The 121,896-nt window shown below is 51.0% G+C and overlaps 5 protein-coding genes across 14 annotated transcripts; 3 read left to right on the top strand and 2 right to left on the bottom strand.

The window, feature by feature from the left end:
- The first annotated feature begins 1,492 nt into the window (after positions 1 to 1,492).
- On the top strand, positions 1,493 to 39,301 carry MYO1H (myosin IH). Of its 2 annotated transcripts, XM_075769402.1 has the most exons (33): positions 1,493 to 1,605; positions 1,692 to 1,786; positions 17,921 to 18,079; positions 18,861 to 18,976; positions 19,933 to 20,131; positions 20,645 to 20,725; positions 21,151 to 21,330; positions 22,436 to 22,534; positions 22,865 to 22,978; positions 23,371 to 23,442; positions 24,087 to 24,206; positions 24,560 to 24,627; positions 24,946 to 25,051; positions 25,195 to 25,275; positions 26,341 to 26,432; positions 27,869 to 27,963; positions 28,219 to 28,265; positions 28,508 to 28,588; positions 29,072 to 29,177; positions 29,448 to 29,565; positions 29,856 to 29,969; positions 30,945 to 31,021; positions 31,585 to 31,653; positions 32,261 to 32,345; positions 32,751 to 32,910; positions 33,728 to 33,811; positions 34,268 to 34,361; positions 34,898 to 34,953; positions 35,473 to 35,608; positions 36,149 to 36,216; positions 36,552 to 36,649; positions 37,643 to 37,742; positions 38,430 to 39,301. In XM_075769402.1, exons 2-33 carry the CDS (start codon positions 1,775 to 1,777, stop codon positions 38,451 to 38,453), a joined length of 3,111 nt encoding a protein of 1,036 aa, XP_075625517.1. In that variant the 5' UTR covers positions 1,493 to 1,605; positions 1,692 to 1,774; the 3' UTR covers positions 38,454 to 39,301. The 2 variants fall into 2 exon arrangements, with proteins under 2 accessions (XP_075625517.1, XP_010310521.1); XM_010312219.2 differs by lacking the exons at positions 1,493 to 1,605; positions 1,692 to 1,786 and adding an exon at positions 3,872 to 3,974.
- KCTD10 (potassium channel tetramerization domain containing 10) lies at positions 39,291 to 53,070 on the bottom strand. 2 transcript variants are annotated; one of them, XM_075769406.1, is made up of 7 exons: positions 52,841 to 53,070; positions 51,069 to 51,282; positions 46,336 to 46,505; positions 45,403 to 45,489; positions 44,661 to 44,713; positions 43,725 to 43,920; positions 39,291 to 43,139 (listed from the first exon to the last, which is right to left on the bottom strand). In XM_075769406.1, the coding sequence occupies exons 1-7, from the start codon at positions 52,841 to 52,843 to the stop codon at positions 42,921 to 42,923; spliced, it is 942 nt and encodes a 313-aa protein (XP_075625521.1). In that variant the 5' UTR covers positions 52,844 to 53,070; the 3' UTR covers positions 39,291 to 42,920. The 2 variants fall into 2 exon arrangements, with proteins under 2 accessions (XP_075625521.1, XP_075625520.1); XM_075769405.1 differs by having other exon boundaries at positions 45,403 to 45,492; positions 52,841 to 52,996.
- UBE3B (ubiquitin protein ligase E3B) lies at positions 52,984 to 76,787 on the top strand. 8 transcript variants are annotated; one of them, XR_012838105.1, is made up of 31 exons: positions 53,198 to 53,342; positions 53,632 to 53,734; positions 53,820 to 53,902; positions 54,433 to 54,602; positions 54,695 to 54,815; positions 56,161 to 56,220; positions 56,612 to 56,716; positions 56,816 to 56,912; positions 57,417 to 57,502; positions 58,219 to 58,301; positions 59,262 to 59,367; positions 60,044 to 60,164; positions 60,805 to 60,982; positions 61,383 to 61,552; positions 62,253 to 62,420; positions 63,224 to 63,395; positions 64,161 to 64,279; positions 64,920 to 65,034; positions 65,439 to 65,538; positions 66,116 to 66,235; positions 66,580 to 66,756; positions 66,845 to 66,955; positions 67,495 to 67,632; positions 68,041 to 68,106; positions 70,501 to 70,559; positions 72,173 to 72,355; positions 72,772 to 72,883; positions 73,270 to 73,362; positions 73,832 to 74,563; positions 75,324 to 75,445; positions 75,572 to 76,787. XR_012838105.1 is itself a non-coding variant. In XM_075769398.1 (29 exons), exons 4-29 carry the CDS (start codon positions 54,442 to 54,444, stop codon positions 74,021 to 74,023), a joined length of 3,213 nt encoding a protein of 1,070 aa, XP_075625513.1. In that variant the 5' UTR covers positions 52,984 to 53,184; positions 53,632 to 53,734; positions 53,820 to 53,902; positions 54,433 to 54,441; the 3' UTR covers positions 74,024 to 76,787. The 8 variants fall into 8 exon arrangements, 5 of the variants coding, with proteins under 5 accessions (XP_075625513.1, XP_075625511.1, XP_075625514.1 ...); XR_012838104.1 differs by having other exon boundaries at positions 75,324 to 76,787; XR_012838103.1 differs by having other exon boundaries at positions 73,832 to 75,445.
- Positions 76,788 to 81,960: 5,173 nt separating this feature from the next.
- MMAB (metabolism of cobalamin associated B) lies at positions 81,961 to 86,764 on the bottom strand. Its single transcript, XM_075769407.1, has 9 exons — positions 86,607 to 86,764; positions 86,454 to 86,530; positions 86,239 to 86,332; positions 85,770 to 85,827; positions 84,847 to 84,919; positions 84,399 to 84,496; positions 84,011 to 84,075; positions 82,895 to 82,954; positions 81,961 to 82,554 (listed from the first exon to the last, which is right to left on the bottom strand). Exons 1-9 carry the CDS (start codon positions 86,690 to 86,692, stop codon positions 82,467 to 82,469), a joined length of 699 nt encoding a protein of 232 aa, XP_075625522.1. The 5' UTR covers positions 86,693 to 86,764; the 3' UTR covers positions 81,961 to 82,466.
- Positions 86,765 to 86,891: 127 nt separating this feature from the next.
- On the top strand, positions 86,892 to 100,614 carry MVK (mevalonate kinase). The gene is made up of 10 exons (XM_075769403.1): positions 86,892 to 87,072; positions 87,153 to 87,300; positions 88,312 to 88,459; positions 89,700 to 89,855; positions 92,733 to 92,836; positions 93,898 to 93,943; positions 94,735 to 94,825; positions 95,300 to 95,416; positions 98,436 to 98,589; positions 98,919 to 100,614. Exons 1-10 carry the CDS (start codon positions 86,995 to 86,997, stop codon positions 99,068 to 99,070), a joined length of 1,194 nt encoding a protein of 397 aa, XP_075625518.1. The 5' UTR covers positions 86,892 to 86,994; the 3' UTR covers positions 99,071 to 100,614.
- The last annotated feature ends 21,282 nt before the right edge of the window (positions 100,615 to 121,896 follow it).

Here is a 121,896-nt window from a genome sequence, read left to right as displayed (position 1 = left end):
CACTGGCTAGCTTGCAGTTACGTGGAGAACAGATTAAAAAAGAAAACGAAAGTATTTTGGAATTTGTAACAGCAGTAGAGCAGTCCTATTTATTACTCGGGATGTTTGGAATTAATGAGTTCAGGGGTGAATAATTGATAACCATTTTAACACAAGCAAGAATTCAATTAAATATGAACAAGAGGAGGCTGGGCACGCGGTAAAGAATTTCTCTTTCCCTTTTGACTGCAAACAATCCTTTCGGGTCTGGTCACTGAAGACAACTGGCAATGAAATGGGTGTGCGAAAGAGGAGGAAACCAGATATTATGTTACTTAAAAGTCATTCATCATGTCACAGGGAGGCAGGAATCTGAACTCCTGAAATAAATAATCGCTAAAGGTGATCTCTCTACACAAAGGTACTGCGGCGTGAAGCCACTTCGAACCGCTAAAATATTCCTCCTGTAATTAGGCCGGGTACCCGAGTGCTGGGCTTGCAGCGTGTCCGGGGAAGAACAGGACACCCGAAAATGATTTCCCGGGTGAGACATCTCCGCAAGCTGTCTGGAGAAATGAAGTCACCGCTCTGCTGTGCGGAGGGGAATGCAATGCAGCGTGCTCACCTCCGGTTTTACCAATGCTGGAGTAAAGCAGGATTCCGGGTTAAATTCTCCAGCCTGCGTTGCAAAGCCTGCTTGAAGAGCCCCATTCGTACCCACCCATCACGGCACCTCGACTCTGAGTACCAAATTAATTGTCAATTTGCATTTGCCAGCAAAGAATATTATTTCTTTCTGCCTTTTCATTCCGCGCTTGTTTTTTTCCTACTCTGTGCAAAACAATTCCCCAGCATTCCCTGCTGAGAATGGATGGCGTGAAAAGATCTGTTGGGAATTTTATCTGTTGGCGACTTCGAAGTTGTGACTGTCTGAAAGAGTAACGGTGCTTTTGGTGGCGGTCAAGCTAACAGCACCCTACACGGCGCATCAAACCGCCCAGGCCAGTTTACTGAAAATATACTGCCCTGGCTGCGTAAAAAAGACAGTGGCTTTGGGATGAGGACGGGAGCAAAAGCTGCTGTTGGCAAAATAAGTGGTTGCGCGGGATCGCTGTAGCGCTTACTTCCGAGAGTCTGGCTGGGCACGAGCGTGCTTTGGTTTTCCATCTCTCAACACCCGGTGATACACTCAACTCCACTCTGGCCCTACATGAACCAGGGCATTTTCCTCAGCATTTCTGCCCTGAAGTCAATCATACGCGTTCCTATGATTTCAATCTACGTATTATACTGTGTCATATTACATTTTATTATTATATTATTATATTATAGTATTATTGTATTATATTATTATTATATTCTATTATATCCTTTTTTCCCTCTCCGTGTCCCAGAAGGTGCCTAAAGCTCTAACCCGAGGGGCTTTGCAGCGTTTATCAGCGTTCCCTGTGATGGAAGCGCACACAGAAGCTACAGCAGTTCGCCTGCGGGACCGTCAGCCCGGACCTTTGCCGCTGCTCGGTTTTCTGATGTTCGCGCTCGTGGCTCCTCGTCCTGCACAGCTCTGCGCTCTGCTGCTTTGTTGTGGTTCGCAGACACCCGCAGAAACACCCACGCGCTCTTTAGGTGCGCCACGCGGTATTTAATGGGGAAGGAATTGCTAGATAAACCTGAAAGAACTGAATAAATGTTCTTTCTCTTTATTTAAGCAGCTGGAGAAATCGCTTGAAGCTCGAGGTCTAATTTTTCATCAGCTAATGTGCGTGGGACGGAGCGTGAGGACGGTGTGGCGAGGATGCCAGCGGAGGTAGGACTGCTTCTCCTTAGATCTGGTTACAACACGTCAGGACCCTGTAGGAGAAAAAGGGAGAATACAGTATGTGGACGTGAGAGTTGAGTACTCGTTCATTATAGCCCCGTTTTGAGTCGGTTTTCTTTAGGGTCAGCGTGTGTCCACACCTGTGCCCTCCCGCAGCGAACGGCACATCGCACAGCGGGGTGGAGAGATCGTGGAGGTTGCAGCAGCGCAGGGAAGTTAGTAAAATTTAGTGTGTGACTCGGAATCGCATTAAAGATTAATGCGCAGTCTTAGCGTCTGTTCCTCCTTTGTAGGATATCTGCACTTTTAATTTTTAAGCACGTCTTAGCCTCAGCCTGAGAAGAGAGATCCTATAACCGAGAGAATATACATTATTAACCTTAAAGCTTCCAGCTCGAGTCAGCTCCTACAGCCTCTAACGTTCCGGTTTCTGAACAAGCAGATGAGCACCCACCACCCGGCCTGCGACACCGGCACGGTCCTGGGTCGGGCTGGCTCCGGGGGCAGCTTTAAAGCAGCGGATGGATGCACTCCCCTATTTCGGTAGTTCGTCGTTAACGTAGAACGCTTAAACCGACTCCCCAAAGATCCCTGGTGCCTGCAATGTAATCTCAAGGAAGATACAGTTTCTAGTTCTTATCTTGGAAAAGCAGCCACTAAGTGTATGCAAGTGCCATAGGACAAAGTCCCTGACTCACACGGTGAATTATTAATGGTACTCTGGTCGGGTGAGAAGGTAGTCTCCTCGCCAGCTGCCACAGTGTTACGAAGGACCTTAAACAAGTTCAAAGCACCTTTTGAATGGTTTAGCTGGAATAATTGTTAACAGCTGACTTTAACAGCATTCAAGATGGATACCCAGGTAACTTTAATTCTTAGCGGTATAGTGATTGATGTTTTGCAGCAGCTAGAGATGTAGTTCCATGTGACATTTCTATTAACTGCCTTAGTAAATATTTGAGTAGTGCATTTCCAGAGGCTAGATGATGGTATAATGATTTTGAAATAATATTTTTATAAAGCACACAACTGATATAATTCAGTCACAAATATCTAGGCTCATTTCAAAACCTTCATGGTGCAAAAGCGTGTGTTGCGTTTAGCTTGGACAATACGCCTTCAGCGGTAAGAACAACTCGTATCCCGCGTATTCATAAATGTTCACTTTCCATCTCTGCTGGCTAATTTCTTTTAGTGGACTTCAACAAAGAAATTTCTTGGGAGCTGTGACGGGGGTGACATCTCCCTTGCATGCTAACGAAGTCTTGACAGAGGAGATGACAGCTGGAACTCCAGGATCAAACTGGCTACTTTTTTCCAACAAGAAATTAAACTGCAAAGGTTTCTAACAGTTCTTGCAGTTAAGTTGCAGGTTTCTGGGTGGCTGCTGATGGCTTTCTCTTGCCGTAGATTGCAGCAAAACTTCCAGGGAAAGTTCTGCAAGACCTCCGCAGCAGTACTGCGTCACTGCCAGACCCTGTTCCTAAATAGTCTGGTCTAGTCTTTCTAAATGCTTCGGAGGTTCAGAAGCTGCCCTGTTTGGAGAGTGGTCACAGACTTGCCGTGGCACTCTGCCTCCGGCAATCTCCACCCAATGTCATCACAAACCCCGGTGACAGTTTTTGTAGGACAGACATCCAGGTAACCTTGACATTCTTGCGCCAGAGTTGACTCGTAAGCAAATGAACGACACGGTGAAATTCTGGTGATCTACTCGGCAAACACTCCACTTGCTGCAAACTAACTTGGTCAATCCTCCATTTATTTATCGAGCATCAGCGTGTTGAGACCTGCTCAAAGGAAAAAGCTTCCTTTGCACCTCCTTTTCTCCTCTTCCCCACAGAAAATTGTTGTCTGGGAGGGACAATAAGGTTCACACGATGGAGATCAGCTGTAGTTCCTCGGAGGAACTGTGGTTGAAAAGCTTCGCAGAGAGCTGCTCCATCGAGCGATTGGGCTGGAGAGCGTCAGCTCGGCGTCTAGGGAATGGGAGGCCCTTGCAGGCTGGGGGGGCTCGAAGTCAGGAGCGACACCGAGTCGCTGGGGGGGCAAAAGGTGCTGAGCGGTGAGCGGCGGTGGCACTGAGCGGAGCTGGGAGCCAGGCTGGAGCCCTGCAGCTCTGCAGCTGGCACCGCCGAGACCGAATGACAGAGCTTGATGCCGAAGCCAAAGAGAAGTAAGCAAATTATTCCCAAATCGAAGGTGACAGAGGCAGAACGTAACAGAGCGTTTGAGCTGCGTGTACTGAGTCCGAGGGAGAAATACAGTGACCAAAGGCAAGAGAGGATTTAATTTTTAATTAGCCATAATTAATTCCTTCCACATCTTATGTCTGGGGGGAACATAGAGTGAAAGGAATTAATAGTGGGTTTGCTTCGATGTGTCGCAGCACCAGAGAGGGGGATGAAGGATCCCTGTTAGTGAGCTGAAGCACTGGCTGCTGAGCTCGGAGACGATGTGGGTGTCTGCCTGCGCAACGATCCTGTTAAATCTATTGGAGTTTCGCTTATTCCAACACTGGAAGGTTTTTTTTACTTTGCATGCGATGTTCTGTGTTGATAGTGCATGGTCTAGCTGAATCGGAGACAGCGGAGCCCCCGTTCAGTGATCCGGACTTAAGCATAAATATACCACTAGCCCATGGGCTGTGATAGGTACTTTGCAATTGAGGCTTTGAACTGTTACAGGAATGAGGGAATTTCTTTTTAATAACAGTTACAGAAGGCTTGAAAAGAATTCCTCCTCAGGCAAGAAAAGGTATTTTATTGTATCCAATTAAAAAAAAGAAAAAATCTTATCTTTCCCTTTTAATGTCTATTTGTTTGAGAGATCCAGACTTATTAACAGCTTTTAGTAGCTGGGGCTTTCACAGCTTTGTTGTGAAAGTTTTCCTTCTCACTGTTATACTACTTGGCAGATATTTTACATAAATTACAGTTACCATACAAAACAAACAAACAAATGCTCGAAGGAAAGCTCCTTTGCTCCTGTCAGATAACCCGTGCAACTTCTTCGGCCCTCCTGCTGTTAGACCCGCTCCTTCTTTATTCACCCTCCCAGGAAAAACCATCCAGGACCTGCACTTCTCATTTCCAAAAAAAACCCCCAAAGCAGCATCACCCCGCTCCTTCTTCTCAATTTGTCCTTTTGAAGGTCAGCTTTAAAGACCATAAAATCAGCACAGTAATCCTAATAGGATCCGCAATTCCTCGCCCTGTGTTTCACCAGCTCCGGAGCTCCGGCGTTGTGACAGTGCTCGGGTGTCCCCAACCCTCTTGGCTCGCCACCGGCTCCTCGTTCCCGGAACGGTTTATTAACTGACCGTAATCCGCCAGGGACAGGAGCAACATCCTCCTATTTGCTAAGCGTTCGCAAAAGAGCTGCAAGGCGTGGAGGAATCGCTCCTATTTAAAATCAAGCTTTCTTTCCTCCCTGTCGGGTATCGGTGCTGGGCTCGGGCAATGCGGGGCTCCTTGGGGAGCGGGGAGAATATGCGGTTTGATGGCTACAATAACTCTGATGCCCTGTAAATAGTTTTAACATGTAAAGCATTTACTTCTGAATCACTGTTGTTATTTCTACTTCCTCAAATAACATCCAGCTCTAAGTATAAAACCCAAGATAAATAATGTATGAAGCTACTTGTGCCCTTGTATGAAACTCTTTGAAAGTAAGTTGTTAATTTTAGGTAGACTTTAAAGGTGAGGAATGTGTACTTTGATAACAGACTTTCTGATTCAAACGTGCACCTAAATCCAAGAATTTCATAGCATCTCCTAATAGGCAATATAGTAAAACACGAAAGCATCTGCTGAGATATCGGTCTTATATTTGTTAGCCTGCAATTATGTTAACAGCTAACCTTGGACAGCAGTTACCTATACTATTTGGTGAGGGGGTCTTTTTTAAACATTCAGGCATTATATACAAAAGTCTGCTTGTAGCAGAGTATGCATTTCTGTATAGTCTGTCTTCTTTTATCCTTGTTAAGCACCGATAAAATAACTGCATACAGAAAACATCATTTTGTTAAGACTTAAGGCCAAGAAGTTGTTAATGCTTTGTTGCTCCTTTAAAACACGCCTCTTTGCTTACCTATTTTACCCATTTTAGCTATTTTACCCATTTTACCAGGTTTTCCCTGTTTCAGATGATTAGGTTTCCCTGTGTCAGCCATTCCGTAGCCTTTTAACCATAAGAGCAAACAGCTGAGTCACCTCTGCCTCCCCCCTGCTCTGCTCTGGCAATATATCGTGTACAGAGCAGGTAGTTTGGGGTCTCAGAAGGTGGGGGGATTTATTTTTTTTTCTTTTTCCTGCTTGGCTTCCTTTAGGCTACCTTTTTGTAGCAATATGGAAGAAGTGGGGGTAAGTTCAGAGCTCTTTGTAAGGTTTTTTTATGCTAATGTGTGCTTTAAAATGAGAGTTTCTGGCTAAAAGAGGAGGGATAATTGTCTTGGCAAACTGGTGCCTGACTTGCAGTGTGTGAGCAGCGGTGGTTTCCTTCCTTCTCAAAGAGGTGGAACGGTTCCTGGGGTGTTTTGGAGAGAACGGTGTGGCTGGAGGAGGAGGGAAGGAGCTGGTTTTCACCTGCTTGCAGAAGAGAGGGATGTTTTTCTGCTCCCTGGAGAAGGGGGTGTGCACCATCTGCACCAGAAAGCCCCGTGACTTGTGTGCGGTGCCTTGAGCTTCGGTGAAAAACCAAACCCAGAGTAATGGCCCTTGGGTGACCCTGAGGGATGCTCCTGCTGCCCCCAGAATGCTGGAGATCCCCACCACCACCTTTTGTGCTTGCTCTGGAGTAAAAATAACTTGAGTGCTCTATGGGGCATTGCTGCTGCTTTCCCTTCTCCATCCCCATCTCCGTACCAGTCAGAGCGCTCGCCTTTTCTCTCCCTCGCTCTCGGCGCCGCGGGCAGCGATGGAAGTTCCTCACGGGGACTGTGACCGGACCCTTCCCACCCTCAACAATAGCTTTTGTGCAGTGTAAAGTATTGTGAGGGCAGTAAAGGGATTTCTTCTGGAGACAACACCCTGTCTTTACAGAAATTCCTCCTGTATTAAGTCTGTTTGCCGCTTAATGCTGCCGGCGGCTGCAAAGCAAAACTTGTCTGTTCACCGCTGGCACGCCGGGTGGTGGGTGTGAGAGGTTCTGCTGTGGCTTCGGGTGCTGGTTTCCAGAATGCAGCGATTACGTGGCCCGTTGATGATGTCTTCGTGCTCATTTTCTGAATTCAAGTGGTGCTTTGTGTGCGAGGGGGGCCGGGAGAACTGAAACAACAAGGAAGGTCTGATAAAGATGTTTTCTGGATCGGTTTGAAGGAGATCTGCTATTTGTTGACAAGAACGTTCCCCGTTCCTTTGCGGCTGCCTCTCCAGCCTCTGTTGAAATATTTACGCTTGCCAGTAAATTTGCGACCAGCTAATGAGTCTGTGCTGGCAGCCTCTTCAGATGCCCCCTCCGAGTCCTTCCTACCTGCGTGCAAAACTGCAGCCGTGGCATCTGATGCTACATCAAGCCTGACAAACCTGGCCCAGAGCAAGTGCACGCTCTAAATTAACGTGAGCCTTTGGGTGACCTTTGCTGTATTTCATGTGAATTAGACCTTGCGCTGCAGCCTCTGCAGCTTGCTGGCTTGTAGTTGCTATCAAAGCAGCCCCTGATTTTTTGGGGGGCTCTGATACAGAGATAAAGACTGGCTTTTGCTATGGGAACTTGAGTGGTAATCTTGTTTTGGACAGCAATTTGTTGTCCTAGGCATCATTCATCCTGTCTGCTTTCGGGTTTGATGCTGACTTGTTGAGTGATTGCACAGGCCAGCTTCTCTTTGCTTTCTGGTGCCCAAAGGATTTTATTATCAGGGGTTGTGTTGGAACGCTTCTATGGGAGATGTAATACCTATACTTATTTTATCTGTGATACACTTCTGGGCGCAGCAAGAATGTGTTTGGGTGTGATTTTTTTTTTTTCCTCTAGTTTTCTCTTCTGACTGTCCTGAAGACTGGCAAATACACGTACTCGCTTGTGGTTCAGTAAAACAGCACCGCGGTGAGGGGTCCTGAGTTTCTGCTATTTTTTTTTTTTTTCCCCTATCTGGAATTCTCGCATAAGAATGAGGACTCGTGCTTGTGAAAACCAGAGCGTTCAAACTGTGCAAGGTTGGCTTTCTCGGTTTCTCTGCGGCTGGTGCAGATCGGCAACCTGGCCGGAGGGCTGGACCCCCTGCCCGCACCCCCGCGCAGCTGGGGGGGAGGTTGCTCTACCTCTTCCTTACGTCACGGAGGAATAACGTTGTGCTGCTGCTGCTGAGCAGCCAAAGTCCTGGCTGAGACCAAAGGAACAATAATTGTAAATGCAGAGGGACCGCAGCCTAGCGCGGGCAGAGGGAATACCTGTGGCGTTTCCCTGTAGCTTGGTTGGGGTTTTTCTTGGGGAAATTTCCCGGCGGTGGCCCTGTCCTGCTCCGTGTTTGCTGGAGTTATCGGAGCTCTGGCCGATGCAGAAGGGATCTGAGCACGGCGTCTCCTTCTGTTCATCTGCAAAACTTTCGAATTCCTGAACTTACTGTTGTTCGATGCTACACACACCCCCCCGTAACGTATGGATGGTCAGATACTGGAGGACCGTCCCTCTCTTTCCCAGAAGTTGAATAAATCTACTCTCCCTTTTTTCCTGAAGCTTTAACTCTGAACGTTAGCTTTCCAGCTGGAAATCCTGTGCACCGTTAGCTAGGGAATACGTGTTATGGAGCCTATCGGCAACTTATGCTTTCTAATAAGATGTCCTGTTCTGCAATTAATAAAGATTCAGGATTCATTAAGGAGCCGCCTCTGGTCCAGCAGCAATAAATCTAAGCATGTCAGTGCTGAAGAAAACTCTGGCGTTTATCCTAAAAAGCAATGACTGAGAGCGAGAGCAGTTAATGTCTGTGTTCTGACCCGACAGGATTTCTAGCTTGATTTTTATTTTTTTTAATAGTCTTAAATTTCCTGAGTGAGGTGCGATTGCTGTTCCTTTCCTCGCACATCAAGCGAGAGCGTCCGGGGTGCGAGGCCAAAAGCAGAGGTGCTGCCCCAAACGCTGCTGAGGGCAAAACAAGCTGGTAAAGCAAAGGGCCCTTTTCCAAGCAGTTGTTATGGTTTTGTCAATTAAAAGGTTATAAAGAGGGGATTTGTGCTTTAGGTCAGGTGCCCGAATGCATCGGTGCCCGCTGCCAGCGCCGTCACCTGGGAGCGCTGGTGCAAACTGGAATCCCGGAGGCAAACTGGGAATTTTGGGGTGAGAAGGGCTGTTTTTCCTAACCTGGCTCAGAAGAGCGGGCTTACTGGCGCTAACCCAAAATTTGAGCTGCTGATATTAACCTGACAGGCAATTGTTTTATTAAAGCTGACGTGCTGAATGGGACTCTTTTTAATGATATTCTTTACCTGTCTCGTTGTGTTAGAGTGGGGAAAGGGGAAGGGGGGAGAGGAACGAGCAGGGCGAGCGATGGCAGGTGGAACCGAACATCAGCACCGGTTTCATGCCTTGAACCGCCCGGCGCGGCCGATGTAGACCCCGCGTAACAAGAAAGAGTTGCTAAGAACAAATCTCTATTGTTCCCCGTCATCTTTAAATGAGTGTCAAAGTAGGCAGGGGGGCTTTGACCGTTAACCGCACAATTTAGCCTGCCCGTTGTGTCCGGCAGCCCCCACAGCCTTGGAGTTTCTCGGATGAGAAAAGGCGGCCTCAGCCCCTTATAAATGGGCCAAGTCTTCTCCTTTGTGTGCAGACTGCCCAGTGTGAAATCTGCAGTGACGTTAAATGTTTTCTAATGAATAATTACTGAAAGGAAATGTAGGAATATATGTGTAATGGATTGTAGCGCATTAAAATGTTTTATTTTGGGCACAAAAATGTTGTCCTTCACCAGCGCCGCGATTGTTTCAGGAAGCCTTTTGTGGGGGTTTGATTCTCAATGGATTATCTGTGAGCGCTCGCATTTCAAATAGAAATCAAAAGGGTCCTTTGGCAAACTAATGTTTTTCAAAATGGCAGCCATGAAGCCCATTTAGTATTTAAAGTTTGGGTTTTAAAGGAATGTTTGAACTCTGGAGATTTTCTCACTTTTTTTTTTCTTTCTTTTGATTTATGAAAGTGAAGTGGTTCACCTCGACCTCTCCTCTATTGAGAAAGACAGACAGTCACCCTCTAACAAGTCTATAGCAGACTATGCCCTGGAGACAGACAAGAGGCCTTAAGAACTGTTGGCATTTCCCTAGGCTGTTGATTAACCTTAAAACCCTCTTATTCTGTATTCTTTTGAAAAGAAATTAGGTTACAATGTGTAAATTTTTCTGCGCTATAATTGTATTTATGAATTCCGTTGCCTTGAAGAGTGTGTACAGTAGCGCGAGACGGCCCGAGTTCCTCGTTGCAGACCCAAGACGCTGCTGCTGCGTTGCCAAGCACGGTCAATAAATAGCATTTCAGTTCCATTATAAGTGTGGAGGAGGTTTCCAGAGATTTGGAGCCCGTCTCACTGAAATGCCTAAAAATCATCTCGTCTTTTTGCTGGCTTTGCTGCAATCGGACGACCGTAACTTGTCGCTTGATGGAGATCTGGTCTGCTTTAATCTGGTTTATGTGTGGCTCTAGTTTATCTGAAAATTACCCTGAACAGATTAATTCTTACGAGCCACGCCAAAGTTTCCGCAGTAGGAGGAAAGTATTTCCCTGTTGTCCTGGGCTTGCCATTGGTCTTGGGTGTTGACGCGTTGCTCCAAGTCCTATTGCCAAGCATATAGCGCTTTGATGGTCTGCATTCTCTCTGGGGATCAAGGGATGGGGTCCTGGCTCCTCCTGGAGCAGACACCATGCAGGCAGCTGCCTGTAGCCCCTTCCAACGGCCTTGGGGCATGCTGTAATCTTGACCTTGAGGTCACTGCCAGTGTTGAAGGAAGAGAGGTGATTGCTGGGACCTGGCCGCGCTCTCCTGCTGACCTCACCAAGCAGGCTCTTGCAGAACGGCTTTCTTTACCATTTTTTGTGGTCAAGCACCATCACTGCCCTTCTGGCCAACTTCTCCTGAGAGCCTTAGGTGAGGAAGGTGGAGCAGAGCCCGAGGGGTTTCCTTGTTGTAACCCTTGCGGTGCCTCCATCCAGTTTCCAGGACTCTTAATGAGCAAATTCCTGTTGCGCACAAGGAGTGCAGGGCTGGGTCAAGGAGCGCTGCCTCTTGCAGTAAATGAGTATTTCCAAAACAGAGCTCTGACGTTTCTAAAGGAATCTGTATTAACAGCGTTGCTCCGAGCTCATCTGTCCTGAGTGGGCCCCTCATTTCTATTTTAAATCTCATGTCTATCTTAAATCGGATGACTCCAGAGACGTTTGCTTACTGCGCCACGTTCCTGCGGCAGGAGTTTTCTTTTCTTACATCTCAGGGTGTAACAACAGAACAAGAGGCAAAAAGGTCATAGATGTTTGGTATCACAGTGGATTTCGTAGGGTGCCAGCTGGAGATGGAGCTGAACGAATTGAACTGTGCTTCAGGATCATTGAGTCCAGCCTTAGATAAGGCTCTGAATTTTTTTGCAGAGATTTTAGCAAAAGTGTGCTCTCGTTGGTAAGAATTATCTTTCTGTTACCAAAAGCCGATTCTGTTGGGAAATGGATGGTTCTAAATAGTCTGTTACACAGGTGTTTCTTCCTGCTGCTCTATGGAAATATAAATTATTGAGGGTTTGTAACTTTAAGTTTTGAATGTTCTTGTTCATAATCGGTATTTATTAGCAGAGGATAAGTCACAAATGCCTTTGCCCGACTCAGCTTCCCGGATCAGACAGTTTGCCTGTTTTCCTCAATGACTCTCGCCCACGAGGTAGGATATCTTAACTTCTCAATGTTCCTGTGAGACCAGGCAAAGGTATTTTGTGGTGCAGGAAGGGTTTTCCTACTGCCCTAGACCCTGATCTCGCTACAAGTCCCATCAGGAGGACACCTCTGTTATTCAGTGAGGCTGGACTTGGGCGTGAAGCTTCTTAAATGTGGAGCATTAAATACGGGACTGAAAGCATCTACTGGAGGGTGGCTGAACAGAACTGAGAGGTCCCTTGCTGCTGCTCATGGATCACTGGGTGCCCAGACTGAGGGGTTTTAGTCTGTTGACAATTGTTTATGCAGAGAAGCAATTATGGGAACATATTTGTTGTCGTCGTCTTTGACGGCTGGGCGGAGAGGGAGAAAGAGCTGGCGTTGTGTGGGAGCCAGCAGGAAAAGTCACTTTTTGGGGGGAGAAACTGCCTGTTGCATATGAAAAAAGGGATAATCCGTGGAAACTTCAAACTACAAATTAAAATGGGTTTTGCAGTGACCTCTAGTGGGAGCCGAGCCGGGAGTTGCGGGGAGGGGGTGAGGAGCCCCTTCGGGGTAATACACTTTGCGCCTGGATTTGCTCAATTTACCCATCAGAAAGGTTAGAGTCCACCGCTTCATCTTCAAACTCAGACTTTGCTCTTTCAGTGAGATCTTAAAATCTCATCAAGCGGTGCTGTCAGCATAAACCTCATCACGGCTTGAGTGCTGACAGCGTGTTAGATAATTCATTAAACAAGGAGGATGCGAGCATCCCTGCCCAAGGAGGGAGGGGAGCGGGCAGCCGGACACATGATACTTGGTGTCAGTGGGCCTTCACTTCAGCCTGTTAACTCCTTCTGGAAGAAGTGTGGAGAAGGAGTTGACGGGAGATGGCACCCTGCGGCCGGGGGGATGCAGGTAAAGGAGAAGATGTGTGAAATAAAACCACTTCTGGATTTGTAGGGTGGTGATAAGGAAATCCAGCATCTCTGGCAGGTTGGGATGGTTTGGAGGCGAGTGGAGGATCCCTGGGAAGACTTTTGTTGTTGGGTGGTGGGTTTTCTGTTTGGTTTTTTGTTGTTGTTGTTTGGGGGGGGGGTTGGGGTTTTTTTGTGGGCTTTTTTTTCTGTTGTGGTGGGAATTAGTGGCTTTATGGGTGGCCCCGATACGTCTGGAGTCTGGTGGCCCTTTGCTGTAGATAAGGGCGCTTGCCTGGCCGGGTGGGTAAGCGGCTACTTGAAAGATCTGCTGGGTCCGATGGTGCCCACCTGAGGCTCTCGCCTTGTGTCTGTGTTTGCCCGGGGAGCACGTAGCATGGCTGGTTTGGGTTTTTCTAGTGCTTCCGAAATAGCAGCAGCATCACAGCTGATCCTTCTCTTCCCCTGTCCATTAATGTCTTCTGTTCTATGGTGTTAAACCAACCAAACAGCAACAATCAACTTTGGAGCCTGTTGAAAAATGAAGTTCTGAGCCTCTGGCAAAGATAAGTAATAATTTTGCAAAGTTTGTTTATTTTTCTTTTAAAGCTGTTCTCTTAACTGTTCCTTGCCAAGTCTTGTTTGTTTGTTACAAACTGGTACAAACTTTGTCAAAGAAACTAGTCTGGTGCTTCCGACCTTATTTTAGCCCTTCTTCAAGAGCTGCACGACTCGTGAATTTGTGTTGCGATCCGCTGTGGTTCCTTGTCGTTTCAGTGTTGATAGGCAAATCCCTGTGGGAAAGAAGAAAGCCCTCATTGTAGGGAGGGAGGGATCTTCTGATAGAGCTTGCATCTCAGTAGGCAAGAAAAAAAATAATGTCCTGACTCTTAAGTGATGAGGAAAGGAAAATAATCCTTTGAAAAGAGCAGTGTCTCGCTGGGGTAGTGCGAACTGCTGAGTCCTGGGGGGGTATCTCTTACTGAGGGTGATACCACGTAAGCACAAAACTTCTAGGAAACTTCCAGAAACAGAGTGGGGACAGAGGGGTAAGTGGTACTGCGATAAGAAAATTACCTGACCTCAACGACAGCAAAATGCTGAGAAAATCTGAGCACAAAGCAGCCTGGAAGAGAGTTTGGGATTTCTGTCTAACGGGGAACAGCATCACTTACCAATTAACATGGGAACGACAGAATTAAGTGAAGGAAACCTGATGGGGTGGATGGTCCCTCCGGTCTCAGGCTTATTCCTTCGTGCTTCCCGGCTCGGAGAGAAGGTGAAGTCTCTTGTCCAGCTTCCCCCGAGTGCTTGCTCAGGAGGATGAACCCGCCTTCGGTTGTTTATAGTCCGTCTTTATAGAAAAACAACAAACTAACCTTGTCAGGCAGCCACTGTGCGATGACCAAACCGGAGTGGGGAAAACGAGTATCAGCTCTTTGGGGGGGGAAATACAGGGCCGTAGTTCAGGCTGTGATATGGTTTGAGTTCGGTACTGCCTCAGTACAGAAAAACTTCATGTTTTCAGTTTAAATTCACCATTTGGCCTGGTCCAGGGTGTCTGTAGAGGAAGGTGGGTTTCAGGGCATTATTACTTTGATTAATACTGCATGTATATCTTTGAACGTGAAGCTGTTCACATATTCTCTTTGCTTGTAGTAATTCTGCCAAAAAAAACCTGCTTTACCCTGGGAGAAAAATCAGGCGATTTCTTACTCAGACTGTCAGAAATCACTTGAAATAACTGACAGCTGAAAGAAAACAACAGTCGAGAAAGACAGGAGGCTTCGTGTGCCATAAGCCCTAAAAGATGCGCTACGTGATACCGCAGGCGAGACGGTGCGGCACGTTAACGTCTGGCGGCCGGATGTGATGGGGTAGAAACGCCCAGATGGGTCTAATTCGGGACGCCATAGCTCTGGGGTGTTGGTAGTGGTCTGGTACTAGAGGGTGCTGACTCGGAGCAGTTGCCACGCGTGCCGGGGTGGGTGTCTCGGTGGTTTGTTGGAGGGAGGCACGGAGCAGGGAGGCTGTCGGGAGGTCGATTTCCTGCGGCCAGGCTAAAGCATCTCCTTTACAAATGGATTCGCAATTAAATTCAAAGACATCTCTTACCAGGTAAGACACGCTGAAGTTTGAGAACTCAGTCAACAGCCCTGGCTTCGTAGGTTTGATTGCTTTTAATCCTCTGTCACGGGATACTGATTTATTACAGCCTGAACGCGCTTGATTTGGGGGATGCGCATCTTTACCGGTCTGCGGTGCTGGTAAACTCCTGTTCTTGACCCGGAGCTAACGAACAGCTGCTCTGTGAAGCCTGATAAACCCTGGGCAGGTCCAGGCAAGCTGTGGCCTCCCAGCCTGGGGGGGTCAGACCTGCTGCGGGGGCTGGCTCCAAGCTCAGCTCCCTTGCAGCAAGATCAAGAGAGTCAGGATGATTAAAACAAAAGTTTCACTGCTAACTGGTCAGGAAAATATTAGGGCAAAAGAAGTAAGGTAAATATTTATCTCTAAACTCTGGCACTTTGATTATGTAAATGTGTACTTGTTTGATATTAAGAATATTAATCTTGCAGCGACTTATGTGGAGTAGATAAGTGGGGGGTTTTCTTCTCTAAAAACACTTTCTCTTTTGGGAATAAAAATCTGTAGATTGCACTGCCAAATAATACTGCTCAGATGGGTTAGCAACTTGTAAAAATATTACTCTGGTAATTGGCATAGTAACTGCCCATTTGTCTCACTTGCAGTACAGTGAAGTTACAAGATTAAAAATCTATTCCGCAAATGTTTTTAGCAAAAAAAAAAAAAAAAATTTGGATATTACCATGGGAATTATACTCCATACAAAACCAGGCGCAACTGAATGTTTTGTCATCTGTATTAGTCCAGAAGAGAGAGACCGAAATGATTCCTGTTATCCCATTCGCACGGCTTTTCAGGGCGCAGCGCTGCCAGGTCTCCCCGTGATTTCGCACGGCTCTGATACCCTCTGTGGGAGGCGACCGGTGCCGCGGGAGCTCCGGCACTAGCAGGGATCGATCGGGCTGCTTCGTTTAGAGACGAGTGTTCAGAACGACAGTAGTAGTGACCGTGACTAGTGGTTTGAACATCTCTCAAGTTCTTGAAGTTTGTAGGCTCAAATTAAATGTTTAATATGACAACAAAGAGATTTTTAGGGTTTTTTTTTTAACTCTTTCCTTTCCCCCACCATGCTCTTCCCTACCTGGGAGGTGGCATCTGTGCAGGTATAGGTTTGAGAGGCTAAATCATCCTGTATGTACTGTCTTCCAAACTGGTGGAACCTAAGGGCAAACATAACAGATAGATATGTCATGTGCAGAGGAGAAAGAAAGAGCAATTAATATTAAAAGGAAAAAAAAAAACCAAGTAGGTATCTTTCTGTAAGAAGCGATCATCATGCATCATGCCATAGCTCAGGAGAAATGAGGAATACTACGTCCTGCCAACCTGGAGCAGGTTACACAGTCAGCTGGAGGCAGTGGGTGTAAAAGGCACAAAAGTAATTACTTGTACATGAAGTTACTGCAGGTATGATTGATTTATCTTTAAACTATGCTAGGATTTGGACAGTATGCTTTCAGAATGTCTTTCGGGGGTCCAGTGGTAATGTTACTGCTGAACGTAAATCTACAAAACGCAGGTTACTCCTTCAGTGCGATAAACAGATGAACGTAAAGAACAGGCTGTACTAAAAATAAGACTAACATGAAAATTCCTGTTTAAGAGCTGACTCTTCTGAGCTTCCCTCAATCATAAAGGATATTGTGCGGATGGGTCCTTTGCTCTTTGTTTGAGTGAAATCCTGCTTCTAAATCCACCAAGTCTTAGCGTCCGAAGTGCTGTTGTCTCCCACCAGCGCTGTGCAGGCTCAGCCCAAAGCCTGCCTCCAGAGTCAGACCTTGCCAAAGCTTAGCAGAAACGTTTTGCACTGTGCCTATTTACAATTTGTAAAGTTTCTGCTTGAAAAAAAAAAAAAAAGGGGGGGGGGGGGGAGGTAATGTGGCACTGCATAAACAAGCCATCGTGGTCCTTTTAAGGCTTGTTCGAAGTCTTGCACACAATCACACAATCTTCTGGAGCAGTGGAGCAGCAAAATGTAAAAAGCCAATGTCGTGAAGGGCGGTACGAGAGCAGCGAAGGTGCTGGGCTCGCGTGCGCATCCCTGGCTCCGAGGAGCTGCCGGGCGCGTTCAGCTGATGGCTGCTCGGCCAGGCGCTCTGCCCTAATTCGCAAAGCCCAGGAACCCGAACAGGTAAGCTGCTCAAAATGTATTAACTTCATTTCTGTCATAAGGGAAGTATTTTATGCATTAGGGTAGGATTTTTTTTTCTCTGAACTGTGTCACCCTAGTGCCTTTAAAAAAAAAAAAAAAGACCCTGAAAACACCACTATGGCACATTTATTACTATAGAATAAAGAATATCCTGTTTGTCTGTTTGCTAGCATGAAATTATCAGCTTTAATTAAATAAAAAGCATACAATTTATTCTTGTAGCCTGGGAAACAAGAGCTTGATGTTCAGCCGTGAGTATTCTCAATATAAAGTCAACCTCCATGGTAAAGAATCAGAAGTGGAACGTGCAAAAAAACCTACATTTTGTCAGTGACGTTCTTTTTGCATCTTTCAGCCTTTTGAGAAAGATGGTGTGCGTGCTAGTAAAGGTTTAACTGTTTCTCCAAATCGCTGTTTGGTTGGTTTTATCAGCTTGGTGGCCTCGCTGCTCCTGCCCGGGTCTCTCGCTGGCGTGTGGAGACATCTGCTGCCCAACTCGGCAAGGTGACTTCCATCCGCTCGCGCGAGGCACTAGCAATAACGAAGCAATCTTGTGCAGAGTTGTACTGTAGGATTAATCTTTTTTTCCCCTAAAGATCAAGTCCAATGCAGGCTTTTCCGGACATTCTCCGTTTTTGTAGCTACATCTGTATAACGTAGTTGCAGGTGGCGTAGGGACTAACAGTTTGTCTGGTATCTTCCACCATAAACTTCTGACTTTGTGCTTGCTACTGCTTTGTCTAGACTAAGTTAATGGAGCGTCCCAGATCATAACGGCATCTTTGGAGCTAGGTTTGTCTCGAACAACTAGTACGTTAGTGGAAACGCTGGTCTTCCTCTCTGATCTCACTAGGAGTCGCGGGCGTCCTGACTGTAAAGAAGTTGGAGTGCAAACTCGCGTGGTATGGAATTGCCTTCTTTAGGGAAGGTGTTAATAACAGCGTGGATAATAATCTCGTGGCATTACTCGTGCAAGGTTGACTTGGCCCTGGGCCATGGGGAGGGACTTAGCTGATCCTTGGGGTCCCTGTCTGCGCTCTCCTAATCCTGTACCCTGCAACCTTTGTGTTGTAGAAAGAAGAAGTGGAAGATAACACCGATGCAAACATGGAAGGGGCTCTGATAGCCCGCGACAGAGTCGGGGTACAGGACTTTGTGCTTCTGGACTCCCACACCAGTGAGACTGCTTTCCTGAACAACCTCCGCAAGCGATACCAGGAGAACCTCATCTATGTAAGTGCTGGATTCATCACGTGGAGTCGTGTAGCCCGCGGCAGGTGAAATGTCTCTAAGCGTGGCCTTGCCGCTCAGTCCTAGGAAGGAGACCTGTGCATACGTGTCTGTGTATCTAACAATAAACCTTGCTAGGTGGTGTTAGTGCCCAGCAGAGTGATCTCCCAGTAGTAGTTTGTCTGTTTTAGCTAATGAAAATCGTATTCTCGGCTTGCTCTGAGTTGCCTTACAAAGTTTCAAACGATCTGCAGCAAATAGTAAGGGAATGGGAAAGTGAAAGACTGCCTTTGGAGGCGAGGCAGCGCTGAACACGGTACCTGGCTTGTCTGAGAAGTGCCGAGTACTTTACAGAGCAAACTAAGGCGGCTTCGTGGCCACCTCTGTTTTTTCAGCAGCCCCGAGGCTGTACGTCGGCTCACAGCAGTGGCACCACGTGCTTTGTCAAGTGAGGACTGCTGTTTGTAAAACACTAATGGAAATAACTTAAAAGAAGGTAGAACAGGGCATTTTGATGTGCTGAAAATGTATACAAATATTGTTTTGTAAACCATAGTTCGGTGTTCGCTTTGAAATAGCGAAACCTGTGGAGGGGGTTTTTGTGAAATTTTTTTTTGCTTGTTTTTTGTTTTGTTTTTTCCTTTCCTTCTCTCATAACAAGTTCTGTGCCATCTTTTTCAGTTGTTCTTGCGTAATGTCCTGATGAACTTGACTTCTGTTTTGGGAGCCATCGTTCTAGTGATGGCACAGCTTTCCCACCCGTATGCATTCTTTCTCCCCGCAGACCTATATTGGTACTCTTCTTGTATCTGTCAACCCTTACAAAGAGCTGGATATCTACACAGTGACACAGATGCAGCTTTATCGAGGGGTAAACTTTTTTGAACTGCCACCACATCTGTAAGTAGAACCCTTAGGATGTCAGTTCATATCAATGAATGGGGTTTTCTCTAACACTGTGCACTAGCAACAAGGATGCGTGTCCACAGTCGCTAGGGCTGGGGAACGCTGCTGTTCCTACCTGTCTCCTGTAGGTGAGGAGCTATTTGTGTCTGTCTTCTAGCTGATGTGAGAGTAAAAGGGGAATAAAAGGATTGCAGAAGTGATGTTGGGGAAACCGTAGGAGAAGAGTTATCTTGAAGATAACTGTCCAGACTAGTGCTCAGTGTCTCCTCGTTAACCATGGTCTAATCAGGCTACTGCCTGGCTCTGTCCACGTGCAAGTCAACATCTCTTCCTTTAGTTGTCCAAAACATTCTGGTCACCTTGCCTTGTCCTCTGAGGCCCTGTGTCAGAGCGGGCGACCGCAGGACTAGCACAGTGCTCGTGCTTGGGTTTCCCAGGAAGGGAAGAAACCTCAGCCTCTGAACTCTGAGCTGGAATTTTTTTGATGGCTGGAAGTTGTTGGGTGGTTTGCCAAGCAGGTTTTTATGTTTTCTTCTCCTTCCTTAAGTGGCATATTGGTGAAAGCTCCGCTGTTGGTTATCTTTGTATCTGTCTCTATCAGCAGAAGTTGAGATCTTCCCTTTACTGGAATGCAAACTGACCCCTCTGCTTTGGAGGAGGGAGTCCCTGCTGAGTATAAACTGTATTTGCCAGGAATACGTGCAGCCTGTGTTAAGCCCTACAGCAACAGGGGAAAAAGGAACAAGCCCTCTCTGTCCCTCAAATACAGACTGCGTTTTTACTATATGACCTTGAGTCAGACTTGTGTCTTGAGCTCTGCTTTCCCGTCATGTCCAATCCTCCTAATGTTAGATGAGTAAGTGCTTCTGAAAACCCTGTGATGCTCTACCTCCCGTTGCTGTTTCTAATGGACGCTTCTCCTCCGAATACTTCTTGTGATCCTTGTTCAGATATGCCATAGCTGACAACGCCTACCGGGTGATGTGCAGCGAGTACAACAACCATTTCATCCTCATCTCTGGGGAGAGCGGAGCTGGGAAGACAGAAGCATCCAAGAAAATCTTGCAGTATTATGCAGTAACCTGTCCAACTACGGAGCAGCTGCAGATCGTCCGTGATCGTCTGCTCCTTTCCAATCCTGTTCTCGAGGTAAAAACTAAATAAAGGTACAAATGCAGAAGAGTTGGGGTTGATGGCTTTGCTGCATGAAATGTTCGAGCAAGTTTACACACCTGCACCCAGGAATGGCCTCCTGGTTTACATGGTTTTGCACCTGCGTACATAACATAAATCATAACGTACGTTCAGCCTCTTGGCAGCACAACCTCTGAAAGAATGCTTGGGATTTAATATCATTAACGTTTAGGAATTTAACCTTGGGTTTTATAGTAGAGGATAGATGAAACCTAGGAGTACAAGGAAGACGTACACCATACAACAGTTCCTTATGGCTTCAGTTATAAGTCATATCAGAGCGATAACTTGTTTAGCTGAATTCCACGTTAAAGCTAGGGAAATGCATTAGTTTGTATTTCTTTAATCCCACTAAATTCAGGAGTAGGACTCGGCTGATGCAGCAAATCTTTGTTAGTGGAACTTTGTCCTATCGTGGGCGTCAGGCGCTCAGTAAGATGAGAAGTGACTTTATCTGTTTATCCATAGGCTTTTGGAAATGCAAAAACTCTGCGTAATGACAACTCGAGTAGATTTGGGAAATACATGGATATCCAGTTTGATTTTAAGGTGAGAACAAACTTAATGGACTGCTATTAACACGAGCTGTATCAGTGAACCTCTTGGACGCTGACCAGGCAGCACAGGATTTATTAAGACTTACGCTGCAGATTTCTGACCCTATTTTTACAGGCGTTGCATTTTGCCGGTGAGGTGACTAGTTATACATCCTGAAAGCTTCCTACGCTGCTGGCGATGCTGCCAGCGCTCCGTGGAAAGCTAACGGAGATTGTTGTAAAGCACAAGTCGCATTAGAAGGACAGCAACCTGTACTGTTGTTGGATACTAACCCCCAAACGAAAGATGGCAGATAAATAACAGCAGAAACATGCTTCTCCTGATGCTGCTCCTCATTCCTAGGTGTGAAGAAACAGCCATCACAGTGGTGTTTAGTTATACCTTTTGGCGTTGATCTGACTGCTTTGTTCTGCCAGGGGGCTCCAGTTGGAGGGCACATCCTCAGTTACCTCATTGAGAAATCCAGAGTTGTCCACCAGAACCACGGAGAAAGGAATTTCCATATTTTCTACCAGTTATTAGAGGGTGGAGACAAGGATCTTCTATGCTGGCTTGGGCTGGAGCGCAACCCCCAGAAGTACGCCTATCTCATCCAGGTCGGTGAGAGCTTGTCCCTCTCTCTGTATCTCACATCTGGAATCGCAGGGATTGCACACGCAGCTTTCCTCGCGTGCTAAGGACGCTGCTGGGCTGCTACGAGAACCCGCTGCGTGTCACCTTAGAGTGAAACTCGCAGGCAGGTTGGTTGCAAATGTATTTGCCCTGAGGCTGTCGTACCCCGTTTGACCCTGGGTGCTTTTGTACCAGGAATTGTTCTAGCTGTGATGGCCTAAGGATGCACGTGATAAGTGGCTTATAAAGGATAATATCTCTTATTGGATCAGCTGATAAGAGTTGTGGGGGCAGAAACAAGCTTCTGGGCAACGTGACCCAGTGACAGCAAAGTCATCAGAGTTTTTAAAAAGTCACTGACACCCTGAGTCAGAATCGTGGTGAATTCCCCATGTTCTGTGTGTGCAGAATGGCTTAACGCTGCCATCCGTGCTGCTGCTGTGAGAACATAAACACCTTTAAGCAAATGTCACCAAACCGTTTGATGACCTTAGGTCCCCCCAGGATGGTCAAGACCCTTCTTGATTCACTGAGAAGAGTGGTCTGAGCTACTCAACAGCAGAGTACTATCTGCTTGCAAGTTACACTTTGTATAAAGGCATCTCTTCCAAGGCTCCTGTGTCAGAGCCTGGTATAAAATGAGTTTCTCGGGATTTATGGACCTCATTATAGAGGTCCATAGGTATGGTTGCGCAGTATACAGCTCACTTCGTGGTAGTGCTCTCAGCTTCCTTTTTTCCTTGGTAGTGAAGACTGCTTGGGCAGAAGATGATATTACTATAAAAATGGAACATGGCTGTAAACTCAAGCTCTTCACAAGACTTAGCCGTTTTATGGTAATCCCTGTCCAAGCTCAATGCTTTAACTTATCTGAAGTTTTAAGTATAAGCTGAAAGATCTGATCAAATGAGCCACTTTCAGGATTAGCAGGAGTGAAATAAACTTCCTACCTAGTTGCAGACTGCGTCTATCCGGGCTGAGGAAACTGGAAATGGAAGTAGTATGCCCAGTGGTATGCTATGTTTGTTGCTGATAATAAAATTGCTTCACCAATGACTTGTGCTAATTCATCTTTCTTGTACTGTATAGGGTCGATGTGCCAAAGTGTTTTCTATTAATGACAAGAATGACTGGAAAATAGTCCGCAAAGCTTTTTCTATCATTGACTTTACCGAAAAAGATATAGAGGTATGCATGTGAAACGGGAGTGGGCCCACCAAAGGGAGTTTAAGTAAGGAGTGTGCTGCTGTCTTTGCTTAAAAGCCATGGAAGCAGTCTTGCTTGCGAGAGGTGTTAAGGATGGAATAGGACATCATTTTGGGGGGGGAATGAGGGAGTGAGTGGGTGAAGAGCTCCATCACTTTGTACAGCTGGTGGGAGGATCTCTCCAAGGCAGGTATCTGACTCTCCTCCTTCAGCCTAGCCAATACTTGGTTTATTAGCATGTGTAGGAAAGAATAGTATTGTCCCATGGAGCTGTGGGAACCTGTTTTCTAACAGTATATCTCTCATTTTTAGCATCTCTTTGGAATTGTTGCTAGTGTCCTGCACCTCGGGAACATTCAGTTTGAAGAAGATAGCAATGGACATGCCATCATTCGCGACGGCACACAGATCAAATGGATTTCAAAGGTATCTCGCTCTTCCCAGATAGTGTCACTATTACAAGTGTTATGAAGAAAACCTTGCTGTCTTCCTCTTAAGGACACAAAAATCTGTTCCCAAAAGCAGAAAGATTGCTATATAAATAAATACCCAGCTCTTGCTATAACTTACCTTGAATTGCAGGGCTCCTTTTTTCCATAGCTGAGTGACAGTATGCTTGGATGAGTGTCAACATCTCTCTGAAACTTCCTTGCTTATTGTTGCTCAAAGATGAGTATGCCGGAGATCTACCGAGGCTGGCATCGCTGAAATGAACGGGAATGGACTGGGGGGTTATGCCCTACAGATCACCCAATGCCGCTTATTGAAGCGCTCTCTTGCTGGCCATGCTCTGAGTGTAAGTATTTCTTTCTCCGCAGCTACTGGGTGCGCACTTGTCCATTCTGCAGGAAGCTCTCACCCATCGGAAGATCGAAGCCAGATCCGAAGAGGTATCGAGCAGTCCTGCGTAACCCCAGGCAGCTGGGAGCCACCCAGTTCTAGTGGTAGTGGCAGATGAGGAACTCTGTTCTTAGCAGTGTTACCGTAAAAACAGATTGCTCTGCCTGTCGTCTCTTCCATATCACCTTCCTCTTCTAGCATGGGACGTTAAACTAAAACATATTCCCAGTATTAGAGTTTTGCCCCTGAACAAGGTAGTAACTGTTAAAAAGCTGGGACCAGGGACCTGCAGGCAGCTCTGTGTTACCTAAGCCAGAGAATTTCCAGTTGTGCGCTCCCTGGAATGTTTCCTGGGAAACTGGGCTGCGTAACCAGAGAAAAGCACTGGTAAAAACTGTTCTTTTGAGCATTTTGTACCAGGTTTAATAAAATAAAACTAAAAGGAAGTCAGAGTACTTCCCCACTTGTCTTGGTACTCTCCAAAATGTAGTATCGCAGTCCTGCTGGCTTGTGGTGATACACCAGACTCAGGTGACGCTGATGGTAAATAAAGCTGTAGACAGCTACAGCTCAGGCTGAGCACTTGTATTCAACAACTCACTGGTTCTCCAAGCCACAGGTGTGAACTGGCTTTACAGAGGTTTGCTCTGATCATCTGCAATGTTTATCGTCTCTGGTGTATCTTTATTTTTAGGTCCTAAGCCCATTGAATGTGGATCTGGCATTCTACGCTCGGGATGCAGTAGCAAAGGCGATTTACGGACGAACTTTCACTTGGCTAGTCAACAAAATTAATGGCTCTCTAGCCAACAAGGTTGGTTTCTTATTGAGTGTCCTCCTGGACGCTGAGTGCTCCTAACACACTGAGCAGAGTGTCTCCAGCGAGGCCCTACAGCACTCTTCACCGAATACCTTGCATGCTTGATAACTGATGTAGGGGCATCAATTCCAGCACCGAGCTGGAAAACTGTGTAGTTGGGTGTGGAAGGTGGTATGCTAAACACTTCTAGCAGTTCATCACTCGTTTTAAAGCAGCTACTCCATTGGCATGGGATACAGAGCTCTCAAAGAGAAAGTTTAAAATTTTGGCAAGGGAAACCACGCGGAACGTGCAGGGAAGAAGCATCAGCTGAAGCAGCAGTTACAGAGCAATGGTGTCTTTAACAGGATTCAACTCGGAAAACAGTTATCGGCCTGCTGGATATCTATGGTTTCGAAGTGCTGGACACAAACAGGTAACAGCAGTTCTTGAGGCATGGGGTAATCTGTCCTCGTGCTGGTGGGCGCATGTGCTGAAGTCATACATGGCTTCTTGAACGTTCTGTTACCCCAGCAAGGCGAGCTGGAGGTGACTGCTGAGTGCGCCGGGTTAGCTGAACCCCTGGTGAAAGCTTTAGCTCGGACTGCTTGCTTGGGTTTGAGCCTTTGGTACAAGAGCGTGGGAGGAATGTATGGACTTGGGCTGTTTGGCTGGAATACAGTAGGTAGTGATGGGAGAAGTAAAACTATCCATGAAATGAATAAAAAATAATGCTCATTTAACTACTCCGAAGCTTTGAGCAGTTCTGCATTAATTACTGCAATGAGAAGCTCCAGCAGCTGTTGATTGAGATGACCTTGAAAGCAGAGCAGGAGGAATATGAACTGGAAGGAATAGAGGTAATTTATTTTTCCCCCTCCTTTTATTATTTTGAATAGCCATTACACTGAATGCTTTTGGTCATCAATGAAGAACTTAAAAACTGCAAGGAAAAGATCTCCCTCTAAAACTTTTTTTTCTTTTTTTTCCCTCTTACTTCTAGTGGGAACCGATTCCATATTTTAATAACAAGATCATCTGTGACCTGGTTGAGCAGAAGCATAAAGGAATAATCTCCATTCTGGTAAAAACAGAGTTTGTGCTACTTAATTTAAAACGCCTGTCTGTATCCTACTGTAATGGTCCATAATTGTATTTTTTCCCTTAATTTTGTGATGGGTCTGCATTATTCAGAATGTAGACAAATAGACCTTGTAAGCAAAGACCCAGAAGATTAAGGTAGAGGATCTGCTTGGTAGAGTTGTTTTAAAGGCCGTTTCTAGCGTTTGAGAAGGCAGACCTGGGCCATTGTCTCCACTCTTTGCCGTGGAAGGAAGGTGAACACGGTGACCTAGCTGCAGCAACAGGGATGGGACCCAGGCTCCTTCCGAGTACCGTTAGGGAGACTGCAGAACACAGGAGTGCTTCTCCATAGCCACCTGAAGCCAGGCATCCAGGCTCTTGTAAAGGTGGAAGAGCACAACTCATCCCATCTATCTGCTGACACGACCAGCTAGCCTTGATGTCTGATGCTTCAGAAGGGCTCAGCTAGGAGAGAAACCTGAGAGCTGCCTACCTCCTCCTGAGCTGCTGGTCTCCTCCTTGTTTCCTTGCCCTTTAGTTGTTACTGCCCTAAAAAAAAAGGTGCTGCTGAAGCTCAGCATTGGTATCGCATTGCAATGGATTGATCTTTTAAGCAGGGCTTTTCTACACGTAGTACAATTAGGGGAGCAGGAGTTGTGTTTCTTGGGGTAGAAAAGAGTATTCTGTAAGATTTTCCCCCCTCCAACTCTGTGATTCATCCAGACCCAGAGTTCTTCAGGTCCTTCTGGATTTTGGTGTCTAATGATGTCATCTTTCTCACTGTTTTTGTTTAAATGGACTACAAATAATAAAGGATGAGGCAGGGTATTGCCAAACCTGGAAGAAAAAGGTAGATATGGCTTAACTTGATTTATCTTGACAGTTCTACTGAAAACAGACAAGCTAAAGCTCTAAATTTAACTAAGAAATTGATTGTATAAAACAGAACTATCTCAAATTGCAGCCAAGCTCTTCGGTGGTTTTGCATAACAACATTGCACTAAATATTAGCGATGAGGGACAAGTCTGTTCAGAGCAGCGTGTGATCTGGTGCCTGCTGTTCCAGGATGAAGAATGCTTACGGCCTGGCGAAGCGACTGATTTGAGCTTCTTGGAAAAGCTGGAAGAGAAAGTAGGAGATCATGCCCACTTCGTGACGTATGCATTTACGCTCTGTATCCTGTCACAGAGGAAACTCTTCCCATCTCTTGCCCATAACAGTTTTGGGGAGGGAACAATTTGGATTTTCTTCAGTATAAAGCAATCAGCCCCTCTGTTGTCTAACGTTGTAGTGAGCTACATGGGTAGAGTATGACCTGGGGCATTGGGGAGTTGGTGGTGGGGATTCCTGTCTCTTTACTGGTGTGGTGCTGATCGTTGAGACTGATTTCATTCAACGCTACAATTAGGGACTGATCCTGCAAAGATTAGATGGCTTTGGCCCGTGATTTTTGGCCCATGAAGGTTAGATGGTTTGTGTCCCATCCCCCCCGACTCCAGGGAAGGCTGAAGATATTGTGAAGAGCAGCCTGATGCCCCGGGCTCTGAGGGGTCCATGAATATTTTTCAAGAGTCCATCTGCATATGTGTGAGCTTTGGGTGCAAAGAGGAAAGAAACATGCTACTGCTCAGATTTCCCAGATAGCGGCATTTTGGTTAATACTCAGTTTGTGGTATTTTTGGATTCGGTTTTGATGGCAGATGAATGTGTTGGCACTGGGCTGTTCTGGCAGTTCCCAGCAGAAGCCTACTGAAGGGCTTTGACAAGTCATCAATTCAGAGATGTAGAAACGGTGACAACTCAGCAGCGTGACTCTGAAGTTCATCGCAGCCAAGTGGAAAATTCGTAGCCAACTTCCTTGTCACCACAATGTGCCTTACTACTGTTCTGCCTGACTAAAGGCTTGAAATAGAAGTGCTGGAGCTACTTAAATGGGATCTGTGCTTGGCGATACTCTTGGAAGGAAGCTTTGATGTACTAATGTGCTGTTGTGACACACAACTCTGCTGTTAGCGACTGCTTATAAAGCTGAAAGTTAAACTGTTAAGTTGCTCTTTTTTTTTTTTTTATTTTCCACTTTTTTTTTTCCCCTGCTCCAGAATTCCTTGCTTTCTAATATTTTCCTGCTATTCTTGAAAATTTTGATTCCTCCTTCGTATTTGGGTTCTTGTTCTAGGGCAAAATATCTCAAATAATCCTTCCCCTGCAGGTTTCACTTTGAAATTGAAGAAACTAGTCATCTCTTTCTCATGTAGGCAATGAGAATATATTTAAATTAATGTTATAGGGAGAAATCTTAATACTTCTGCAAAGGGTGGCCATCCAAATGGCAATGGGTAGGTCACAGATATTTTATTTTGAGGAGTTTTTGGTAGCTGACTCCTATTCTGCAGGACTGAGTTTTGCCGATCAGAAAGGATGGATAGATGATAAACCTGTTCATGGGCCATAACTGTATAGTCATGTTGATAGAGCAGATGTTAAATAGACTCCCAGCTCTCCTACAGCTGCTTTTTTGTGCAGGTGGCTTTCTACAAGCTGAAGAAGCCTATTTGCTGCTTTTCCTCTTGGTAATTCTTTTTGTCTCCTGCAGTCGCAAGCTCGCAGACCAGAAAACACGGAAATCCATTGACTGGGTGGATTTCCGCCTCCTTCACTATGCAGGAGAAGTCACTTACTGTGCTGTTGGTGAGTGTGAACAAAGTGCCACCCTAGAAGTTACCTGGGCTTTTAAGCCAATGGGGTAGATGATAACTTGACGTGAAGATGAATTACAAAATATCTGCCCTCTGCCAGTATTGTTGCTTGGAAGTCTTAAATGTGACTGCAGTGTGAATTTTGAGGATATACATTTCCAGATTTTGTGTTAAAGTGTGTAGCCTCCAAAGAGAATTAAACCTTCTCCTTTTTTTTCTTTTTTTTTTTTTTTTTTTTTTTTTTTAGGATTTCTGGAAAAGAATAATGATCTCCTGTACAGAAACCTGAAAGAGGTAAGAAAAAAACCAGGATGCTGTTCTCTTAAGTTCTCTTACGTTACCTTGCTCAAAGCAGAAATGTTTTGCGGAAGACTCACTTAATCTCTGTAGCGAAAAAGAACATATACCTCTACCTAGCAGTGTTCCGTAGGCACTTGCATGCGTGTCCTTCCAGCTGTGCTGCTCAGGTTTAGCAGCATCGCGGTAGGAGTAGCACCCCTGCTGAAAAAGGCAGCTTTGCGCTTGGCCTGTTCCAGGTGCTCTGCAACTCTAAAAACGGCATCATCAGAGACTGCTTTTTACTGTCAGAGCTGGACAACAGGAGGAGACCAGAGACTGTGAGTTTCATCTTTAGTCTTAACTTTGAACATAAACTCAACTTCCCAAGTCTTGATTTAACCACTGATACAGTCCTTAGTCCCGAGTTCAGTGGATTTTTTAATTTATTTTTTTTTGCTGGTGTTACGCCCCTGCTAGCTTCTTGGTAGTTGAACAGTGATGTGCTGAGACAGCAGCAAGCGATGTGACATACCTTAACGTTATTAATGTGTCCTTCTAAAACGAGCCCTCTGCCTAGCAGGCAGCAGTGGGTAGTTTCTGGAGGGCTACCTTGCGTGTCCAGCTGTATGGCAGGAGTTCAAATATTCCAGCTAAGCACTCTGTCCGGGTAACTTATGACTGACTCTGCTTCAAAAGCTTTGTGGTACTAATGCATGTCTCAGCCTTTTACTTGCAGTTTTAAAACGGGTGCAGGGGATGAGTTGATTTCACTTCAGCGCTTGAGTTCCAAAGCTGAGAAAGTTCTTTCAATGTCATCTTAGGTTGCAACCCAGTTCAAAAACAGTCTGACGAGTCTTATAGAAATCCTGATGTCCAAGGAGCCTTCTTACGTCCGATGCATTAAACCGAATGAGAATAAGGAGCCTGGTAAGGCATTGGACTGACAACATGGTTGAGATAAAGCAATGAAGTGAGGGAGACTAGCTTGTAGCTAGGTATAGCATATATGTATGGGGGGGGTGTGTGTGTGTACATCTACATATATATATATATAAAAAAATCTTAGTTAAGCTAGCAGCAAAGTCCTCACCTTGAGTAATTGTGGGTTTGATTCCTTCCTTATTTGTCCCAGTACACGGACAAGTGAGTGAGGTTCCACAGACAGTGTTTACCAGGGAACGTATGTTCTTACTACAGGGAAGTTTGATGATTATTTGATCCGACATCAGGTGAAATATCTGGGCCTGATGGAGCACTTGCGGGTGAGACGAGCTGGCTTCGCGTATCGGCGGAAGTATGAACTCTTCTTGCAAAGGTAAGTGGAACTGTTTTGCCCTCCAGGCAGGTTTACCTGCCCTCCCACGAGGGCTTCAGGGCAAGGTTTGTTTAAATGTCAAGTCCCAGCGACAGGAGATGCAGAGGTGTCAGCAGACACTCTTCTGCATCAAAAATAACCTTTCTACGTGTCCTTTGTCCATATCCCTTTTGATCTGCTTTGGCATCTCCTGCCATGAACGAAGCAGTAGGAATTTGGGGGAGGAGAGCTTCAGGAAGGGGTTCCTCAAACGTCAAGTCACTAGTGTTGATGTCTTGTTGATGTTTCAGGTATAAATCTCTGTGTCCAGCTACCTGGCCACATTGGCATGGGCCAGCAGCTGAGGGTGTGGAGAGGCTCATCAAGCATATTGGTTACAAGCCTGAGGAATACAAATTAGGAAGGTAGGTTTCCTTTCTCTGGCTGTGATCTCTGCTGCTCAGCTGCATGGTGCTTGCCATATTTGATCCTCTGTCCTGTCTGTGGCTGTAAGCCACCACGTGGCCCTTCCCAGAGAGCTGCAGGATGCGATGCTGTGAACAGATCCCTCTACCTTGGCTCTTGCTTGACCGTGTGAACTGGATTGACCTGCCTGGGTCTGCAAACCTGATGGCTTCTAATTAGTGACTTCTCTATTGGGCAAAGTAACCTCACCCCAAAGGCATACAATGATCAGGAGCAAGGAGACAGATAAAAAGCCCAAATACATAAATTTCTTCTTTATTTTTACCTTCCTGCTTCAATGGAAGGTTGAATCCAGCCAAGTTCCTTCCATCTCTGGGTTAGGGGAGATGGGCTGCCTTGCTTCAGCTCCAGGTCTCCCTTTGTGCTTGGGCAGCCAGAGGCAACTTGCCTGTCTTAAGCTTGGGTTCTTTTCTTAACTGCCTTTTGCAACCACTCCTGAACCACCACCTTGTCCTTCCTGCTGAAGACAAGGCATGGGGCAAGGCAGGGCTCTCTAACGTTACCTTCAACCTGTGGCTATCAGAATCCATGAATTAATGCCTAGAGTAATACCTAAGACAAGGAAACTTGATCGCACTGGGTTTCAGCTGCTTATCCTGAGCTCCACAGCTCCTGGGAAGATTGTGGGGATCGCAGCGTTGAGAATTACAAGTCGTGTAAAGGCAGAGGTCTCCACGCTGCACCTTCCAGGGCAGCTGAGACCCTCTGCAGTAACTGGTGGTTTGCTTCCTTCCCTCTCCCTGCCGCCTTCTGTGCCATTTCAGGATGTGCCAGCTAGACAAATGAAGAGGGGTTATGGAAGGAGATGTAACTTGTTAGTGTCCCAGCTAGTTGGAGGACTCCGAGCCTGGTTAGGGCAGCTGAAACGATGGCTCACTGTGAATAAGCTGTTCATGGTCTCTTTTTTTTTTCAGAACCAAAATATTCATTCGGTTCCCAAAGACTCTGTTTGCTACCGAAGATGCATTTGAATTCAGAAAGCACCTGTTAGGTATGGTTCCAGTTCCCTTCACCTATGTACAGACTAAGTAAGAAGCAGAGCCTGGGTGAACCGTGTTTCTGGGCTCCGGGTTCATGCAGCAGATGCACCGTGGTGAGAGCTGAGACCCCTGGTCTGTGGAGTTCGGGAGAGGCCAAGGAAGACTTAGTAACCTTTTTCCAGGGTGGGGAGAAATTACTGGCTGTATCGCTTGAGTTGTAGATACAGATCTCCTTTAGAGCTCCTCGGTCCCGCTGGTAACTGTTGATCCGTGCCTAGATGTGCTAAGTACCATTCCCCTGGGACTGGGATGCCACCTCTCATCCTAGTGTTACCTGTTCTACCCACTTGAAACGCATAAAAGCGTGGGGCTGCCTGTGGGTGCCTTTCCCTACGTGGCTGCTTTTGGTCCTGTTGGTGTCTCTGTTCCTCAGTGATCGCACAGACCCTCCTGTGCCTCGGCACATGGTGTCTGATCGCTGGGAGCGCAGCTCCTCAACGCTTTCATCCTGTAGATATGAACAACATCTGTGGTTGGTTTTTGGGTTGTTTTTCTTTTTTTTTTTTTTCCCTAGTTTCAAGGCTACAGGCCAAATACAAAGGATGCCTTGGAAAGAGAGAGTACAAGAAGAAGAGAGAAGCAGGTATGGGCTCTGGAATTGAGGACTCCCTTCTTAGGGCTATGCTTCCCAGCAGGAGATACAGCTTTGGGAGGTCACAAATCCGCGTTGCTGCAGATGACACTCGCAGCTTCCCTGCAGGGCTGTGGCTGTTGGGGTGAGGTGCAGGTGACAGCTGAACAAAGAGTATCCAGAGGTCCTTTGAGTTCTGTTTAGCTCCTTGCACCATGAGCTGCTCTTGGCCTCGGCCAGGCGTCAGCTGTGGGAGCAGCTCTGCGCAGCGGCAGCACGCTCTGCTGTGCACGTGGGGGTGCTCTGGGGTGCGGAGGGAACTGCTCGTTAACTCCTAGGGAAACAAACCCTCTCATGACAGCGGACAGGCTGCTAAACACCGCTGCAGGCTCCAAGGCCGGGTTTGAGATGAGCTGGTCGGCACTGCCTTGATGTTGAGCTCTACGGTGCAGGTAGTGCCGGATCAGTTATTACGGAGAAGGAAACGTTCTAGCTTCTTGCTCTGAAGATCAGCTGATGGGAAAAGCTGCAAAAGAGCCAGTTATAACTTCTGCTATGTGAATTTGAAGGGTAGTATGGCACAGGACCTCTGATACAAGGACCTTATTAATTCTTGCAGCTATCAAGCTGGAGGCTTGTTGGCGAGGAGCACTGGCACGGAAGGAGGCCAAGAAGAGGACGTGGGCGGTTCAGATAATCAGGAAGTAACTATCGGAATTCTCTGACTTGCACAGATTTCTGTTGCTCTGCTAGTTCACATTGGTACAGGGATCTCCAGAGCAATCCTTTGCAAGCCTCTCTGTTCTCTTCATGGATGTTCTCTCCACTCCCTTATCCCCTGCTCCTGAATGCTGCAGCAGCAGCAGTGCTGATCTTCCTTTTTAACTCCAAAACATTGTATTTTGGCCAACAAAACTTGGGGGGGGGGGGGAAGCTAATGTTTAGAATATTATAAAACTTAAGATGTCCATTGCTGTAGCACAGGTGACAGTGTACCTGAGCTAACATCAATGATCTATTGGCCTGTTGGGCCCCTTCTGGGACTTGCCTTTCGTTTCCACAGATTTCTGAACGTAACATGTGAGTTCTGATTCAGGTATTTTCTGTAGATTCATAAATGGCTTCATCAATCGGAAGAAACCCCTCTGTCCAGAGAACACTGAATTTGTGCAGCTTGTGCAGTACAACTACTTGATGAAGCTCAGGGACCACGTTCCAAAAACCGTCTTGGACAAGAGCTGGCTCCAACCTCCTTCCATCCTGGAAGAGGTGAGGGTCACTGCAGGCTTCGGGAGAGGTGAAGATGGCTTCTGTTCTGTGGTCACGGCTGTGCATGCTTCATGTAGGGAAAGAGTAGCGGTCTCCTGCTGGCTTGTCCCCTGTTCAGGCATGATGGCAGAGCCTTTGGAAGACCCCGAGATCCTCTGTATTGGGGGGGATGGCAGTGGGGGGAATGGTGCTGCTGGTTGAGTTTCCAAGGGAAAGGAGGGAGTTTGGTGCTTTTCTTTGAGGAATGGAAAGGAAGAGGCACTGACGGAAAAGTGAACGCGTGAACCCTGTTAAAGACAAAATTAATCCCACAATGTTTTAGACTTGCAGCCCAGATAGACTTGCAGCCTTTCATCCTGCCTGGGCTTTGGCAGGACAGGTAGCCTCAGCGCGTGAACTGGACAAATGAACTGCTTCCAGCAGAGCTCCCGTTCAGAAACAGCTGCTGCCGTTTGTTCCAGCCCCCAGATCCTGCCCGTAGCCTGGCCGGGGACATGACCAGATCACGCCTGTGCTCGGTGGGCTCGAAGTTAAAAGCTCGGGTGGAAGGCAAGGTGAAGAGCAATGCTAATGGTACAGGACGCGCACAGATGGATGGGGTTCGCTGCTTTTAGTAACCCTGGTAATGACTCGGGCGCTTGGTGCTCTGCGTCCTTCGGCTACTGCTGGGCATTAACCCTGCTCCAGGCTGGGGGGCTCCAGTGGGCTGTGACTAGGTGTTAAAACCAGCTCCCACCAGGCAGGTATTTGCTAGGGCTGCAGCAGGAGTTGTTTGCACAACTTCACTTTTTTTTTCTTTTTTTTTTCTTTAATGTAGACATCTGAGATGCTACAGAAAATCTGCATGAGGAACCTAGTAAGGAAATACTGCCGAGGTGTTACTGCTGAGAGGAAAGTGCAGGTAACTATAATGTGGAATTCAAATGTGCGAGTTAAAACATGGTGTGAACGTGCGATACCTGCTCTGTGAACTGCCTGAACCGCAGACTGTACCTGCTGCCGTGCTGCCGCTCCTTCTGCTGAGCAAATGTTCCCCAGCCTGGAGTTGGGTGGTGTTCAGTGCAGAGCTCCTACCGACACCTGGGTCTTAATCTTATGGCAATAAAACTGCTGCTCTTATTTATGGATCTATCCTGATGATAAGAAAAAATGCGTAGGACTGTTTAGTCCCTACTACCCCGTTATTGGGTGTGATACAGGAATAACCTAAAGATGTCAAATGAAACGCAGCATGAGTCAGGTAGGTATCGCGCGAGTAGAAGGATGACGATGTGCAGTGCCGATGCCTACGTTACATCTGCTGATGTTACTGATGGAGAAAGTCGCTGAGGGTAAAGGCTGTTCCTTCTCAAAACAGTTACAGCAGAAAGTGGTAGCAAGTGCCGTCTTCAGAGGGAGGAAGGAGGGCTACCTGCAGAGCATAAACCAGCCTTTCGCGGACACCCGCCTGAGTGAGTACACCGCAAACCCCCGAAGGACTTGGCCACATGTTCCCTGCTCAGGAACATTCCGTTTGACAAAACGGACGGTTTGAGGGACGTTCCCATCTGATGGAGGCAGCATCACCTGCTGTGTCTGGGCCCTGCCACTTGGGTTCCCTTCCCCTCTCCTGCCTGGTGACACGAAAGGGATTAACGCGCCCGACGTTGCTCTCAGACTGGGGGTGCCTGCACTCCCTCGTGGGACAGGCAGCCGTAAACCCCAGCAAAACTCCCTGCGGGCTGGGGCAGATCCGGACCTGCCTCGTGGCGCTGGGGGGTGCGGGGATGCTGTGGTGTGGATCCAGTCCCAAGGACTGGAGCTGCTGGGAAGGAGGGATCACTGGGATGGGTTTAGGAGTGGCTGGAAGTGAACACCCTCAGTTTGGGAGCGTACCCGGGGGACTAAGGGGATGAAGACAATTAACACAGCTCTCCGGTGTTTTGCTGGTGGGAGTGGTGGCCGTCTGTCGCCTACACTCAGTTTATCTTTCTGGTTTGTTCCTCAGAAGAGAACGATATAAACCCCAAAGTACTGCAGCTCATCCACGGTGAGAAGATCAAGGTAAGGGGAGGAGACCTGGGGCTCAGCAGCCCTCGAACCAGCTTCATGGGAGTCCTGGAGCTGGTCGGTCACACAGACTAGGCGACCCGCGACGCCCGAGGCTGTCCTGCAGCCACGCCGATGTGCGAGGCAGAGTGGTGAATAGCAGTGTAGCGAGTGTTTCCTTGCTTTTAAATTGGAGATAGGTCTCAAAATGCACCTAGTCAGAAATTATTTAAGATTCCTTTTAATAAAAGCTTAAAAAGCATCACTAACCCTTCTTGGGCTGTAACGGGCAGGAGCAGTGCAGGCGTGTGCCCTGCACTTCCCACGGCTATGGCATAGAGGGCACAGGTAAACCGTCTTTTTCTCAAAGCACGATTCTGCCATCTGAATTTCCGAGTATAAAGAAAACGGATCGCTATAAGTAGAGGTCGGCAGCGGCTGCCGTGAGCTGGGATCTGCTGCTCCTCGCTGAACCGCTCCCAGCGCAGCACCCTGCGCCGGGGAGAAACGCTGAGACCGACTCGTTGTTTTCAGTACGCGACCCCCGTGATAAAATATGACAGGAACGGGTTCAAAGCACGAGACCGGTTACTTGTTCTGACCCAGTCCTCGGCGTACGTGGTGGAAATGGCCAAGATCAAGCAGAAAATAGACTACGCCACTCTGAAAGGTAACGGTGGAAGTCAGCGTGGGATTTCCCTTTCTGCCACCCTGGGGGGAAAGATGAACTTCTGAAATTCGGTCTTTCAAAGATATTTGAAGCAATGATCTACCTGAGAACGGTTTTTCCTGGGGGATGGATAAGGGTCTGTGTGTCAGCATGCGGTTCCTCGAAGTATAAATGATGAGTAAGAGGACACAGGTCTTTAAAATACTTAAATGCAGGAGGACATCACTTCCTGCTGAAACAGAGGGGAGGAAAAAACCCAACCACTTCCTACCGTGTTTCATAGGTATTTTTAATCCTGCCATTGCCTGAACTACAGTCTGGGGTAGAATATTTACTTTCTCCCTTACCAAAACAGAGGTAGCATGGAAAGGAATGGAGCAAACAGTTAATGCGTTGTGTTTAGATAACCACCATCAGAAATGGGTTACGATGACCGGGAAAGTGATCTTCAGAAGGCGTTTTGAAAACTGGGAAAGTGATGATGGTGGTGTGGAACTGGTTTTGGTAGTTTTTCCACTAATTCTTGGATTTCTTTGGAAGGTATTTCCACCAGTAACCTGAGCGATGGGATTGTAGTCATTCATGTTCCCGAGGACAACAAACAGAAGGTAGAAAACTGGAATGTAGCTACTGTGAGCTTGTGGTTAAAGCGAGGTCTTGTAGCTGACACCTCTAATATTTTCCTATGAAATTCTCAGATTACACAATTACTGCTGTTTACTGATTGTGTGATCAGCTAGACCTTTACATTCTTGCTGTCTCGCCATGAAAGCTTTCACTGTCTTTTTTTTTTTTTTTTTTTTAAGACCCAAAGCTGCTATAAATCCTTAATAGCCCCTGGAAAGGATATTTAACGAACCCACTGCGGCATGGCTTATGTGCTGGGGCAATGCCAGGTGACTTTATGCCTCTCTTTTTTTTTTTTTTTTTTTTTTGTTTCCAGGGAGATGTGATACTTCAGTGTGAGCACATCTTTGAGACCGTCACTAAACTCTGCATGCTGGCCAATAAGCAAAACCTCGTTAAAGTTGTGCAGGGGAGGTAAGGAAGGAGGTTGGATGGGTAGTGTTGTGCAGGCTGTGTTTTATGGAAGAATTTGCTTCAAAAACTTCTAGGCCTGGACTACTTAGGTCAAAACTATGGACATCACCCAGCAGACAGTGCCCTAAGCTGATCAGGTCTGTTGCAGTAGCACGGTTGTTCTCGTGGTTTCCTTTCATAGGCACAGGGGAAACAAGCTGGGGTGCCCTGGAACAAGAAAATATATTAACAATCATTGCAACCTTCTCCCCACGCTAATGAAGCTTCTTCCAGGATGGTTGTGGCTGCACCTTGCTAGGTCTGCTCCTCCGCTCTGAGCTGCCCACGACCCATCTGCCTGAAACCCAAACTTGTTCATAGGTGACTGTACTTTAAAACCACTTTTTTTTCCAGGCTTCTGCTGATGTGACCTGGGCGTGAGGTGGTGGGTTCAGTGGTTTCACACCGGATCTCCTTAGCACCAGCCCTGAGGAAAGCCTGCTGGGCTGAGCCTGCGGGTCACCTCGGGACAAACGCTCCTCTCCCCGAGAGGTTCTGAACACCCTGAGATGTGATTGCTGAGCACAGGAACCTTCTCGGTCACGCCACCGAGCTAATGGCAGGTGGATGCAGTCTGTCTCTCAAAGCTCAGCATAAATTGAAACAGGCATATGAAACCTGTACTTCTGCTCCAGCTTTTCTCTCTGGCCTTTGCATTTCAATTGTAATTAGATTCCGTGTGTTCAGCGGTTTTCTCCAGGTCAGATCTGCTTATCTTCTAGTGCTTAATTGCACCAGGAAAACTCAGATGCGTGGACCAGGCAGGCATGCTCCATTCATCAAACCCTTCTGGGCTGTGTGCTATAATGCAATTGTTTCAGAAATTTACCTAAGCTGGAGGGCTCTGATCTTCTAATCTAACGAGATTTGCCAAGGGAACAGAAATAAAGGGGGCTTAGAGTAAAGCCTATTGCAAGGAAAGTATCTAATGAGTAATTCTGTCTGTATTTGCAGTCTCCAGTTTCGCATTGGCTCTGGGAAGGAAGGGACAATGGTGTTCACCGTTGGGCAGGAGCCTCAGGTCTTTAAAGCCAAAACCGGACACCTAACAGTGGTAAGGCCTCACCTGAGCGCTGGGAATATGACTTGTGGTTTCTCCTTTGATGCTCGACCCCTGTAGAGCACAGCTAAGTTCCAGCAAGGGCCCTTTGTACGAGGTCAGGAGGATTTGATACCTCCGAGCAGAGCAGTGCATGACAGAGTTACCCAGTCACTATCTACCTACGTAAGATAATGCATGCTAGAGCTACGTCTGATAACGCACACTAGATGGTCATCGCTGTGCTGGGAGTTGCAGCTACGCACCTTGCATGTGAGTTGTCACAGCTACTTGCTTCTCAAGCTGGCAGGGGGAGCAAGGCGCTCTTCTGGCTTGGTCACGTATGGAATTTAGCCTGAGCCCAAATTCAACGTGCACCTGCAGGAGGAGGATGTGGGTGAAGTTTGTCACCTCTTCGTGCTTCCCTCAACCAAGTTATTTCTGAGATTCATTGGGGGATGGAGGGAAAGTGTTTTTTGTCACCCATGTGGGTTATCTGGGAAGGAAGGATCTGTCTGACCCCAGTGGCAGTCACAGCAGAACTGCTGCGGAAGGGAGCAGGAATGCTGATCCCATACGTAGCGATGGAAAAGGGGGAGCTTTGCTTCTGCCCTGGCTCACAGTCTGGCAGGGAAGGGTGCTAAACCCACCTGTTCAGACAGAACACTTGTACTTAACAACTCCTTCCTTTTCTCATCCCAGGTGTCAACCCAGGCAAAGTCTTGATGGGAAACAGTTCCTGTTCCTGTCTTGGCTAGGAACAGAAAGGAGCCTGCAGGATGAGACCAGCACTCACATCTCCTCCGGAATCTTTGATGCCATAGGGCTGCTGTGACTTGAGAGTTTGCTTGCATCTTTTAGGCTCTTTTTTATAGCTTAAAACTGTTCAACTATAGCTAAATAAATTCCATTATGTTGCTGTAATAGTCCAGCGAGCATAGATGTTCGTTACACGCTGTCACAGGGAAAGGTTTAAACCAAATGTAAACTGTCCATCGCTGTGCACTCACTCAGAGCTGAGAGCTCTGACCAGGCAGGAAGGATTAAGGTAGAAGCCAAAAGCCTTTTCTAGTTGTACTCTGGGTCACAACTTGCCAGGAGCCCTGCATCAAGTGCAGATCACTGAAGTTAACTCTGGGCTGAAAACCCCTTTTCTCTCAGGCAGACTGGCAAAGCCTTTACCACCAGCAGCTTGTCCTTCAGCACAGGGAGAGATGGGGTGTAGGCAGCACCCTTCCCCTGAGGTACACAGGGAGAGGGTGGAAGTTGGGGATGCTGCTGGACGCTGTGGCTCATGTTGAGGCAGCGCTCGCGCTGCTGCCTTGTGTTGAGGCAAACTTGTGAGGCTCCTGCTCCAGCTTGCTTTGGCCAAGCTGAAGCTACAGCCTGAGCATCCTGGGCTTGCTGCCTTTAAATCCTGGGGGCTGCAGTGGCCTGAGAGCCAGGAGGTAAAACTAACAGCAGGGGCAGGGTGATGGTTGGTGTTTCTTCCTGAAAGTACCTCCTGCCTCTATGGACCATGAGGGCAGCACACTTCAAACAAGTAATAAAGTGACTCACATGTAAATATGAAATATTTTCTAATTTATTGTGTTACATTTAAAAAAAAGTACATATTGCAAACCTTAACCATACACTGAAATCCAGCTTAAGCTTTTTTTTGTACTTATGCACAAAGTGGGAGGGAATGATTGTACAGAACAGCTCGATGTGCTACTGCTGTCCATGGACCAGAACAGCTCCGTTAACACTGAAAGGTTCTACCTCCCCTTTGCTCTAAGGTCAGAGTGGCGCTTGGAGCTGTCCCCAAAGGTTCTAACCCAGTGCTGTCCTGCAGCAGGCACAGCTTGGGGTGGGATCTAAAAACCTGCCTTAACTAAATACAGGAGCAGCTGCTTTGGTGCTACAGCTACACTGATACGCGTGGGAGTAAACACCCTCTCTGGAAATGGGAAGTCAGTGGCTGGGGGGTGCTCCTGCCGCTCCTCTGCAGCCCCAACTCTGTAACAAGCTGCAGATTTTAGTCCAGCTTTTCTACATTATGCTGATGGACAAAATCACTTCCACAAGTAAGATTTTAGTCAGCTCCACTCTGCTGTACTGTCACTATTAGTGTCTGCCGTGGGGGGGCTGGAGAATCAAAGCCAACAGGGCTGCGCTCTCTGTACTAGATAATCTAAGGAGCTGCTTGTGCCCAGGACAGCTGCCCTGTCCCCCATTGTCACCCGAAAGCTACAGAGGCAAAACCATTTACAGTAAAAAAAGGCTCAAGAGCTGAGCGCATTTGTGCAATGGCATTAACAAGGTCTCTCTCCCCAGACCAAGGCCAAGTGGCCAGTAGGCAAAGGATGTTCTAACACAACAGCAGTACGTCTTTACTACAGCACGCGGGGGGGGTTAAGCCAGGAGTGTGTTACAGCAGAGTCTGCCCATAAATGCAGTAACAAAACTGAAACTTACTCAAACTCCCCTGGAGTGACTTACTAAACAAATAACTGTATAAACCGCTGTACAAAGATTAAAAATAATCATCCCTTGTTTTTTAAGAACTTAGTTTGCAAAACCTGAAAGAGAAAATCCTGAAGCCAGTTAAGACTCTATTTACAGAGAGGTTAATCACATTGCTGTGATCTGTCAGGTGCTTAGCGCTGGCGTCAACACGTGTCACCTCCTGGAGCCAAACCTGCTCTGACACCGCAGCCCTGACTGGATTGTGTCTGAGCCCAGTCCGGGCTGCTGGCGTCTCCCTCGCACTCTATGGGGAACACAGGTCGTTCGGCACAGCCGAGGATGAAGATGGCCTGTCCCTCCTCTCTCACAGGACAGAGCCAGCTCTCTAGCGCTAATGAAGCGAGCAGGGTTTGCTGCAGGACTGTCAGCGTATTCTACAGCAATGGGCTGGTGTTTCCTTTTGGCCCGGCAGTAGCACGGTGGGACTGCTGAGACGCGGGAGTTAGACTGAAGGGCTTTACGTGAGCAGAGCCTGGACCCCTTCAAGGGCAGGAGGGCTGTTACAGATGCTCAGAAACGCATAAACAGCTCAGTAACACACCAGTAAGTGTCAAAGTACACAGAGCTGGAGAACAGAGCAACCCGGAGGACTTTCCTTCCACGCTCCCCAGTTTATCACGTAAGAAGGGAGAGGCACTGGGCCCTTCGCAACAACAATTTGCACTATGGACTTCTACAACCCCAAAGCATGTTGCAAACACATGCAGGTACAGGACAGAGCTGAAGCTGCTGAAGTACAGTACACTAACAGATACAGCTGTTTGCTGTTGAGCTCCTACTTATAAATCAGGAGCTGCGGAAGAGAGAGAGGAGACGGGAACACCACCCCCGTCTGCCACAGCCACCAGCTGCCTGTAACTTAGAAAAGTCTTTGGTTACTAGAAAGATGACCTCAGCCTAACGTTGAAATCGTCTAAGCTTTACTTGATGATCCAAAATTGTACCACTGAGCAAACGCTTAATACTTTATTTTAGCCTTTACAGACAAGCTATACCTAGTTTGGGATGTAACCGCTATTGGAAACAGAAGCATTGGAGTAATGTAGCTGGTGATGCCCACAACACCTTTGGTTTTTACAATGTTAACATGCCCTTCATAGCCCTGAGCCAGGAGGAGGACTCCTTGCAGCAAATAACCACCTCACTGAGTAACAGGAACACAGAGCTGCTGCTCTCTATGAGATGTCTGGCCATTAAGGCCAGCGCTAGATATTCCAGATAAAGGGTCAAAAAACTCTATAGAATAGGCCAACGTACTCTGGTGTCTGCCAAGGTGCCAGCCTGATGGCAAGTTTAAGACTTCCTACATTGGGTTTCTCTCCCTCTCAAGAGCTGTTACCCTGTTACAGCCGCGGCTCTACTCCTTATCCTTTAGCATCCAGTCCTATTGAGTAACACACGCTCTTCCGCTATAATTGTTACTTGACTCCACAACAGGCAACAAGAGACAAGGAGGTAGATAAAATATTCATAATAGAAAAGTACTCTTAGAAAACTAGACTACATCGGTCTTCTCTACACACAACATTTTGGCTCTGCCCTTTCACACGCAGCTGCCAGTTCTGAAAAGACTTGGAATATGCTCAGGATAAAGTCAAACAAGGAATAACTGCCTCTGGGCTGCTGTCTGCTCCTCTTCCCTGTGGTACTCACGTTGCCCTCGCTCAAAGCAAGACAATGCTCCCGTATCGGTTACCGAACTGAACTGCGGCTGCTTGCCTCCTACCTACGCTGGGCTGGCACAGAACGACTGCTGCTCTACCTTTACAGCTTACGGACCTGCGATCTGACGGAAATAAAGTCCCTAACTGAGATGTGGGGTCAGGCAGAAGTTCTAAGCGTGAACTGATAGCAACATCACCCGAAGAAAAAGCGATCACATACAACTTGTTCCTGATCCTCCTTTTGGAGGAATTTTAACAGCTTCCACCCTTGAACTGCACGGATAAAGCAGGGGTAGGTAGGTCTCCACAGTTCAGCGCTGTAGAAGCTCTGCCGAACCCTTCGGGGAGCAGGTCCCCTGGCTGTAGGGAGCCAGAGCCAGCCAGCCGGCAAGCAGAGCCCAAGCAGCTCCCCCCCACCGCTCCAAGGGGGCTCCCCGTGCCCCCCAGCACTGCGGGAATTGAGTCAGCACATGTCATTTGGCCTTTGGGGAGTTGTGCCAAGGAACTCCTGAGCTCCCAACCCTATCGCCTGCAGGCCTGGGAGAAAGGGAGCTTGGCAGCAGCTCTGGTGTGCCTACATCACCGCATTCTCCCACACCCGAACGCCTAGGAGGAGACAGGGTCAATGGGTGCCTGGAGGGAAGGTGGATGGCTGGCTGCCCTTTTTTTTTGTTTTGTTTTGTTTTTAAAGTGCAGGATAATTACTAAAGCCAAAGGAAGCCAGTCCTCTTCCTCTCCAACCACAAAATAGCAAAGATAAGAGTGCTAAAAATTCAGGGCATTTCTCCAGATGCTCAACAGGTCCTTACAGTATCTATCGTACGCCCAGTAACCTTATTTATTCTTGTCCTAGAACTACTGCATTTAAATACCCCAAATAATCTAGTTTGTTACAAAACATAATTTACAGACTTTGCTGAACAGAAGTTAAACCGCCTGGTCCTCTGCTGCAGATAATCGATCGGACAAGGGCAGCACCTTCCAGACACAGCTGCGCAGTCTGCGGCTGTCAGTCAGCTCACTGATGCAGATGGGCCCTGTCATCAGGACGTTTAATATGAATTCTTCGCACGCGTTCAATGCGCTCTCGCTCCTCATCTTCATCTAAGTGATGGGAGCGGCCAGCTGCCCCTCCTGTGGCTTCCAAGAGCGCGTTGTCGGGTCCCCTCCCGTCCTGGGACTCGTACAGCAGAATGTTCAGTGTCTCCTCGTAAATGCGGGCTTCTGGGAACTCCACCTGCCCACCCAAGAGAAACAAGGTCACTCTCAGCTATTGCCAGTCACTGCAGGCACCAGGTTACCTCATTTTTCATTCCCGATACCTTTCTGTTTTTAAAATAATTTCTAGCACAATCATTTCTGTTCTATTGTTTGCTTTCAGCTTTCGAGACCCAGCAACCAGGTGGCTGGTTGTTTTTTTCCCAGCACTGGCCTGCCCGCAGGGCAGACTCAGACAGGTTTTTCCTGGGAAACATAAGAAGGCACGGGGAAGGTGTGCCACTGCTCACCGGCATCTGTCTTCACACAGGGATGCAAACCAAACTTGGTTAAGTGAGCAAGTTTGTCTAAAGACAAAGAGCTGGACTGAACCTGCATTATGGAATATCACAACTGCCCTGCGTTAAGTGCCACAGCCAAGCAGCCCCTGCCCTAACGAACCCACAGGATGAGCTCCACTGTGCTGCTCCCGCTTTGAATGACATTGATTATTCTACAGAGATGCTAAACAATGAAAGAAGTGTTCAAAACGGAACAGATGTCAGGATGCCAGTCTGACGGCAGCTGGGCCTGTTGCTGGCAGCATTCAGGGCTTTACTCTTACCTTTGTCTGTTTTTTCTCAGTAGCATAAACAATGGAAGTGCAACAGACTTCGGCAATCTTCCGCCCCTGCCCGTAAAAAGACCAGCAGCAGATCTCATCTCCAATGACATCTTTTATAAAGAGCACTCTCCCATTAAACCTCAAGGACAGCTTATCGAATAGCTCGATGTTCTTCAGCATGTTGTCGTCGGAGTTGCTGTGAGAGATGAAGGCAGACAGTGGTCACGTCAGGGTAATTAAGACAGCACACAGAATCGAAGGGAGGTTCAGGCAGTGAGCATTTACAGGCCCGTACGCCCAGTTTTCTTTGACTTACTGTGTCTCTACCAACGTAGTGCTTACAGTTGGTATCCAGGACTGCAGTGGATAACTCATTTGACTAGTACAAGCAGGAAAACCTGCTGCTGAAGACGCAGTAATATGACGTCAACAGTACTGTGAATAATACTGTCCAAGGCCACTTCATTTGTGTACAAAATTCTATCCCCCGAATGAAACCATCCCTAGGCTCAAGCTTGACACCAGCTGGATGGAAACAGCGTTACAGCATGAAACATATTCAGACATAAGGAAAAGGGGACAAGGTCCCAGACTCAATGATTTTACCACTTATTGAGAACACTGCACCATGGAAAGCTTCCTGTATTCAACTAATGCGCTGCAGCCCATGGGGAACGCAGGCCAGCAGTTGGCCAGGAGTCTCCGCCAGCTGCACCTAAGCATCAGAGGAACTCCTCTGGCACAGAAACAGCGCACGCTTAGCTTTCCACCAATGACAGTAGGCTCCCTTCTGACTAAAGTTTGAAATTAACTGGGAAAAAATTGAGTGCATGCCAACACCAATCTGTCATTGGTTCTGAGAAAAGAAAAAGCAAATGCTTATCATGGATTTTAGTCTATGAAAAACTTCAAAGAAGTCCAGCTGAAGTCATTTACCTGGTGTAGGAATATTTGTTGTTGCTTCTGTTATACAGCAACTTCACTGCTGGCTGTAAAAAACAAACCACAGATCAGTTACGGAAGCGCAGTAAGAGCTGGAATCTCAGCTCAGCCCAAGACCCTCCAGCAGAAAAGCTGCAATATGACATGACACCATCAGGCCCAAACCCAGTGGGATTTTGTTGTTGCTGTTACCGTTGCTGCTGCGAAACTGTTGTGCCCAAGTTGGCAATGGGGCTGCAATCCCTTCTGACCCCTTCTGAGAGCAGATCATAATCTATTCTCACCCACGCTCTGCCTTTTTGCCAAAGCTAATCGTTACCACCAGCATCCTCCCCTCTACCTGCCACAGCGAGCAGGCTTCCACAAACGGGAGTCATTGATTCACTTCAGCTAAAGAAAGCGTCTGTCATTAATAACCAGAGTGGACAAATAAATGGAAGATCTAATAGCCCTGAGGATCTGCTTGATCAACCTGCTACTGCCTACACCCTCTAGTTTAATACCTTACCTGGAGAAATACGTGGCCAGGCACAGCCTGAGCAACATTTAATTCAGAAGAAATGTTTAGTCTGCTGTAGATCTGCAGCTCAACAGTTGAAGCGCATGTATTTTAGGGTAAGCCCATTGCTGAAAACTAAAGACTCTTTTCTAAAGAATACTTGATCCAGGCCCCATGCAAGCCAGGGGCAGCAGGCCAGCACCCTCCCAAGCCAAGGCACAGCCTGGCCTCTCTTACCTTGTTAGAAGTAGCTATAAGTTTTTGCTCCTCTTTGGAAGACGTGATGACTGGTACCTTGCAGAAGGGTTCATATGCATCTTTGTTCTGCTGAAACAAGGATCAAATGGCAGCTGAATGTAAATAGGCCTCAGGGCACGCTCACACTACCTGGGAAGGTCCTGCATATTCTGTGCTGAAGAGCTCAGTGTGCAATCTGTCCCTCCACCGCTCTGCGTGGGTGTTTCTGGTCCATGCTCTGAGCCAGGCTGGCACACCAGCTACCGGGCGGCGTTCCTCTGGGACCGCCTGAGATGCTCGTGTCTGCTCCCTACCATGCTGCAAGCACAGGGACTGAACATTATGTACCTATTTAAATGGCAGGATCTGGAACGTGGCTTCACTCAAACAGGATGCCAGGAACAGTGTCGTCAAACCTTAGATGAGCATCTCAGAGGAAAACAAAGAGCAAAATGGGACTCCCAGCAGCCTGTGGCTACCAGAAGCTGCTCTGGTCTGGCCAAAGGACCTTCCCCATTCTGGTTGATGCTGGAAGTATTAACTTTTGTCTCAGAGCTTGCACTGATGATAGATCATTTCACCATGTAAGACCCTGACAGCAATGGAGAACTCTGCAGAGGAGCCAGGCTGCTGCTCCTTGCATGCTCCCAGCAGCCAGCGGAGGGAATCCGAGCAACTGCTTATCCCTCACTGTAAGTGGGTAGCACTAAATGTTGAGAACAACTCCGTATGTTTTTCTGGATGTGATCAGACTCCAGCAGATCAATGACACAAAGTATTTAAATTTCATCCCAGCCTCAAAAAGGGACCAAGTGGAGACCAGCAGAAAATCTTGCTCTGCCCAGATGCTGCTCCCCACCCAGAGCAGCCTCCTCTCCTCGACCCCTCATTGCAGCCGGAGTAACCTAACTCCTCCTTAGCCCTGCGACCTACCTGCAAGGCTGCCTGGCACTCGTCCACCAGCCCCTGCACCAGGTAGTACTTCGCTTCAGCCAACAATTCTTCTATCTCCCTGCGGCTCTCTGGGAGTGGCACAGCCCCATCGCGCAGGTAGTTCAGTATTGTCCCAAAATGTTTTCCGCAGCGGTCAATCAGGATCCAACCTAGAGACAGAAGACGACCACAGTAGAACAGAAGCAAACGTGGCAAAAGGCCTGGGACAGCTGTACCGAGCAGGTTCCTGCCAAGAGAGACTAACTCCAGCTCCTTGTTTGAGCTGGCGAGCAGAGGAGCAGAGAGCACAGGGAATTTATCGTCCTCTTCTGCGTTTCAAGTGCAGAGTATGTGGGAGTAAGGCAGGAAGCTCACTTGTTTCTCACAGTTCCCCAGTTATTGGCAAATGATTAACTAAAACAAGGGAACAAATACTTCTCGTTCTCAAACTAACCAGCTCTGTTCTTCCTCTACTCCTGAAGCTTGACACATTATTATTTTCTTGCCTTCTATCTTAGGGCCCTGTTACACATACACGCGGCTGTTTCTTGCACATAGCTCTTGCACTAGAGCCAACTAGACTTGACTGCCTCAAGGTTGTTGCACCTGACCACAACAAAAGGATCCACCATGATGCACCATCTCCAGAAGATGTGCAAAGAGGTCGGCGAGAGAAAGGCAGCACAGACTTTGCCAGTCTCATGGCAAACGCCGTTTCGGTCTCTATATTCCCAAAGTACGTTAATTTGGTAGAACAAAGTGGTTATTAGCAGAATGTCTTAAACTGCTGAAGACATGACACAACAGCATACGTTAGCAGAATGTAATGTGCAGCCCCTGCCCTGGAGCTCATCGGCACTGGTATGTACTGACAAGGGCGTGAAGAAAAGAAAACAGAGCTACAAGCGAAACGCTCTCCAGTTAGCTGGCGATCAAAGGATCTGCGCTTCACCTCTTGCTGCCAGTCTGTTGCCTGAATCAGGCCGGACCCTGAGAATGGTTAGGCAACGTTGAGGCTCGAGTTTCCATAAATGAACAGATGGCCACTCTTATGGGCTGCAGCTCAGGAATGCAGCGAGGAAACGCTTGTGGGGAAGGAGTCATATTTTGGACAAATAAGGAAAGTAGGTTAAAGCAGACCCTGTATGTTCTGCATGAATGGAATTACTAGTAAAGTCTGAACATTTGGTTCAATCTGGAAAGCAAGAACAGCCCTTTCATGCCATTCTGTGGAAAACTGAGATGCTCTCCAGCAGTTTACTACAGGCTTTCCATCTCCCTCGTTACCGTGATGTCTACATAAAACATTATGCGTGCTCGCAATTGTAATTTTACAGACTGTAATAACAAATGAGAAAGCTGGAGGCAGGAGAAGTAGAGGCAGAGAAATCAAAGAACAAAAGACTGATCCAGGCTAATGAATACAGTCTACCTAACCAACTGGAGCAGAAAAAAGCCCATTTGTCAATGCATTTTACAATGTATGCAAAACAAGCTCTCCCATTTTAAAGAGAAGAGGGAGCACAAGATGTGGTAATAAACAAGGGGATCGATATTCCACAATTGCAGCTGTTGACAGAGTTTACTAGAGTACACCAACATGTCGGGAGGTAAAGGGCAGGCGGAGAGCAGCACTGTCATCCCCCAAATTCTTTGTTATCATCTCTGCTGTGATTCCTGCTGTAGGCTGTAAAAATCTGCTGCAACTTTATGTTTACAGATGGTGAAACCAAAGCAGAATTGCTCACTTTCATGTGGAGGGGGGATGAGAAAATATTTCAAGCAGCATTGCAAAATACAAGTGACTGCTAAAACAGCTTTCAAAAAACCTTCTGTTTTAACCAAACAGCCAAGCGTGCAGCCAAAATGAGATGACTCACAGGAAAACGACCCTGCTGCCACTCGTCATGGCTGCGCAGAGCCTACGAAGTGGGTTTCAGCTCAGTCTTTCAAAGCCATGTTTTAATTGCAGTGTCCTGCAATTCATTTACTGAGGTAGGAATACATAATCCATCAACGGTATATATACACATTAGACTTTTAGGAAATTAATCTTGTGTTTTACAAGAAGTCTCAAGGACAGCACCCAAAACTCAAACTAAACCAGACGACATTTTCTGACCAAGCCTTGACGGATGAAATAGCAGCCTGACACTGAAGACTGCCTGATGCTCAACAGCCTTACTAGCAGAAGAACAAAAACACATGCCTTGCTCAACTGGTTAACAACAGTGGGGAGTGAGGGGAAGGAAAAAAAAAAATCACACTGCAGAAAAGAAAATTGTAAATAGATGGATGCACCTGGAAAACTCACATCCTTCTATCTGCTCATTACCATAAAAATAAAATTTTCAAAATATGCCGATTTGCTACAGTTCATGAACAATTTCTAAGCCGAAAATAATCATCTGGCACCCACTGCCAGAGAACTCCAGTTTTTTTTCTCCTGCAGCCCAACCAGCAGCAGGTTGTGACTGTGAAGCTGGAGAGACGGTGCTGGGGTCAGAAGAATGCATCTAAACAGAGAGGAGGACCCCACGTGACACGTTCCACAGACCACTGTTTGGAAACTTTACTTCTTCCAGTTTCTTTGCAAGCCTAGCTTCTTTTCCGGATAAACACTTTGCTTTGTGCCAGATTTTGGGTGTGACCAATTAGCAGTATTTTGAGGAATTTCAGATAAAAAGAGTTTCCTTTAACAGCTATAACATTATTGTCCCAGTTTCCAGCATTACGCCAGGCAAGGGGAGATAAAGCAAGAACTACCGCAATGGGAGTGTCTCAGTTACAACATACAGGAAGTATCAAATTCCTATTAAAACACAAACTGGCTCAATGGAACAATCCCACACAGACACCGTGGGATTCACAGCAAAATCAACTTGCAATTTTGTGTCTCAAGCATGGTATTTTAGCAGATTAAACTCCCGTTACCCTCATATTAGCAGTAATATTGTCAACTGCTCTCCAGCAAAAAGTACCTGCACTTAGATGGGGAACGCGATGTACGAGCAGTCCTGCGGCACCTGCCCCCGATGCCCGGAGGAAGAGCCAGGACCATGCCAGGGTGGGCTTCCAAAATTAATTTGGAGTTTCTGATCCATTTCCAAACTGAAGGACTTGAGAAGTCTCAAATTATCAAATTTTGTGAAACACACAGCAGCTTTAGGGAGGGACAGGAGGATAATTTTGGAATTGTCTGAAGTTTAGCAGGAAGGGGAGAGGTCTTCCATGAACTCGTTCACAACCTTTCCACTAGAACACCGCTCCAGTCTTCCCAGTAAGGGTGCCGATTTCCATTTGACAGGGTTTTTTTCCGATTTGACCCACAGGCTGGCTTTTTCATGCAACCTGCACAGACCCATGAGAGGTAGCCCAGAGACCCTTTGATCTGGAGCCCACAAACCACAGTGCCAATGTTCATACTTCACAGCAGCTGAAACTGGGAAAAGGCATGGTATAACACCCGGAGGAATGCAGCTTTTTCCCCCCAGCTTAGATATAAGGACTTCTAGCTAAAACAGGAATATTCAGATAATTAGGCTGTATTTTTTACAGTATTTGCCTCCAAATCCACTTCCTCCTATCTCAAGAAAGATTACCACAAGAGCCCTACTAAATCCATCCCTTGTTCCACATGACCTCTAAATACAGACTAGTCTAAAGCACCCAAAGCCAAGTCCAATTAATCTAACCACAAACTACTTTTTCGATGCTTTCAGCAAATTCAAACAAAAATTTCAATTAACTAGTCGCAAGAAAGGCGTTCTGAACCTCTAGGCTCAGTGATGGGGTAGCTATCATTAAACACAAGGTGTCCAAGTCCATACACATAGTTAAGGGCAAAACATCAGCGCAAAAATAGAAAGCTGTGCTTTCAATTGAACTGTGACACTCCCACAATATGAGAATGCTGATATAAAACTACGCTAGCAGTTGCAGTCATCACGAACACACTTTAGCTATATTATTCATTTAAATGTAAATGCTTTAAAGAAACTCAGCATTAGATAAAAGCAACATATCCGGTAAGGAAGTGAAGTATTTGAGCGCTGCTCCCTTAGAAGACTGTTGTTTGACATACATACTGCACATTCTTTCTTTCCAGACACATTTAACATGGAGGGACCCATCTGCTAACTCTCTCCTTTTATTGTCAGCAATTCTATAGCAATTTTTCTGAAAATTTTGCAACTGGTTCTGTTTTAGTGAAGCCAACAATCAATACCTTCACAAGAAAATTGTTTCATTTCAAAAAATCAGCTTTTAGCTCATAAGCCCCGCCCCAGTGTTCAGAGAAAATTCTATATTTATATTTGAGGTAAGGGAATAAGATGAGGGAAGCGTCTTCTGAGCTTCAAAGTAAATACGCAAGTCCTGACTCACAGTTTCTTAATCGCTATCCCCACCGTTTTCCATACGCTTAAGAGTTTTAGCGTTAGTATTTCAAAAGAAAAAGATAGCCTGTGCTGCCTGGGCCTGACAGGAGCCTCAGGACTTCTTACTGTCCTTCTGTTGTTTGGACAACTATTCAAGTCAGACGTGTCTTTTATTCCCCATCTTTTCTCAGTTGTACAAGCTCCAAGTTTTAACACTAATAAAACATAGAAATATCTGGGCCTATGACTAGATGTTCCTCTCCGTTCTCTAACATTTTTCTCCAACCCCTTCTGACCTATTTTCAGTGAAGGGGAAGGAAGGTGGCGCAAGGGACGCAGGGAGCAGCCCCTTACCTTCGCTGTCCGTGAGGACTTCCATTCGGCCGCTGAACATGGCCTTGAGCATGGTGTCCTGCTTGGTCAGCGTCTGCATGGTGGTGTAGTAGAGGGCACCGCCAATGTTCAGCTTGACGTACTTGGAGCTCGGACTCGTCCCTTTGAAGGAGGTCGTGCGAGTCGCAGCCGCCGGCACTGCTGAGCTCACCACACTTTCTCCCGACATCTCTTCCTGCAAGGAAGGAGTCACCAGTTAGACTTGCAGTTCCACTGTGTGACACCCAGCTCCGTGCCACGGTCAGTTATTTTACACAGAAGTAGGCATAGACATGCTGGGCACTATCAGGCCCGGCTTCTCTCTGCCTCTCTGCAAAGTTCTCAAACGTTGTAGACGTTTAACTTTGTCTTCTTTCTGATGGTGACTAAACCAGCCAAAGAACGTAAATCACCTCAGCAAAGAACGCCGTGAAAGCCAAGCAGCATTTTACACTGCAAAAGCCAGTACTTTCCCACAAAAGCTGCGTTCAATTCTTTCACAACTTCTAAAGCTTAAGTTCTTACTTCATGAATAATCTGGTATGCAACTGGGCAATTCCCAACACACAGAGCCTGAGCAGACAATTCCTGTGTGTTAAAATGCAGACTATCCACAGATTTTCTTGAGGCTTTTTTTCCCTAAAGCATAGGTGGCTTCACAGAGAGCACACACCAGCTTCCCACACTCTTCCCTGCACTCCACATTTCTCAGCACACCACAACCCGATGTCCAACATCCCCCACTACTTCTGCCCGCAGTCCCCACGCAAAGTGGACTCCAATCAGCTAACGAGGTCACACGCTGTAACAGAACGTGTTAGCTCAGCACCGCAAATGCTCTGAGAGCCACTAATGATAAATCCTTGATCAAGCTGCGTCCCTGCGGTTAACCGTTTTGCCTCACAACGCAACAGGATGGGATGATTAACGCTCCGCCGTCTCAGGTCCTACAGCTTCCAGAGCACGCTGGCTGACTACTGCACTCAATGATTTTTGCTCCACTGTCGCAAAAACCAGAACTATCGGATGGCAAATCTGAACGGTAGTTCAGAAATGTAGCTCCATGTCCAGACTGCGTTTCACAAGGTGAGGTAGCGGGATGGGCAGAGCTGGCCACAGGGACCGTTCCCTCTGCCACGGACCTGCCCGGGGCTCCCAGGAGTCCCTCAGCCCCGCGCTCAGGCTCCCTCCAGCAGCTGAGTGTCCCCACCGCTCGGCCAGGAGCCGTGCCCGGGCTCCCAGCGCAGGATCCTGCGCTGCAGCGTGACCCAGCGCACCAGCACCCCGCCACCCATGAGGCACAGAGCCGTGGGGCTGCACCCCGAGCCCCCCCCCCCCCCCCCCCCCGCCCAGGCCTGCCCTCCCCAAACCACGCCAGGGCCGGACCCTCCCCGCACACGTGAAAACCGGACCGTGGGCACCCCAAACTCCTGGGAGCCGGACCCCGCCCAGGACCCCTGTACCTGCTCTCCAAGCGCCCCAACCTCGGGGGGCTGGACCACCCCCACCGGCCGCCACCTCCCCCCCCCCCCCCGCTTCCCAGCACCCCGCCCTGGGGACTGAAACCACCCGAACCCCGCGCAGCCTCCACTGCACCCCGCCGGGGCCGGGTCCCCAAATCCTGACTCGCCCCAACGCCCCCCGCCCCGCTCCCCGGGAAGGACCCCCACCGCGCACTCCGACGGCGGCTGACCAGCCCCCACAGCCCCGGGCCCGCCGCCCGGAGCCCCCCCGGGCCGGCCGCCCCCCCTCACCATGAACGGCGCAGCGCAGCCCCACGGACCGAGCGAGCGGGAGCGCCGGGGCGGGGGGAACTTCCGCCCCTCTGGCGTCACTTCCGCCACCGCCCGGGTGCGCCACCAAACCCTTCCGATGTTCGGCTCGAACTCCCCGGGGGGTGCCGCGCCGCGCTGCGCTCCCCCCTCCGGCACCCGGCCCGACCTGACCTGACTTATCCGGTAGCAACGAGACCCAGAGACCGCTGCTCTCTCTGCGCTGAGCAGAGCGGAGCCTGTGGACGAGCGAGCGAGGGAGCGAGAGAGAGCGGAACGGTAGTGACAGTGCGGGTTGCCGGCCGGACCCGGAGCACGGACACGGCGTACGAGGCGGGGACTACCGGGCGAGGGGGCTGCGGGCTTCGGCCTCGCGGGCGACGGAGCTGCCCGGGGCCGCCCGGCCCGGCCCGGCCTCTGTCGGCGGTGTGGGCAGCGGCGGGGCGAGGTCCTGGGCGGCGGCGGGGCGGGGGGCGGCTGCGGGGTAGGCGGCTGGTGGCCCGGCGGGGTGGGCTGCGCGGCAGGCGCTTTGGGCCCGGAGGGGCTGAGGGAGGCGCTGCTGGCTGCTTTGGTGCTGGCTTGGGCAAGTCCCGAAGCGTTGGAGCCCGGTTCTGGGGCTGTGGGGGAGGCTCGTGGGTCCTGTCCCTGCTCTGGTGAGGCGGGACACGCTCGCTCTGGGGTGGCAGCTGCCCAGGTCTCACCAGGGCCCTGGCACGCTTGAGGCTGGCCTGCGCTTTCGTTGCACATCGAATTGTTTCTTCCCCGCTCTGAAGGGTGAGGAGCTACCTGTGCCAGTGACAGGAACTGAGCGGTGGTGCTGCTTCTCCTCTCCTGCAGCTTTGCTGACTTAACGTTGTCTTGAGGGTGCAGTGAGAGGTAAGTCTGGTCAAAAGAACTTGGAACGACAAAGGTTTAGACTAAATCCCCAAATTATCTGCAGGTTATGTGCTTACCTGTGCAGGAGCTGCCTGAAGCCTGTGGATGAGGATCATGTTTGTGTATAAATGATTATCGTACACTTCTTTTGAAGAAGTAAGCCTTCAGGTGAGTTTGTTGTCAAGTATTTATAGAGCTCTTGTTGACTCTGTGCGTTTTGTCTTGTTGAGTGGCAATAAATTAGCTTCCCTTGTGCCCTTTCCTCCTATCCTTGCCAGTAGAATTGTTTTTATATGTTATCTGTAAACAAGAAAATGAGAATAACTAGGACTGGAAAGGGGAGTTGGGAGTACAAGAGGGGGAACACAATGACAGCACACTGATATTTATTTTTTTTTTTTTTTTGCTTTTAAAATCTACTTGCCTGCATTAGGTTGTGGGCTTTGCTGGAATGATTCTGATACCGGTGTTCGTGCGTTCTTACGCAATCCCATTGGCAAGTAACTTTGACTTTGCCTAGGCGCTTTGTTCTATGCTGTTGGGTATTCCCTTCCCCTGCTTAAATGGTGGATGTGGGTAGTCTGTTCAGAAGTAATGCAAAGAATTACCCTTGCCTGCGCGTTTTGTCCACTCTGCTGCTAGTTTTCCAGGTGTTTGCTGCGATGATTCTTTGTTTCCTTAAATTTACGTTTTGGTAGGTTATAAAAATGTTCAGTGCGAGCCAGTCCTCCAAAGCCCAGTTCCTTGACAAAGCACGTCAGGCTCGGGAGGAGCGGAGGGAGCTGAAGGAGAGGGAGCGTGCCGCAGTCCAGGTCCAAGCTTTGATCAGGAGATTTCTCTGTCGATGCCGCCTGCAGAGGGAGATAAGGTGTGTGAAATTCTACCTTCCACGCTTTGCTCTTATTTGGAGAGGTGTGCTTGATTTTTAACCACTGATGCTCATTCTTCCCACTTTCCTAGGAGAGAAGTGGAGGATTTCTTTGGGGCAAACGAATCTGGCTCAAGTAAAAGAAGTGCTCTTTCTGTCTTCAGAATTGCTAGGAAACTACTGTTTGTATTTAATCAGAAAGAGGACAAAGAGGTAAGGTTGCTACTCTGACATGCTTTTCTTCTTTTGAGGACGTATTTTAACATGTTCAATATGTATAGTTATCTAGTGATCACTTAGGTTCCTGCGATATATTTTGGCTTCAGAAATGTGATCTCTGTTTCCTAGTCCTTCTTGGAGAGGTCTGCCTGTAGGCATGAAATAGAAGAACCCTTGAATTTTTTAGTAGTGGTTCTGTATTCAGGGCGTACTTTAATGAATGTTTTTCCTGGTGACCGTGCCAAGTTCGGTAACCGAGCAGTGCCGTGTGGGTTTGTCAGCTGCATCAGTTCCCCTGACAGGTATGGTACGGCAAGCTCACAGAGAGCTGTCCTGTGCCGGCTGTTTGTATTGCAACTGCTTTTCTGGCTGTGCCTGGAGTTTGTGGTTTCAGAGTGAAGCCCTTTTCTGTAGTGTCTATTAATTGAGGATATTTGCCCCAGGAAACTGAGAGGGCTAATTATAAGAAAAACAATTGGAAAATGAAAGGCTGTATTTAAATTGCAGCAGCAAAGGTGACTTTTTTTTCTTTTAATCTCTGTTCCATCAAACTCCTCTTCTGTTGATGATGGTGCAAGTACTGCAAATGCGGTTTTCTGTATTTACAGCATCAAAACAACATGTGTATATTCCGTATGATTTTTTTAAGTGCCTGACATCCATTTGAAGTTCTGTGTTACAGTAACTGGGCTCATTGCTGAAACATGTCTGTTGTACTTCCTCTTGTACTTCCCCTTCCAGCAGCAAGTCAGTCCCTTGCTGGGCCGAGGACTAGACTGTGCTCGTTTCCACTCTGTTTCTGGACACCGCTCACAGTTAGGATAACCACAGCAGCCAATTCTGTAGCTCAGAATGGCTTTATAACTTGCAAGCATGTGGCAAATGGAAAACGCTGGACTGAAATAATAATTAAGGAGTTCTGGATGTGATCGCCAGGTTCTGCTGTGAGCCATGATGATAGGGAGTTTGGAACACGCTGCTGCACTGGCTAGCATTAAGCTCTTGTAGCTGAACCCCGACAGGAAGATGCTTTTCGTGGCTTCAGCCCATGCTGTTGAGGGAGATGATTTAGCAGGGAAGGCCGAGAAATTCCCCCTATGGATGAGCGCTGTGTTCAAGGAGGGAACTCCTTCGCATAGCTCTCTCGTGACGTGCAGGTGTGCTCTCGGGGAAGGGGCCATTGGCACTGTCTGTAGGGAATACATTTCGCATGTTTGTTCTTTTGATGTGGAGGTATCTTGCTCCCTCTGCTGAGCTGTTCCTAGTGCTTTTCCAGAATAGCCCCTCCTGTAATTAGAACTGATGCCAACTTTTTTTTTCTCTCATTTTTTTTCCCCAGAGATTTGAAAAGCTGTGCCGTTGCATTCTTAATAGTATGGATGTTGAGAATGAGCCCAAGGTCAGCAGAATGGTTTTTTGTTTGGGGGTGGGAGGGTTGTTTGGTTTGTTTTTTTTTAATTCTATGTGTGGCGATTTAGGTTGGTGATGCTTGAATTTTTAGCTTTCAAAAACCCCTGAACACTGCTGAGATTCTGTGGTGAAAGTTTGGACAAGTTAGTATAGTGTTCCTCTGATATTTTTACTCTGGATACAGCTATAGGAGTTAAAGGGCAATTTCTGTGGTGAGTGGTATGCTTTGACCAGTGAATTCTGGGGAGAGAAATAACTTGGTTCCTCTGCTGAGTTCAGTAGGGCACTGAGGTCGTTTTCTTACAGAGCTTCTTGGTAATGTGTTCTGCCGATCTGCAGCACAAAAATCACTGCTCCCATTTGTATCCTGCCTTCCTCAGGTGTGGTACGTGTCACTGGCACTCTCCAAGGATCTTACGCTCTTATGGATCAAACAGATCAAAGACATTTTGTGGTTTTGCTGTGAATTTCTCAAGCAGCTTAAGGTAAATATTTTCTTTGTGTTTTGTCTCCCTGCATTTGACAGTTCTGTAGTGTGGCACAGAGCTAACTTGATTTCTTCACATTGGTGTTTGTTATCACAGCCTGACATCTTACAAGACTCCAGACTGGTCAATTTGCACCTCACAATGCTTGTCACCTTCACGGACACTTCTACGTGGAAAATCCTTCGGGGAAAAGGTTGGTGCATCCAATTCAATACTTTAAGCCACTGATTTGGGATTTGCTATTAAAATCTACTGAATGCTGTTTCTGCAACTTGTCTTCTCCCCATGCCTACCACAAAGATTCGTTATGCTGCTGTGCTTGCACAAAGCACAGACTAGGCAGCATTCCCTTGAGATTAGAGAGGTCATTTCCCTTAGAACCACAAGAGCTAAAATGTTTTTATAATGCTCCAAAATCTCACACACAAGAAGCGTTCAGAGGATAATGGAATGTACTTTTAGCTCTGGGGTTTTCTAGGAAATACACATAGTAAAGGTAGACAAGTGTCGTGAGGACATGAGACTCTTGTACCTTAAATGAGACTTGATGTGAAATGCTGCTAAAATGGTGGTTTTGCATATAATGGCAAGGACTTTGGGCAAGAGAGGCTTATGAATTGACAGACAGGTTTGTAGTGTGTAAGGAAGAGTGGAAGTGTGGTGCTGTTTTAGTAACATCAATGTTTTAACCCGGAAGGTGAAACCCTGAGGCCTGCCATGAATCACATCTGTGCAAACATCATGGGACATCTAAATCAGAAGGGATTTTATTCTGTGCTGCAGGTCAGTCTCGGGCTGATACAGTTATGTCTTCTCTTTATTCAAAACAAGTCCCAGTCCGCGCTGTGGTCCTTGTTCTGAAGAAGCTTGTATGATCTCTGTGGTGGTGTGTCAGGGAGGAGCTGATTGTGGACCACTGGTGATTAGTCTGTGGTCATGTTTTTCTTCAAAGCAGTAAAGCAGAGGCTTCCCAGTAGAGACCAAATACACCATCTCCTTTTTGTCCCTACTGCTGAATCTAAATCCTACTTAATCACCTTATAATGAGATGGACAGGAAGCAGTCTTGAATATTTTCCCAAACTTTGCTGCTGCCATATTGTATGGATTTGGTTTGTTTACTGTTCTGTTGGGGAAAGGATCCAATGTAATTTTTCTTAATCTTTTAAATGAGAATTCTGTGACCAAGCAGCTATGAGCCTTGCCTGTTAATTTTAAAAGGCCTGGGAACTGTCTGAGTACAGGTTGTAAAGGAATAGGTACTGTAGAGTGTCTGATTTGACTGCAGTTTCTCTGTTACACCTTTAGTAACCTGAAGCCCTTCTAGTTCTGCCAAATGACTTGAAGTAACTGGTTTTTAGGTTTCTTTGGTAGTGTTCTCTTTCTCTGCTCTGAAAATAAACATAATGTTTTTCAGGAGTAGTCAAAATCTCTTTCTGAGTACTGCAGGGGATTTTGTATTTTGTTTGTTTTGTGGTTGTGTTTGTTTTTTAATTCCAGATTTTGCTAACTAACGGCTTGGCAAGATCCAGACCTTCCTTGTCCAAAGGCTCTTTAACTGCCATCTTCTCTCTCGCATTGCGGTAAGGCAGCCAGAGCTGCTTGGGGCGATACGCAGCTACAGTTGTCTTTAATTGTGTTTTTGAAGACTTCTCATTCTGCCAGTCTTTATGGCATTGAGAATATCACCATGATGAAGGAAGCTGCTTTAGGCAGATAGCTCGCTTTCCTGTCATCCTTTTCCAGATCAAAATGCTCTTAAGTCAGTAAATAGTGTTAGTATGAGCCTAGACTTTGGAGTGCAATTCCAGTTTAGAGTACAGCATCTGTATGTCTTCCTGGTGAACTGTCAGAAGAGGTTGGAGTCCTCTAGGTAAGTGTGGTTGTGCCTCTTCGTGATGAACTGCTGATGCAGGTGTACCTGTTGCTCAATTTGCAGGGACAAAGTTTGTCCCTGAAACAAGAGCTGGCTGCAGGCCTTTCTAATGATTCAGTCTGTTTTCTTTAAAAATGGAAAAATATGCTCTTACCATGATCTCTTGTCTCCTCACTTTGGAAATCTGCAGCCAGTATCGAGCATTCTTTTAAGACTTCAGTGGTTAATTGTGTGCCACTTCCCTTCTGTAGCTGTCACTGCTGCGATGATGAGGTTGTGATGTTTGGTAGAGTAGCAGTGCATGACCTTGAATGTGTCACTTAACTTCTTCCAAAGGAAAATGACTGTTTAATTACTGACTTCGTGGTAGTGAGGAGAGAAGGGGAACTTAGGAGATGAACCGCACAACACTTGCAGTGCTCTGGGTGGTATGAATGTGCTGTGTAAAAAATACTTTCGGCTGTGAACTCTTTGGCTTATATTCCTTTGAGTCATGAGCTATTTCGTGAACTTGCTACGATAACAAAAGTGTAAGGGAATGTTCTTTTTCCAGTGGTGCTTCTTGATGAGGGTAGAATCAGCTTCCAGTTCTGAACGGCTCAGTTAAAGGCTGCGTCTTGCTTTGCTAGGGCAAGTTACTTGCACTGAAGTATTTTTCTCTCTGTAGCCCTGTGGTTGCTGCGCAGTTTTCAGACAATCTGTTGAGGTCGTTTCTGATCCATGTCATGTCTGTGCCTGCTATAATGACTCATCTTGCTACTCTAACACCTGAGGTAAGTGGGTGATGTAACAGTACCAAAAGTCTACTGAATATCACAAAAGGCCACTTGTTATTCCATTTTATCAGCTCTTGGAACAAAGCTTTGGCATTTCTCTCTTTGCCAGTTTCAACTCTCTGTGGTGGAAGCACTTGATCCTTACACCCTCCAGATATTCTGGGTTTCTAATACCACTGAAGTTATTAATGCCAGTGGGATGATGGGCTGAACTGCCCTAAAATTAAAAGATAGATAGGTAGATAAATAAATAAAAATAAAGGCAACTTGAATTTTTGCATGTCCTTATTCTTCCATTTCTGTAACCATAGACAGAGCCATAGCAGAAATCAGTCTGTTGCATGGCAAAGGATCTGTGATAGTAACTAGTAGGCTGTTCAATAGTCTAATTTAATTTGACCGCTCCTCTGTGTAGCTTGGTGCAGCTGGGCAAGTTTTGTGTCAAACAGTTGCGAAGGTCTGTCTGCAACTAGGACATGGCCTGTTCACCTGCAAGGTGTTTTATTTCCTAGACCAGCCTCATGTCAAACACCTGCTCTCTTCAAGTGCAGCAGTCTCAACTTGCTGCTTTATTCAGAAAGAAAAGACAATCCGAATTGCTGATGGCAGATTAGGTGTGGTTGTTCTGTGTGGCGCTTCTCAGCCTCACTGGCAGTTAAATTCTGTCTTTCAGCGTCTGGCAGTAATAGAATCTCATGATCTTTTCCACAAGTTCATCCTGTTTTTAAGTCGTGAAGCACAATGCCGAGATGTCTGCGTGTGCCTAGAAGGAAGTCACACTCTTTGTTTGTTGGGTAAGCACCTGTAACACTTCCTTTTTTTTTTACTGTGCTTAGAAGAGTGTCTTGAGTCAAATCTTCATTCTCCATGGGTCAGAGCTGCCTCCAACTCATCATTTTTTGTCCTTATTTAGATGATTTCTAATTAATTGAGATTTATTTGAGGATATTGCAAACATGGTTTAAAGCCCTTGCAAATGGAGGAAGGGTCAAAGACTTCTTGTGTATGTGTCATCATACCTAAACTATGAAGTATTATCTCTACTAGCTTTTCACTTGGACTCTGAGAAAGTCTTGCAGTCTAGCAAATGACCTCTAAATAGATGTGCTACTGAAATACTTAAGTTCACATTTCTGTAAAAGTAACAAGAGGAACAGTTGGAACTCTGGAATAACCGTGGATCGTCTGTAGCTTATAGTACTTTGTAGAAGGTGTAGGTGGGATACAGATGAGAAGGTGGCCAAAGTGACATGCCACCTTAGTGGTTGCTGTGTGCTGGAAATGGCTTTGCTGTAGGGTAGCCTCTGACAGTCATTCTTCACAGAAATCCTCTCCTGGACTTGAAAAGGGGTGTGTGTTCGTTTAGTCTGTTAGGTCTGTAACCGCTGTCCCGCAGCATCTCTTTAAGCCTTACCGTGCTGGTCATTCCGCCAGGTAATCTCGTGTACTTGGGCTCCTTGAATGATAAAGTTCTTGAGGAGGAGACGGCTCATTTTGTTGGTGTGCTCATTCACATGCTCTCATACTGCCAGAAGTACGTTTCGCAAAAGAAATCCAACCTCACCCACTGGCATCCTGTTCTGGGCTGGTTTTCACAGACTGTGGATTATGGGTAAGTGAGGAGGACCTTACCAGGACAGATGATTAAGCCTCTCTTTATTTTCTTCCTTTTTTTTTTTAATGCTGCACTGTGGTTTATGTTTGGAGGTGAACAGTGTGACCCTATTCAGAATAACTTCTCCGATATTTCAGGTTATAGCCACACAATATAAACTGCTGCATTCGTATACAGAGTATTACATGAGGAAATTCATTTAGTATAGGTAGACTGGTAAACAGTGGCCATACTGGTACACTCGACACAGGACCTGTATATCAGGTCTTCCTGTGAGGACCATGTGTAGGGTGGGTGCAAACTCCATTTTGGCTATGAGCTAAATGTATCGAAGTATCACTGTCTGGTGGGTTGCTTTTTTTCCTGCCTTCTAACATGTCTCTGACTTGTCTTTTAGATTGAATGAGTCCATGCCTCTGCTGACGAAGCAACTACAGCATCTCTGGGGAGTTCATATGATCCGCATCCTCTTCAGTGATGTGCTCAGCAAGAAATTGCTGGAGAATCAGGAAATAGCTCAGCTGCCAACACAGCCAGTTTCCCCTCAGAACAGCCTTCCTATGAAGAGTCAGTCTGGAGGGTTGCTTTGTTTTGTGTCTCTGTGTGTGTGTGTCCGCGTGTCTTTCTCTCTCCCAGACTCACAGGGCTTTGACTTTTCCACTTATGCTGAAAGCTTTGAGTAATTACTTGCAGCAGCTGCTGCTGCTTAAGTGGGGGTATGTTCTCTCCTATTTGTAATTCCTGCTCAGAATGCCTCTGTGACCTGGGGCAAGTCTCTTTCTTTGGTGTTGTGAAAATATTTGCTTATTTTAGCAGTTTTTTTTCATTGTTTCTCGAGTAGCTGAAGTGCTTACTGCATAACTTAGTACTTCCAAGGCAAGATGGGAGGCCAGCTTCCCAGGTGGAAAGCAAGATGAAGCTGGCTCGTGGATCTGTGATGCGTGGTGATGCTGCAGAAGAGTATTGGGAATGAGACAGCTGTATTCTAGCTGCTGCCCATAGCACTAGATCCTGAGGTCATTAGTTACTGCGGTTCTGATGGGATTTTAAGCTCTAGAGTAGTGCCCCCACTGAAGTGTTCTGCCTTGCTTGCAGCTGTACAGCGTTCTGCCAGAAAAGTCCACCGAAAGCTGCTGTCTGTGGAATGACTTAACTCTGCTTAAAATCCTCTTTATGGCATGGCTGCCAAGTGGCTGAGAATAAGAAATGGTTTGGAATAGCACTTCTGTCTCCTAAGCCAATGTCTCCTGTGCTTCTCTGTCACCAGATCTTTTCAAGAGAGCTTTCCAGAAGTCTGCGTCTGTCCGCAACATTCTCAAGCCTGTTGGGGGCAAGCGAGTGGACTCGGCAGAAGTGCAGAAGGTGTGCAGTATCTGTGTCCTGTACCAAACCACACTTACGACGCTAACGCAGATCCGGCTGCAGATACTCACAGGTCAGGGCACATCTGGGCTTTTCAAATGTGGAGGAAAAATAGATTTTTCTTATTAAATTCTGTTGACTTGTTGGTAGTTTTATTACTGACAACAGTTTATTGACTGGCTGGGTGGAAGGCTTGTTCCATCCTGAATCATACATCTGATCAATAACATTCATCACTTCTTTATCAACCATTAACTCTCCAGAATATAAATTGAAGCAAGTTTTCCTATAATGAAACCTTGCTTACTCCATATCAAACTTAAGACTGAGTCAGTGTTTTTGAGAAGCCTAGCAATATTAATCTTTATGTGGTGGAAACACTGAATGCTTTCATACATCTTAAGAACAAATTGCCTGTCTAAGGGGTGGATGGAGGAGGAGATAAGCACTGTTTTGGTCTAGTGGCTAGAGCAGAAGAATAGTCCAGAGCCTTAGATGCTTTGTGGCTATAGTGGTGACCACAGGTACAACCCCGTTCTTTGTGTTCCCATCTCTGAGATGGCTGCGATGGTGATTGGGTCACAGGAATGAATTCTTTCCTAAAGTCGCAAAATAATTAGCGGGAAAGGGCTTCAGATGTGCAAACAATTAATGCCTCCATAAAAGCCTTTTTTTGTGCTTTCCTCTTGATTGTCCATCTCCTGTTAATGCAAGACAGGCTTGGGAGCCAAATGTGATGTTTAGGTTCCCTTCAAGTAAAGTGTTGCTTTGCAAAAGGATCTTTCAGCTCCAAGTCACGTTCGTCTCTTTGAGCCGGCATGAACAAGCAGGCAGAACAAGCTTTACCGAGTGTACTTTATATTTTTCTATTGCTAGGCCTCACTTACCTGGATGATCTGTTGCCCAAGTTATGGGCTTTTATCTGTGAGCTGGGCCCACAGGGCGGGTTAAAACTCTTCTTGGAGTGCTTGAGTAATGATACGGAGGAATCCAAGAGGCTGCTGGCCATGTTGATGCTCTTCTGTGACTGCTCCCGCCACCTTATCACGTAGGTAGCAAGGAGATGGTGCTCTCTGGATTTGTAATGTGAAGCTCTTGTGTTCCTTAAGTTTCAAGAAGAATAGTTAAGGTATTGCTGCCTTTGCATAAAGGTAACGAGGCAGAGTAAAGCAGCAAGCTTTTCAGATAGAGTCCTGAGAATTAAAGGACTTTCCCCCTCAGCCATGTGCCGCTTCAGGACCATACGGCTGGCTGAACTGGTGACAAAATACTGCAGCACTGGCTAGGGAGGGGAAGAAATGTTTCTTCTGTTGCTTATGGGCAACAGTTCTGTCAGTCCAAAGCAAACACTGTGATGAGCCCAGATAAGCTTTGAGGAACAATGTTATAATGCTGCTGCAAGAAAGCTCCCCAGCTTACGTGCTTCTGTTTACAACTCCTTTGCTGTCTCGCTCATAGACTTCACAACACAAAGGATAGGAGAGGCGTTGGAAACTCGCCTTTGCTGATTGGTAGAGAGAGTTTTCTTAGCTTGAATGATGAAAAGGTTTCCTTGGGGATGAGTGCATAGGTCCGTTTAACTATGAAATACTGACTTTGCTTGTATCTTGGACCTTTCATGCTGTCTTCTCTTAGGATCAGATATCGATCAAAATCAATAAATAAAGTTTAGTTGTTTATGACTTTAGATCCTCATGGGTGTCAGTTGTCACAGAAATAAGAGCTGCTGCTAAAAGATAATGTGCCTTTATGAAAATTTCAAAAGGGAACAAAACTTACACTTGCGCATTTGCATTTGTGTTTTCTCTGATAGGATTCTTGACGACATAGAAGTCTATGAAGAGCAGATTTCATTCAAACTGGAAGAGCTTGTTACCATCTCGTCTTTTCTGAATTCCTTTGTATTTAAGATGATCTGGGATGGAATTGTAGGTAAGCACTTTTAATAGCATGAGTTAAGGTTACTATTAGAACAACAAATGGCATTAATTTTGGAATTTGAAGCTTCTGCTAATTATTACTTTGCACACAAAAAGACACTGTGTTGTGTGGCATGAGAGTATGTCCCAATGTTTTGGTGTCTAGATGCCACTATCGTGCTTGGCACCAAATACAGTGCGCTTTTTCTGTTTCCAGTAAGGATTTGTGTAACAGGCATGATGGGCATGTTGGTTTTTGCCAGAGACTAAGTACGGCATGACTGGGCCATGTGTTGGACAAGAATGTGATATAGTGTTTTGACAAAGCAGAGCAGTCTTGCTAGGTATCTAGTGTTGATCTATATGGTGGTGTAACTTGGGTACAGCTCAATTCTGGCAATTAGGTGAGATAGTCCGTTTCTGTTGTGATGCTCACTTGGCGCTGGCTGAGATGGCTTCAGTGTGACTGCAGGTTTTTTCACTTTGATCAAAGAAGAGAGGCACAAAGTCTCTCCCTTCCCTCTGAAGGCAGTGGAGGTTAGGAGAGATACAACTGTCCTCTCTTAGCGTGGGGCAGATGATCACCGTGTTGCTCTTGGCCACTCCTGTTACCTAGGGTGCCTGGACATTGCTGCTTTGTTCCTTTTGTTCAGAGAACGCCAGAGGGGAGACCCTGGAGCTGTTTCATTCTGTCCATGGCTGGCTCATGGTCTTGTACGAAAGGGACTGCCGCAGGCGTTTTGCTCCTGAGGATCACTGGTTACGCAAGTAAGTGTCCAGCTGAAGGCACGGATTGTGTGCAGCTGTGTGTCCCACTGCACCAGCTCCCCTGCGGTGGCTGGTTTGGGGTCCCTTACTTTAAATGGAGTGCCTCTCGTTCCACCTGTGAGATCGAGGTCAGAACTGCTCCCTCTGTTTGCATTTAAGGATGCCCCTCCTGTTGTGCTTCTCTTCTGTGGTGTAAGGATTAGCTGCTGCTCAGGGAGGGTGATGCTTTGAAAACTGACTCAGCACCTAACAGCTCGAGTGTCTCTGGCCTTCTTAGATGTGCACACCTAAGCACTTAAGTCGTCTTTGAAATCGTTACAGGTTTCCTCTCTCTCCTACCCCCAGCTATTTACCACACCTGGGCATTTCTCAGGGATCTCTGAATCTGTGCCTTTCTTTGTAAGGGACCTCAAACCCAGCGTGCTCTTCCAGGAGCTGGACAAGGACAAGAAACGAGCCCAGCTGCTTCTGCAGTACATCCCGCACGTCATTCCCCACAAGAACGTGAGTGGGACAGGGGCAGAGGATGGAGGCTGAAAAGCCAGTGACGTGGGTGGCCTGGGATGGAAGGGACATGCGCCTTGTCACCTTGTGACGTGGAGCTTGTGACTGAAGTGCCAGTTCAACAAACGTCTTCTCCTTCCCCCCCACTCTCCCCAGTATATTTCCTCTAAACTGTCTTCATTTCTGTTGTTGAGAGCGAGCTTATTTGTGTGGGCAGCTGCATAGAGTCAGCCAGCAGTGTGTGATGTGGCTTTGGCGAAAGTCTTTACGCAGAAAGCAGAGTAGCAAATCTGCAGGTAGCAAATCTACAGAGATGACAGATTTTTTTATATGGTGGTAGGAACAGTGCTTTTGTTTTCAGTATTGTCAGTACCCTGTCCCTCCCAAAGCAGGGTTTCAGGGATTCCTCTGCCCCACTGGGGAACAAGGAGGCAGATCCCACTATTTCTAGTGAGTAGGTGGCTGTGTTCCTACTAGAGCTAGTTCTGGGCGTGTGTCAGGGAGCATCTGAAAGCCCTGTTGCACTGGAGGATGAGGATCCTTCTGGGTGAAGACTTGCATTTGTTTTCTCTTTAAGAGGGTGCTGCTTTTCCGAAACATGGTTACAAAGGAGAAGGAGAAGCTTGGGCTGGTTGAAACCAGCTCCGCGTCACCTCACGTCACACACATCACTATTCGCCGTTCACGTATGCTGGAGGTGAGTGGCCTGGCTTGCGGGAGCAAACCAGTGAGACAGTAACTTGGCCTGACAAGAATGTGGGGTGTGAATACGCTTTTACCTTTTCTGTGAGTGCTGAGGGACCCCGCGCCAGTTCTGTCTGCTTTTGTATGAAGTGATGTTACAGAAAAATGCGGTGCCTTAGTTCAGCTCAGGCTGCTACAAACCTGGATTTTTGACTAGGAAAAACGCAGGTATTTTTGAACACAAAACTCAGTGACAAATGCAGGTTTCTGTGGTGTATCTGTCTCCGCTGCATGTCTGCGTGGGTGTTTCACATGCCTCCCTGTATGATTGTCCTCTGGCTCTTCTGGTCTGTGTAGGATGGATATGAACAGCTACGGCAGCTTTCCCAGAACGCCATGAAGGGAGTGATCAGAGTGAAGTTCGTGAATGATCTGGGTGTTGATGAGGCTGGTATTGATCAAGATGGTGTCTTCAAAGAGTTTCTGGAAGAGATAATAAAGAAGGTGTTTGACCCCGCACTCAACTTGTTCAAGGTATGGCGTGGGGCTGCGGATGCTGGCCATGATGACCCGCTGCAGAGAGAAACAGACTGGCTCACTGTGCTGTTATCCCTCTGTGCAGACAACCAGTGGTGATGAGAGGCTGTATCCATCCCCGACATCCTACATTCATGAGAACTACCTACAGCTCTTTGAGTTTGTGGGGAAGATGCTTGGGAAGGCTGTATATGAGGTGAGCCAGAAGTACCACGTTAGGGTATTGTCACTGTCAGTATAGCGCTGCTCAGATGAAGTGGTGAATTTGAAACAATGACTTGGATAAAGATACTCACGGTGGAGCAATCTGGCACTTCTTCAGGCATGTATCAGAAATAATTTTAGAGGTGAAACCTGGGATATACCTGGATTACTCTGCTGGGGACACTAGCTGGAATAGTCTGTTATTTTGATGTTACACCTTACAAGCATCCATTTGTGGATACCTTACTTAAAGGGACGTGTGGCTAAAAGGAGGATGGAGACAGAATGATGCTCTCCATGTAAGGTAGTGCTTTTAAAGGAAACATGGAGTCCCCTTGTTGCCTTTTTGCACCTGCTGCACTAATTAATGGATTTTAAGATGATGTGGGTTTCTTAGCTGATTTCCATGTCTTACATCTTTGCACTTGTTCCACAACACACAGTCAGCCTGCAGGCCTCGTAGGGAACCAGAGATGTTGCACATAGCAAGTATGCGGCATGACCTTACCTATGCTTTCTTCTTTTCTGTAGGGAATAGTTGTGGATGTGCCATTTGCTTCCTTCTTCTTGAGTCAGCTCCTTGGGCACCACCACAGTGTCTTCTACAGCTCTGTGGATGAACTTCCCTCCTTGGACTCTGAGTTCTATAAAAATCTCACTTCAATTAAGGTTTGAGCATTACTTTTCCTGTTGTTCAACTCCTTATCGCTGGCTGCTGCTAGAAATATTAGAATTGCAAATGCCGTTGGGGTACTGATCATCTTTAAAAAACACTCTGGAAGTAATTGGTGATTCTGGAGCAGGATGGCAGGTGGCTGTCCTGTGTTTTTACTGGGGCAAGCAGGGATGAGAAAGGAGTCTGAAGGTATAAACCTGGAACTGGCTATCGGGAAATTCTGAGTTTTAGCCTCAGCTCTTGTGCAGTCTCCCCGTAACCTAGAGCAACTCATGGATTTGTTACGCTTTGGTGCCTCATGCCTGTGGGGTAAATTAGCAGAAGAGTAATACAAAAATGCAGAGCTGCTGTTTCTGCTGCTAAACGCTGACCTTCTTTCCCTTTCTCTGTTGTTCCTCTAGCGTTATGATGGTGATATCAGTGACTTGGGCTTAACGCTGTCCTATGATGAAGATGTGATGGGTCAGGTAGGTTTTTATTCAACATCTGTGTTGGACCTTATCTCTGCTTTGTTCCAAACACTGTATTCATGCTAGGTGGTGATGAGCAGAACTCTGGGTACTTAGAGTCCACAGCCCTGGCTCAGGCAGTCCCTGTTTCTCCTGGTTAGATCCTAGCTGCTCCGCATGGGAGTGTCTCCCTTGCTGCTCTGGCTAATGGTACCAGGAAGAGCCTTTGAAGCACTAAGAGGGATCCTGAGGATTGTTGCCCACTGCTGTGGGAAAGCCTGTAGTGCCGGAAGTGGCAGATTGTGAATATAAGCAGTTGGCAGCAGAACTAGGTCTGACTCCTGAGCAGAGGTGTCCTGGCTTTTATTAGTGTCCTTAGAGCAGAGAAGTACACCTGCAGCCTGACTTACCAGCAGAAGACAGCTATTATTCTCTGCTGAGCTTTCTGAGAGCTTGTCTTGAGCTTGGACAGACTGCCTGACTTTGACACTCATGCTACACAGAGTGCTTTTTACTCTGGTACTTGTGTTTCTGGGTATGTCCAGTGGATGATCTGTGTGGCTCATCTGAACAAGAATCCCAAGGGGACTGACTAGTAAGCGGCATTGTGTTTGATTGTGGTTAGGGCTTAGCTCTGCTCTCCTTTTACAAAAAAATGCCTGTGCTGAAAGTCTGGCTCAACTTCAAAGCTTCTCTGAACTCAGCTGTAGGATTCTGCAACTTCATTCAATTTTTAGCTGTAGGCAGAGAACAGCGTTCTCCACAAAAAAGGTTGCCCTCTGACCCTTAATTTTTCTAGTGCCAGACTTTTTTCCTTCCTAGTTGAAAAACATTGGTTTGTGCTTTCCCTGCATAACTGGTCTTCCCCTCTTTTCAAAAGAAGAATCTGTGTGAGTAGGGAGGAATTCCTTTTCTTCAAATGTACCATTTCTGTCAGAGAAACTTAAAGTATGTCAGGAGGTCTCTTGGTCTTGAGAAGAAAAGGCTGTTTGTCCCTTACGAGGGTTGCCCTTGAGCCCTGGGTTCTGTGATGCTGTGTGTGCATAGCTGGAAAATATGGATAGATTATATAGAAATGCCTTCTCTGTCTGTGCATGCTGCTGTTGCTGCAAATTCTGTGGGGAGACCCCAGCTAGCGCGAAGCACCTTTAGCAGTGTAGATCCAGTGGCGCAGAGCTCGGAGACCACCAAGTCATGGAGTCTTTATCTGGGGCAGCTTGTCCTTGGGAGCTTTGCATGCTGCAGTTTCTTGTTCCTAAGCTGGCTGGTTTGGACCTAGCTTGTATATACCTGACGGCAGCGGTAGCAGTGTAAATGCACCTGCAAAGCTGCGAGGGTGAATGGGAAGACAGCTAAGCACTGATACGGCCCTGCTCCACACAAGTGAGAGGTTGTGTCTGCTGCACAGTGGGCTGAACACCTTGCTGCTGCCTCAGGATTGCTGAGGTTTCAGCTTTGAGGTTTTTTTCCACTTGAAAAATAAAGGTAGGAAACAGCATATGAGAGCTCAGCAGTGAGACATTGAAGGCTGCAGCACTCAAAACTTCAAAATAAACCAGGGCAGTCCTGTTTCCCTTGTGCTTTGGCCATGCTGAAGCAGCCAGGTGGGGTAACCCTGTGGTTCCTGAATGAACTTGTGTGTCCCTGCTAGGTACAGCTCTGGGTACAGGGGAGCTGAGCTCATTCCCTGCGCTGGGCTCCCTTCTGACCTTGGAAATCACCTGGAACTGAAGCGCAGAGGCCACTCTAATATGTGAATAATGACTTTCTGCCTCATAGCATTGGTGCAAAGATGAGTCACGACTCCATTGCTGTAGCAAGCACCCAGGGGGTCCCCACTGCTCTCTGAGAGATGCTGTTGGCTGAGCACCAGGACCTGGCCTGGCAGGGCAGGAAGGAGATACCACCCAGCTGTCTCGCTTTCTGAGCGCCCTCCGCTTCGTGCCTCGAGCGCCCAGCTTGAGGGACAGTGAACGCCAGGGACCTCTGTCACTCAGGTGGCCCCAGGCGAGACCTGTGGAGCAGATAGCTTTGGATTGTGCTGTTAGACTGAGCTATGCAAAGGCTCTGAGCTTGCTCAGCCTCTGGATTCTGGAATTGTGACAGTCCCCCAGGGCTCTTTGAATTGATTTGTGTGCGGTTCAGCAGTGATGGATCAGGCTAAAGAGGAGGCTCCCTCGAAGAAGGGCTGTCTCCACTGGTGGGAGAGTCAGAGTTCCCTACTGTTCAATTACTATGTTAATAGTTGAGTGAAACTGGTTCAAGGCAGAAGCAGGATTATTACTTGGATTTTAAATCCTACTGTTTTATTGTAAAAATAAATGTTTTATGGGGAGGTAACAGCTTAGCATGGCATTTCTTTCCATTGTGGTTCCAGGCAGTAATTAGCAATACAATCGTTTCTTCCCTCAGCTTGTTTGCCATGAACTTGTTCCTGGAGGGAAGACCATTCCCGTTACCAATGAAAATAAGTAAGTACAGCAATTAGATTTTTAAGGTCACCACTGCAAAATACTTTATTCTAGTTCCTTGGGCTTGCATCTGGAATGAATTGAGATAGATTGGAGTAGAAGGAGCACATAAATATCTTAATAGAATTTACTGGTTACAGTTCATCGGCAGAAATTGTATTAAATTCGATTTGCAAAATAAAAATTGACAATTTACTTCTTGAAACAGCGCTTCTGAGGTCAAAGGCACACAGTCTGTGAGATTCTGCAGGATTTAATGATGGTGATAGATACAGACAGATGGATTCAAAGCAATTCAGGCACACAGTCGTGAACATAGAGGGCACAGATGCTCAAAGACACCTTGGAGCAGACAGATCTTCTCAGAATGATAACATGTGGCAGTTGTATAAAGCACTGTTCTTCAGAAGAGACAGTGGTGAATTCAAATGTAGTCGACAGTTGTACTTTAGACACAGGAAATCAGAGGAGACACCGAGCCCTGTAGCTATTTTCACAGATAACCGGCTTTTAGATAGTTATCGTAAATGTCAACTCCGGAGCCTGAAAACCAAACCCACCTTTTTGTTCCCTTCTTTTTTTTTTTTCTTCTTCTCTATACCCTTCAGTGATCATAAAAGCAGGACAAAATATCTATTAAGCAGATGTGTGTTTGAACTGGTAATCTGGGGGTTGTTCTCTTTAACAGCTTTAAAGCTGGATCCTACCTGAGGATTTGTCTTTGTTAGTTGTGCTTTGCAATCTGATGTTCCCAGTCTTTTCCCTTCTTGAGCTCTGACCCGGCAGTTTGCATTTGAAAGGATCTTGTCAGAAGTCAGCTCAGGGAGAAAGTTGAAAGTCCTGTATGTTACTGTATTCACTTACAGCAGGAACTTTGAAGCTTTTGTGCAGATGTGCACACAGATTGGTAGTTGGGAGGGAGCAGGAGAAGCATTGTAAGTGGAAACAATCTAGAAACAGTTCTGTCTGTTAGAGGCGAGTGAGGTTACCCAGCTGAAAACCCAGTCCGTGTGATTGTTGTGGTGTTGCTGCCTAGGAGCTGATGAAGAAGAATCAGTGAGCTCAGTTATTTTAACTGTTGATTAGAAGAAGCAGCCTGATGGTGCCTCCCTCTAATAAACAGTGCACCTCTTCTGTACTCCTGGGATGAAGGTGGAAATCTCCTAAGTGTTTGGTTTTGGTGTGTTGATTCTCCAGCCATGGGTTTTAGTGCAGGCAGCATCAGAGCCCAGACAGTTGTTCTTCAAACCTGGAGAAGTGCCCGTGAGTGGGGATCCAATCCTTTAAAGAGGAGTTGGATGCACGCTCCCCCTGTGAGCTGCTGTCTGGCCAAGGTTGATCAAGTGATTTTTAGAGCCAGCTAGTCCCTGGGTTGGGAAGAAGCTCTAAGAAATGAGCAGACAGGCCCAGAGGTGAGTGGGGGGCAAAGTCTGGGCAGAAGAACAGCTCTTTCTGCTTAAATAAAGAGCAGGGCCGTGGAAGGGAATGCATCTCCAGGCAGTGCTAGTCCTTTTGGGCTGGAGAGACGGGTCAGCAACCTTGTTCCTGCAGTGACGAAGTGGGTATCCCTGGCTGCTCCAGCTCCCTCACTGCCACCTTCCCTGTCACACCAGGATCAGCTACATCCATCTCATGGCTCACTTCCGGATGCACACGCAAATCAAGAATCAGACAGCAGCACTCATCAGTGGATTCAGGTCGATCATTAAGCCTGAATGGATTCGTATGTTTTCTGCACCAGAGTTGCAGCGGCTGATCTCCGGCGACAATGCTGAGATTGACCTCGAGGACTTGAAGTAAGTGAGCAACTTGGTCTGCTGGTCTTCTCGCACAGCAAACCAAGCCATTTTATTACAGAGCTATTTGGAGGTTTGCAGGAGACTGACTCTTTCACAACTTTCTGCTCCTCCTAATTGAAATCTGAAGAGCAGACAGAAACAAATAGAGCTGAAGAGCATGTTCCCTAAAGCTAATTTAGACAAAGTACTAATGAATGGGAAAGGTCCTTTCTTCCACTGGCTCCTGAGAGCAGAATTTCTCTCTGCCCTTCCCTTTTCTCTGATCAAGTGCCCAGTAAGCGTTGGTGGGGGCTCAGTGTCTGCTGTAGCAGTGAACCCTGACTCGTGGCAGGTATTGATCCTTCCAGCACTTGGCAGCTGTGATCCTCCTGCTGCAGTGGGACACAGGCCTGTCACAACCTTTCTGTCCGCAGAAAACACACGGTGTACTACGGGGGCTTCCATGGGAGTCACCGGGTCATTATCTGGCTGTGGGACATCCTGGCCAACGACTTCAGCCCTGAGGAGAGAGCCATGTTTCTCAAGGTAAATGCAGTCATCTCAGCCTAACCTGCCGTTCGGGGTGGTTGGGCCAGTGCTGTTCTCCTCCTGTTACCGGGGTGCTTTCTGCACTAATAGGAGTGTCAGAACGCTCAACACCTTAAAATCAACATCCTGCTTCCCTGCAGAGGGGCAGCCATGGAAGCAGAGTTCCTATAAATGCTCTTGTGCCAAACTATTTATTTTGGTCTCGTGAATAGCCCTGTTCTCAAAGGCGAGCGGAGCTGCGCACTAAAGCTCAGCAGTATCGTACTGTGGGGTGCTCAAATGCCGGGCCAAGCAGCCGCCTGCTGCAACTGCGTTAGCCACATGTCTGTTATAGCCAGGCTGCTCTCACTGCTGCTGTCTTTCACTGTCCGTCACTTTTTCAGTTTGTTACCAGCTGCTCCAGGCCTCCGCTTTTGGGCTTTGCCTACCTCAAGCCTCCTTTTTCCATCCGCTGCGTGGAAGTCTCTGATGATCAGGTAGGCACCCTGCTTGCTCGTGTCTCAACGCATTCTCTGCCCGGTTTCTGGCAGGGAATCCTTCCCTGCCCAGCTTCCTCATCTCTGCCTGACCCAGAAACTCTAAGACGTAAAGATACAACCTTGCACTAATAGGATGTGTGTGGCTGCACCTACCTCCTCCCACACACAGCACCACCTGGGCTCTTTCTGCCTGTCTCCATGGTTGTGTTTTCTCCTCGGGACCTCCCTGTGCCTCTAATCCTGTCCCCCCCGTACACCCCACGATGGGACCCTGCATTTGTAACAGCAGTTGTAGTTACAAGAGAAGCTCCTTTCTAGGTGTTGTGAGGGACAGGACTTTGAGGTTTGACTCCCTGTTCCCAGCAGACAGGTTCTGTATTAGCACCTCTGCCCTGTGTATAGGCACCTTGCTTGGAAGGAGCACGGCAGGGAGGTGCAAGGGTGATGCGTTTCTGCCCTGTTCCAGGACACCGGTGACACGCTGGGCAGCGTGCTACGGGGCTTCTTCACAATCCGCAAGAAAGAGCCAGGTGGGCGTCTCCCGACCTCCTCTACATGTTTCAACCTCCTCAAGCTTCCCAACTACAGCAAGAAGAGCATCCTGCGGGAGAAGCTGCGTTACGCCATCAGCATGAACACTGGCTTCGAGCTGTCCTAGTTGCCATGGCCCTGGACTCAGCCGTAGGGGCTCTCAGAGCTGCTGACTGCTGCTGGAGGTGGAGGCCTTCACACACAGAGGATGGATCGGCTCTGCAGGAGCTGACTGCTCACTCGAGGGCTGGAGAGATGCAGCTGATAATAGAGGTTTACAGGGAAGAGCTTCTGGGCTAGACAAGGCTGGCTCTTCTTGGGCACCGCTCCAGGATGAAGGAGGTGATGGGCCTGACCCAATACACTTCACTTGACACCCACGTAAATCGTCTTTAAAAGCAAACCCCGGGGGAGCGTAAAAGGAACATTAAAAGTGCCAGTCAGATTAGTGACCGTAATACCCCCCAGCAGGCTGTGCAGTCTGGGCAGCTGCTGCTGTGGGAGTGTTTCTTTTTCCTTTCCCAGGGGATGGTCCAGTTTCTTACTGGGTGGAGGTCGGTCTGTGGGAAGCTGCGCAAAAGCAGAAACACGACAGAGCCCACAAGGAGACGAGCACGAGGCTGCAGCGTTGGATGTGCCGCAGATGGGCACTGTTTACTCAGGACAGGTACTGTGCGGGAGTTCCTGATGCCCTTGCTCTGTGCAAGGCCCTTGCGTTTGTCTCGGAGAACGAACCACTGGCCCAGACTTGAGGAGCAGCGGGTTAAACGCAAGCAGATGGACCCCGCCGTTCTCAGGAAGGTTTCAGAGTGCTGTAGGTTAAGAGCTCAAGCAGCAGGCGTGGAGGTCAGTGTGCTGAGCCAGCTGTGCCTCTGCCAAGCTCTTGCCAGGGCCTGTGCTTTGGACAAAAGGGTGTGTTGTCTGAATTAGCTCAGGAGCAGAAAAAGTTTGATTTTATTTCATTTCCAGAGGACAGGAGCTGGCACACAGCTCCGGCAGCCCTTGCTCCCCACGCAGTGCTCCAGAGGGGCAGGTGTCCCCTGTGCTCTCTGGAAGGGGAGTGTGATGAGCTGCCAAGAGCCCTCCAGAAACCTCTGCTGGAAAAATTCCTCTTACTTGGGTAGAAGTTTCACTTTCTTTGCAGGCCCTTTTGTTAGGGAGATGCGCTGTTGTGAACCAGGGCTTGGCCTCTGCGTAACAGCCACGTTTGCTTCGTTGCCAAACTATTTATTTTGGTCGTTTTTTCTCTTTCTGACCTTATTTTTAACAATTGATGTTTGCCTGTAGCAGGCAGCTTTTTCAGGTTGTTCTGAAAGGCAGGGTGTGTGTGGGGGGGTGTGCGCACGTGTGTGTGTGTTGGGAAGGTGTGAACCCTTCCTCTTATTTCTTACAAAGTCCAGAGCCTGATTTGTAAAGTGTCTCTGCAGCTTCCCAGCCTTGGTGCCTCGTGCTGCTGCAAGTCCTGCCTCGGCCCGGGCCAGGCGAGGAGAGACTGCCGTCTCCTGGGCTGCTCTGCCCTTGCTGGGTTTCTGGCACGAAAGCAAGCCATGTACGTTCTCCTGTTCAGGACAGGACTAAAAACCAGTCACCTCCCCTTCCCCTGTAGCTGCTCACTAATAAAACAAGCTCCCACAGAGGCTGCTGGTATCTCCCCTGGTCTTCCTTTCCCCTCCAGACCTTCCTGTGGCACTGGTGGCCCTCACCCTGCGCTCTGGCCCCTCTGCACCGTGCGGGCAGTCGGCTCGGAGCCTTGCTGCACGAGTGGGCTCGCAGCAGCCGCTGCATGTGGGGCTGCCGTACTGTGCCTCGCCCTCTGGCTTGCGTTGGTCCATCTCGCGGGGATTTGCGTCCCCAGGCGTGCTCGGCGTGGCACAGGTCTCTGCACAGAGAAGGCTCCCTGCGCTCCTTGGAAGACCCTCTTAACCACCATGCGTTGCGCATTTCAAACAGCCCAGAAAATACTTGGCACCCCAACCAAGAGTATAGAGATGGTCTTTGCTTCATCTCTCTTCTGTCTTGCTTCAGCTGGTTCTCAGAGAAGTAACCCTTTTTTTAGAACCAGTGCCTGGAAACGCATCTGGAAAGCAACATCGGGATCCTGTTTCTGTGTCAACTCGGTTAATATTAAACAGGAGTGATCGGACGTGTTAGTGAGGAATGTCGGCATTCAGAGGATTCAAGATACTGGACTGTGAGTCCAGAGAAATTAAAGATGATAGTAAATTTCTTTTTTAATTTTTTTTTTAATTTTATTTTTACATAGAGCATTTCAGCATTAACCAGTTGTTGACCGTGTAGTTGAGAGGTTTCAGCACTGTCTTGTACTGATCTTAGTTTAAAGCATGACACAAGATCTCTCTTTTTTCTTCTAGGGAAATGCAGTGTCTAAATAGAGCACAATGATTGTTCAATGAAGTGAGTTGTTGAACACAGTGAAATAAAATCTTTGCTCCTCTCTTTTCCTTCATTCCTCAGGAGTACAATTCCTAGAAAAAAATCTTAATGCAGACTTAGCTAGGTCCCTCCAAACCTGGAAGTATTGCACTACGAGACACTACGTCGGATTTTCTAGCTAGCTTATAAAACATGGTTGTCTAGTAAACGCCCTGGTGGCTGTGCGTGCAACAGCAATATTTCTTTTGAGTAGCTGATTTCTGTATGACTGGGAGGCTTCAATACATTTTTACCTAAGCAGAAGGTTACGAATGCGCACCGGTCCCTGCCTGCACTGCTGTACTCTGCGCGGGCGTTGTTTGTAGGGCAGGGATGGTTTCGCCACAGGAGATTAATGACTATTTTTTCTATAGAAGACTTGCTGCTGTGGGAGACCTTGGTTACATCCCTTGTATCAGAAATGCAGGGAAGAGAAAAATAAATGTGGTGTAAGATGATCGGATGTCTCCTCTTCCTTTCGCTGGGTGTAGTGCTCCCGCTCGGACCACGCGGCAGAGGAGACAGCAGGGTTTTGGGTACCGGTGCCTCCTCCCGGAGCAAGGGATGGGGGCTGCTGGCTGCTTGGAAATCCCTTCTGCCAGGCTGGTTCCTGGTGCGTGTGCCTGGGTGTCCCGGAGAAACGGCCTCCATGGGATGCTGCTGACGGTGACAGGAGTGGCGCTGAGCCCGGAGGGACCTGGCGGTGTTGTTTGAAGCAGGATTTGTTCTTGTCTTGGAGTATGGTTGGAGAAGTGCTGCTTGGCCCCGCAGGGTGCTGTAACTCCCATCTGTGGTACCTTCCTGAGGGTATGGGTGCTCCCTGGATGTAGGGGGTGGTGACCCAGGACAGGAGCTGGGGTTAGCAGCGCTCTGTGTCCTTCTCTGATCGGCTGGGAATGGTGCCTTGGGCCACTGGTGGAAAGGGAACCGGACTGGAAAGCCAGGCAAATGCCCCAGCGCAGTGGAGCGGGGCAGCACGTGTCCCCCTGCGCTGGGTGCTGCCGCCCCTCCGAGTGAGCGCTCTGCTGAGCAGATGCTGGAGGCTGGTGGCAAAGCTGTCTGCCTTCAGGGGCTCTGCTGCAAGAGCCGGGACCGGGTTTGGACGGCCAGCGGGGCCAACTCTGGACCTTTGCACCCAGGAATCTGACACCTCTTGGTTTGGGGAGGGAGGCGAGGTGTAGGGAGTTTGTGCGGCAAGGTGGCGCTTTGGATTTTAGAAGGTGCCCAAAGGACCAGCCACTGGAGCCGACAGGGGGTTTGTTGTTAATATTATTATAATAATACAGGCATTGTGTTTCTCCCCTCTGGCTTTGGGAGCATCCTTGTAGGGATGAGGAGCTGTGCCTGCTGCTGCTCCAGCTCCCCTGAGTTCGGATTTGGTGCGTGGCAGCGCAGCCCTTTGCTGACCGGCTCCCCCGGTTTCGGAGCTGCGCGCAGCCCTCCCTGCCCGCCCTTGCCGTGCCCGCTGGGCACGCTCGCCCCCGGAGCACGGTGCTGGGGGCCAGTCCTGTGGGCGCTTGGGCTTCGCTGGGGAGAGGGAGCTCGGTGGGAGCGAGGGAGAGGGTTCCCAGTCAGTGTGCAAGCGCCATTGTTTTGACACGGAGGCATATGGCACCGTCAGAAACAGCAAAAAGAAACCCCACAGCAGATGCTGCCAAGGCAGAAAGCTGGCAGCAAACAGCCAGGCCTGCAAAGTGCCTGCTTTGCCGTCGACGTGTGGCGGGCCAGCGCGGCACGGGCTCGCCGGGGCTGGCTCTGCGTGTGCCGTCACACCTCGGGGCTGACCGAAGGCAAAGTCTGACCGTGGCCGAGGCACTTAGTGCCCAGCGTGCGCGCGGTCCGCCGGGCGCGGAGCCGGGAGGGATTGCTGGAGAATGATGCTCCTTCAGCGGCGGTGCCAGCCGGGAGCGGTGCTGGGGTGTCCCAACCGCAGCCCTGGCCAGGGGCACACCACCGCAGGCACAGGCGTGTTTTGGGAGCTGACGGCTCTTCTCGCTGCTCCTCCAGACGGTCCCAAGCCCCTGACTTACACCACGGGGAGTAATTCCCCCCTTTTATACCACTGTTTTGCGTGACCCGCGCTCTGTGCCAGGGCTGCTTGCAGGTTCGGACAGCGGGAGGCGGGTGTGCTCAGCTCTGGTCTCCACAGCCCTGAGCAGAATGCGATGAGGTGTTCCTGCGGCTTGTTTTTGGGTTTGCTCGCATGTACTGAGATGTGCAGCAGCTCCGGCAGCGCATCAGTGACCTGACCGGGTGATGGAGTGGTCGGACCTACGCGGCACTGGCTCCGCACTGCTACCCACCACCTCCTGGGTGGGTGGTACGTACGCCAGCTGCTCAGAAATGCTCCTTTTGTGGCTGTTTTGTGGGTGTTTCTAAGGTCAAGCTCTATCAATGCTGACCCTCTGCAGCTTCACGCCGGGTGGTTGCAGCTCCAGCTACGGCACTCGCCTCTCCGGGCTCGCCCTGCGGAGCGGCTGTAGCAGGGACGGGGCGTGGAGGTGGGTGCTTTCTGCCGGAGAGCTGAGGGACAAAGACAGCCCTTTCAACAGGCTGAATCTGCTTCTGTCTGATGCAGGGACGGTGGCTTTTCCCCCGAGATGCCTTACCTGCAGGCCCACCCTTTTCTAGCCAGGTCTTACCTTGCTGTAGCACGAGATGTTTAGATAGGGAGGGTTTGGTTTTTTTTCTTTGACTGCTTCCAGGCAAAAACAACTATTTTGGGAGCCTGGGACCACGGAGGACTTGCCCTGATGGCAGATGTGGTCCCTTCTGGTCCTCCAGCTTGAGAGGAGCGTAGGACTGCGGCTGGCTCCCCATTGCTGGGGCCGTGCACCCCAAAACTGGCCCTTCAGCTGCAGCACCACGGCGAGCCCCGGGCTGGGGCGGGGGGGGGCCAGCGCATCCTGTCGAGGTGGGGGCACACGCGCGTGCACTAGTCCTCCCTCTGTGCGTTAGCAGCAGAAACGCTGCCTTGTATAAATTTACATATGACTTGGCAAAATGTATGTTTGTGTCATTTCTGCAAGAGCAGCAGCCGGCTCTGCTGCTTACATGTTGTGGCGGTAATAGAGGTGCTTGAGTTATAGTGAAACTTATTTCATTTTACAGCTCCTACAGCGTTAACAGATGTACAGGCGTCTGATCCAATCATGCAGCAAGAGATTTTGGGGCCAGTTCTTCCAGTTTTGACAGTGCGTAAGCTAGGAGCAGCCATACATTTTACAAACAAGAATAAACGACCCTTAGCAACATATGTCTGTGCTGGCAGCTCCAACGTAATCATAAATAAGGAACCCTGCGAGGCAGGAATGTATCTGGGCTCTGCATACGGTCAGTACGGACAAAGCATCTGTCTTCCTCCCATTATATTAATGAGGTGCAGGCACTGGAATCCCTATGCCGTACGGCTGGATTTGCTGGGTGGGGACAAAGGACTTGGAAAAACAAACGCTAACCCAGAGCAACGGAGCTTTATTTGTTTTTAAAGCCTGTATTTCATTTTAGCAGCGCTTCACTCCTCCTTTGCTCTCCTGCCCGCTGTCTCACCAGGCTCTCACGCATCACTGCGGGCTGCTCCGTGATCGTTAGCGGTCGCTGGCTCGGCCACGCTACATCTTGGCTGCAGAAGGTCCCTGCCTCAGCCCCAGCGTCGGAAGGTGCACAGGCCCGAAGGACCCAGCTTGCCGCAGCTTAATGGCCAGCAGGTCCCCTGCCTACCTTGGGGACAGCGCTCAGGACAGAAAGGTCCCTTTCAGACAGCCGAGCGCTGGGCGACGAGGTGGCGAGGCGGAGGGCAAACACCGTGCTGTGAGCTCTCGAAGGGCCGAGCGTGGTCCCGGCGGAGCTGAGCTCTGCTCTGCTGGGACCACGCTCGCTCTGAGCTCTGCTCGCTCCTAAATTCAAGCCCTGGCCCTCTGCGCCTGCTGGAACAGCAGGGTCACCCCAGACACCAGCCTCCCTCCGCATCGGCCCCGCAGAAACAATTGCACAGACGGCTTTGGGTAGAAAGGGAGAGGGGGGGAGCTGGAAGCTGAGTACACCCTAATAAATTTAATCTCTGCATCATGTTGAGTGTAGTAGCTAAATTTATTTCTCCTTGCAATCAAAACAATACTAGCTTTGGTCCCAAAACAGTAGTGAGATTTCTTCCCCCCAGCTGGAAAAAAAAGAAAATACTATAAATCCATCCTGGAGCTGATTTATATAGCATTCATGAAGAATTTATATTGCAAAGAATTTTATTCAATTAAACTTGAAAAGCCTCTAGATTCTTAAGGTTCAATAGTGATCACTGAGACAGAGCTATCATAAAACTGGATGGCCTGTCTGGAGCAGGCACTGAGAAAATGTCTGATGTGACATTGCAGCTGACGGTACAGTCCAAATCAAGAGCATTTGTCATTGGGATGTGTTACAGTCTAAGGCTTGGAAAATTACTCTGTGAAAAATGTGCATTAACAATAGCCATGAAATATCTGTTTAAAAAAAAAAAAAAGGGTGAATAACGAGACAGCGCTATCTATTAGCGCTGGGCATTCTTCACTGACCCCACTCTGATTAGAAAGTTAACACAAAAGCCGGAGACTCTTTTGGGAAGCAAGTTTAGGGTTGTTTCTACTGAAATAATTGAACGGAGGAAGCTGCATGACTGAAGAGCTCCCGCCCCTGGAAGTGGCAGCCTCTGTGCAGGACAAGCTCCCTGGGTGCGCGTAATCCCCGCACGGGTTTCCACCACGCTCCTCCACACAAGGAGGGCAAAACTTCAGCCACCGTCCCTGACCCGCGTTCGTCCCAGTTATATTTCCAAGCTGTAAGTGGCTCGGGCTTCACTGTAAAACCGTAATTGTCTGTATTCTCTACACAACCTGGGGAGGAGGCGTTACCTCGTTCAGCCGGGGGCGACACGCTAGTTTACGTACCGAGTACGTTTTCTGGCCGTTCTCAGTCCCTCGGGAAGCTGAAATGGAGGATGTCTTCTCTGTTAAGTACTGCACTCTGCTCTCGTGACGTTTGCGGCCGGATTCTCTGAGCTCTAGGACACGCTCTAATCTGCTCTGCTGAGGGCTCCGTGACAGCGACACTCCTGAGGTCGATGCGGGCGTTAACGCGTGCGAGATACGAACCCCTTTAGGTGTCAGCCTCTCTCTTCCAGCGCTGTCAGCTGAGGCGGCACCAGGCCCCTGCCACTCATCACAACCCCGTTAGCTGCAAACTTAGGGACGCGAGTGGGCCCCGGCAGATAAGGCACGAAAACCGAGCAAGGGCTCTGCTCCTTCAGCTGGTACGGGCAGCGAGGGGGATGCTGTGACCAAACTCGGAGGGGGCTGTGCCCTCGGAGGGGCGGCTCCACGTGGAGTAAACCCCAGCTACCTAAACACAGCTTGCCTGCACACGACATGCAGGATTCGGCCCTTCCTCCTTTAATCCCCCCCACCCCAGTGAGCCCCGGTCCTGGCAGAGGATGCACTGGATTGTCAGCACAGAGACATCCTTCACAGGCACAAAGAGAGGCAGCCAGGGCCAAAGAATTCGCAGTGCATTCCTGTAAATCTACCCAGCTCAGCTTCAGCCAGGGCTGATGGATTGAAAGCAACTTAAAAAAGAAAAGCACACTGGGCTCAGTATTAAAGTATGACAGTTAAGGGCCCTTTGGTACAAGTAAATCACATTTATTATTCCAAAGCTTGTGGACAGAGTTCCCGAATCTCTACGCAGTTGCTGTTCTGTACAAGCATTATGACTTACAAAGAGAAGCTGATTGTTTTCTCCTCTTCATTCCTCAGAGTCCTGCCAAAGCCTTTCCACAGCACCTGCTGCTGCCCAGGGAAATTAAGACATCTCTAGAAATCAGCTGTAGTTCTCTGAAGTCTCCTGCCTCAGCTCCAGCTCAGGGCAAACAGGAACTCCGATGCCATCGCCGCAGGGTTATACGAGGGATACTGGGACAAGGCCCCGTGAACAGACCAGCTGTGCTCTTACAGCACTTGTGAACAAGGTCCTAGTTATTTAAATTGAAGTTCTTGGCAGCTCACGTTTCCAATCCAGGCTTGTTCTCTTTCCCTTCCTTGATGGGGGAAAGCAGTCCGCTGGATTTAGCTTCCCACGATCAAGGAAACAAACATTTCAGCTCCCTGTTATGGCTCAGGCTTTACATATATTTTCTCTTCATTCCCTTCCTTCATTGCAGCATAACGTGCCAAAACGAAGAGATAGTCACTCAGCCTGGAAACCGAGGGAAAACCAGTGAAACCAGCAAAGCACGTTTGATTACAGCACGAGAACTGCAGGTGCCGGAAGGCAAAGAGAGCCCACACGACAAGAGATTTCCAAAACGGCCTTCAGTAAGAAAGCTGACTGCTCCCTCAGCACCCCAGCAGTGTCTGCAAACACACAGGCCTTGCAAGAATACCTTTTAACAAGCTTCTTGTTGAAACTTGAAAGATCTTGTTCTAGAAAAGCAGCTTTCCGAGAGGTAAAACCCCACAGTTTTATCCCAGGACTAAGGAACACCAGCCGCACTTCGGTTGTACAGAGTAAGGGTTTGGTTTTTTTTTTTTTTTACCTGTTTAAGTATTTGGCCACGTTTGGATCTGCTTCCCCTGCTTGTACTAAAGGAATCACGCTAGAAGAAGAAAAGGGAAATTTTAGTGTATTTAACTTTCTAGCTCTAAATGCACAAAGGACTGTCATTTGCCAGAGTGCCGACCTTCACACCCCAGCGTCCCCTGGAGTCCCCTGCGACTCCCCCAGCACAGTGTGACCCCTGGTTACTTCCCCAAGACGAATCCGTGGTGATCCGCTACATGATGCAACTAATTTTTGTAACCACTCTGGAGGACTGCAGCTCCATTCCTCTAACAGCTACTCATCAGCGGGTATCACCAAACAGTGGGAGCAGTTAGCAGGTACTAATACCCTGAAGGATCACTGTCCTTTTCTGCAGGTAAGCAGGGACCCTTCTGTTGAGGGAACAGAGCTGCTCTTGCCTCCTGACTGCTGTACAGCCCTCTTTCTAGCTTGCTTTGGACAAGAAACCACTGACTGTGACGTTAGTTTTTGGAAGATCTCCTTGCTGTCCACGCAGCAGAGCACACCCACAGAAACACCTTCCTGCGCATCGGCGGCTTCGGTAGGGAAACTCCAGCAACTCGGAACTGCTGACGCGCAGGTTCAGGCTAACACAGGAGACTTGGTGTGGAAGTGATTTACAGAACGAACAGACGAGAGTTTTGTCCTCCGGACCTTACCAGGGGAGCTTTAATCTCCAACAGAGACATGGGACAAGGCAGGGTGTGGGCAGTAACATCTTAAGCCGCTAAAAGCTGCACCAGATCTCACACCGGCCAGTGCCCCAGCTTCCATGGTGCTGGCCTACAAAACTCACTCAGCAAACCAGATACGAGCTGAACACGTAGGTGCATCTCAACATAAACCCGCCTGTCCTTTCTGAAGTTCTTAGCTCAGATGACCCAGTTCGGGGGGGGGGGAAGAAAGACTTGCTTCTTGCTGACTGCACTCCTGGAATTTCACTAATACAAACACACGAAGCTTGACTCAAGCTTTAGCCGAGCGCAATACAGCTAAGGTTGATTGCTCCGACTGCAACCATTCGCTCTCACTGTAGCGTTCCAATCACCTTTTATCAATTTTATTCCGTTACACCACAGCCAACACTCACCACCTTTCAGCTCTGCGGCAAACAGCTCGGGAAAAATGCAGAGCAGCGCTGCTTTTACCTCCTGACTGAAACAACAATGAAACAGCGCATCAGTGTCTGCCAACAACAGATATAGCCATCCACCTTATTGTGTAACTGCAGCAAAGCTTATCGCATCTCACACACGCATGCAACTGAACCCTGCGTTACGGCTAGGCAACTGGGAAGAGATACCTGAATGCAGCAGGATGTGGAAATTTAACTCAACCGGGTTCTTCCCCCTGCTTTTCTTTTGGTATTTGTCCATGCAAATAACGGCCTCGCAACCTGTTTTCCCGCGGCAAGTGGCGGAGCAGGTTTACCCTAACGAAGCGAGCCTTCTCCAGTGAAAGGCATAAGCAGAACCTACTGGCAAGATGAAAGCTCTGAGCGGAGGAAGCTGCTCTGAGTAACTGTCAATCCACTGCTCCAGCTCCAGAACTGGCTTCTCACTAAAAGACGTTCGTTCTACAGAGGGAAAAGAAGAATCACCGAAAAGAAATGCAGGCGTAATTCAATCTACAGATAGAGCTCTACTTTAATATTTCTTGGATCAGCAAGTCCTAAGAAAGCATCCCAAAGAGATACTCCTGCTAGAGCAGGGCTGGCTCCCTCTCGGCAGCTGTGCCTGGGTGTCAGGCCAGCTTACAGCGCTCGAGTCACACACAGGCGGCAGCAGCACTTGTGTGACCAGGCGTGACCTCATTCAGCAGCCCGACACGCGGCCCTCGGGCAGCTCTAACTACCACAGAGCGGAACAGCCTCCCACAGCAGCGATTCAGGAACTGTTATCCCAGGAAAGTAACTGCGGGGCTTACTTAAGTGAGCCTCCCTGGCTGAGGAGAGAGGCGTCGCGATGTTGGAGCCCACATCCTGCAGCATACACTGGACCTAGATGTGGCAATCAGGACAAAAACAAGAAGCACTTTCATTAACCAGCCTTTGATGCTCCGGTACAACTGCAGCAAGCTCCGGGAGGTGACAGCTGGTTGTGCTGATTAAAGAAGATCCTACCCTTGTTGTTCATCATCCCCCAGCCTGCTGGCAGGGGGGGATCAGGTAAGTGCTCCCTAATTGCTTTATGAGAAGCCAGATTAGCGCATGTACTTGTTTTCACTGGCACATTAAACCACCCTGGCTGACTTTGCAGAAAGACTGGGGAGTGCTCACATAATCCCTGTGCTGGTAGGACACCGAACCAGTAATCTCTGGAAGAAAGACAGTGACAAACAGCTGCAGACAGCGCTTGGCTCGATGTCACATCTGCTTACAAGAGGGGCATCTCTCCACGGCCCGGGATACTCGAGCGGCAGTCTGGTGAAGCTTTATAAAATCTCTGATTAGCTCCTTCTGAGTTCTTGTGCGCAGCGAAGCTAATTAGCAAAACCCACAGACGGCCACGGCGGGAGCTGTCTCCCACCATCACGCCCACGATTTCAAGTGTGAGGCGATGTGACAAGACTTGTGTCCGTGACCATGTATAGTAACAGGTCTGAATAAATCTAGAGATATGTTGGCCTGCCCATAACTAATCACTTGGTCTACCAGTTTCCTTCTTGGTTAAAGAAATTTATTTCTTAGAGAGTAATCAAGGGCCAGAGTCTTAAGCATTTATTTAAATACTAAATTTATTAAATTCCTGTGTGTCAGTGGGAGCACTGTGTCTAAAATTAAAGAGTTTAAGAATGCATTTCAATAGCATAGATGAAGTGACTGGGTGAGGATTATCATTAATACTCACTTTGTGAAGCTGTTCAACAAACGTGTGGCCCTTTTCACTGCTAAATTCACCAGCAAGCCTAGGTTTGAAAAAAAACCCCAACAGAGTTAGCTGGAAAAGAAAAAATAACAATTCTGGATATACATTTTTTCCATATGAAAAACACACAATTTGGACACTCCTGACTGTTTGTCTGTGCATCCCTCCGGAGAAACGTGGTCCACAGCGTATCCCCTGCCCTCCCCTGGGCGACGGGCCTGGGAGAGCCGCTCTTAGCGGAGGAGGATGCCCAGAAGACCCCACGGAAGGGGGTCGGGACGCTGTCACCAGGCCTTTGAGCGTGGAGGGCCTGGGCTCGGCCTGCCCAGGGCCAGAGCCCCCCTCCCCGGGCTGGCGGCGAGTTCCCCGCGGAGCACGGCCACCCTGGCAGGCCGGGGCTGGGCCCCCGCAGCCCCTCCGCCCGGTAGCGGGTCCCAGGGCAGGCGGTTACCCGATGGCCGAGCTCAGTTCGTCCGTGGCTCCCAGCGCTTCGAAGATCCGGTCACCCTTCGGCCTCCGCTCCCCGGTGAAGGTGCTGGAGAAGCCTGAGGAAAAGGCCCGGGGGAGGCGCTCAGAGGCCGGGCCCGGCCCAGCGGAGCGGCGGGGGTCGGGCCAGGCTCCGCCCCGCGCTCTCTCGGTGTGTTCCCCGCCGCCCCCGGGCACTACCTGCGTCTCCCGTTCTCGTGTAGATCTTCGGGGCCCGGTCGCTGCGGGGACCGCGGTCGGAGGAGCCGCCGTCGGGGCTGAGGAGGCACAGACCGACCGTGAGAAGGGGCGCCGGGCCCTGCCCGCCCGGCCCCGGCCCATCCCCGCGCTCACCTGTCCGCCCCGCTCCGCTGCCGCCGCCCCGCCGCCCCCAGCGGCCCCCGCAGGCCCCGGCCCGCCGCCGCCGCTCGCCGCAGCATCCCTCTCGGCCACCGTAGCCGCCGGCCGCCGCCCCCTGACCCTCCGCGGCCACCGTCCCTCCTTTCGCCCACTCCCGCTGTCACCCCAGCACCGCACCACTCAGCGCCGCCGCATTCCGATTGGCCTTTCCGAGGTCCCGCCCCCGAAAGAATCCTGGCTATTGGCTGGAGAGCGGGGGGCGGGGCAAGGCAGGGCTCCTATTGGTCAGTGGGACTGTCGGTCCGCGCGGTTAGAGTTGGGTGTCTGAGGTGCCGGTGCTGGGTCCCTGGGAGGCCGCGTCCTGCGGCGGGGCCGGTGGGAGATGCGGGACCGGGACCTGGTGCTGTCCGCCCCGGGGAAGGTCATCCTCCACGGGGAGCACGCCGTGGTGCACGGCAAGGTAAGGAGCCTGCTGGGCGCTCCTGGGGCTCCGGCCCGGCCACCCGCACCTCCCCTGACACCGCTTCTCCTCGCCCGCAGGTGGCCCTGGCCGTGGCGCTGGACCTGAGGACTTTCCTCCGCCTGCGGCCCTGCGGGGAGGGCCGGGTGTGCGTCCGCCTGCCCGGCGTCGGTGTCGTGAGGAGCTGGGACACCCCCCGCCTCCAGGCCCTGCGCGGGGGGTTTGCAGGCAAGTGCCGGGCGGAGGGAGCCGCTGCCCGGCGCCTTCTGCTCCGTGGCCGCGCTGGGGCCCCGCGGGGTTATTTGTGCCCCCCGCAGGGTGTTGTGGAGGCGGGGGGCCGCGTCGTCTGTGACCGCGCTCGGTGCGTGCTTAACTAACGCGTCCCTGCACAGCCCCGGCTCAGGCACCTGCAGCTCCCCCGTGTGTCACTTGGGACCCGCCTGATGTGTCTGGGCCTGGCTGTGGCTCTGGGCTCCTGTTTCAGGTTCCCAGGGGCTTGTTCTAGTGCTGCTGTACCTCGGGCAGTGCTCTGACACCTACAGGAGCCCTGTCCAGGTGTATTGCTGGCAGGAGCCAAAAAGGAGCCTCTCTGAAGCTGGTCTGAGTTGGGGGCTCTTGGGGAAGGCAGGGGTACAGGGCCTGTTTTCCTGCCTCTCTGCCCCACGCCAGCCTTCACTGGGATTTCTGCAGCATCTTGTCCTGGGTGGAGTGCCTGAATGGCAGTTGTGCCATTTCCCTCTGGAGGACCTGGCATTAAGTCCTGTGATCCTTGTGAGCACTGTTTGCTTAGCAGAAAGCAGAACCAAGTCTGCCGTGTCAGAGCATGGATAACCTCTCTCAGCACTGGCCAAAACTTCTCTTACGTTGATGCCTGCTCCTGGCCGTTTGGAGTCTGGACTCGCGTGAAGCGTGTCAGAATATCCACGTTCTTTAATAAAGAGTTTGTAACTTGCCAAGTTGTACATGGTGATGGATGGGTGCACTGGGAAGTGTAGGCAAGGAGACAGTTGCTGTAATACAGCGCAGATGTGGAAACACTGGGTTTTCAGAGTGGCTGGTGGAGATTTTGCTTTTATTTTGTCATGAATCCTCAGGTAGAAGGTTAGTAGGTGAAATCTGAAATTGGCTCAGTCTATTTCTGCCTACTATAACAGGAGATGTTGTTGTGTAAATACTGCTTTCAAGTTAACAATTCCCTGGTTTCTAAGTGTTTAAATTCTCCCCTGCTTGCTTCCATAGCTGACTTTGATGAGTCTAAGTCCCCCAGCATAGAACAGCTGGATACACTGAGAGAGTTTGCTGGAATTGCTGCCGGAGCCTCAGCTCCCGAGAGCCTTGCTACTCTTGCCTTTCTGTATATGTGCCTGGCTATTTCGGCTAAGTATGGGTAAGGCTATCTTCCTGCCCCAAAATAAACCTGCTATCTTGAGTGTTGTTCACCATTAATTGCTCCTACAAGGTCACAGGAAGAAACCAAATCTTTGAGAGAAAATAAGAAATTATAGAGAGCCTCATTTCATTTAGGTTCTGAGCACCTCGGGGGACACTTTCAGAGCTGAGCTGTTTGGTGGGTGGGGTGCCCCAAGCAGGTGGGCTGGGAGTCGTCTGCTCTTGTTTAGGCATCCAGCTTTGAGGTGCTTAAGTCAGAGCAGTTCATCCCACCCTTCCTGAACAGTCAAGAGACGCAGAGACAGACATCCCTCCCTCCAGCAGGCAGCTCATTTCATGCTGGCTTAGCTTAGAAAACCCTCTACAGAAATGAGCTGTGAATTCATTGTCTGAGCTAAGTCTGATCCCTCCTGTGGGCTGCCTCTCCCTAAAAATATGAGAACTTGGGGTAAATGCAGCTCAGGGCTGTTCCAGTTCCTAAACTTGACCAACGCTGTTGATGGTATCAGTGTAAGTTACTGGACAGGTGCTCAGAGCAATGCCTGATACAGGACTGCTTGCTATTTTAAACCAAGTCAGAACCCGACTTCAATATTCATCGCAAAGAAATCAAAGGTTAAAGAATTATCATGTGTAGCTGCATCGTGTTTTGCTTTGCAGCCTCTGAGTTGCTTGGTGATGGCACTGGGGCTGTCACCAGCCTGCTCTGAAACTGTCAGTTCATAGTTCGTGTCACTCACCAGCCAGTGAAAAGCTTTCGGGTTTGATGTTGGGGTCTGTAACGCAACCCGGACTCATTCAGTGGAGAAAAGGGGCGTGTGGGCACAATATGTGCGGATTTCACCTTCCCCCATCAGCTTGTCCTCCAGTGGGATGTAACTAGGCAGTTAGGGATTTGGGATATCTAGGCTTTATTTAGAAATATGTCTAAAACTGTGTTTACGACAATCTTTGATGGGTCTCTCAGTGGTATTTAGTTACTAAGTGCCCGTGCTAGCAGCCTGATCCAATTCAGCAAGGCTTTGTTCTAGTACAATGGCTTAGCAAGGCTGCTCAGCTGTGCTAACTGAGCTCTTGTGAAGCCAGGCTGTGTCGGATGGGTGTGCATGTGCTGATGTTGCCAGTTTTCAACTAGCTTTTCCTGTGTTCCGTCCTAATTGACATCTTTTGTCTTTGAAATGTTGTCTCAAGATGGAATTCAAGCTCATCGTGTTACCTGTTGCGTGTTTGTGTTTCAGAGATGTTCCCAGTGTGGACATACTGGTGTGGTCTGAGCTGCCCGTGGGAGCTGGGCTGGGTTCAAGTGCCGCCTATGCTGTCTGCTTGGCCGCGGCCCTGCTGACGGCGTTTGGAGCCATCTCATGCCCTCTGAAGGAGGGAGAGTCCTCAGCCAGGTAACGCTTTGGGGAGGCCTCCCTGCTTTGGGTTCTTGGCCCGGGGCAGTTCTGCTCTCTGTGCCCCTGTCTTTCCTTTGACCCGCACAGATTCTGGCACAGGCACCTCTCTGGTTCTCTCTGGCCGCCTCCTGGGCTGTGGCCGCAGCAGCGGCACCCTGAGCCCAGCTCCTTTCCCCTCCTGTTCTCTTGCTGTCCTGCATTCCCAGCAGCAGTGTTCCCTGTCCCAGGGCTCTGACTTGCGTGTTTACAATTCGCTTTTCCTGATAAAAGCAACTGGATGCAGAGACTTGGTAAAACTTGCACCATTTCCCTTGTCTAGTGTAAGATATACATACTAATTAAAAAAAAAAAAAAATCTTTATTTTGCCAAGAAAATAAAACATGTACTTACTGTGGTGAATTTTTTTAACATCTGTTTCTTCTCTGTCCCTGAGCATCTTCCAGGTTTTGCTTTGCGTCCTCAAGGAGTCGAGGATCCTTTCTGTTTTTTCTGCATTTTCACGTTAATTTTTTTTTCTGCATGTGGTACATTTCCTTCTGATTTCCTGCCTTGAGTTTCCCCTTTATCAGTGGTGGGTGAAAGGGATTTTCTTTCCTTCTGCCCTTGGGTTGCTTTCCCTTGGAGTTCAGTCTTGAAAAACTGCTCTGCTGTGTGCCTGAGGAGGCTCTGTTTAAAGCTGCATATCACAGCTGGAGTGGCAGAACCTTCTATTGTGCGCTCCGTGCCAGGTGCAACCTTTTGTGGTTGGCTTCTGCGGATTTTGTGTGGGACTGAAAGTGAGACAGCAAGAGGGGGTGACTGTGTTCTGCTTCAAAAACAGAGTTTGCAGCCTGACCCAGAAACACGTTCTTGGAGCGGAGCAGTTTGTACGCCGTGCTGAGGCAAATGTCCCAAATGGTCACGGGGCATGAGGAATACAAGGCCAGTTCCAAACCAGGCAGTGAGGATGTCTTCATTCCCTGCTCACACTTCTTAGCTTCAGCTTGAATACAGCATTGGGTTGTTTTTTTTCTTCCAGCTGGCATGCAGAGGGGTAAGTGAGAGATGGGGGTGTCAGACTTCAGAAGGTTTTTGCTTAACGTCGCAAGAAAAGAACAGCGTGATATAATGACTCCTGTGTAGAGAAGAATCGCAGCCTCTCAAAGAGGATTAAAAACAAGTGGTTTACAGCAAACTGCGCTTCTATTTTGAGTAGCGGTGGTGTGAGCTGTTTTCCTGAATGCTTCACAGATTAAATATTGGCAAGTGAAATGAAAGGTGTGTGGAGATGGATAAAGACATTCAGCTGAGGCCCAGGGAAGTGGGGAGTTAAAGGAAACAGCTTCCAGCTAGCAGATGGCGCTCAGAATTTCTGCCTTGCCTTAGCAGTGGTCAGTGACCGTTCTCATTATTTCATGTAAGACTGTGTGATGCTTATCAAAAATCCTTGCTTGTGCCTCGGCTCCGTCATGTAATACCTATTCTGGGCCCCGTAGTCGAAAAACCTGTCGAATGGACGCTCTCGCTGCACCGAACACCAGCTCTGATCTCTGCAGAGCATCACTGATGCTGGTATATCTGATACCGCTGTGCATTAGGCCATTTGGACGGCAGCTTGGGACGTGTGCTGCGTGTCTGGACTGCGGAGCTGGCAGCGCTGTGTGGCAGGGGAGGGTCAGAGATGTGTATTAGTGTGGCTGTGTGAGCCCAAGTGTGTTACGGCAGGGTGCGGCGGGGACTAGCCGGCTCCCTGTGGGTGTTGAGCTTCCCTTGGGGTGCCAGGGTTTGAGAGAGTCCTTCCGTGTGGAGTGAGCGGGTGGGTTTGAAGTACGCTGGTGGGTTCTGGAGGTGGTTGTGTGGGTGTGTGCCTTGCAGAAGCAGGCCCAGAGCAGGGAGTGGGGTTTTGAGAGATGCTGGGGGGAGAAATCACTGTGGGGGAATTGTGGTGAAGTTGCAGCCAGCGATTGCTTTGTAAGTGCCAGCTCTGCATTTGCTTTTTGTGTTGCCACAGCCCATTAATTAGTACGTTCAGTCAGGGGCCTTGATCCTTGCTGAGTCTGACCCAGCACCAAACTCTTTGTGCCAGCGTGTAAACTCTCAAAGCACTTACCAATTTATGTGACGGCTCTTAAGACAACAGAAGGACCTGGTTTTGTGTCTTTAGCATGACACCGTCTGGATCTGCATTTGGTTCCCTTCTGTGCTCTAAGTGCCAGCACCCATTGCAGCTTGAAGTGTTAGGAGGTAATCCCTAAAAATCAAAGTCTTTGCTGGAGGTAGTAAAGCAGTTCTAAGTACACCTTTTGACCCAATTTGTGAGGCTTCTCAGCTGGCAATTAGAGGCTGAAGTTGCATGTGTGAAATGCAACTTTCACTATTTCTTTTCTCACGTTGTGCCTTTTGCATCTATAAATACACCGTTCTGCCTGTTGGCGAGCAGGATCTCGGGCCAAGATGTGTGGTAACACGCAGTGTCGGCACAGTGGGGATAAGTCAGGACTTGCATTCAGTTACATTTGATCTTAGCTGGGCCAGGGCTAGGCTTCTCCCTGAGCCCGCTCCCTCCCTCGCCACTGGCCTGCAGCAGGAGCGGTTGTACCCTCTGTGCTGTCTCTGTCCGTGGAGCAGCACCAGTTCCCCTTGCGGGCTGGATGCATTCTACATGGTGCTGTGCAGAAAAGTGCCAGCTAAGCGCTGTGAACAGCGATGCCTGCTCTCTGCCAGAAGAACAGAGCGCACAGAGAGGATTCGCGGTGCTGAGGCTTCCCACAGCAACTGGGTGCCTTGTATGGTTCCTGCTGCTTTTGTATCTCCTGCAGCCTCTGGTGCTTCTCTCTGTCACTCAGCGTGTGCTGGTTTCGGTTGTGTATTGGAGTTGTTTTCTTGCCTTTCAGGTGGACAGAAGAAGAGCTGACTTTGATTAACAGCTGGGCCTTCCAGGGGGAGCGGGTGATCCATGGCAATCCCTCGGGTGTGGATAATGCTGTTGGTACCTGGGGTAGGTGTGTGCTTGCTGCTCCCCAGTGCTGAATGTGGGTGCTGAGGAGAGGCTGACAGGGTGCAGGGCAGCAGCCATGTTTCCACTCTCCGCTGCAGAGAGCATCAGCTGTGGGAAGGTGGTGAGCAGATGCCGCAAGTTGCATTTCTGCAAATGATAAGGCTTGGTTGGGATTGCTGCAGGGACACTGGATGGAGCAGGTCGCCTCACTGCACTGGGGTACAGCAAAGGGACAAGAAACTCCCAAATTCAGGCCTTCGTTTTGATCCGAGTAGAGGGAATCCTTTTCTGTCTTGGTTTGCCCCATCTGTAAGCTGGGACTGGAGCCAGCTGGGCTCTTGGGAACTCGCTGCAGTAACACCAGCAATCGGCATCCCCCAGGCAAGTGCCGTGGGGCACAGACCCTGTTGCAAATAACTGATATTTAAACATTCTGGCGTGAACAAAGAAGCCTAATCCTGTCCCAGGGATAATGCAGTAGAAAATGCAGTTGGACAGCTGTCATTTAGTTTCAATTAGCAGAGACTTCCAAGTGGTTTGGAAGTGTCCTTGGAGACTTTTAATAATCTTTCTAATGAGACCTAATCGCAATGCCTCTGTAAAAGTAGGGGCCAAGTGAGACATTCCTTCTGGACAATGAAATTCCATGCTGCAGGATGACTGCTAACATGAGTGCACACGTTCAGTCCAGTTTGAAACCTGCGTGCTTGGCTCTGCCCCAGGGAATCGCCGCTTGATTCTTTTTTTTTTTTTTTCGGTAAAGATTTAATGCTGGCCAAACTCTTTGCCTTTTAAAAAATATTTAATGTGATCCCAGAGCAGAAGAGAGCAAAGGGGAAAGGCATTGGGTTAACTACATCCAGCCAGACTCTCTCATTAAGTCAGCAGGGTTAGGCAGATTCATGCTGTCTGAGAACATGGTTCATTTAGCTGGTGTTTCTTGCAATTACTGTCATATGCTCTGGGTGAGGCTCTAAAGATGAAAGACCTTCTGTCTCTTACGACACTGTGTTATCTCTCGGCTGGCTGTATACTGAGACAATGCATGTATTTTACTTTAGGTGGAGCCCTGAGATACCAATCAGGAAAAATCACACCATTAAAGAGGTAATATTCGAGTTTAAAAATAACACTTGGATACGGTGGGTGGAATATGTCAAAAGAGGCATTGGGTGGATCTCGTAGGGTGTGAGATTGATGGGAGATCGCTAACGGCGTGGCAGAAGGAAGGGCTCTCTAGCCAGATCTTGCTGTGGGTGTGGGTAGCTTGAGTGTTGTCTTGGTTTGGGGTGGACAGGAACAATGAAATGTTTGGTCATTATCTGACATTAGATGAACACAGCACAAAGGATCAATATTAATTTCATGGCATTATGGGCAGCAGGAACGGATCTGCTCCTGGCAGCAAATGACATTGCGGGGAGGGGGAATTTTTTGCTTACCTGGTGGTAGGACTGTGTGAAAACCCAACTGCAGAGGCAAATCCAGGTCCTGCATGTTCCCTCTGCCTCCTGCCAGTGAAGTATAATCTGACTCCATTAAAATCTTTCACAGTGCATGAAATTGCTCTATTAGCAGTTAATGGCTACTGCTGGCTACTCTCGCAGATAGTATTTCAAAGGAAAAATTTTGCTTGAAAAACGTGGATTTCAGTAAATACGTTACAGTCCTATTTATAGCACTTGTACAGTTGTTCCTTGTATCTAAGAGGAGCAAGTCTGAACCCAGCCAGCACTTAAGCACCTGCTTAACTTTCTTAAAACTAATGGGGCTCCTTATCTTGGGTGTCTTGCTCCAGTGGGCCTTTGAGGCAGAAGGAACTGTAGCTGTCTGGGACTGGGGAGCTGCCGGGGGACTGTGAAGGAGAGACGCGAGGAGATGTCTCTTCTTGCTTCCAGGGTGCCGATGCTGAGGATCTTGCTGACCAACACGAAAGTCCCTCGAAGCACCAAGGTCCTGGTGGCTGGTGTCAAGGAGAAGATTCTGAAGGTGCAGCGCCTGTGTGGTCGCAGGGATGGAGATGTGTGCTGGGGCGGGGTGGGGAGATAAGCCTCACAAGCTCAGATCTCCTCGTGGGGCACTGCAGGTCTCATGGGGATCTCTGGGAGATCCTTCCTGTGGTCGCTGCATTCCCACCTGCTGCTAGCTCACACCCAGCTGCCCTGGGAATGGGGGTTTATCTCACCTCTCCAGCACTAGCAGGGCTTGCCAAAAATCACCAGTTTGCAACCAGGAGAAGAATAGTTCCTTCCTCTGGCCTGTTTCCCTCTCTTCCTCCAGTTTCTGCAGGTGGGAGCAACTTGCCATTGCCCTGCTGTGCAGTGGGTTTTTCTGTGAATGAGCCACCCCAAATGGGGTGAGCAATTGTCTGGCTCCGAGAGAGTGTGGCTGATTTTATCACAGTGGGATTAGAAGACTAACGACGAGCAGTCTTCTCACATCTTGCCTTCCCCCCCTTCTCAGTTCCCTGCTATAATGAACCCGGTGCTGGACTCCATCGATGCAATTTCTCAGGAGTGCCAAAGTGTTCTGGAAGCGATGCCTGCAAATCCATCACCAGAGTATTACCCTGTGCTGGAGGTAAGGGGCTTGTTCGCCAGTATTTTTAGACACTGTTACTGTTGAACATCAAAATGTCATTTAAAGAACATTAAGTCTAAGAAAAAATTTGATAGCAGGAAATGTTCAGTTCTGAGTGAAGCCATGGTCTGTGTGTGCTGCTTTTAATGCCCTTCCTGGAGCCAAAGGACAGAAAGGAGCTGGTGTCTCTCCACAGCAGTGCGGAGGGAGGGAGGGAGGGAGGGAGTAGGCCTGGTGCTTTGTGGACCTGTAGCTTGAGAAATTTTGTTTCCTCTTGCTAAGAAACATGGAGCGAGTTCAGGCTGAGACGCTGCCTCCCTGCGCTGCAGGCCAGCCGTGCTCGTTCTGGCAGTCGCTGCCTCTGAAGCAACAGCTTTGTCATTGCCAAGGCTGGAGTGAAGAGCAGAGAGCCCAGCAGCCACTGGTTTGTGATGGACTGGTTACGAGCCAGCTCCCATTGCTCTGCGCTCATCCTGGCTCCAGAGGATAACAAACAGAGTTGTGCCCAGAGCTGACCTGACATTGATGCATGAGGTGCATACAAAGATCTGTGCTTGTCTTGGCTTTGCTCAAAGTAGGAGAGGCTGCTGTGGCGGGGGGAAGCGCGCTTCCAAGTGGAAGAAGTTTTTTGCAGTGCTGAGAGCACCATAATACTGATTCATACAGCCGTGAGGTAAGGATGTGTGGCAGTGTCCCAGCTGAGGCAAACCTGGCCTGGTCCCGGGTGCCAAGTGACTTGGACGGTCAAGAACCATTTGGTACAAGCGGTGCAGTTCATTTTTGGCATCTGTTTCCCACCCCTGCCACCGTCTCTGCCGTGAGGACCTCTGCTCGTCCTTGCTCTCGCTGGTAGGTTGACCCCTCCGCAGCTGGGCCTGTGCTCTGGGGGTGCAGGAAGGACTCTGGGATGGGACACAGAGCTGCTGTCCCACTTGACCTCTGGCAGCAGCAGATGGTGGGTACAGCCTTCTGCTCTTCCCTCCAGGCTGTGTTCCATCTCGCTGCGTGTGGGTGCTGGGACTGCAGCAAGCACGGGAGGGTCTCCCATGGGGTTCATAGCAAAGTCCTTCTGGTCCCTTCACACCCAGAGGGTGCTGGGTTTCTGTACCCATTGGGTTGGACTGGGCTGGCAGGGCTGGGGGAGATCTGGAGTCTGTTGGCAGCACAACTTCAGACAACTCCTCTCCACATTGCTCAGGCGTCCGAAGTATTGGGGGACTGGGAAGAGGAGGGCTAATTGGAAGCATGCTTTGAGATCCTCACATGTATACAAGGCTGCTTTGGCATCTTCCAATGCCCAGGAAGCACTGCTGCAGAGAGCAGGTTTCTGTCTTGAATCTGTTGGTTTGGCTTGTACTTGAAGAGCCCACAGAGGCACAGTTGATTATATGCAGCATATATATATATATTTGGCTGTTTCTGAAATGTGCAGTTCTGGACAGCATTGTATTTGAACCATCGAACTAGTCGTCTGTGTCATAAGCTGTCATCCGATTCCTGGCAGATTTTGGATCAGGAGATGACAGGTGTCTTGGATCATCATAGACAGTGCTGTGCCCTCACTCAGGCATATAAAGAGGCCTCTAGATGGACGTCTGTCCAACCCAGCGCAGAACTTGTGATATACGCGCTCTGCATGTGACTGGCTAATTCATCTCCCTGCATTTGTTTAAACACAGTACAGAAATGCTCTGGAGGGGGGCAGAGGGATTATTTCTGTGTGGTGTTGGCAGGAGACCTGTGCGGAGCTGAGGGAGGGGGATGTGACTGACACCTGCCATGCCGTAGCATGGCTCCCGTCGCTCCCTGTGCGCAGCATCCCTCCCGGCTCACCGCAAGCTGCAGGCGGGGAAGTGCTCGGTGGCACCGGCTGGAGGGGGGAGCACAGGGCTCCTGCTGGGGAGCCTCTCTGGGATGGGTCCCATCTCAGCCAGCACCCTGTTTGTGACACCCTCTGGGACAGTGATGGGAACAGCCGCTGCACACTGGGGAGATGACAGAGTTGAGGTGTTGTTGAGAATGAGCTTCCTCCGCTGATGGTGCTGATGGGCTGGGAGGGCACTGCAGTGCTTCGGGGCCGGGTATCTGTTCCTGGCCCTGCTCCAGGCTCGCTCTGAGTGTGGGCCAAGCCCTTCCCTCTCTTCCTTAATTCCTCACCTCTACTACTGGGAGGAGAGAAGCTGTAACTCCCACCTCTGTGTGGCATTGTCCATCACTTGGGCCCTTTGGACTTTGCTGCTGTGGCAGCTTTCTCCAGGAGCAGCAGGGTTTGTGGCTGGCTGGGACAGCGTGGCAGGGATGCTCTGCTTGGAGAGTGGCTTGCGCTGCTCTCCCTCAAAGGGAGGACCCTCTCGACCCAACTTGTTCTGGGTGCCAGATTCCCAGCGTGGTGCTGGTGAGAGGCCCCTTGGCTCGCAGCCCAGGCCCTGCCCGTGAGGAGGGAGAAGTGCTGCACAATGCAAACAAGAGGAGGTAACTCCATGTTGCCTCTCCAGCAAAGCCGTTTTGGACTTGGCTGTGTCAGAAGTCCCCTGGATTTAGTTATGCTGGATGGATTGCAGAGCAGGGCAGGGTGACAGCCAGGAATGAGAGATGTTGGCTTAGTGCCCTTCCCACGGCCAGCGAGGGGGCTTGCACAGTCTCCTGCTCAGCATTCGTGTGACAGGGGAGAGGTGAAGCAGTCAGGAGGCATCAGGGAGCTCTGATTTAGCACCTGAAATAAATGCCAACGGGCAGCTTGCGGTGACCAGGATTTTCTGTCCTCCCTGAGTCCAGAAGCAGCTGTATCACTGTCACTGTGGTGAGCAGCAGCACCACAAATCACGAGGGGGACAGGGACAGATGAGCAGCACAGGGCTCAGACCCCGGCCTCGACCTTGCTGCCCTGTGCTGCTGGGCCTCGAGACGTGCTGGTGGCCAAGCTCCCTGCAGAAATGAGGTGGCTGGAAGGCAGGGCAGCTCCTGTGAAGAGCTTCTGTCACCATGTGTGCTCATTTTATGTGTGTGCGGTTGCTTTTAGGAACTCTTTGATATAAACCAACACCACTTAAACGTGATCGGAGTCGGCCATCCCTCCCTGGACAGGCTGTGCCGAGTGACGGCGTCTCACGGCCTGCATAGCAAGCTGACCGGGGCTGGCGGGGGCGGCTGTGGCATCACCCTGCTGAGACCAGGTCAGTAATCCTCTGCTCGCCCTGGGCATCCTTCCCTCGTTCCACGTGGCCCTGCCAGAGGGGTCAGGTTTGAAAGCAGAGGGATACGACGCTAGCCCTCATACGGCTGGGGTGGGGTGCGAAGCCACGTCACGAGCGTGGGATGGCTTGGCAGCGTGGTTTGCGGTGTTTCATACAGGGGTGATTCAGTGTGTTCATTTGTGTGTGCCAGACCCTCAGGGCGTTGGCTCCGTTCCAGCGGGCATGTGTTTAAACCTGCGATGGCCCGTTTCAGTCTCCCCGCAGTGGCCTAGCTGACTAACTGGCTGCTCTTGCCTTCCTCTTGGCAGACACCTCCCCGCTGGCCGTGGAAGCAGCCAAGCGAGACTTATGTGCCTGTGGATTTGAATGCTGGGAGACCAATATCGGGGCGCCCGGAGTGACCCTGCACTCCTTCTCGTCTTTGAACACCGAAGTGCTGCACGCGCTCTCTGAGAGTTAAGCTTCTGTCTCTGGCAAGACTGAGCTCTTGGCACCGTGTCCTCGGAGCGATAGCTGTGTGTGCCCTGGTCCTGGAAACGTCTCTCCTGGGTGGCTGTGGGCCTCTAGACACAGGTGTGGAGCAAATTTCAGGCCTGGTGTCACTGGGACTGGGGGCTGTGATGAGGACCTGGGAGCAACTGCTTGCATTTGAGCTAGGTTGGAGCAGGTTTGACCCAGGCTCTCAAAATCCTGTTTTGAATTTACTTGCTCAATTGCTGTGCTAATCCCAAGGGGCTGGAGGAGAGGGTCTTGGCTGGATTCCAGCGCGGATAATGACATTTTGCTTGGTTCTGCTGCTTCGGATGCATGTGGTGTCTCTTCCCTTCTCCCTTGGCATCCTGTGAGGGCAGGCAGCGAGGCTGGCAAGGTGGATGTGCAGAGTGCTTTGACTTTTTTGGGTGAAAAGTGTCTTGGCAGCTCAGGGCTTGACACTCAGGTCTCCATTTTCCTGAACTGCAATTCCTGGTGGAGAGGAAACCTTTAAATATAGCTCTTACCTGCTACTAATTAAAACTTGGATAATTAAAATGAAAGAAACAGCCCAATTCTAGTGAAATTATCCCTGTTTTCAGTCTTCCCCATAATCTGCCTGGGCTGATAAGCGGGGTCCCATAGCCAGGCTCTGGTTTCTGTTCGCGTGCTCGAGGTCTGGTTCCAGCAGCCGCTCTCACCTGTAGGGAGGGTGGCTAAAGGCAAAGGCGGTCTGGGCGTTTCTGCTTGTAATAGCTGTTCCAGGAATGAACCACAGAATGAAACCAGCATGTCACCTTGACCCTACGTCTTGTTGGGTGTGTAAATCGTGCCCCTGCCAGGGCGGGGGGAGACTGGGGCTGGAGGGGGGTCAGTGGCAGAGCAAACACAAATTGGCTTTAGTTTGAAGTAATTTAAGTAGAAAAAACCCAAACAAAAAACCCCTGCCTCCTCAAAAGCTGACCATAACTTGCAATTGGCAGACTATAAAACCTAAATGCATTTAAACTTATTACACGAGTGTAAATGCAGTTCTTACTTGTGAAATTTTAATTTAACTTGTACCACGGAACTAAAGGGAATTGGCAGGTAAGTGTCTGCAGCCAGAGTATCTTGAAGTAATAAGCTGACAGTGGTTGTGGTCTCTTCTGTACCTGCCAGAAAGATTTTTATCACTGCTCTGTTTGTTGAGGGTTTTTTTTGTTGTTGTTAGTTGGGGTTTTTTATAAGTGTAGCTCTGTTCAAGAATTGCTTCATTCAAAGCTGAGTAATAAATTGGCAGAGGTGGAGGAGCTTGCCTTCCTCTTCCAGTGCAGGAATCAGAAAAAAATCAAGTATGAGAAGTTGAGACGTACTAGCGCTAAAATCCAGGCATCGTGATGACCAGCTTTAGTTCACTGATCAGATGTAAAACTGTCTCTGGTTTTAATAAATTGATGGGGTTTTATGTGCAAAGTGTTCTTTGATAATTATGCTGGATACAAAAGGAAAAAAGTACCTTACACTGCTTCAATAAAAACAGGTTTCAGATGCTGGGTTTCTACATGTCTAATTACAATTCCAATTTGCATCCAGGAACGGCTTTACGCTAATCACAAGTCAGAAAGCCTGATAAATAATTTACCGTTTTCTAATACAGTGTAATCAATGTGAGTATCTGGAAGTGTGTTGACTCTCTAACCGCTTAAATGTGTCTGTAGTTTCTCCTGGTTAGCACAAAGAAATGCCAAATTCAGCATGAAGAAACTTCGCTTCAAAACAACATGTCTGGGGCTGATCCTCATTAGCTGCTTTCCTTGGAGTCAGCTGGAGGAGTACGGAGGAAAAGAACAGAATAAAAACTTTGATTTGCTGGTTAAAATCATAATTAAAAGCGGTGGTTTCAATAGACCAGCTGACCAACTCCTCCCGTTACCGTCCTGCTGAGCTGCCCAGGTCCTTCACAGAGCAGCAGAGCTTGTGCTGTCCCTGCTTTGGCTTCCACCTCCTCCCTGGGGCAGGGCAGTGGGATCCTGCGGGATCCTGCAGCCTGGGACCCTTCTGCCTGCAAACTTCCAGCCTTGTCTTGCCAGCCTCTGGTTTGTGTGTGGGTGTGATGGAGGTGCAGCTGGGACACGGAGAAGGACGGTGGCTGAGCTGAGCCCTGCCAGTGATCTGAACTGTGGTGGGATGCACGCGCGGTGGATGCAAGCTCTCCTTCCCAGGAAGGCTCTGGCCACCTCCGGAGGTTTCCTCCAGCCTCCGCTCATCCTGCTCTCCTCCCTGCCAGCGTGGAGGTGGGCAATGTTCCCAGCTGAGTGAGGGTTTGTGGCAGCAGCCACACGTCCTTGGTGTGGGTGTGCAGAGGGGACCTGTGAGGTTCTGCCCTGCCTGGGGGTGCAGGCGGGGGGGCAGCAGGAGTGCTGCCGGGGAGGGTGCTGCCTGCCCTGAGGCTCTGCCAGAGCCCAGCTCTTCCTTGTGCTATGGGGACCAGAACTGCCAAAGTCAGCAGCTGGAGCCAGTCCCAGGTTGGTAGGAGTAAGCACGGATTTCACATCCATCTGCGAGCATGGGAGTGCCCGCTCCCTCCTCTCTGTATTCTCCATCAGAGCCTTCGTAGGGGCCTCCCGCCAAGCATTGTGATAACTGGGGGGGCATTTGGCACATACCCCACCCCAACTTTTGCGTGGGAATCACCTCTTCAGTTGCACCAACTTGCAGCCGCCTCCTGCGCTTCCTTGAGCTTCGCACGCCTGCTTTGAGGCAAGGCTGCGGGGGACCCCATCCCTGCACCGCAGGCAGCAGGACCAGCTGCTCCCCCGGGCCTCTCTTGGCCCACGGGGGCACAGTGGGTGCAGAAGGAGGCACAGCCCTGTCTCTCCCTGCAGTTTGCTGCTTGGGGAGCAAAACTGAATCACAAATTAAGCCCAACAAGCGTATTCTCCCCACGGACTCGTCCCCTCCTCTCCCCCAGCCGCACCACAAACACGCGAGTGCTTTCCCGTCTGTGCTGCCCTGGCTGCTCTCTCCGGTCTCGTTTTACGGATGTGTAGCGGAGCAGCGATTGCTGCTGAAGGATTAGCCTGGTAATTTGGCTAATTTTTCTTGAGCTTCATTTTTCACATTATGAGCTTTGCAGAAAGACTAACGATCCTGGGTTTGCCTCTAATAGCCAGCGTGGGAGCGGGAGGGGAGGGGAAGCCACGCTCCATCCTTTCGCAAGGTGGATGGGGGACACCGGTGTTTCTTGCCAGCAAGAAGGAAAACACTTTGTATAAAAAAAAAAAAAACTCCTTTCAAAAAATCTTCCTTTTTTCCTTCACTGCCAGCGGATGCTGCCAGTGCACGGGCCAGCGTTGCCGCCACAGTGTCTGCAGTGCTGGGGTGTCTCTGACCGGCCGGGGGGCTCCTCTCCCCCACTCAGCGGGTCTCCCCCCGACCCGAGAGCGTGCCGCTCGCTGCCTGTGGGGCGGCTGGGTGCTGCCCGTCCCCTGCCAGGCACAGATGGCATTACTTTTTTTTAAATCTGTGTCAGCAGTCGCTGCTTTCTGCTCCGGTGAATAGATGCTGAAGAGGCAGTGACATTATTTGAGATAACAGAGAGAACAGAAAAAGGGTCAGGGAGAGAGAGGAAATGTCAGCACGCAGCCACGGGGGGGACGGGGGGCTGCTCGGGACCCTCGGGGCTCCCCGCCACTCCTGGGGTCCCTACTGGGGAGCAGGGGCAGGGGACCCCCCTGCACGGCTGGCAGGGCTCAGTGCTGCGTGCTCGGCTCTGCGCAGGGAGCCTGGGGGGTGTGGGGCATCTGGGGGTCCCCCGGGGCTGGGGGTGCCCCAGCTGGGTGCTGTCCCGTGCCCCCAGGAGGAGCAGGGACTCCAGGGCGAGCCGGGATCCCCCCGGTGCCATCTCAAGGGTGGTTTCCCAATCTTGCATCTGCTGGTGCAGAAGGGCTCCCCGTGCCGTCTGCTGCCCCCGTGCCAGGGATTTCGGGGCTCCCTCCTTCCCGGGGTCTGCCTGGGGCTCAGCACCGAGCATGTGGGGTGCCCAGCTGCACCCCGGCGAGGCGAGCACCCACGGGGAGCCCGTCCCACCCCCCCGTCTCTCCCTTCCCTCTCCCCTCCCGGCACGCTGAAGGTTTTGAAATTTAAGTATTACCGTCTGCTTTGTTGTTGCCTAACTACGACAGACAAATTGAGAACTAGTTGTCAAAATGTCAGTGCACAACAAATCAACATTCAAAATGAGTCTCAGCGCTATGTGGTGTATAATTAAAAAAAAATCCTTTTTAGAAATTTCAGCAAGCGTTGGCTCCGCTTTATATTTGTCTGTGTGATTAATAAAGGCAGCTAATTTTCAGACTTTAAAAACAGCTAGAAAATAGCTCCTAATTACATATTAGGTTCCAAGCGGCCCCCGCTGAGCAAGGCTGGTATTGGTGGGCCAGAGAATTTGGCAGGGGCTTAATTACATTCTGAGCATCATCTAATTTTAGTTAAATGTAATGTAATCAGCAGCAGATGTCTGAAATAAAATATGAATTATGAATATGATGAAATTTCATTCTTGAATAAAAAAGTAATTTGCTATTTAGTTCATTAAAGTCGCAGAGGTTTATTAGGGAGCAGGTATATGGTGCGGCTGGGTTGTATTAAAATGATATTTCAGAGAGAGTAGGAAATTGCATTAAAGGTGCTAAAATATTCCGCTGGAACGATGCGCCGGTTGGGAATTAACATTTACAAAAATAACGGAGCCCCTGGGCCGCCGCCAGCCCCCGGCACCGACACTTGGCTCCAGAGTTTCTCATTTGGGCAAGGTGACGTCCCGCATCCCGCCTGCCCTGCCCCGGGCATCCTGGGCTGCGTCCCATTATTTGGGGACGTTTCCCCCGTTATTTGGGGAGGAGGCTCTGGTGGGGACGAGAGCCCCCGGCGTGTCCCCAGCATCCTCCCGCCGTGCCAGCACGGGGCCCTTTTCCACCTCGGCCCAGAGAGCGAAGCATCAATTCACCCGTTGGCTCCGGGACCGTGGTGGATCCCCGCGGGATGCCGTCGCCTGGACATCTCTCCCTGCAGCATCCTCTGCGGTTTCAGCTCTGAAGTTTAAATTGCTTTTCTCTATTCCTCGGTGGCCTGGACTGACAGATAAACATCTTCTGGAGAGGGAGAAAGATGGCGTGTTCATTATTTCCTTGTATTACAGATGCTGTCATTTTAATCCCTCCTGGATGCCGGGAGAAAGGCTGCGCCTGGGCACCAGCTTAGAGCTCTGCCCGCTTCCCAAACGTGTGTCCAAAGAACAGCCCGTGGCCGATTCCTCCTGCACGCAGCAGGCAGGCGTGGAGGAAAGCCCCACTCGCCGTGGCGAGCCGGCAGCAGCAGGCAGCATCCCTGTCTGCCGGGTCCCGGCAGCTCCGGCGTGCCCGGCACGGGTGATGCTCGTCGGCGAGCACCGGTGCCGTCACGGGCGTTTGTGGTGCAGCCGGGCTGCCACGCTCGCTCGCGTGGGTTAGCAGTCCTCCCTGTTCTATTCATCAAGGGCATGACAGCTAAAATTCATTTGAAGATGAAGAAAGTGCCGGCTAATCCTTTCTGTGAGACAGTGATAGACTAGCGGCTCGGGAAGAATTGCACAGCAGTAATGAAATTAGGCTAAAACTGCTGGCGGATAGCAGATAATTGCCCTTGTCTGTCATGAGGAATAACATCTCCCAAATCCAACACAATGATTGTTAAAGTTGCAAGAATTTATTTTATTTTATTTATTTTGTGGGCTTGGGTTTGGCTTTCCAAAGGCCTTTCCAGGAAAAAAAAAAAAAAAAAAAAAAAAAAAAAGCGTGGGAGCTGCGTGCTCGCCTCCCGCCTTCCTCGGGCGCTTCCGCCGCCTGCACCGCTGCAGCTCGTTAGCCTTGATGAAGCAGACGCGCGCGCGTCGCGATGCCGATGACGCCCCGACCTCGGGACCCCGCTGGGGGGCTGTTCTGGGAGCGGGAGGTGAAGCAGCCGGCACGCTGTGCTGCTGCTCGGTGCCGGCACCGCGGGTTTGTGGGCACGGGGAGCGGGTGGCCGTGCTGATGGTCCGTCCCCAGCTCCCGCCGGCCTTGCCAGCAGCACCCGGTGCTTTCCAGGGGGGATCCGTCCCCCAGCACCAGGGTCCTGCCTGGCCCTGCCTGCACGATGCCGGAGCCGGTGCCGGGGTGGGTGCCGGTGCCGGGGTGGCCACGTGAGCCCCAGCACCACGTCAGGGCTGACCACCAGCCATTTATTTTGTAATTTATGGGGGGCGGCAGGCAGCACGGTGCGGGTGAGTGAGTGCACTGGCCGGCAACCGCGATGTTTTATTCGCGAGGGCTGGCACGGGTAATTTACTGCGGCCGGCAATAACATATTTCACTTTCCGTCTCCCAGATGAAGATTACTTGTGTTTGAAAGTGCCTGAACACACACTCAATTCTGCTTAAACGCTCGCAGCCAGCTGAGCGTGGATCGTCCCGGCGGCACGGCCGGCTCAGCCCTGCACAGGTGGCACGGGGATGAGGACGGGGATGGGGACGGGGACAGGCTGGACCGCGGCCCCTGCACCCACCGGAGATGCCCACGGCGCTGGGGAAACCCACCCGCAAGCACCCGGTGCAGCGGCTGGAAATATTCAATGCGCCTTCCCTGACATTTAATCCGGCCGGGCGAGGAGCTCCATGGCATTTCCGAGAGGGGCTCGGGAAAGGTCAGGGGGTGGAAAAGGTTGGCAGGGTCGGTGCTCCCGCCTCGCCCCGCGGCTCCTCCTGACCCCCCCGGACAGCTGCCGTGCAGACGCCGCATCTGCCGAATATCGGCTGCCGGTGGCCACACGCCGTCCCGGGGATGCCTGAACCACCTGAGAAATGGGTCAGCATGTACGGGGGGGGGGTGTCACGTCTGCACCCCCGAAAACATCCCCGCGAGAGGCGGGGTGCGGAGGGCAGGAGCGGGGGCTGCGGTTGGAGGGGGCAGCGGGGAGCCCCAGCCTGGTGCTGCGGGAGCAGAGCTGGGGGGCAGCTTGGCAAACGCTCCGAGGAGACGTCAAGTGCCCTGTCCCTGATGCTGCAGCTAGGCAGGAACAGCTCTAACGCTCGCTGTCCTTTTTTTTTTTTTTAATTAGCAGGACTAACATCCACCCCGGCACAGAGGATGGGGGGCTCAGAGTGATGGGGGAGACCCGTGGCAGGGCCGTGCAGACCCCGGCCGCCCCCAGCCCACCACCACGGCTCGGCTTTGCCTGGTCTGGGCGGGATGCTGCCGGCACAGAACCGGGACCGGTGCTGCTGGGGAGCGGAGGGGAGCCAGCACGGCTGCTTGGCTGGGGCCCTGGGCATCCTTCCGCATTGGGGACGCTCCAGTGCAAGGGCCGAAAGAGCAACGCTCGCTCCGTGGGCTTTTTAAAACCTTGCTTCTCTCTCTCCTCCCGAAGAGACAGCTCCGTCCATCGCTCCCGTCTCTCGTGGTGTGCACATCTGCCAGCAAAACGGGGGATTTCCAGAGCTGCCCGGGCAGGGAGAGGTGTGCTGTGCCTCGAAATAACAAGGAGGAGCCGACGCTCGCTTCAGCCTCCAAAAGCAAAACTCAGCGGGATGCTGGTGCCGAGGTGTGAGCGGAGGGGATGGGGAGCCCACGTGGGGCTGCGCCCCTCCAGCTCCCACTGCCCTTGCCCACGGCCCCGGGCAGGCTCCGGCTGCGGGCAGAGCCCAGGCGTTGGTGCGGGACCCCCGAGGCTGCGTTGGCCCCACTGAGCCCCCGGCACCGCTGGACCCCACAGAGGGGGTGCCGGGACCGGGGCTGCCGTGCTCTGCGCGCTGGCCTGGGAGTTGCCGCTGCTCCCGCCACCGCCGGCGCGTCTCTCCAGCGCTCCCCGGCACGGCGCTTCCGTTAATGGATGCTAATGTGTCACCCAGCCCATTTGTCTTCATTTGGTGCCAGCCGGCGGCACGCAGGGACGCAGCCAGGGCCGGGCATGCAGCCCACCCGCCCGCACCGCTCCAGCACGGCTCAGCGCCGACACCGGGATGCCGGGGCTGGTGTGCCCAGTGCCACCGAAACTGGCTGGTGATGCCCAGCCCGTTCCCACGTGCCCGGCCCCGGGAGCATCCCAGTCGCTTTGCAGGAGCGGGGCTGCCTGCCTGAGACCCCGGCAGGGCTGGGGGCAGCCGCGGGTGACCCCCTCTCTGCTGCGCATCCTGCCCCTCTCTGTGCCACGGTGCCTGCTGATCCGGCGTCCCGGTGTCCCCATGCCAGCACCGGTGGGATTTCCATCCGGGTCTGAGCTGGGGAGCGGGGAATATCAAGGCTCATGGGATTAAATGGAGCTGGACATAGCTTTTGGGGCACGGCGAGGCTGGGATGGGACGGGCTGACCCAGGGCTCCCATCGGCTCCCCGTGGCCACCCGCGGTCACCAGCGGCCACCCGTCATCCTCCCGTGGTGGCTGTGCCCGAGGGGAACCGTGACGCTGCCGCCGCATCCTGCCAGATTCCAGCATGGAGCCTCTCCACCGGAGCTGCTGGTGGGTAATTTCTGATTAAGGATTACTGTACCATCGGCTTCAGTTTGATTGCAGATGTTTTTAATTATATCGTATAAGATCGTATTATGTAATTGCATTTATCTGATTGAAGCCTTAATTGTAGGATTTCATAATGGTATGACTGGGTAAATATACCATTGCGTCTGTTGTCCCCCACTGAAAATTAGGTGCTTCATGTCTTTATTGCATTATCCTGGAGAGGAGTTTAAATTGGGAAGAAAGAAATTAGGAGAGCGAAGAAAGGAAAGGCGACTTGGTCCTCCCAGTCCCGGTAAGCGCGGTCCCCTTCCCGGAGCGGGGACACGCGGGACGTGCTGCGGCACCCGACGGCTGGAGCTGCGGGTGGCTGCCGGACCACCGGCTCCTGCCCGAGCATCACCCCCCGGCCGGGCATCCCTGCGGGGGGCAGCCGGGGCGGGCAGAGCCGGGCAGAGCCTGGCCAGGGCACGACGGGGGTCCCGACGGCGTCGCGGCTGTGCCGGCCCCACTGCGGCGCGGGGCTGAACTGCCCTTCACCTCCACGCTCGGACGCAGCCGCCCGGGTTTCCTGCGGTGATTTTTTTGCAAGATCGATGTCGCAATTATCATTTGGTTAACGGCGGCTGGTACGATACATTAAGGGTGATTACAATTAAAGAGCGGGAGGCCGGGAAGGCGCCGGGCCATCGCCTCGCACCGTGGAAGCTGCGGTTACGCCTGATGGGGGAACCGAGCCGAACCCTCCTGCCACATTCCCCGTCAGCAGGAGCATCCCGGGTGCACGGGTGGCCCCGGCTCCCTCGGTGAGGGAAGGCAGCCTGGCGCTGCCGCGGGGGGCCGGGGCCGGAGGGCAGCGGGTGCCGGCGTAACCGGGAGCACCGGCGGTCCCTGTGCAGCCCCGCTGCCACCTTCCAGCTGCTTTTAAACTAATCTTTTTTCTTTTTTCTTTTTTTTTTTTTCAAGGGGTGGAAAGATGCACTTATGCAAAATTAATATTTCCATTAATAACGGCGCGCGGCAAAATAATTGGAAAGCCCTCCACCTTAATTGCGGGCTGCACGATTCGCGAGGCGAGCGCTAACGAAGTGTTTGCGAGAGGCTCGTTAGCGGGGCGAGGCGGGAGGTCGAGGGCTCTGAGCCCCAGCACGCTCGGTGCACCTCCCGCCGTCGGAGGGGTCCTGTGTCTTTGCGCCTCCCCGCAGGAATTAAGGGAGGTTTCGGGGGTTTTTGTCGGAGCCTTTTTTCCGGCCATAATCCGCAACATGTGGTTCGCACGGAGCCTCCTGGCTAATGGGTTTAGGATTACGGGAATATGCACAAATCCAGCGTCTCGCTGTCACTCTGCTCGGTGCGGTGAGGTGATTTCATTAGGATTTAGGTTTAGAGAAAAGTCTCTCTCTCTCTCTCTCTCTCTCCCCTTAATATTATTTTTATTCAATTACATCAGCAATTCATGAAACTTCAAAGACGTTTCATCAGCGCAACCCAAATGCCGCCGGATTGCGCGGTTGAAAGAGGGGAAGAGAAAGAAAACATAAGCCGCTGCTTTAATGGAATTACTGAAAGGGGCTTTTTAATTAAAAACAAAGGTTGGGGATGAGGTCTATCCATAATTTAGTGCTGCTGGATGTAATATCTGCTGGTGGTTTAATTTTAATAAATGTATGTATTATTAACGGTGCAATCTATATTTTCCAAGCCAGAGGAAGGCCCGGCTGTCCCCGCAGGTACGGCTGTCGATGTTTGTGCCATGGGGCCGGGACGGCGGACGGTCACCGTGGGACGAGGATGCTCCCGTCAACCCCCCGGTGCTGGAGCCGTCACAGCCCTAACGAGTTAATTACCAGCTAGCACCGGCGAGGATTATTTAGCACAACTCCATCCCCTCTTTTTGATGATTTCCTCTTAATTAGCCTTTACTAATGAGACATGACCTCGTCCGGCACGCTGGTTCCTCACCACCATCTGCCGGGAGGGTGCCCGTCCCGCCCCGACGTGGGACCGGGGTGTCCCCAAGGCCCAGGGCAGCCGGGGGGGCGGCTGGGGGGACGATGGCACGCAGCGGTGCAGCTCGCTGCCCGGACGCTGCTCTCACGGGGGGGTCCCCATCCCCGTGCCGCTCCGGTGGGGCAGCACCCGGCCCCCCCCTTCATCCCCTCTGCCAGCCGACGCGTGCTAATAAAAACAAATTAACTTGTATAAGCATTAATTTTCCAGCATCCATCCATCCCGGCCTCATTACAATGGCGATCCCAGGAGCCGGGGGTTTGGGCATATTGTAATGAGGCGCATGCGGTAGTAAAAGTCCTTCTAATAGGATTTATTTACTGTAATTGTGATTCGAGGCACAGTGCCATCGCCCGGCAAGCCGGCGGGGCCAGGGAGGAAGGGGCATCGCCAGCGCTCCGCGGCAAGGCTGGAAAACTGCCGCGACCGAGGAGGAGGAGGGAAGGCTCCCGGGGGGGTCCCACCAGCCCCGGAGCACGGGCTGTCCCGGCAGAGCCACCCCCTGTCCCACACGCCGGCAGAGGTTTCCCAGAGGATGGAGACTGTCCCGGTGATGCCAAACTGAACAAGAGCCTAAATGGGTTGGGGTTTTTCCCCAAAAAGCCGTGGGGGTGCTGCAAGGGGGGGTGGGGGACGGAGGGAGCGTGGCGCTAACGAGGTGCTGATTGACTTCCCTGCAAGACTAAATATTGGGGTGCAGCAGCTGCTGGCTGAGCCCCCATTAAACCTCCCCAGCCCGATGGAGGGGATTTGCAGGGAGCCGCAGCCCCCTGGCCCCCCCGGGCCCCCGCGGACCCACGCTGTCGGACGGCGGCTCACCTGTGATTTCATTAAGGGAGAGGTGAAAGGGGAGAAATGCAATTCAAATGAGATAATTAAAAACTCAGATTAGCAATTACAGGCTGCCTGCGGCCACTGCTGGGACTGCGGAGGGGAGCGCCCGTCCCACCGCCCCCCGCCTGCCCCGCGCCCACCATCATCCTCACCGGGGACACCCCGGCACCCGCCGTGGCAGCCGCTTGTCCCGGGCCGGTGGCCAGCGGTGGGGACCGCTCAGAGTCCCCGGGGCCCGAGGGATGCTCGAGCGCTTGCCCCTTCCCCGAGCATCCCACCAGGAGCTGCCGGGGGGGCTCGGGGGGGGTCGTGCGGCCGCGCGTTGCCAGGGCACAGCGTCACCCGTTGCATTTTCGGGTTTCCCACCGGAGCGGCTCCTCCCCGGCCCTGTGCACGGCACAGCTCCGTCCTGAGCAGAGGCAGCGTGGAGCTTTGGGGGGGCGAGAGCTGCTCCACGGCCGGAGCGATGCTCGGGCGGTGCCGGAGCCCCCGCTCTGGCACGCGGTTTGGCTGCCTGGCACACGCGGTGCCGGCACGCGCCGGGGAGCCAAAGCCCAGAGCCCACCGGGGCGCGTCCCACTGCCGGGGCCCGCGGTGGCGGCTCCGCTCCTGTGCCGGGCACTTGCGACGCACGGCTGCTACCGGAGGTACCCGAACCCGCACGGCAATCCCGGCGGAGGGAGCGGATCCGGGAGAGCTTTTCTCCGGCTCGCACTTCATTATTGTTGCTAAGGAAACCTCTTCCCGGGATCTCGCCTGGAACATGTCTGCCTCGGCGGGGCCGCACATCCATCTCGCCGAAACTGCCCTGAAAGCCGGAGCCGGCGCAGACAAAGGCCGGGACGGAGGCGGGAGGCTGCGCGGGGGCCACCGCCACGACGGCGGCACCACGGGGACACGGCCCCGCTTTGAACCACGGCCGGGCGCCGGAGGGGGCCCAGCCGCCCCGGCTGGCTGTGCAGGGACGCACCGTATAGAAAAGTTGAGAGGGATTGTTATAAAAGAAAATAAATTCATTAATGAATAAAAATAAAAGTAAAAGTAAAAATCCCCCCGCCACCCCCAGATCCAGCACGCAGCAGCACGAGGCTCCGAGGGCTGGCACAGCAGCGGGGGTGAGCGTGGCCACCGCGCTGGTCGGGGCGGCTCATCCCGCTCTCGTTTCCCCCCATCATTAATTTTGGTCCCCAGCTTTCGGGGGGAGCTGATGCTCACAGCCGTGGGGGGCACAGCCTCGGCCCCGCGCCCCGCTAATGCTTCCCACTGTAGCGAGATGAGTTCCCATCGTTAGGAATGGGAGACTCGCGCGTTGATTTGTAGCTCCCTTTTGATGCACCAAGAATTTATTCCTCGGGAAAGCACTTTCTATGGCCATCAAGGGATTATTGATGGCATTGAACTCCTCGCTGCCCTCTGAATTGCAGCCGTCCCTCGGTGCGGCGCGGTGCCCGTGGGGCGGTGCGGGCGATCCGGGACGCCCCGCTTTCGGCACGGCGATGCGGTCGGGCTCGCCCCCTGTAATGACTGCTGGGAACGGCTGCTGGGGTTTGGGAGAAATATTATGGGGGGGGCAGGATGGCTGTCGTGCAAACTGTTGGCAACGCGGTGGACCCAGCACTGATCAAACCCGGTGCCGCGCCAGCACCTACGTGAGCTCGATGGCACGCGTGGCTGCGTCCCGTGTCACGCAACTGGTTGCAGTTGCTCGTGCCACCAGCTCGTTGCACGTCCCACGCATCTCTGCCAGACCCCCGCGGGCCAGGAGCAGCGTTCGAGCACGACTCCCAGGTGCTCAAACAGCTCTCTGGGTGCTGGTGACTCCTGCAGCCACCCCAGGGGTGCTCCCCGTGCCCTGGGGGTGCCCGGCCCCGGCAAGGTCCCCTCTCCCCTCCCGTCCTCCGGCCGCGGCACTGGGCGGCCCCGGCGGAGCGAAGGCGCCCGCGGCAGCGTGCGAGCCCGGTGCCCCACGGATCAGAGCCCCGGCAGCGCCCGGCGGTGGCACCGCGTCCTCCAAAGCCCCGCGTCACGGAGGGGCCTTTTGTCTCGCCCTTGCCAAGCCGCTATCTCCTCTTCTCCTCCTCTCTATTTTCTTCCCTGCATTCCTCATTAAAGAAGACTACAGATTTCCCAGCCTGTCTCCCGGTTTTATATTGAAAAGGCTAAATGATATGCTGACACCTTAATTATACCCCATTGTCACAATGTAGCATGGAAGTGGTGTGAGTGATATGAGAAGAAAGGGCTGCAGCGTGCGTGGCAGCTCCTTTGATTCGCGGTGGCAGGTTGGGAACGACACAAACAGGGGCTCGCGCCAGCATCACCCCCGTAAGCGGCATCCGCAGTCCAAGCGGCACGCCGGCCGCCGGCACGCCAAGCCCCACCGCCGGCTCTCTGACATCAGTCTCTGAGGATGGGTGGATCCGGGGGGACAGGGAGGGCAAGGGGTGGTGACGCCGCCACGGGGACCCTTCCAAGGCTAAGTGATGTGACCAAGGCCATACGGCGCCGGTGGCCCCTGCCCGTCCCCACGTGTCCCCGCGCTGTCCCCCGCCCCAGGCTGCTCTGCCACGGTTTGAGGCCACGGGAGGTTTGAGGCCACGGCTGCTGGGAGCGGCGAGGCTCCCTCTTTGGCAGAGACCCCAGCCAGGCAGAAATGTGCCAATTAAGCAATCGCTCCTGATTAGCAGGGGCTGGGGGAATTTGTTGTGCCGGGAGAGCGTCGCCCTCTGCTACACGCCGTGTTTTTAAAATCGGCATCGTCCGAGATGCAGCTGTGCCGGCACCCCGCCATCCCCGCGGCCGGCGGCTCGGTGCCTGGTGCCGGCTCCCACCTTTGCCAAGGGGCTGGCAGTGGTGGCGGCGGTGGCGGTGGTGGCAGCAGTGGCGGTGGTGGCAGCGGTGGCAGCGGTGGCGGCAGTGGCAGCGGTGGCGGTGGTGGCGATGGCGGTGGTGGTGGTGGCAGCGGTGGCGGCGGTGGCGGTGGCAGCGGCGGTGACGGTGGTGGCGGCAGTGGCAGCGGTGGCGGCGGTGGCAGCGGTGGCAGCGGTGGCATGCCGTGCCTGGCTCGCTCCCTCCTCCTGAAGTCCGGAGATGTTGAACTGCCTCCGGCACCTACTGACACCGCTGTCCCAGGGTCGGTGGCTCTCCGGCTCCTCGCAGGCTTGCCTTTGCCTTCTCAGGGGTACTGGGGTCCCCAGGACGGGGTCGGGGTGCAAGGTCGGTGTGCACACAGGGTCTGGCCGTGCCTCAGGGGAACCGACCTGTGCGGGACCCCCCATCTCTGTGGGACCCCCAGAGGAGCGGCCGCCCACCCCAGGGTGCCCTGGCTGTACCCCGCGGGCTCAGACTTAGTCCGGTGGGAGGGTGCAGGTGACACCCCTGTTCCCGGGATCCACCACCGCCCCCCCACAGCTGGGGGCACAGGCATGGCTCCCCATAGCACCCGTGGTCAGGACCGTGCTTCCCCTTCCTCCTCCTCCTCCTCCTCCTCCTCCTCCCCACACCGCCGCTCCTCGGCGGGAGTTTACGCTCCCGTTCACTGTTACACGTTCAAAGAAACTCCGCTTCCCGGCCCCCGTTGCTTCCCTGCCAGGTAGGGCAAGGGGAGGGTCAGCGTTCCCCGAGCGGCGCGGCACAGGGGTCCCACCCTCTGCAGGGACGGCGGTGCCACCGGCCGCCCTGGCCCCCCCCAAATATCTGCCTCGCTGGCCAGCAAAGACAGCGTGCACAGGCACGTGGGGCCGGGCCGGCCGGCCATCGCGGTGAGAGCACCCGGCACGGGCGAGGACGGCCGCGGCGATGGCACGTGGGCAGCCCCAGTGGCATGTGGCTGGCTGCGGCCACTCGCCCAGTTCCCCCCGTCCAAGCCCGCATCCGCCGAGGCTGGGAAGGAGGAGAGGGAAGAGCCACGCAATGTTTTCCATTAACAAAATGTTACCTTTTAAAATGACATGATGTGGGAACGAGACATCAAACAGCCAGACGGATTGCCCGACTGAGAGGCACTTTTCCATATGCATTCAGCAAATGCATTTGTTTTTGAAAATGAAGTCCCGAGGGAGCGCAGGCGCGGAGCGGGGAACTTGTTCAAACAATTGTAAATGCCTTTGTACGATAAACAGCGGAGTCGGCGTCGTGGAGCCGCTCACACTCTGACAGGGTAGCGTCGCAGAGCCGACGTGCGACACGCAACGGCAGCGTGTCGGATCCCGGGCACCGTGGGGCTGACGGCTTCCCCGGCTGCCCCGGCTTCTTCCCTGTCCTGCCCCATGTCCCAGCTCCCTGTCCTGCCCCGCGTCCCTGTCCCACCCCGTGTCCCAGCTCCCTGTCCTGCCCCGTGTCCCAGCTCCCTGTCCCACCCCGTGTCCCTGTCCCACCCCGTGTCCCTGTCCCACCCCGTGTCCCAGCTCCCTGTCCCACCCCGTGTCCCAGCTCCCTGTCCTGCCCCGCGTCCCAGCTCCCTGTCCCACCCCGTGTCCCAGCTCCCTGTCCCGCCCCGTGTCCCAGCTCCCTGTCCTGCCCCGCATCCCAGCTCCCTGTCCTGCCCCGTGTCCCAGGTCCCTGTCCTGCCCCGTGTCCCAGCCCTGCCGATGGCTGTGCCTCCAGCCGGTCACTGCAGAGCAAAAGGGGCAATGCAGGTCCCAGCTCCATGCGCCATGCCGTGCCGTGCCGTGCCGTGCCGTGCCGTGCCGTGCCGTGCTGTGGGCACCCAGCCATTCCAGGGCAGTGGGTGCAGCCTGGGGGAGCTTCAGGTGGGGACAGACAGGAGCCGCCGCTCTGAAGGAGCCAGGAGCCAATTTACATGCGAATGTCCTTATTAATCAAGGACAAGAGGAGGAATGAGCAGAAAACACCAAACACAAGGGCAGAGGGTTTTTTACACCGGCTGCTTTTCAAAGTTGCTAATGAGGCAGCAGCAGCTCTTTTCAGATCCGGATTATTTGCTGTCTGGATTCTCCAGCGATGCCGTCTCCTCCCCGGCTGGGGCTGGGGGTCCCTTCCTTCCCCGCATCGCCCAGCCCAGGCCTGGTCCCAGCCTGTCCCCAGCCACAGCCCGCCCGGAACGCCAGCGGCAGCGGGACCGAAACCGGAGGGACGTAACGGCACTGGTTGCAATATCAGACCGATACAGCGTCCGGTCGGTAGCGCCTCGGCCGAGCCCGCAGCACTTTGCTACCGCGCATGAGGACGTGATCCCAGTCGCTGCGTCCTGCCCCGGTGTCACTGTCCCCGGCTGCCCTCCCTGGGGCTCGGCAGGGACATGCCCGCATGGAGGGATGTGCGCCCGTCTCCATCACTCTTGCAAGACGGCTTCATCTTCTGCTGCTGGCAGGAGGACCCGGAAACCCTCCAGAAATGGCTTAGCCCCTCAAAAAGACACTGTCTTCATCTTCTGTGCGTTTATCGCTGTGCCCCGTGCTGCCCAGGGTGGGATGGGGGGGGACATGGGGCTGAGCCACCTCCGCTCCCGCTGCGGCTGCCCCGCTCCCGGGGCTCTTCCCGCCTCCCGGCAGCCCTGACCCACTCCCGCCGTGTTTATTCCTGCGTGGGGCTTTGTCTGCTGCCCTTAATCTGATTTCATGCAGCTCAGGGCAGGAACGCCGCCCTGCAGAGAGGAGCCTTGGCAGAGGAGGGGGAGAGCAAGCCGGGGGGGCTCAGGGGGGGCTCAGAGGCCTCAGAGAGGACCCCGGGGCCATTTTCCCAGTTTTCCCAGTTTTCCCAGTTTCTTGGGTTCCACCCTGGGATGGAGCGGCTGCAGAGGGGCTGGGAACCTGGGAAGCAAACTGGGGTTACAGGGCACCTGCACTCCCCCGACCATCCCTGCAGTCCCACAGCCCACCCGTGTCCCGCTGAGGGACCCTGACCAGCACGTCCCCAGTGGGTGACCACGCGCCTGACTCTGCTCCCAGCCCCAGACGGGGATCTGCCACCTTGTGAAGGCAGGAAGGACGTTGGCACCCGACACAGGGGCTGAAATGAGTCCCTCGACCTCCCTGACCTGAGGTGCCACCAGCTGTGGGCAGCGGGATGCTCAGGGACATCCAGGGCAGCGGGATGCCCAGGGATGCTCAGGGATGCCCAGGGATGCGCAGGGATACCCAGGGATGCCCAAGGATGCTCAGGGATGCTCAGGAATGCCATGGGATGCTCAGGGATGTCCAGGGATGCTCAGGGATGCCCAGGGATGTCCAGGGATGCTCAGGGATGCCCAAGGATGCCCAGAGATGCTCAGAAATGCCCAGGGCAGGACAGGAGGGATGGCACCGCATGCAGAGGCCAGTGGAGGTGTGGGCAGCGTGTAGGTATGGGTCCATGCTGGGCCAGTCCCATCCACGGGTGCTCCAGCAAACCCAGGAGTTGGGATTTCATAGCTAAAAACTGGGCCTGCTTCATGTCCATCAGCGGCTGCTTTCCCTGCCAGCCCTGCTGACGTGCTGCAAGGCAGAGGCAGAATTTAAAATACTGATAAAACACAAAAGTAGTCAAAATAAAATAGACTTGTTACAATGAAACCAACCTGAACAAACAAACACTGCCATGATTCAATTAATGAAGCGGTTAAGCATATAATATTGTTAAGCAAAGCAAAACAACCTTTTGATGTGTTAATCACACTTGTGCCTGGCAAAAATCACCGAAAGCAAAGAAATCTGGGCCCCCACTTTGCAGGGGAGGCGGCAGCCAGCAGGCGTGGGGAGCGGGGTGGGGGTCCCCGGGACCCCGGCATTGCCCTGTGGCCGGGCAGCAGGATGGGGACGGAGCGGGGCGAGAAGGGTCCGGTGGGGACACCTGTGCTGCCACCGCTTGCTTCTGCATGTCGAACACATCCCTGATTTTATTTTAATTTCATTTAACCGAGGCAATTTCTAAGTAGCTCTGGGTCTGAGGCTGGCAGCGCCGGCTGCAGCTGTTCCGCCTGAATTTTATACAAAATGTTCTCCCGGTGGGAAAGAACCAATATCGGAGATCTCGGGCAAAACCTGCATCTGGCTTCAGCCACGAAAATAAAATAAAATGGGAGGTGTGCGGAGCAGTGGTGGGTGAGGTCCCGGGCTGACGCGCCAAGGGGACATTTCAGGGGTCCTTCGGGCGAGCGCTGCCGCTGGCGGCTCCCTGGGGCATTCCCACGGGGCAAAACCCGTCGGGAATTTCGGCCCTGAGAGCGGAGGAGAAGGCTGGTGAGACGGAGGGGCTGTACGGAGCACAGGGACTGTCCCCCCCGCCAAGGGATGGCTGCTCTGGGCTCAGCCCCGTAGCAGCCACTGGAGAAGCCACTGCCCGGTCTCCGTGGCGCAGCAGCAAGGAGGGCTGGTCTCTCGTGTTGAGCTCCCCCAGAAATGTGATTTATTTACCCCTCAAAGCGGGATCTCGGCCCCAGCACCCACCACCCTGTGGGAATAGCTGGCAGCACCCACACTCCCCACAGCACCCACGGGGACAGCGCCGGTGCCCCCGCACCCAACCCTGGGGGTGAGCGGTGCCCGGTGGGATCCCCGGGATGGCGGCGTCCCCCGGGCACCCCGCGGCGTGGCGTGGCTGCCGGCCCCTGGTGCGCACGGCGGCCCGCGGCAGATAGTGCCATAAATCACGGTGACACCTCCTCGGGGCAGGACAGGGGCCGTGACAGGGACCATCCATCTGCGCGTCACCCGCGCTGAACCGCCGGGGCAGAAACGGGGGCGGGAGGGGGCGGCGCGGGGGGGGCCGGCGGCGGTGGCGGCCACGGCAGCCCCTTTGCCGGTGGCACCGCGGGGTCGAGGGTCTCGGGATGCCGGAGGTGGGAGCTGGGTTTCCCCCTGGAAGCGATGGGGGAGCTCCGGAGGCGGCACGCCGAGCATCGCCCCGCACTGGGGACGGATCCTGGCTCGGGGTGGGGGGTACGGGGCTCTGGGCACCGCTCGGTCCCGCTGCTGGAGCAGCAAAACAAGAAGGCTGCCTGGCGCTGGGCTGGAAAAGTCAACAGAAAGTTTATTCAAATCATTCCCACCACAAATTGTCTCCGGAAACGCAGTTGAAAGCGGTTCTGGAGCAATTCACGGGTTCCACAGAAGCCAAAAGCACGGGTTAGCTGGGCTCAGCGGATCCCGTGGGAATCGTAAACCCCTCCGAGGGGGCCGGGTGGGTGCTGCTCAGCCGTCACGCCGCCTTCCCTTCACCCTCCCAGCAGCAGCAATTGAATAATTGATGTCGTTTGAATAACGCTAGGATTTGTAATGGTATTGAAACGTAAAGATAAAAAGGAATGTAATCAAAAGCTGATCGCAAACCGTTGTTACCGGGGCAGGCGCGCCGAGAGCGGCGTTAAGGAGCGGGAGCGGGGATGGAGCCGGCGGCCAGGGACCGGCTCAGAAATAAGACGCAACGTTTCCACCCGACTCAGCAGCGCCAGCACCGAGCGGGGGGGGTTTGCTGAAATGCCAAATCGTTATCGGCCCAAATGGTACGCAGGAACTGATGGCTGTGCTCGGGTGCTCGGCGTGGCGAGGGAGAGGGGCTCCATGATGTTTCGGTAGCCCACCGGCTGCCGCGGCCACCCTTTTCCTGCCACGGGGGTTCTCGGCAGAGCCGTGGCAGAGGGGTCCCCAGGCACCGGCACGGGGCTCCACCATGTCCCCGGCCGCGCTGCTGGAGCCCCCGGCCATGCCGCCGGCAGCCTCTCTAGCTGGAGGGCTGCTCCTGATTCGGGGGGATTTGGGTGGGGGTTTTCCTTTTCTTTCTTTTTCTTTGTGATAAAACCCAGCAGCACACCTCACTGACACCAAGGAGGAGGGGAACCCATCACGGCACCCATCACACCACCACGGCACCCATCACACCACCACGGCACCCATCACACCACCACCTCCCAACACCCGGCCACCGCTGCCAGGGGCTACTTTTTTGGGAACCAAACGGATTCTCCATCCGCAGCATCGTGGCGGTGGCAGCCGAGCTCCCGCCCTGCATCGAACACAGTTGGCGGAATAATGTTTCCCGCGACTTGTGTGGAGTTTACCAATAAATTCTTCGCTGGGTGTCTGCAAAGCCGGTGGCTCCCGCTGAGAGCTCCCCGCTCACGCCACGTCCCCAGGGCCCCCACAAAGACGCTCTCGGGGAGCAGTGCTGGAGGAGCATCCCCTTGGAAAAAGCCAAGCCAGGAGTTTTTCCCGGCTGTATGTATTTGCCCTCGCCCGTGCCCTTCCGCGCCGGCTGGACCTGTGCTCCCCGGCTGGAGCACACCCAGCTCAGCCGCGGTGACGGCGACGCTGCTCCCGCTTACGGCTCCGTTTAATCCTCCGCGATAAATAACAGCACAAAAGACTTTCTGAAGTTCTCAAAGCCGTGTTTGCCGAGCAGCCTCCAGGCACTGTTTGTGAAGAGAGGTTATTAAATTGATTTTTTTTTTTTTTTCCGCTTTACATGCTCAATGAACATTAAAATTAAAGTTCTGCTTAGTCTCCCCCTGGGGCGAGGAGGGGCCGTGGTTCAGCGGAGGTGTGCCCACGTGCACGGAAACCGGAGCGGCTCTGCCACGCCGGAAGGCTGGTCCCGACGTCACCGCAGGGCGCGGGATGGCGATCGGTGCGGCTGGAGAGGGGGGACCTTGGCCCCGAGTGCCGGGGGGCCCCTGGGACCAGCGAGCGCCCAGGAGAGGGGCTGGGAGCATCACGAGCCGGGTGGGGGGCGATGGGGGGGACAGGTCCCAGTCCGAGATCAAACACCCGCAGCGTGTCCGGTGGCCTGACCTCTGTGTGTGTGTGTGTCCCCCCACATCTGGTGCAGGGGCACATCTGGGCACTGTTCAGGGCAGGGTTTGCAGCAGCACCACCATCTGCCAGCGCTCCGGCTGCGCAGGGCGCCGAGGGGTGGCCACAGGGAGGTGGCAGCCCCCTCGTCCCACCAGGGGCTTGAGCTGGGGGGGTGGGGGGGGGCAGAAAGAGTCTCCTTGCAGCCCCCCCGCCTCCTCCTCAGCCCCATCCCTTCTCCTCCCGCTCCAGCCCCAAGGACTCAAATCATTGCCTAATTTAGAAAAATGACGGGGAGACGGTTTTCCACTGACACAGTCACTACTGAAAATTTACTTCAAGGTTCATTGTTGGCAATGTCAAAAGTGATGAAAACCAATAAAAAGAACCAGCACAGCATGAATGTCTGGGTGACAGCGCGCGGGGGGGGCCACCCCAGCCCCCTCGCCGCAGCCTGAGCCTGTACAGATAAAAGGTAATTGAAATGTTAGTTCCATTAATATTTCAGCGTGCCCCATATCTGACAGCCGCGCTCCTCATGCTCTCCCAGCCCTGTCTCTTTAGCTCCCTGCGTGCTGGGGGAGGAGGTTTCCCGCAGCCCCAGCCCGGCGTGGGTGTCGGGCAGCGCTGGGTGACACGGGGGGGGGGGGTCCCCGGCACCGGCGCACGATGCTCATCACCTCCCGCGGTGCAGCCGGGCTCAGCCCTGGGCCTGCAAGAGCTTGGGGTGAGCCCGGCACCAGCTCCGGCGTCGGACTGGGGACGTGCAGAGCTGCCCGCCCTGCACCGCACGCTGTGCACCGGCACATCGCGCACCGGCACATCACACACCGTGCGCCGGCATATCGCACGCCGTGCGCCGGCACATCGCACGCCGTGCGCCGGCACATCACACGCCGTGCACTGGCACATCACACGCCGTGCAGACACCCCCCGCATCCGACGGAGCTTTTAATCTCTCTCCGCGCCTGCCTCGCCGCATCCTCATCTATATCAAAGCATCAGGCAAATTAAATTGTTTGCAAAGTACTGTCTGTGCGTCTGTTTTATTCCTGCTTTGGGAAAACACGACGCTGCCGAGCTGCCGCGGCTGTGCCATTTTGTTGAGTTTTCCCTGTAATGCCTGTTCAAAGCGCCGCCGCCGGCCCCGCTCTCCCGCCTGCCTCCCACCATCGGGCTGAGCGCTGCCGTGCCGCTGCCTGCCGCGAGCATCAAAGGCAGCGTCTGATCCCCGCGTCCACCCCAGCACACCCCTGACGGGGAACACGGGGAGGGTCTGGCTCGGGGAAGGGGCCGGAGGGGGATTTTCACGTGTCGCCCTTTGGTTCGAAGGCCGGTGATGGGGAGGACGGGGCAGGGGGAGTGCGCGAGCCAGGCGTCCGCTCCGGGAGACAGCGTGGAGGATCCGTCCTGAGTCCCAGGGAGAGGGAGGAGGATGCTGGTTTGGGAGTCGCAGGGTGTTGGCCAGCCCTGGTTTGGGCACCCATAGGTGACACCGGCTCGTGTCACCCCGGCTGAGGAAATCCCAAGAGGTCCCTCTGGCACGCCGGCGATCGCGCCCTCCCCAGACCCGGCTGCTGTCGCATCCCAGGGTCTCACGCCGCCCCGGCTGTGAAAGCAAACAAACAAAATAAATTCTCGCCACCAAATTGCTTCCCATAAATCCTCTGCTCCCCGCTGCGCTCCGGAAAAAGTCCTTTTTCTTCTCCATTGACTGGAGGTGGCTGGAAATCG

This window comes from Balearica regulorum, chromosome 17 (genome assembly GCF_011004875.1).
Source record: "Balearica regulorum gibbericeps isolate bBalReg1 chromosome 17, bBalReg1.pri, whole genome shotgun sequence".
Lineage (NCBI taxonomy): Eukaryota > Metazoa > Chordata > Aves > Gruiformes > Gruidae > Balearica > Balearica regulorum.
Note: the sequence above shows the minus strand (reverse complement) of the source record. Positions and strands in the feature narration are given on the sequence as shown.

Bases quoted from the DNA above. Each gene is read 5' to 3' on its own strand.
- MYO1H (XM_075769402.1), top strand. The intron at 24,628-24,945 runs GTAACAGCAGTT...ACTACTCCGAAG, and splicing joins GAAGTGCTGGACACAAACAG to CTTTGAGCAGTTCTGCATTA. The intron at 33,812-34,267 runs GTAACTATAATG...TTCTCAAAACAG, and splicing joins CTGCTGAGAGGAAAGTGCAG to TTACAGCAGAAAGTGGTAGC.
- KCTD10 (XM_075769405.1), bottom strand. The intron at 43,921-44,660 runs GTAAATGACTTC...CATCTCTCACAG, and splicing joins AACAAATATTCCTACACCAG to CAACTCCGACGACAACATGC. The intron at 43,140-43,724 runs GTAAGAGTAAAG...TTGGGTGGGCAG, and splicing joins CTGAGAAAAAACAGACAAAG to GTGGAGTTCCCAGAAGCCCG.
- UBE3B (XM_075769398.1), top strand. From the start codon at position 54,442: ATGTTCAGTGCGAGCCAGTCCTCCAAAGCCCAGTTCCTTGACAAAGCA. The intron at 63,396-64,160 runs GTAGGTAGCAAG...TTTCTCTGATAG, and splicing joins TGCTCCCGCCACCTTATCAC to GATTCTTGACGACATAGAAG. The intron at 67,633-68,040 runs GTTTGAGCATTA...TTGTTCCTCTAG, and splicing joins AAAATCTCACTTCAATTAAG to CGTTATGATGGTGATATCAG.
- MMAB (XM_075769407.1), bottom strand. From the start codon at position 86,692: ATGCTGCGGCGAGCGGCGGCGGCGGGCCGGGGCCTGCGGGGGCCGCTG. The intron at 86,531-86,606 runs GTGAGCGCGGGG...GTGCCTCCTCAG, and splicing joins CAGCGGAGCGGGGCGGACAG to CCCCGACGGCGGCTCCTCCG. The intron at 82,955-84,010 runs GTGAGTGTTGGC...TTCTTCTTCTAG, and splicing joins TGCCGCAGAGCTGAAAGGTG to CGTGATTCCTTTAGTACAAG.
- MVK (XM_075769403.1), top strand. From the start codon at position 86,995: ATGCGGGACCGGGACCTGGTGCTGTCCGCCCCGGGGAAGGTCATCCTC. The intron at 88,460-89,699 runs GTAAGGCTATCT...TTTGTGTTTCAG, and splicing joins GCTATTTCGGCTAAGTATGG to AGATGTTCCCAGTGTGGACA. The intron at 98,590-98,918 runs GTCAGTAATCCT...TCCTCTTGGCAG, and splicing joins CATCACCCTGCTGAGACCAG to ACACCTCCCCGCTGGCCGTG.